General features: G+C 42.3%; 10 protein-coding genes and 1 non-coding gene across 22 annotated transcripts in view; 5 read left to right on the top strand and 6 right to left on the bottom strand.

Annotated features, from left to right (window-relative positions):
• Positions 1-8,627: 8,627 nt before the first annotated feature.
• On the bottom strand, positions 8,628-33,178 carry swap70b (switching B cell complex subunit SWAP70b). The gene is made up of 12 exons (XM_035641556.2): positions 32,999-33,178; positions 31,227-31,367; positions 23,455-23,628; positions 22,043-22,264; positions 20,296-20,442; positions 19,448-19,556; positions 18,829-19,010; positions 15,687-15,794; positions 14,854-15,020; positions 12,373-12,571; positions 11,699-11,795; positions 8,628-10,376 (listed from the first exon to the last, which is right to left on the bottom strand). Exons 1-12 carry the CDS (start codon positions 33,092-33,094, stop codon positions 10,258-10,260), a joined length of 1,761 nt encoding a protein of 586 aa, XP_035497449.2. The 5' UTR covers positions 33,095-33,178; the 3' UTR covers positions 8,628-10,257.
• Positions 33,179-35,908: 2,730 nt separating this feature from the next.
• Positions 35,909-43,048, bottom strand: wee1 (WEE1 G2 checkpoint kinase). Its single transcript, XM_035643737.2, has 10 exons — positions 42,051-43,048; positions 41,289-41,503; positions 40,787-40,853; positions 40,071-40,243; positions 39,393-39,661; positions 38,771-38,857; positions 38,521-38,606; positions 38,252-38,422; positions 37,420-37,565; positions 35,909-37,086 (listed from the first exon to the last, which is right to left on the bottom strand). The coding sequence occupies exons 1-10, from the start codon at positions 42,537-42,539 to the stop codon at positions 36,930-36,932; spliced, it is 1,860 nt and encodes a 619-aa protein (XP_035499630.1). The 5' UTR covers positions 42,540-43,048; the 3' UTR covers positions 35,909-36,929.
• A 1,062-nt stretch (positions 43,049-44,110) lies between these two features.
• znf143b (zinc finger protein 143b) lies at positions 44,111-58,636 on the bottom strand. Of its 7 annotated transcripts, none has more exons than XM_035643729.2 (15): positions 58,616-58,636; positions 54,243-54,358; positions 53,205-53,393; positions 52,895-52,975; positions 51,960-52,153; positions 51,345-51,413; positions 51,141-51,257; positions 50,875-50,950; positions 50,134-50,259; positions 49,270-49,449; positions 48,742-48,969; positions 47,861-48,009; positions 46,424-46,576; positions 45,344-45,472; positions 44,111-44,485 (listed from the first exon to the last, which is right to left on the bottom strand). In XM_035643729.2, the coding sequence occupies exons 2-15, from the start codon at positions 54,346-54,348 to the stop codon at positions 44,402-44,404; spliced, it is 1,881 nt and encodes a 626-aa protein (XP_035499622.1). In that variant the 5' UTR covers positions 54,349-54,358; positions 58,616-58,636; the 3' UTR covers positions 44,111-44,401. The 7 variants fall into 7 exon arrangements, with proteins under 7 accessions (XP_035499622.1, XP_035499629.1, XP_035499626.1 ...); XM_035643736.2 differs by lacking the exon at positions 58,616-58,636 and adding an exon at positions 56,396-56,534; XM_035643733.2 differs by lacking the exon at positions 58,616-58,636 and adding an exon at positions 56,396-56,529 and having other exon boundaries at positions 54,243-54,355.
• LOC118315993 (nuclear receptor-interacting protein 3-like) lies at positions 56,857-61,838 on the top strand. Of its 2 annotated transcripts, none has more exons than XM_035643744.2 (8): positions 56,857-56,989; positions 58,864-59,108; positions 59,669-59,836; positions 60,059-60,141; positions 60,245-60,384; positions 60,505-60,557; positions 60,722-60,810; positions 61,264-61,838. In XM_035643744.2, exons 1-8 carry the CDS (start codon positions 56,875-56,877, stop codon positions 61,292-61,294), a joined length of 924 nt encoding a protein of 307 aa, XP_035499637.2. In that variant the 5' UTR covers positions 56,857-56,874; the 3' UTR covers positions 61,295-61,838. The 2 variants fall into 2 exon arrangements, with proteins under 2 accessions (XP_035499637.2, XP_035499636.2); XM_035643743.2 differs by having other exon boundaries at positions 59,666-59,836.
• A 152-nt stretch (positions 61,839-61,990) lies between these two features.
• c7h11orf16 (chromosome 7 C11orf16 homolog) lies at positions 61,991-68,455 on the top strand. 2 transcript variants are annotated; one of them, XM_035643738.2, is made up of 8 exons: positions 61,991-62,248; positions 63,216-63,436; positions 64,128-64,490; positions 65,068-65,198; positions 65,314-65,467; positions 65,688-65,922; positions 66,889-67,389; positions 68,171-68,455. In XM_035643738.2, exons 1-8 carry the CDS (start codon positions 62,143-62,145, stop codon positions 68,392-68,394), a joined length of 1,935 nt encoding a protein of 644 aa, XP_035499631.2. In that variant the 5' UTR covers positions 61,991-62,142; the 3' UTR covers positions 68,395-68,455. The 2 variants fall into 2 exon arrangements, with proteins under 2 accessions (XP_035499631.2, XP_035499632.2); XM_035643739.2 differs by having other exon boundaries at positions 61,991-62,252.
• Positions 67,589-71,821, bottom strand: akip1 (A kinase (PRKA) interacting protein 1). Of its 2 annotated transcripts, XM_035643748.2 has the most exons (6): positions 71,223-71,821; positions 70,054-70,246; positions 69,847-69,921; positions 69,645-69,764; positions 68,758-68,859; positions 67,589-68,429 (listed from the first exon to the last, which is right to left on the bottom strand). In XM_035643748.2, exons 2-6 carry the CDS (start codon positions 70,210-70,212, stop codon positions 68,385-68,387), a joined length of 501 nt encoding a protein of 166 aa, XP_035499641.1. In that variant the 5' UTR covers positions 70,213-70,246; positions 71,223-71,821; the 3' UTR covers positions 67,589-68,384. The 2 variants fall into 2 exon arrangements, with proteins under 2 accessions (XP_035499641.1, XP_035499640.1); XM_035643747.2 differs by lacking the exon at positions 67,589-68,429 and having other exon boundaries at positions 68,451-68,859; positions 71,223-71,811.
• A 1,292-nt stretch (positions 71,822-73,113) lies between these two features.
• Positions 73,114-76,346, bottom strand: rpl27a (ribosomal protein L27a). The gene is made up of 5 exons (XM_035643746.2): positions 76,185-76,346; positions 75,464-75,527; positions 75,287-75,362; positions 74,416-74,590; positions 73,114-73,289 (listed from the first exon to the last, which is right to left on the bottom strand). The coding sequence occupies exons 1-5, from the start codon at positions 76,329-76,331 to the stop codon at positions 73,161-73,163; spliced, it is 591 nt and encodes a 196-aa protein (XP_035499639.1). The 5' UTR covers positions 76,332-76,346; the 3' UTR covers positions 73,114-73,160.
• Positions 74,882-75,010, bottom strand: LOC118316093. The gene has a single exon (XR_004795096.1). It is a non-coding gene; the product is annotated as a small nucleolar RNA SNORA3/SNORA45 family (small nucleolar RNA).
• A 1,962-nt stretch (positions 76,347-78,308) lies between the features above and the next one.
• Positions 78,309-83,910, top strand: LOC118315215 (E3 ubiquitin-protein ligase TRIM33-like). Its single transcript, XM_035642308.2, has 7 exons — positions 78,309-78,313; positions 78,833-78,989; positions 79,103-79,713; positions 80,340-80,463; positions 80,854-80,928; positions 81,820-81,972; positions 83,203-83,910. Exons 1-7 carry the CDS (start codon positions 78,309-78,311, stop codon positions 83,404-83,406), a joined length of 1,329 nt encoding a protein of 442 aa, XP_035498201.2. The 3' UTR covers positions 83,407-83,910.
• A 5,591-nt stretch (positions 83,911-89,501) lies between these two features.
• Positions 89,502-101,186, top strand: rerglb (RERG/RAS-like b). Of its 2 annotated transcripts, none has more exons than XM_035642312.2 (6): positions 89,502-89,692; positions 91,751-91,956; positions 94,334-94,390; positions 94,626-94,699; positions 96,226-96,374; positions 98,990-101,186. In XM_035642312.2, the coding sequence occupies exons 2-6, from the start codon at positions 91,905-91,907 to the stop codon at positions 99,273-99,275; spliced, it is 618 nt and encodes a 205-aa protein (XP_035498205.1). In that variant the 5' UTR covers positions 89,502-89,692; positions 91,751-91,904; the 3' UTR covers positions 99,276-101,186. The 2 variants fall into 2 exon arrangements, with proteins under 2 accessions (XP_035498205.1, XP_035498204.1); XM_035642311.2 differs by lacking the exon at positions 89,502-89,692 and adding an exon at positions 90,697-91,164.
• Positions 101,187-108,702: 7,516 nt separating this feature from the next.
• The window catches only part of LOC118315218 (rhombotin-1), an 8,472-nt gene continuing 8,324 nt past the window's right edge, over positions 108,703-108,850 (top strand). For both annotated transcript variants that reach the window (XM_047333298.1, XM_035642313.2), the window contains exon 1: positions 108,703-108,850. This exon is cut by the window's right edge. The gene's annotated coding sequence lies outside the window, so the exon portion shown is untranslated.

Raw genomic sequence — 108,850 nt, 5'->3', positions numbered from 1 at the left:
TTGACATTTCAAATCACATCTAACTTAATAATTTAAATGACAAGGATATGAAAAAAATACGAGGTCACCTGGCAAAAAAATTGAATATGGCCAAACTTTTGCCGCGACGCCATGCAGTATTATTTGGCAATGCACTGCTTCAGCAAATATACTACAGCAAATACTTTTAACCTCATGATTATCGAAAGGGAGGATAACTTGAGGATCCACCTTACAACTTTCCAGAGTTGTAAAATAATGTATCGAAGCATTATGAACCACTGTGAAGTTTTTCTATTTGATAATCCTTTAAACTCATGGATTGATCGATCAATCAATCAATCCAACCTGCCTTTCTGGATTGCATTTCACCGTCTAACTGATTCCTGAAATGACACACTCCACCAAAGCAGCAGTTTTTTCCTTGAATCTTCTTCTGTTGTTTTATGTCTTAATGCCTGCAACACATGCCCTAATGCACATCTGTACACAGACAGACAAATACTGGCAACATAAAATTGCAGGATGTGATAGAAAGAGTTCTGTTTGGGAAGCAGCATTGCTGCGTAATACTTTGCCAGAGATGAAATGGATGTCAAACCTCTACTCATATTTTCTGTTTCATGAGAGCAATAACTGTATTGGATTGGTACTTGATTGTGTGAAAGCTGCTTTTGATTTTTATCTTCAGATAAATCTGTCTTATCATCCTTCATCTCATGGGCAGTGACAGGGATGAGGGTGCAGATGACAAACTTGAAACTTGAAACAGTGGCTGCTCTGTGCAGAGAAAGCTTGACTATGAGGTTTTGTGTATTTTGCATCACTTGACTCTGCCATGTACCAACAATGTCATTTTAAATTGTTTTTAGATATTGAGTTTCAGATTTGTTACACTTGGCATTAAGTGAGGTAGTAAGGTAGTGAGAATAACTGTATGTGTCCTTTGGTACCCAGGTGGTATACCTTTGGCAGTCAGAAACGCTTACAGTAAGTGAAAAATGACATGCATAATGTGCAGATGTTGCAAGTCATGCTTCGAGATATGACAATATTTCATATTTTTAACACTAAGATCATTCAAGGATAAAATGAGCTGCCAGTAGCTTTCTCACAGCACAGTTTTCCATTATTAGGCAGTTAAAAATGTGAGTGAGTAGCGTGTTAGAATATCAGTGGGGCCGATTTTTCCAAAACAAATCAGAAAGTGACTTTTAAAGGCCAGAAATCTCAAGTGTTAAACCACAGATGTTAGATAATGTGATATTACTGAGCTTTGATGTTCTTCACTTTAAAGCACTGTTTCTCAATAATGACATTTGTGTGTCATATCATGAAACATCAACTTCAAACATCACCATTTCAACACAGATGACATAGTTATGATTTCAGAGGTTTATACTCTATCTGCAGTTTCATACCGTATGACTCACCAGATTTCGTGGAATTTATTTTCATGAATTAGTGCAACAGATTTCTTCTCAAAAGTCTTATTTATATTTTTTAAATATTGTTTTCAACAAGTCTCTGGAAATGTTCACTTATGTTCACTACTTACTTAGCACCATACACAAAGTGAAGCTGAGGCGGATGGGATATCGATAGTTTCCCAGGCATTTTAGTCATTAACCAAAGTATTGAAAAACTTTTGACCTGATGATGGTGCTAGTTGAGAGATTTACAATAATAATAATAATGGGGGGGGGGGGGGGGGGGGGGGCAGGAGAGTTGAGGGGAGGGGACATGGCATTGTTCTGAAAGAAACAAGTAATTTTTGCCAGCTGATTTTGCTCAACTGCAGCAGAGCGTGTGACACAGCTCATGGAGGCAATATCATTATCTCTGATATCATAACTGATTTTCTTCAGTATCAAAGTTATCATGTAGTTAAATTAATCATTGATGTGTTTTTGTATAGAGAGGGTTGTAATAAGGGATGTCCCGATCCAATATTCCATATCGGTATGGGGACAATATTGGTCAAAATGACTGGATCGGATATCCGAGGTTTTAGATGGCTGCGTTAAGCAAAGTGCATCCTGAACAAAGCATTATTAATATTTTGTCTTCCGAAGGGGGAAAAGATTTTATCAGATTAGTATCGGATCGTTATCGGATTAGTTAGTCTACCTATTATTCTCTTAATTGTCTCACGGGCCACATATGCCCTGGAGCCCAGAGGTTTAATACCCCCTTTCGCAGGCATAGCAGGGAGGGCAGGGCCAGTGCTAAGCTAAGGTCTGCCTGCCTGCTGACAACTATATGCAGAGCTGGTGGAGCAGTGCCAGAGCCTCGATGTGAGCCCTTTGAGTTGGCGTGTGGAGGCTTTGCTGGTTGCTCATTGTGCAAGCTCTATACCCTACTTGGCATTCCTGGAGCTAACAAAAGGAGAGCCAAAAGTCCACCATCTAGGTGGCTTCGGTTAAAGAGGTCCGAACCGTGGGCCAATGCTGCTGGGAGTGGGACACAAGTCGGGGTCTGACCAACCTGAAGGAGGGAGTCGGATGCTGCGAAACCCAAAACACCCGATAATCTCAGGAACATCACTGATGATGTGTCCCAGCTAGGCCTGTCACGATAACTATTTTTTGTCAGACAATGGAAATGATTGCGATAAATTGTTATTGTAATTTTTTGCAACTGAATCATTTGAGTTTTTAGCCAAGGCCTATTGGTCGTTACGTGTGTGCATCACTGCACTCTTCTCCCACACGATCTGTCGCTGCCAGTTTGCTATAGAATGTTTTTCATCATTGCGGTCAGCTCATCAAAGCAGCAATAGGGGCAAAATGTGCACAACATCTAACTGCATGTTAAAGATCTTTACTGGAGCTTGTGAGATGCTAAGCGCTAGCTCTTATCAAAACCCATGCGACAGGTGTCCGTTGATGCGTGACATAGACAGTCTGGTCCTAGCAGATTATTAAAAACCTGGCAAGTCGTCACGTCCTTGCAGATAACCGATAAGCATAACTGAAATTCAACTTTTTCTCACGGGTAGCCGTGGAGCGTTGTCGTGTCAAAATAAAACCCTTTGCAGAGTCGTGTCATTGCGACTTAATGACATTTAATAAAATTCTGAAGCAGTTCCGGCAATACGATTGCAAAATGAACTTAGTCATTAGAAACAGATTTTCCAACCATGTGAAATCCCATTTTCATCATGGAGAGAATTTATTTTGTCAATTGCTTCAATGGAGAAGGAGTAAAGGGCAATATATGTGCATGCTGAATTTACTTTTTGACCTACAACTGTCACATATTTGCGTTTTTATAGCTGACGTGTCTGCTGATATTGGTTTCTCACTTGTCTTTCATTGTTGCATTGAAAGCGAAAATACGACAGGGATCCATTTGGAGAGTCTTGAAATTCCAACGGGTGGGGTGCACGATGGAAAAAGTGCTTTGAAAGCCAGAAATTTCTGCACCTGGCAGAGCAGCCATTGATACTGATCAACAACTTTGTCAACCACCTGCAGAAACATTGTTCATTTTGTACTATTGGCCAATAGATATCCTACTTTTAGTCTTTTAAATATTTATAGAAGCCCCTTAATACAATCTGTTCTCAGTGTGGGTGTAGTGCTTTCACTTGGTTTCAAAACACACATGAGTCACACGGACAAACAATGACTTGCAAAGGATGCTTACGTAACAGTCTGGCTTTAAGAGTGCAATTACGTAAAAAAATTGCACGACATTTTATTCAAGATAAGCCCAGTTATGCTTCCAATTTACATTCACATTTTTAAGAGATTTACAAGTGGGTGTGCGTGTGTGTGCCACAGATCAGATTTTCTTTCCTGAATAATTTGTGGTTTGGTCATATTTTCATCATTATTCACTTAAAAGTTATTATATTATATTACTTTTTATACATTTGCCATCTTGTCATTGCTATATTGATGATTACTCTTGATTTAAACTACGTCTTGCTGTGTATACATGAGTATAAGTAGAATTATATTTTTTTCTTTTGTATATTTGTGCTGAGGCAAAAGGCAGAGCAGTTCACATTTCAAAGATGCTTTGGGGCTTTGTTTCACATTGTCTCCTCCAATTCCGGCAGATGGATGTCTCACAAGCGGCCCATAAATGTGTTTCAAAAATAGCATGTTTACTATAATCATCCGTGTGAAGTTAACAGTGTAATTGCAAATGATATTTCCTGCTCCATCACATTCTGCTGCCATGAGTCATTTGCTGTCACGGAGACATGGCGTACCGAGAGGCCACAGTCATCGCCCAATGCTGAATTGAAGTAATGTTACGCTGGCTCTCTTGTGAGCAAAATGATTGTATAACCCTTCATTAGAATCGTCCGTTTCTTCACTGTTGGAGCCAGTGGATTAACGTCACATTGTCCTCATTAGGACCTGTAGCTAAGGGTACGATTCATCCCTGTCAAACGCACATAGTTTGGGTCACTTAAGGATTTTATTTTATTATGTTTTGGTGGTTTTGAGGATTTAAAAAAACAACCTTTTCTGATATTTTTTCCTTGCTTCAAAACAACCGCTATCTGTTTAAAGTCCTCATGCAGACATCACACCCGTCTTTATATAAGGAGCCTCGAAGGATAAATGGTTTCTGGCGAACAAGACGGCGCATTGTTAGTGACTTAAAAAGTTATGATACAAACATAGTGTCCCTGTTCTCTCACTAGCAGCATAAGTGGACGATTTTGAAACTTCATTTGTCATTAATTAATGACGACGGGTGTGAGACACCGCAATACATTTTCTCATCACTTGGCAAAAATGGCTGTCACAAGACAGTGAAAAATGCCCGTCACAAAATGTTCATTTTTAACATTTTTAACTTTTTAACCTTGAGCTACCATTCGTGTTTGTTTGTTTTTTTGAATCTTCACTTGAAAAAAGAATATTAATCAATTATTTTTGTCAATTCAATTTTATTTGTAGAGCACCAAATCACAACATACGTCATCTCAAGGCACTTTACACAGTGAGGTTGGGACGTCACATCTATTACAGAGAAACCAAACAGTCAGGTAAAAAACTCCCTTTTAACAGGAAAAACTGATTGATTTATTAATATATTGTTGTAGTTCAAAGTTAAGATGGAACTCTCATTTAATTGCAAATTGCTCCCATGCTTTATATTTCATTAATTCATTAAGCCATGCAGTTTGGATGAAAAGGTGTGCTTTTCGTGTCATTGCCTTTTTTGAAAAAGTGCGTTCCTGCTTGACAAAAATCGTTAAAACAACTGGGAATGTTATACAGTTTGGTGGTTTATTAAATTGAATTATTTTCTTTCTACAACATGAGTGAGAATATTTTACATTGCTCAACAAAAATGTTTTGCCCTTATGTTAATGTGATGGCATTCAGATCAGACAGGTGCCACACTCTGCTCTGTTGGTTTGACAGAGTAAAAATGTTGTTATGACACCATAACTCCGTAGAAGAGAATGGTGTGTGTGTGTGTGTGTGTGTGTGTGTGTGTGTGTGTGTGTGTGTGTGTGTGTGTGTGTGCTGAGGGAAGGGATGATGACACGAGTGTGCAGGCATCACCTCATCAAGGACCTGGCCTTTGACCCGCTCTGCTGACTCGTACACTTGTTTCCTCTGAAGCCTACTGGGTTCGGGTATTTTTAGCACGATTGCATATATAAGTAGGATGCTGGTAAACAATGCTCTGGTGGGAGGCCAGCTCCAAACTTGGCCCAGTCTTAAGTCAGACGGTTTCAACTGAGAAATGAATAGCTTCATTTACTGGCAGGAGTACAGCACAGTCCATGGGGGTTGTAGGGCTTTTTTTTTCTTCTTCTTCTTTTCGTTTTTTTTTTCTTTTTTCAAAGAAACACTTGTGTTTTATATTTGCGCCTTGCCACACATTCTTTTGTGTTCATGGGGGAGGAAGAGGATGAGACACTGACTCTTGAAGTCTTTCTGTCTTGTCACGTATAGCATTCCTCGCAGATAGAGTAGACAACCGGCTTCTCACTAATTCCTTATTACAGTTCATATCAAGTTTAATTTTTTTTTAATTGTCTGTGCGTGCATCTGTCTGTTTTTGTGCACCTGTGTGTGTGTGTTTGTGTGTGCATGCAGATGCATGTATTTGTGCATGCTTTCTGCATGTGATTTATGAGGTAAGTGTGTGTGTGAGAATGTGCTTTTATATGTATCCACAGTAACCTCTTATCTCAGGAGGGTAAACATACAAGTGGGAGGTCAGAGTGGCACACGGCTCACCTTTAACTCGGCTGTTTATGTTGTCAAAAGATATTTATATCTGGAATGAACAATTGAGAAAGATGGGTTTGATTTCCCCACTGTGGCCTCGGGCTCGGCCTTCCTGTGGGTGCAGAGTCAACCTCAGTCAGATGCACTGATTGGAGCCAGATCCTTTGTCCCAAATTCCGTCTTGCACCCTTGAACCTCACGAAATCTCCAAACTAAAACCTTCAGTTATCGGTGTAAATCCCACATTACACAAATCCAACCCTAATGTGAAGTTGTGAAATGTCAAGAGGGCGACGTGGAGAAACATGTGCTGGTGGACGAGAGGTGACGTTCAGGTGAAATCAGGTTGAAGGTGAAATTCCAGCAGCGACGCAGAACTGCTCTTTACAGTAATAGTCACTGTAGTTGGTGTGATGTGGAATGCTGCCGTTAATTCCTCGCTCTCTGGAGCCATTTTGGTGTTTTTCATTTTTATGAGGTGGAGGAGGACATCTGTTAGCGTCGTTGACCCTTACAGGAATCCTCCAGGGACGGTTAAATCTTCCTTAGAGATCTATAATTTGAAGATCCAGCGATATGCTATTTTTGTCTACTCTCTCGCCAGATGCTTCCCTGAACTCTTAATACGGCCGAATCATACCCCTGGGGTCCATGAATTGTCATGTGCGATACTGTGAAGGAAGGTAAATGATCTGCAGGCATTTTACTATACTGTCCCAAGAGGACCCCGCTGCTCCTAGACCTCCACACACCCCTGGGTTCTCCAGAACCACATTCACTATAAATACCCAGAATTCCTAAAACTTTCGAACCCTATATATTTTGAATCCCATTAACGCCTTTAGACACTTTGTATCTCAGATGCTCTGGTACTGGAGGAGCAGTGAGACCCCTTAACCCCACCTCATCCTTATTTTTACACACACACAATTTCTGCTACTCACACAAACACACCCCCTGCGATGGATTCCAGATCGGGAATTTAATGCATTTCTGTTTCGCATCACCGCCCAGGAATGCGGCACGCGTGCCACAAGCCTCATAACCTCAAGCTGATGAGTGTGAGGATGTTTAAAAGAGAGAGGGATGATGGGATACAGACGCTGCTGGGGGTTGTGGGGGAGCTGGGAGGGGGCTGACAGAGCGCATCCGGCGCGGCACTTGGTATTAATGACAGGCCATCTAGTTGCATAAAGCCATGTTAGTGCAGCTGTGGTATGCGCATCTGGACCACAGATTTTTGGGAACGTATTTTGTGTGTGTTTGTTTGGTCTGTCCCGTCTCACTCAAATTAACGACTGTTGCACGATACGCAGGGAGGATGGAGTGAATTAACTTAGTTGGGGATCTTTTGAGGGGGGAGCTGATAGAAGAAGAAAAAAGTGGAGATTTTACAAGCTGGTCTGTTCTGCATAACGCTCCGATTCTGCTTTTCTACTCTCGTTCACGCATATTGAATCTCGTCAGGATTAGACGCTCGTTGTTCGATGGGGAAGGAAAGTTTCTGATCTGCAGTTCATCTGCGTGCAGCACCTTTACTTGTCCTGTGATTTATAGTCTTGAAATACAGATAAATCTTAAAACAACAACCCCACTCTTGCATTTCAGAGCAGAAAGCCAACCTTTCCAATGCTTCTTTTTCTCTCTGCTGTAGTCAGCTATTGTCGGGCTGGACAATGTGTTTGAGATCAACATCATGTTGTTGATCAGATTATGATATCAAGTATTGATATACATGGCGATATCAAACTGGGCAACATTAACAAAAAGCTCAATTGTGCTGAGTATCCAACCACAGTGTTTTGCTACTGATGAAAATAATCTTATTTAGAGCTACAACTGACAATCGTTTACACGATCATTATCATAAAACAAGGCCATCAAATGTTCTCAGAGCTCCGTTTATCCAAGTGAAATTACATAAAACAAGAAAAAGCAGCAAATCCACACGTTTGAGAAGCTGGAAACACCTGGTCGCTTTTTTTCGCTTGAACGATCAAAGTATCAAGTGGTGGCAAATATTTATTTGTTAATCGACTCATTGAGTATTTGACTAATCATCCTCATTCAATATTGCGTTAGATGGTTGCTGATTCAAAACAATGTCGCAATTTTAAGACCATTTTATTTAGTAAAATTCGTGTTCGGTTGCGTAGACAACGTTGACATTTGTGTAAACATTTATTTCTGTTAACAAGATATTCAGAAAGTATTGTTGGAGTATCACTTGTTATTGTGTCAGTCCTGAGTACAATACCCAGCTGTAATCTTAAATCTTGTGTAATTATTAATATTGTAATTTGTAGGGTAGCTGTCACTTTCCTCCCCTCAGATAACTGCAGGTCCTATTACAAACGGAGGATAACATTATTCATTGTTACAAGTATAGAACAGCACATGATACAAGATTGTCTGAAAGACGCGTAGACAGGCGACAGAAGACAGTGATCATCTTTATTTTGGAAAAACTGAAGTTCTTGACAATGAAGTCATGGACATGAAGTAACCGTGTCATGATTCTCTCCTCAGATGAGCCACAGTTAAAGGGGCAGTAAGCCATTCTGGAGCGATACACGTTTTGTAAAAATCAGCGAATATTTTCTCACCGGCCGTTAGCTGTCGGTTCTGTGTGCGGTGAAAAGAAATCTGGGTTTTCGGTGCAGCCCAGGCTCTGTAAGTCGAAAACAATTTCTGGTGCAGACCGAACCACACAACACCATGAGCGCAGTTTGTAAACATCACTCGTCGACACTTTATCAAGAGTGCTGGCGCTGCAAGCTATGTCCAGAATGGCTCACTGCCCCTTTAAGTTTCACAGTAAGTGTGACTCCATCACATACTGGAGTTGTTTAGCCTCTGTACAGTGATGTGGACGTTTAGCGCCCTCCTGAGGTTCTGGCAACAAGGTGATCATTGAGCTTTGAACCAGTTTGCATCTTACTGTACCTTTAGGGCTGAATGGATTATTTTAAGTGATAAATTGTCTGCGTATATACATTTGTAGAAAAGCAGGACATATTTTTGGGGAATTTTTGCAATACTTAGATTTATTGTTTACAAAATGATATTTTTCTGCCGACTATCTGTTACAGGTCCATAGTAGTTTGTCATTTTAAAAAAAAGTTTCTTGTATGTCTTGTATTCAGATCTGCAGTACAGTGTGTTTCAGACAGACTAGAGCATACAGTTATTCAAGATGTTTTATAACATTGTTCATACTTCAGCTTTTTACATGTGTATAAAAACATAAAATACAAATCACATTGTTCACTCACAACAGTATCAAAGGCACAGGAGGTTACAGCAACACGGGTTTGGCAGTTAGGATTCATGTTCAGAGTGAGGCCTCTGCAAAATGTATCTACAAACAGGAAATGTTCAAGGGCTGGTTAGTTAGACAGAGAAAACAATAACAAACAATTCAGTGAATTGTACATGATATTTCCTTTGTTAAACACAATTATGGATTCTGCCTTTAGTAAGAAACCATTGTTAAAAAATGTACAAAAACCTCCCCAAAGAAGAAAAGAGCAGTTTGTATCAATTTCTGTAGCTCACACTTCTCAAAGATTTTACAAAAGGATAGATATTGTTGACCCTAGATGATAAACTTTACAACAGCTTCAACAAATTTGTGTTGGGCAGACTCTGGCCAAAAGTAGTGCATTTAATAGATATACAGTCGGGATTAAGGGGAAGAAAATAATTATAATAAGTCGTTGCATGGACACGTGACTTTCAGTAAACTGCCCAGTCCACTGTTAATAAACTAAAAGACTGGCAGCATCCATTGTGAGATGAACTCTTCAAACTTAGATATTTGGTTGAGTTCCTACTCACTACGTGTAGGAACAAAAAGGACTTCTCCTACTTCCACTGCTATACTAAGTTGTGGAAATGCGACGGAAACTTGTTAAAACTTTTAATGCTCTGTAACGTAAAATCTCCCACATTATCCTGGTAAATCCAGTTGTGACCTTCCAGTCACTACTTGGACGTGTTTTATCACAGCAGCCCTGTCCTCTGAGTTTCAGACACGTTTAATGTTCAGGTTACAGTGGATCTACTGAGCCTGCGTTGTCTGGTTCTTCGTCTCCTGCCATTGCTTCTGCCTAAGACTGAGCTCTGCATCAGAAAAGGCTGCTGGGCCCCAGTTGGTGATCAGCTTCTGTTCCTTGGAACCTGGGGAAGAAAAAGATTCTAATGAATAATTATTTCTATAGGCTGGAGGTCATCGTCAAACTTTACTGGACTGGTTTGTTTGTCATTTTAATTTTATTGGTAAATATTAAACTTTGGGTAATGATAGCAACGGTGGGTCTCAGTTAAAGAGCCTGGTGCGAGTTATCTGTGTAACTGAAAAATGGGATAAATAGCTTCTTGGTTTGAATTAGCATGAACCTGGATTGTATAACAACGTTAGCTGTAGTCTGTGACAACTTCAGGGGAAATTTATGCGACTAAACCAAATGGCAACCCACCTTGACATCACCATTTTGGTTTGTGAACTTCCGTTTGAAGACTCGAGTTTCACACACTGACCAGTTTGGTCAGAGTGGGAAACTCGCACTTTGGCATGGCTTCATTTTCTGTATCCGGTGACTATGATTGTTTTTATATACAATCTATGGACAAGGAGAAAATGCTGTGGAGGACTCACGGTTGAGGCTGGGAGAGCAAAGTAATGTTATCTCTGCTGGAAAGTTTTAATAATGTTGTGGAGGTGAAGCACCGAGCAGTGAAAACTGATTGTGATCTGGTACTTCAACAAAGTAATACAACTCAATATGTACAGACTGTTGTAAAGGCTTGTAGACCTGTCACAGTGAGGTGGCGCTCAGTCATCCTCCCACCAGCTGCAGCTGTGAAGGATCTTTACTTTCACTAAATGTTTCGACAGATCGCTCTTGTTACCGCCTTTACTTGCAAAACATTTGTTACACTTGTGATGACGAGCGTTGTAAATTAAAAACTGATATTTTAAATTTGAGGGCATTTTGTTGGCAAGGTGTAAGTAGTTTAATCTAAGTCTGCACATTTCCATGATTTAGAATATGTTACCACTTCCTGTACATAATTTATTGTAAACTACAGTCCTTGAATCCCTTTTGAAAATTTCAAGCATTTTTACCTCTGATCACATCCATCAGTGAGGTTGGTTGTGGTTGTTCTTTCGGAGTACATATTTCATTTCTTTTAATGTTAGGATTAAAACACATGCTAAATTTCTCTGGAGCTAGGTTTGCTGCTCTATTTATTAGGAATATGGCTATTGTGTCACCACTTCAGTAATCCATGGTGAATTTAATGTATGTTATACTACATATAGAGGTTGTACAGCAGCAGTTAACCGAGTTATGAAATGGCTGAGCTCAACTCCTATGGTGTATGTAACACATCTATTGTATCCAATAGAAGAACCAGGTTCAAATCCTGGTGGGAGTGTCTGGCTAAGTCCTAACAGAGATAGGAGTACATGCAGAGTGTGTGTGTGTGTGGTTCACCTGGTTGAATGAGCCGTAATAAGCCTTCATGTTCAGCCACCTTGTGCTTCCAGGTCTTTGTGTTGTTGGTTGCATCTTCCAGCTTCTTCATCACTGTCTGGCTCACACACAGAACCACAGTCAAAACAAAGCATAGTTATCTTCATTCTTCCCTGACAGCATGTACATTGTACAAGAACATTCCTTTCAGATGGCCAATGATTTACTTTCCATCATGTCTCAGTAGTTGCAAATGATCTAGCAGTCATATAATGACACCATGTGGCCGAGGAAGAAAGAACCTAAACTCTTTTTTTCCGAAATCTAGACAGACTTGAAGTCATGCTGTCACTTAAAATTACTGCTGTCACAGTGTACAGTATTATGGCTACATGGCAGTATGTTACTATCACAAATAAAAAGTCTTATTACTGCAGAACCTGAAACAAAAGCCCATTGTATTTCAATACAAGGGTCCTTGGGAGTGGACTTGGTATGTTACGGTCTGGGTTTCACAACATCTGCAGTGAGCAGGGCACAAAACCAGTGAACTTGCGGACATTTTATGATTTGGTGTTGATAATCTGGGAGGGTTTGTGTAGTTTACAATGGGTACCTCATCATTTAAAAAAATATTTAATACACTAGGTCAATGTGTTGATATGTGAAATTCATTATTTGTAGTGTTTGCTGACCAGGTACTGCTCCAGGGCCCCCTGCCTCTCCTGCTCCAGGTGTTCCAGTTGTGTCATCGCAGCCTGCAGGGCGCTCTCCTTGGCCACACGCTCCCTCTCCAGCTCCTGCTTCTCTGCCTCTGTCTCGGAGATGGCCAGCTGCTGCCGCAGATGGATCTGCTCCAGCTCCGCCCTCTTGGTGGCCTCTTCCTCCAGTAGCCTGCTCCGCACAGACATTAACACGGGTCAGAAGGAAGCAGAAGGATTTTAAACATGGACCATTTATTAGAGGCAGCCTTCTCATTTCCACTAGTGTCTCACTGATGAAACACTGTTGATGCTGAGGGATGTCGTAATGTAAATCAAGCACCGTGCACACACACATATCAGAACCAATACCACGAAAAATGTCTCACCTTTTCCTCGATATTAATTTTTGAGATGAGCCTGTATATAGATTTCAATTCGGTGTCTGAAATTATTGACCTTAAACAGGCATAGACCCATATAACATTAATGTATGACTGAGAAATGTTTTCTCAGTCCATTCAATGTTTGATAAGTAGGTTGTTGTGGCATGACAACAGCAGGTGGTGCCAGTGCAACTGTTGACTCTGGTTCAAGTACATGTCCTTTCAGATTGCATTTTATATAATTTACATAGTTTGTTTTATAAGCTGCAGCAAAGAATTTAGTGCCCCCATCTTCTTAAAAAGACAAGAGAATGAACCAATATATATGTTTCCCTGATAAGAGAAGGAAACTAGTAAATATACATTTCATTTGATTGCTTTGTATCTGCTTAAATCGTGCATCAAATATTCACTAAGGGATTCAGAAAGCCCACAGCAACTCAGGAACCACAGTTGGTAGGACTGAATATGTAAACTGCTTTTCACACTATATATATATATATATATATAGAGAGAGAGGTTGCGTCTACCACTTGGCCAACCCAAACGACTGATCGCCGTGTTTTTAACATGGTGCTTTATATGAAGCACTGTGTACAGTACAGTAGTGCTGACACGTTCATTGCTGGTAAAGTCAATGTCAGCAGAGAGGAAGGAAACATGGTGAAGAGAGGGAAGTAGACTCCGGCCATGAGGTGGTGTGGAGGTGGCTTCATGTAAAAGGGTTGCCATAGACCGTTTACCATGCAGTAAATATTAAATAACAATTAACCAACATCTGAGGTGGACAAATTAGATATTAACCAAACTTGTATTGCTTGTGTTTTCCTGCTGGTTTAATCCTCCTATGATTTCATGGAGCAAAGGTATCAAACCTGAAGCATGGCCGCTCGCATAATCCTCTAGTGTTACCAGTTCTCGTTGTTCTGACGTGATGGTCAGACATTAGTGAAGGGAGTTAGCATTTAGTCTGAAAAGGCACTGGGGAGAATTAGACGTGTAATTAATAGTCGTGGAATTTTGTCTATCTTCCCCTGAGAAACTGTTAAGACGAGTCTTCTCAGGCACCAAGCGAGGTCGACCTGTCTGTGGCCACAACAATGATCGAGCAGCTGAAGTCTCTCTCGAGGTGTCATAGTCGCGGGGAGATGACGACATTACCCTGAACTAAATACACTACAGAAGCCGGGAACAGGCAGATTGTCTTGGGGCGCCACACACTGACCACCTTGTTGATCTGTGTAAACAAACCAGAAACTCCTTGATATATATTGAGCTCTTATAATAAATACTTCTGCTTAAGACATCCACAGTTTCCGTCTCCCTGAATCAGCATCCACTCCTTCAATCATTCCTTTTCATCCAGCACCGACAGCAATGGCTCATGGGGATTTTTATTATTGAGTCATTCATACAAAAAAAGTAAAACGCTATATGTCCAAGGTAGATCGACTGCTGCCAGTGCTACACTGACGATGGGGAAAATAATGGGGTTGTTGTTGTTCATAAAATAAACGTAAAATCAAGTTTGTCTACTGACTATAACCTACATCAATCAACAACCTTGCTGTTGAGTGCATGAGAAGACCATTATGGCTTACTGCAGCAAAACCAGGCAAAAAGGTTTCATTTGTTAAATGACTGAATTGATAACAGAACCCTACTTTCTTTTCTAATGTTTTCCCCCAATAGCTGCTGAATATATTTGCCCTCAGACCTATATGATGGCAGATTTTTGACGTGTTTGTTGACACAGTGAACCAGCAGATCTCTCCACCCTCCAAGAAGTGGGAGTCTCAGGCTGGGCAGCCCCCGCTCAACTAAATCCCGTCTGTTTGCAGAAACTCTACAAACTTTCTGTCACAGACTGAAAACTCACATGTTCAGACTGCACCTTAATCATTGAATAATTAAAACAGAAACAATAAATCTAAAATGGAGCACTTGAACCAGTTTTGCCTGTTTGATGAATGTTTATGTATTTGCATCGTTTTGCGTTTTGCGGGTAAAATCTTCATGGTTGAATGCTCGTATTGTAAGTGGGTTTGAACCAAAGTGTCAGCTAAGTGAATGTGATGTGATGACTGACCGTGCCTGCAGCTTGCGGACAGTCTCCTCGTCCTGTCGGGCGCGCCTCTCGTCCTCCAGAGCGTCCTCCAGTTGACGGTACATGTCCTCCAGCTCGTGGACCCGCTGCAGGTACTGCTCCAGCTCCGTGGACTTCTGAGCCACCTGCTCCTCCATCTGCTGCCGTACCTGTTGTACAAGAAAATACAGATCAATACTTTACTTCTAATTCATGAAAGTACTCCTGAGCAGTTTCATTTAAAAGGAATACATAAGCTGCCTCGTTCTTCAGTTTAACCTTTTCATTTCAGCCCTATGTAGGTGTTAAGTACACTTGCCTGTGATGATGTGTTAGACTTAAAATGTTAATCAATTCATCATTCGATTTATTTCAAATTAAAATTTCTCAATTTCCAAAAAGTGAGGATTTGTTGCTTTTCTTTTTATTTCACTGCAAATGTGTGAGTTGTATCTTTTTGATTATTGGTCGGCAAATCAAGCAAACTGAATGTCAACTTAGTCACTGAGTAATCGTAATGGGGATTTTTTATTCTTGTATAGGCCAAATAATTACCGAACTATTGGAAATAACTGCTTGGTGTAGCTCCATGGCAACTGATTTAAAGATGTTGTGTTTATGATTTTAAAACACTTTCACCTTGAGCTGTAGTGGTTTTTCCGTTTGAATCTGTGTTGAGTGCCATTTTTACATTGCAGTTAACAGACACTTGATCAATTGTAGTTATAGTCAACACACAATTGAACAGTTCACCAAAAGGTTGCATTTAGGTTGCTCTTGCTCCACTATTTGTTTTGACCTAATGACTCAGTTGGAGGTGGCGAGTGACCACGTACGGTTTTCTCTCTCTCCAGGTCCACTCTGTAGCGGTCCTGGATCTCAGTTTGGGTCTGAAGTCGCCTTCGTTCTTCTTCCGCTGCATTAGCCGCTGCCTCTTCCAGAGCCTGGACAAAAGAAAAACAGATTGTTATGAACAAAACAGGTCAAAATTTCTCAGTATAAGAAACTAAGTTGAATCTTCAGCCATTTACAGGTTCTTAAAGGGCCCATATTATGCCCCCTTTTACACAAGTTACATTGGTGTTCAGGTGTGTGACCTACACACCTCCGTGCTCCTCCCCGGGTCTGCTGCGCAACTACGGCGTCGCGCTGCCATGACAACAGTCGCACGAGACAAGGCACATACACGATTCTAGCTACGCCGGCCAGAACACTAATTTCGTGATAAAGTTTTTAGCCATATCGCCCATCCCTAGGGCACATACGATCTTGAAAACGTACATTTGCCTCCTCCGGGGCTTCGCCCTCGGACAGTTGGAAAGGCTCCGTCTGTCAAAAAGAGACGGGTTGCCAGTCCGGCCTTATGTTGGTCTGTACATCCAACAACAGAGCAAACATTATTATATCTTTTGGCCTCGCTTGTGGGGAGAACATTTTGGCGTATACGCGATCTGTTTTTCTGCACTTCAAGGGGGGAGGTGCTGCTCAGGTTGGGGGCGTGGTCGCCCCAGTAGCAGGAGTCAACTTACGTCACTTGACGCCCGGGCTGTGAACGGCTCGTTTAAAGACCGTCTGCATGATCAACCCAAACCACGAATCAACGACTCATTGTTTTCTTTTCATTCTTCGTGGGCTGGCAGACACCCCAGATAACAAAATATACGTGGAGGCAGCTGAAGAGGTGCCTGGAGCATAATATGGCCCCTTTAATATTTATTTAGGAGGCCAACTGCTATAGGATGACATACTGTATTGTTAAAAATAGACATCATTTGTCTCATACTGTACACTACACTTCTGTAAACCCTCTGTGAGCTCCATCTAGTGTGCTCTGATTGGTCAACTGCTAAGCGCCTGTGACAGGAATGTCACGCCCCTTACCCAAAGGCTTCCTCATCAACTGTGAAAACTGCAGCCACTTAAACAATGATGTTGGTTCTGTCGCACTATTTCTTGAGTTCCTTTTTGAAAACCCTTCCTGTAGCAAAACAGGTTTAATCAAAGCTTAATGCTTAGAACAACTCAAGAATAACTCTTTGGTAGTGCAGCAACTTCGTGTTCAATATGTCACCTAGCTGTAAAGTGTCTGTAGACTGCAGGAGTCAACTACTTACAGTATAGCAGCAAAGTGTGAGAGGCGTGTGTGTGTGTGTAAGAGACAAGAGTCCAATCATCTCTGCAGATGACGCCGAGCCTCTTTTTGTCTGTAGCCATGTATGTGTGTGTCCATTGTGCATTCATGCAATCAGCTATGTGAGACGGAGACTTGCATCTCAATGGCAGATTGTTGTGCACTCATGGGAGGGGAGTGTTGTCTGTTGTCCTCTACTGCGCTGTACATTAGACAACTGTGCTGTGAACTAGTTTAACCGACTGGTGCTGCATCTTGGCCTAGTTTATGTTTTCAGTTCAGTTGAAGGATATTGTGAGCAACTAAAAGCAGAACATAAACCACACACCAAGTCAACACGTTTTTCTAGAGCCAGTCCTGGGTGATGCTATAATTCATACAGAGAAAATAAGACTGTTACCAAATGACCTGAAAATAAAGATCACTTTAGTTTGAAGCAGTGTGACAGCAAAATGTGTAAAGCTACAGTTGACGGTTGTGACATCAGCTCTCAACTGTGAGAGGGTGACACACTTCCCGTGTGTTAACAGACCCACATCATGACTGAATGTTAACGCGAGCATCAGTTCGGCAGCGTCAACGGTCAGGTTTTTGCAGATTTACTGGAAAAACATGTTTGATGTCGTAGTTCAATCCACATTCCTCCGTTTGCAGCGAGTGACAGACGACTGATTAGTCGGAGGCTGTGGGGTGGAGCTGATGTATTATTGGTATTCATGAGCGGCCTTGAGTATCACAGAGCCGACCGCCAGTGTTTAGGTGACCTACTTTAGTTGTGTGAAACTGGAACCACCAGTGTGTCATGTAGGAACTTTATAAACTTATTTTATAATTTGTAAGAACACTAAAGACAATACACACAGGCTTTGCTATTTTTAAGGTCTGACACCGTCTGAGGATGTCTTTCAGCTGCAGTTGTGAGGACATCAGGTTGACTGCAGTGATGACACATCTGAAGGGGAAAACATTTTCACGCCATGTTTCCTCCTGAAGGAACGATACCGTGACTTATCTGCATCAGTGTCTCAGCATGTTGGACTCATCAGATCCACAAGCTATGATGTGTGTTGACACAAAGATGTAGAGCTGCAACAGTTAATCCAATAGTAATTGATTACTAATTAATCTGCAACTATTTTGATAAGCGATTAACTGGTTCAAGAAGTTTTTATGAAAAAAAAAGAAGCAAAATTCTCTGATTTCTGCTTCTTCAATTTAAATATTTTCTGGTTTCTTTGCTTGTCTGTGACAGTAAAACTGATAATCTTTGTTGTGTGGACAAAACTAAATGTCATCTTTTGGGAGTTTTGGGAAACACAATCACCATATTTATGGACCCAACAACTAATCGATAATGAAAATAATTGATAGTTTCAGCCCTACAAAGATGTACAGTTTGTGCTTCAGAAACTATTTCAGAACAACATATGCTCTTCCTTCGTATGCTGACCGTCTAACCTTCCCACGTGTTAAATAGTTTGAGTCGGGTGTTCTGAGGATCAGCTCTTCCTTTTACCTTGCAGGTTTAAAACTTCCCTCTGGGGAAATCCCTCGGCTTTTATTTGTTCACTCAGAAATTCCAGAGAATTTCTTCCCCCTTCTCTGTTCTTGTTGAGCAAATATTGAAACAGAAATCACTTCCCGTTGTTTCAGGCATGCAGTGGTTCTGAATGACCACAGTCACACATCAGGCTCGAACACTGACAAACAACCCTCCTGTTTTAACCCCAGTGTACAGTTGCCTGTTTAGAGGGGTTGGTCTTTCTGAGGATCCTGGAATAAGGAAGAGACGTTTCCTGAGCAGACTGGGGTTCCCTGGGGAACACGCGTGTCGGTCTTCTCCTCACCTTCCTCATGTTCTCCAGCTCCAGCTGTTTGGCCTCGTTGGCCGTCTGCAGCTCCCTCATCCTCAGCTCCAGCTCCTCCTGCTCCGCCTGCTGCCGCAGCCGCAGGTCCCGTCGCTTCTGCCGAGCCTCGCGATGCGGCGCCGGTCGGCCCTGACGCAGCAGACTCACGCAGGTCTGAACGGCTGAGAGGAGAGGAAACTTCACTTGAGTGATTATCACACAAAACAAATATGCCAAATATTCTCCGGTAGCAGCTTCTTCGATGTTAATATTTGCTGGCTTTTTGACTGTTGCTCAGACAAAATCTGACTGTCAATATGATATTTTTCACTTTCGGAAAATAATGATCATTTATTGATATCAAGTTTTTGAATTCATTTTACTTCCCTAACTCCTGTTTCAACGTACATATTTCTAACTTTGATCTTAATTTCCTTCTTTCGTCTGAGATCTTAACTTGTCCCTCAGATGAAAACATGTCACTTTGTCTTACAGCAGCATAGAGACATCATGAAGTGAGTCACCACAACAGCAAAATTAAAATATATTTATCAGATGAGTGATAAGAGAAATCATGCCTGTGATTATTAGTTTTGGAATCAGCCTGGTCTCTACTCACCCTGGATCCACTCCTGTTTCTTCTTCTTGTCCGACACACTGATTTCAAAGCTTTTCAGGGACGACTTTATGAGGAAGAGGCACTTCTTTCCCTCTTTGTCTGGTAAAGGCTGAAGGGAAAACAGCAGATCAAGAATATAACAGCTGATAAATATGAGTACAGCACAACCAGTATCTTGTCTAACAAGATCATTTTCAACAGAACTTTCAGCTGATCCCAAGGTCAGGAATGAATTCCAGGATCAATAAAAAGCAAATCTCAAATATTTTCACTATTGTTAAACAAAAAACTGTATTTCATTCTTCCTATTATTGGACAAATCTTGAATTAAACTCAATAATAACTGTGAGCAGATTCATATTAACCCTGACATTGATATGTTACAGAATAATAAAGATACTAAAAACTAACATGAATCCAATTTACTAGTAATGTAACACAAAATCAATTCAAACTGAGAACATAAGTTTTACAGCTTGAGAATATGGATTTACTACAAGTGTTTTACACTTTACAAGATGTCACCATAGTCTAAACCTGATGTTTTTCTACAATGCAACAAGAAACATGACTTCTATCTAAAGAAATCGTTTTAGCTTTAGTTGACTCACCAACTCATTAACATGATTTCTGAAGGATACCTGCTCATTAAAATAAAATGCCCACATGATTCGACTGACCCCTGAAACAGCTTCTGCAATCAACTCGAGCTGACATCTTTGTATTTGATACAGGTGATGTTTATCTTGATATTTAGTGAAGCCTGGTTTCACATTAAATATATCAGTGTGAAGTCCAGAGAGGAGGGTGCTGAGAGACAAGTGAAAGGGTTAACAGTAGTCTCTTGCCTCCACACTGCAGTTTCCATCCAGTAAGATGTTTCCTTTCTTGTCGGTCAGGTCCTCGCCCACGTAGTAGGACATGGAGTTTGGCTTCAGCATGAACCAGCGCTCGGTCCAGTTCTTCCTCTTGTGACCCTTCTTCATCATATAGCCCTGAGAGAAGGGGGGTGGGTGTACAGCAACGTTAGAGCTTCATCACCAAACAGTGATTTGAAGTCTGGGTTCTCTGCACGATGCTGAACATAAAACTCCAGAAGGAAATATACTTCAAAAGGAACATTTCGTGCTACACAGCAGAAGGACAGTGGGATGAGTGGACACACTAATGCAGTCTGACAGATCCGTCCTCCTCCATGAATGTTATGATGCTCAGTTTTTGATTGAACTTTTTTTGTACTTATTTTTGACCAGGACATGTCCTTTTACACATAAAACAAGTCTCTAGGACAGCCTCTTCCACCTGCGCAATATTATAAGAATTAGAAACATCCCATCTCAAAAGGATGCTGAAAGTAGTCCATGCATATGTCACTTCTAGACTGGACTACTGTAATTCATTACTGTAAGGATGCCCCAGTAAGTCTGTGAAAAGCCTCAAGATAATCCAAAATGTCTCTGTATTGGCCTTTTATAAAAATCAGAATAGAACTCAAAATCCTGCTCCTCACATACAAAGCCCTTAATAATCAGGCTCCATCATATCTTACAGAGCTCATAGTTCCATATTATCCCAATAGATCACTTCTTTCCGTAAACTCAGGACTTGTGGTTCCCAGAGTGTGTGAGGGTAGAATGGGAGGCAGAGCCTTCAGCCACCAGGTTCCTCTGCTCTGGAACCAGCGAGGCGCACGCCCTCTCTTCATTTAAGGTTACACTTAAAACTTGAAATCATTTTCATGAAGAGAGGATTAATTACAGGACTGTTGCATTCGTTTTTATATGATGATGCCAAAGATCATGCTTGAACCGAAACAAAGGTTATCTCTATGCCACGTTCAGATATTATTAGAGGGTAATTAAAAAATCCTCACTTGACTACATTCACTGACAATGTGCTTTAAAGGGCCCATATTATGCCCCCTTTTACACAAGTTACATTGGTTTTCAGGTGTGTGAACTACATGTCTTTGCCAGTCCATGTCAAAACACCTCAAGGATCAAGCCACACAGCCCCTCCTCTTTCTGTATAAACAGCTCTGTGAGACTATGGTCGATTTCCTGCTCACTCCTCGCCCACCTCCCTTCGTGTTCCGCAAAGCTCCTCCTCGCTCCGCCCTGGGTCTGCTGCCATGACAACAGTCGCACGTAACAAGGCACAAACACGACGTAGAGACCCGGGAGGCCCAGCGAACACGTTCTCGCCGCGAGCCGCGACCGAACGCCGGCCGCCGCAAGCCGGGAGCCGCGACCGCCGGCAGCCGCGACCGAACGCCGGCAGCCGCGATCTGTTTTTCCGCACTTCAAGGGGGGAGGTGCTGCTCAGGTTGGGGGCGTGGTCGCCCCAGTAGCAGGAGTCAACTTACGTCACTTGACGCCCGGGCTGTGAAAGGCTCGTTTACAGACCGTCTGCATGATCAACCCAAACCACGAATCAACGACTCATTGTTTTCTTTTCATTCTCCGTGGGCTGGCAGACACCCCAGATAACAAGATATACGTGGAGGCAGCTGAAGAGGTGCCTGGAGCATAATATGGCCCCTTTAAAGCTCAGGAAGGAATGAACACCATTATTCAGTTTGTTGCTGCTGCCCACCTGTTTGAGTACGTCCAGGATGAGCTCCTGGTAGACCTCGGTGATGCCCATGGAGAGCGTCTGCCGGTCCATGCCTTTACTGAAGTGGCCCGAGCCCACCAGGCCGATGAGCTCCCAGGCGCTCAGACACTGCTGCTTCGAGTCCAGCCTGTAATCCTCGAAGCGCTCCTCCATCCAGCTGCCCCCCATCGCGTCCGTCAGCTTGTGCAGGAAGTACTCGATCTGCACGCGGAGACAGATACAGAGTTGTACACAAACACAAGATTGTGAAAACAATGTGATTTTTCTCCAAAACATTCAGCTGTTCATTTATATGCAAATGTGACTGACCCTATCCTGTACTTTTCCCACAATTCATCTCAACGGGGGCTTACTGCAACGCATACATTTACATTTCTTTTGCCAGCAATCTTCCAGTGATTCATCTCTGATGTTTTCATACCCAACAATAAATCTTCCAGTGTTTGTTATAGAACAGGAAGCTGGAAACTTCCTTTTCTGCTCTTGAGCAACAAACGCTTTCAACTGGTCGGTGACTGAGGCAGTGAAGAACCACATGTACACTAGCACAACTAAACTGTGGCTCATTCATAGAAGCCTTGATTTGAGGGGGAAGTTACAAGAGAGAAATGCTGCTGAGCGTAAATCTATTAACAACATTTACATAAATAACTTCCCCTGTTTTGTCGAGCAACCGACCAGCTCTGTAGAGACCTAAAGGGTCAAAAAGTCAAACATTTGATTTGTAGCTTTTTCTCAACTTACACTATATTAAATTGATTTGGGTTTCGGCTTGTTGGTCGGACGAAACAAGACGTCCGAGGTCGTCACCATGGGCTCAAGGATATTGTGATGGATAATTCTTATTGTGTAGATCAAACGATTACTCTAACAGTGAATTTAACTGTTAGTTGCAGCCCTTTGCTATGGAAAACAAGACTACCTAAGACTAAACAAGTGTCTAGTCTTAGGTTGACACGGTGACATGAAATGCTTCTCAGGCTTGTTTACTTTTCAGACCTAATTTAAATCAGAAAACTCTCTTGAATGAAGCAAATCTATAGTATTTACTAATCCTAAAAAAAGGGTTGATACATGTTTGTCCTTACCACTTCTTTCTGCTAAAACTCCTGTGGTGGACGTAAAAATCCTCCATGTGACACTACTAGTTATTGTGGCTGTCAGAAATAAACAGCCCGACCGGGCTCTACAGAAATTCCTAATACCTCGCACTGACAGTCTGACGTTAGCATTACTGTCAACCCAACAGTGTTTAATGTCATCAAATAATCTTGATATTAAGTCTAAATGTATTTTTGTGAAAAGTCTCAGTTCAGGGTTTAAAAGACACAGTAATCTTAACGATTTGTCCCAACATCTGATTTTCAGCTGCGGCCGTGTGAAGAACTCACCTCCTCAGTGACGACAATCAGCGGATATCTGTCCTCGGACAGGAAGTTGAAGATGCACCAGATCTTGAATGCATCGTCGTTGGAGATGAGCAGCTGACCTTGCTTCAGGTTTTTCCTGGAGCACAGAGTCCAGCACAATGTGTTGAAGTCCTGGCGGTCAAAGTTGTCCGTCACCTGTGGCAGAGCAAAAACAAGCTGTGACACCGATGGTTTGACACAGACAGGACGGTTGTTTTTACAAATACGTGTGTATGAGAGAGAAGAAACACGAAAAAGGAGGGATACGGTAATATACATCGACCCCGGACCCTCATCTATATTTCAAGTACATCGTCATTCCCAGAGAGAGGACACAAATGATCGTGAGACGTGAGAAGGGAAAAGAAAAATCTAGAAGGTTCAAATTGTGAAATGGGAAGAAAGGCTCTTGAAAAGGTACAACTGGTGCTGTGGAGGGGGCAGTGTTTCCCTCGAGCTGGTGAACAGTAGAGTCTCCATGGAAACGCCTGGCAACTGTTCCATCAAAGAAAAAACAAGCCACCAGCAAAAAACAGAAAAACAACTCCAACTCTCACTGATCTGATCATTTACTGAACCCTGAAACAGTCCAGAGTTTTCTATTCATAAACATTGTGAGAAATGTGCTGCAGTCATCTCATAGTGGCTTGAGCAGCCAGCGATGCAGAGCCTGCTTTCATCACTTCCAAACAGGCAAGGCCACACTAAAGATAACAACAGTCACAGGCAAGTCAACTTGACTCCTGATATCATTTTCTATCATAACAATTACTATACCCTCACGGACATGGACAACAGAATTCAGGGCCTTTCACAGTGAATGTAAAATTCACTTAAAATGTCTTGCCTCTGTAGGCGTGTTTCTGGTTATGCTATTAAAAATGTTTTGGAGTGAGACAACATGCTTAATAATAGGTCATTTTCTATTTCTTCATGGAGTAGTTGTATTAGAGAAACATTCTTTCTGAACATCAGTTTGATTATTTTGTATGACTTCACATACATTTGTCATTTTGTGATAAACTACAACTTTCAGGTTCTGTTTCAGAAGCAAGAAAACCTCATTCACAGTCCCACAGACATTGGTAAACTACTGGGGGTGTAAATATTCTCCAAATCCACAGTTCTGACCTCAGTTTCTGAGCCGTGGTTTGGTTCAAAGTCAAGCAGCTGCACCTGCATCAGGGAGTCAGTGTCGAGGTTCCATCATCCTGTATCCAAACACACACCTAGTAACTAACCTTTGTTCAGAGCCTCTCTCAGCAGTTGTCGTGTGGCTTATCCAACATCATGTGTTAACCCTAAGCTCATGTTTTTTGTGGCCTTTAAAAACTCAATTTGCTCCAAACATAATTTCCGATAAGCCCCAGATGTTGACAGGCTCTAAACTACAAATTTGGGGAAAAAATTGCCTCAGGAGAGAGAATTTATCAGTTTTTTGTAAATGTACAAAACCAAGTTACAAGGTTGTGGTGGATGTCAGTTTGTCTTCATTCAATTCAATCTGAATAGCCCCCAATCACAACATACATGATCTCACTCTACACAGTGAGGCGGAGACAGTTCAACAGTTCCCACAATGAGCAGCACTGAGACTGTGGAGGAGAAACCTCTAACAGAACCCGACTCAGTTGTGGGCAGAACATCTGCGGAGATCGGTTGGGCCGAGGGGGGAGGTATGGGAAGAAAACCAGAGGAACACACTTCATTCTTACAAAAAGATAGATAATAATATAAATTATTTATTTATTAATCATAAATAGCTCAGATCTTCTCCTCTGCAAATAAGCCTGACCATTTAATCATGATTATTTTCGGTGCTGAGAGAGACGTTCAGCCCGAGTGAACGACTGCAGTGAAGTAATGAGCACTTTTCTCAGGCAGCACAGGATCTGATGTAACTCTCTATTGTGCTAATTCAGGGCGAGTGCCTGTATGGAAACCTGGGCTGGATGTTTAAAGTGATACTCCACAACTCTCCTCCCCCCAGCGGCTCAAAAGTCAAAGGTTTGTAGTTTACTCCTTCACAGTTACAATGTATTCCAATATAAATTCAGATAACTTCAAATACAGTGCTTTGCTATCACGTTGTCACCTTCGTCAAAGCTCACACGCTCCATAGGGAGCTTTGCATTCACCCACATTGGAGTTCATTACTCTGAGGGGTTGACAAGAAACATCTTTCAGTAAACACAATATAGTTTAACAGACCACATCCCCCGAAATGATGACAGACTTAAATCAACACCTCTGTAGTTTCAACACAATCTAGACACTATAATTTAGGATTGTAAACTGACAAAGAAGTGGACTAGAGTCTAGAGACATGGACAAGGGAAACTTGACTCGAGCATAAACATACTGCGGTGGGCTTACATTCAGCGAGATGACAGACAACAACCACCATATAACTAGAAAAATCATATTTTCTGTCATAAGCACCCACAGTTGTTAAACAAAGCAGGTGAGTGGTCACATTATTCTGGCCAAATCAACTCAGTGTAGCCCGATATCCCAAATCTGCCTCGGGGGATTTACAATCGTCACAGAATACAACATCCTCTGTCCTTTTGACCCCTCGTGTCAAATATGGAGAAACAAATGTGAGGGTGATCAAGGTTGTGTTCAGGTGGCTGCTTCGTCTCCATCGTCCTGCTGCTGTTACACTTGTGGTTTTGAGTGAGTCAGCAGGGAGAGACGACAGGCCCGGGGGGATGTGAAAGCTCGGTCTGTGATGAAAGAGCACCTCTTTGTCCAACATTGTTGTGTCATGCTCCTCTGTGTTTTTCTTGGTCCCTTTGGCTCGTTGACTCACTCTCTATCTTGTTCTATTCCTCACTCTCCCTCTCTCTCGGTCTCTACACTTCGACAATAAGGGCCTTGTCGGCGCTGCCTCCCCTCCTCTCCACCGCCACATGTCCATTAGGATTCATGAGCCAAACTCCTGCTCTGTGAGCAGCAGCATTTACGACTCTCACTGAAACTGCACGGGAGGGAAACAAATGACACGAGGACAATTACACAGCTCGTTACCAGTTGAACAAGATTGTCTGCCCTTTAGTCAAGGGGGTTTGTTGCCCATGAAATATTCATTGTATTCAGTGAGGCCTAAGACAAGATATGAAATTTAGGTACTGAGTAGAGTTTTCAATGCTTCAGTGAACAGAATTTGCATACACCATGTGCAGGTGTTGGCTGGATGCTTCACGAATGCCAAAACCTCAACGATTGTGTGGTTAATGTGTTGAGACTTTGGGGTTTCAAAACTTAATTTGTAAATGTCAGGTCAGACCACAGTGAAGCTGATCCACCCAGTCTTGCTAAATGTGTTGGTAGACTGGTGAAGCTCTCTTCAGCAGGACAAGGTTTTACTAAACTCAATATGACCGCTTCCTTCAGTTGGGAGACTTTAGGTTTCTCTGTTCCCTCAAACATCAGCACTGACAGGACTGTTTGCATGTGTGAATTTGAGTGTCCACCAAATAAAAAAATAAAATTCAAACTCAACATTGAAAAACAACCACATAAAAAATAGAAGAGCTGAACGGACAAGGACGTTTTTCTTAAGCTATTATGAGTGTTCCCTGTCACATCGTCACACAACTGCAGCTCAGCATGGAAACACTGTCCATGAAAACAAGACATAAACTTTGGAAGATTTTCGACTTATTTGCCTTAATCAGACTCCGGAGGCCTCATTCACTGGATACATTTTGGTGGTGAATTAGGACTTCCAGTAGCATGAGAGAGGAACCACATTACAGTCAGTGTTGGCACGAGGAATGATCACAATAACACTTATATTACAATTATCTATCTATATATATGACCGGGTTTAGAACTGCTCTAAGAGAGTTGTGAAAAAAGTGACCCCATGCTGGCGTTCAGATGTTCGCCGTGACGTTCTCTCAAACACAGACACACACTCAGGGTATTTTCAGGGTCACAGAGGACCACTTGTTTCTGAGGAATGCTTTTCGCTCCAACAGACCACAAAGTGCTGAGTCCTGAGCCTGGACGTCACCTCTGTCTCTGCTGCCGAGTCAACAGTCCGTGGTGTTTCAGGGTCAGGTTACGAGCTCTTCACTCACTCCACACTGACACAGTTGTGAGCGTCTCTTGTACTCCAGCCAAGATAAAAATGTCATTGGTCTGCACTTTATTTACCGATTGAGTCAGTGAGGATGAGGGTGACACACAGACACGGACAGATGAGACACCACAGTCCAGGGGACAGGCGTGTAAAGACATGTACTTCTCTACACAGGAGCAAGACCTCCAGTCTGAAAGAGTCACAGCATGTCTTCTGTGGAGAGCAGTCTTTTGCTCTGTGTGATTCTTCCATGGCTTGTCAATGGTTAGCTTTTTGTGTCTCTTTGTAGCTCTTTTGCAACTCTTTATAGTCATTTTGCAGCTTTTTGTATTTTTCTCGATAAGTTTGTTTTGTCACAGCTTTCTTTCTTTCTCCATGTAGCCATTTACTGTCTGTTTCCAGTCATTTCCGGTCTCTTTGGGCTCGTTTCGGATTTCTTTGTATTAGTCTGTGGTCATTTTGTGTCTCTTTAAGCTGTCCGAGCATTTTCTGTAGCCTTTTTGTGTGTTTCTGTGGTTGTCATTACGGTCGTTTTGTCTCTCCGTGGGGTGTATTCCAGAAACCAGGTTTGACAAACTCTGGACCTAGACCTGAACTCTAAGTTGACCAACCCTGAGAGGAACAGCTGTTCATAGTCAGTTCAATCAACTCTTCTCTCTCGCCATCTCTCCATCATTAATGGAGCTCTGATACTACGAGTCACCATAGCAACCAGGAGGGAAAGCAAGGTCCTTCCACATCACACCAGTAGAGTTGGAGATACTACTTCATGCTTATGGAGAATACGAGCAAATTCTGAGAGAGCAGAGCATCACAGCTGCAGCTGCAAAGGAGAGACGGTTGGTGGGGAAGGAAGTTGTTGCCTGAGTCAACATGTAAGACTGAATTAAATAAATACAGTAAAACTATGATATTTTCTTCACGATTGCCAGTATAACACATTGATGTACTGGTTGGCAATGGGCAGGCGGCTGGGGATCAATTCAACAGGCATATAAAATCAGTGCCATGCTATATTCATTTTTCTTTTGATGCAAAGGGCAGAGATTATATGTTATAGATTGTGAAGAGAAAATGGAACGTTCTACAAAGTAGTCATCTGGGAATGAAAGCACATCTATGCATCTTACCTTAAATGTACACACACACGTCAACATATTTTCTGTTTCTGATCTCAACATACACATGTGCATACACACAAACAGTTTCCTAGCGTGAGCGGGTGGAGTTTCCTCAGGCTCTGACAGACGCCCTTTGCTCTCCCCGGCCTGGTCACCGCCACTTCAGTGGGTGGGTGGGGTGGTCATGTGTGAGTGTGTGTGGAAAACTACGTGGGTTGGGGAGTTATTAACATCTACTCATGATGTCATGCTTTTCCTGAACCTAAATCCAGAATTTACATTTCCTTAAAGAGAAGTGTGCCTGTTTCATAGCGACATTACCGCGTCTGAACTAGTCCTGACAAACTCACACTGTCTAGACAAATTTATCAATACACAAAATAATAATTCACACAACAAGACACAAAAGATTTGAAATAGAAAATAAAAAAAGACCTTGACAATGGTCCTCATAACACTCAACAGAAGCAGCATGTTACACTGTGACAAGATCCCACAGGGGAAAGTTACACAATAGACGTTTTTCTCCTAGGGAAACACATTTTAGCAACAGCGATCGCACCACAGTGGCCTAGACCTTGACATGAGGAGCCACAGTCCCTGAAGGCATCATTAAGAGTTCACATGAAAAACTTCCCATCAGCACAAAGAAAAAGTCAAGAGACTTCTTAAACTACAGCTTGTCTACCTTTACATTAACAGAAACTAGAAATATATCGATTCATTGATCAACGGAAAATGAATCAGTAGCTATTCTGATAATAAATCCATTATCTACAACAATAATCCTTTAAGGGTCGCAGTAGGGCTGGAGCCAATCCCAGCTGACGTTGGGCGAGAGGTGAGGTTCACCCTGGACAGGTCGCCAGCCCATCACAGGGCCACATCCAGAGACAAACAGCCATTCACTCTCACATTCACAACTATGGTCAATTTAGAGTCCGTAACTAACATAGTGTTTGGACTGTGGGAGCATCTTCTTACTGTGAGGCAACAGTGCTAACCAAAATCCATTGGTTCTAAAACTGAATATTTGCTGGTCATCCGAGTCTTCATGTATATCGAAGACATCGCCTCAGACAAACCACTGCACTATGTATCAGAGCATTTAGATTCTTTTCAGGGTCCACCAAGGTCAATTTAAGACTGTTAAAAACCTTTCTATTAGTACAAAGAAATTTCACACACGTTTCACAATCAAACACGTCAAAGTATGACGGAAAAACAAGATATGATTTAATTAATTATTTTTACAGTTTCAGCAATTAGTCAAATAGTCCATCAAAAGGAAATCTTTTCAGTCAACAATAGCTACAAAATGTGAACATTGGGCTGCTTTATTGGCTCATATATATAAGACTTTTTTTTATACCCTCTAAGTTCTTTGTTTTGAGGACTGAATTCATAAGACTTAAAGACCTGCTGCCACTCTGGAATTAACCAGAGGAGTTTTATTATGACACAACAGAATTTCAAACCTTTTATCATGGCAACACCCATTCACCAACAGCCAATCTCCATCGTCATGACATCATTCAATGAGAATTCCAGACAACCATCGGGAGTTTGCGACTGCTTGTGACATCACCACCAAATGAAAGTGCCTATTCACTTGTCAAGATACCCAGAAAAACAATCAGCAGCGTTCCATTCATGCTGTGACCTGTTATGACATCATCAAAGAGGGACAGACAGCTGAATGAAGTGACTGACTGGTGCTAGGTTGCTGTCTGAGCACAGTTCAATGACTGTGACAGCAGGATATACGTCAATCAATGAACTAATAGTCTAATAAAACATTCTGAAGATTTGCTGCATCATTAAATAAGACCTCAGAAAATAACATTGTTAACTGGATGAATATGAAAGACAGAAACTACAGAGACCGGGAACAGGCATTGTCTTGGGGCGCCATACACTGACCACCTTGTTTATCTGTGTAAACGAACCAGAAATCTCCTCGATATATTTTGAGCTCTTATAATAAATACTTCTGCTTAAGACATCCACGGTTTCCGTCTCCCTGAAGCAGCATCCTCTCCTTCAATTATTCCTTTTCAGGCCCGTCACGATATTTACATTAACAACTTATCATATGATACATGCATATGACCTCAAGGATTTTCATTGACCTCAATAACAGCCATTGTGTCCACATGCTTGTTTGTTGACATAAGAATGAACGTCAAAAAACAGTCCAAGTCTCGCTGCTTCTGTCCTCTCATGTGTTCTTGTCATATGATTCACCTTTAATGGTTTGGTCTATAAAATGTCCGAAAAATATGGATTTCTTAGTATTTTTCTTAAGGCACCCTGTCTTCAAATTGGGCCTTAGTGCAAGTCTGAACTTTGGATAACATTTCTCTCAGCAACAACACAAATCGTGTAGGACTTGCACGCGCAACGACCAATATTAAGGAAATTAAACGTTTGGACAGGGAGCTTCATCTCTTTTCAGGGCTTATGTCAAGTTTCTGTCCTCAACTGACAATGTCTCATTTTCCATTCAAAGCGATGAAGAGTCGGTGTTCTTGACTGACCTTATCCAGGATGAACTTGTTCAGGTAGGGCATGTACCCCTGGTTGGAGACAGGACCCTCGTCATCGTCTTTAAAGTGCTCCTCCAGCGCCACTGGGTCGTGTGGGATATTCATCACTGTACATAAGTTGTGGGACAGCACCTGGAATGACGGGAAAGACCTCGGGTTTAGGATTGATTAAAGGGCTGACTGCCCTTTGTTATTATTACATCATTTGTTCATTTAATGGGTCAATTGTTGAGTGTCTAAAACAGTAGAAAAGAGAAGGAAATGTCCATCACACTTTGCCTGAGCACAATGTGATGTCTTCAAATAGATCAATCCACACACTTAGCAGGAGCAAAGGATGAAATGGAGAACTTGGTCAGCCCGAAGGTATTGATACAGTGATATCCTGACTTTGGGTCCAAAAGCAATGTATCCTACACACACACATTTCCCATAATGCAACTCAGTTGTTGTTGTTTTTTGTCAGACCCTCTCTGCAAGGCAAGTGTGCACGTCCGTCACATCTTCCTGAGAAGTTTGCTGAGATTTCACAAAACATTTATTCTAGGGACCTGCAACAATGACTTCTTTCTTAACCACCAGGGGATTATTTAACTGAGTCCATCGCTATCTACCAAGGTCCAACGTGACGTCTTCAGATGTCTCGTTTTGTCCAACCAACATGCCAAAACTCACACATATTTAACCTACTACTGAATCACGTAAAACAAATTAAATACGCAAAATTTTCCCATTTAATAAACTGGAACCAGCGTTTTGTCTTTTGGCATTTTGTCTTAAAAACGACTTTTATAAAGAGTTGCAGATGAATAAGTTCTGTTGATTGACAGTGTGTATTGCTCCTCTTGGCTGGTAACTTCGACAGGAGTTATTGGTGGATTAGACCCGTGGACATCGATTTCCGGCTGACGACCGGTTGAGGAGACACTTCTTTTGAAACAAGTACTGCGACGACCCCACATTTCCCCGACGCGTTGAGCTTGTGTCTTCGGCCGGCGTGTTTCCCTCCATGTCACAGAATGTCTCGTCCCAAACTTGCCTCAGACGATGCTCATACGTACACATGGAGGAGAACCGTGGGCAGGTGGTGATGGGGGGTTTCACCTCTCAACAACAAGCTGCACTACACACCAGCCTCTTCTGTTAGATCCCAGACACCACTGACCTTTAAAATAGAAAACCTTGACCTTCATGGTTGATATTGTCAAGCCGTGAACAATGTGGCCTGAGCCGGACAGGAGGAGGCTCCTTCTCATATACTTAACTGCTTTTTTCATTCGGGATTTCTTCCATGGACCCTGAGCCACGAGTTCACCTCCACTGAGCCATACATGGAACCCTTTTCTCTCTCGTTCGGGACACGACAGGTGGCGACACTTACTTAACAGCAGCTGAGATATGCGGGCAGATGATTCGCTGCTTCCATCTGGGGAACTGAGGAGGGTTTAATGCGAGCACAGTAACACGCCTGCTCCCCCCCCCCCCCACTGTACGATACTGGTCGGTAACCTTCAACGACTTCAACGTCTTCCTTCGTTTAAGCGCTTCCGGTCTGGAGCTGGCCCGCGGCGGGCTTCTCCCGCTGAGGAGCAATCAGCGACAGGTGCGTCGCGTCGCGCGTCGGAGGACGATGGTTCGACGGCTTCGTAGAGTTTCAAACTTTAGCCAAACAGATCATACACGTGGAGAAACACACTCACTCTTGAACAAAGATGAGAACTATCGAGTTTTTTTAATTTTTTATTTTAATTTAATTTGTTTACCTTGAGCTGAGATTTGGAGACTTTCCCGCTCTTGTCCAGGTCCAGCGCGGTGAAGGCGTGCCAGATGGACTTCAACAGCTCGTCCCGCAGCGCCATGGTGGACTGATGAACCTCGTCTTCTTCCCTCTCTGCCTCCCTCGTCCTCCGACACTCTGAACCGTCTCCGGCCGGACACCGCGACGAGGAGCAGCGGTCACATGACGCGTCGTCACGGCGACGAGCGAAGAGCTGCAGCACCGCTCAGCGAGAGACGAGCGCTCTCACCCTGTTATATACACTCTGTTATATACAGTGTGTTTATATACAGTGTGTTTATATACACTCTGTTATATACACTCTGTTATATACAGTGTGTTTATATACACTCTGTTATATACACTCTGTTTATATACAGTGTGTTTATATACAGTCTGTTTATATACAGTGTGTTTATATACACTCTGTTATATACAGTGTGTTTATATACAGTGTGTTTATATACACTCTGTTATATACAGTGTGTTTATATACACTCTGTTTATATACACTCTGTTTATATACAGTCTGTTATATACAGTGTGTTTATATACCGTCTGTTTATATACAGTCTGTTAATATACAGTCTGTTATATACACTCTGTTTATATACACTCTGTTTATATACAGTCTGTTATATACAATCTGTTATATACACTCTGTTTATATACACTCTGTTTATATACAGTCTGTTTTATATACACTCTGTTATATACAGTCTGTTTATATACAGTGTGTTTATATACAGTCTGTTTATATACAGTGTGTTTATATACACTCTGTTATATACACTCTGTTTATATACACTCTGTTTATATACAGTCTGTTATATACAATCTGTTATATACACTCTGTTTATATACACTCTGTTTATATACAGTGTGTTTATATACACTCTGTTATATACACTCTGTTTATATACAGTGTGTTTATATACACCCTGTTATATACAGTCTGTTTATATACAGTCTGTTTATATACAGTGTGTTTATATACACTCTGTTATATACAGTCTGTTTATATACACTCTGTTATATACAGTCTGTTTATATACAGTGTGTTTATATACACCCTGTTATATACACTCTGTTTATATACAGTGTGTTTATATACAGTGTGTTTATATACACCCTGTTATATACACTCTGTTTATATACAGTGTGTTTATATACAGTCTGTTTATATACACCCTGTTATATACACTCTGTTTATATACAGTCTGTTTATATACAGCGTGTTTATATACACTCTGTTATATACACTCTGTTTATATACAGTCTGTTATATACAGTCTGTTTATATACACTCTGTTTATATACACTCTGTTATATACAGTCTGTTTATATACACTCTGTTTATATACACTGTTATATACAGTCTGTTTATATACACTCTGTTATATACACTCTGTTATATACAGTCTGTTTATATACACTCTGTTATATACACTCTGTTTATATACACTCTGTTTATATACAGTGTGTTATATACAGTCTGTTTATATACACTCTGTTATATACACTGTTATATACACTCTGTTTATATACACTCTGTTATATACAGGCTGTTTATATACACTCTGTTATATACACTGTTATATACACTCTGTTATATACAATCTGTTATATACAGTCTGTTTATATACACCCTGTTATATACACTCTGTTTATATACAATCTGTTATATACACTCTGTTATATACACTCTGTTTATATACAGTCTGTTCATATACACTCTGTTTATATACAGCCTGTGGTCTCACCCTGTTATATACAGTCTATGGTCTCACCCTGTTTATGGTCTCACCGAGTCCTTTCACACGCTGTCTCCAGATGACGTCACGACGTGTCAAACATGGAACACAACTGTCTGAAGAGTTTATATTACTTGAACAAAATGTCATCACATCTCCCCCCAAACCAACACAATCATGTTACAGTAGGTTCAAGGAGACGGGTTAAAAGAATAAAATGTGTATTTTTATTTCACGCTGAGTGTTTATGAATTACATCATTCCACAGCCCACTAACTACATCCCCCAAAATGAAAAATTGTAATCAGCACCAACCCCAAAAAAATACAAAATGAACTTCTTGACCTTGATGAGGAGAGGATTTATTGCAGGGCTGTTGGATTAAGACTTCATTACTTTTAGCTGGGTGGACCTACAGTGATGAGACTGCCAGCTGAGTGTGCTCACCTGCATTTGGACCTCACACAGGACTCATTTTCCATCAGATCAACTTTGTAAATCTCACGCTGAAGACATGACAAGACCAACCAGTCTCGAGGGAACAGGACAGGGGATTCCGAGAGTTTAATAGGTATATTCATACAATAAGCATAGACTACCTGACCCCATTTTATTTTATGTGAAAAACACCTAATTATATTTTCTGAACAGATATGGTTTCACTGCTACTTACGTGTAAAGGATGCCATATTGTATAACAATTGTCTAAGTAAGTCATCTATGCACAACTTGACATAACTTTCAAAAGCAATTCAGTATTTCTAAGACCCTCATCAAGTCTTTTACTGAATGACTTAAATCTTGCAGTCTACAAGTTGGCAGATAATTGAGGGGGTGCGGGTCATCAAAAACACACAAAGTGCTTGTTTAGACATTACTTTCAAAAGACGTAACTGGAAAAAGTCACATTTGACAAGCTGGAACATTGACTTTCATTGTTGTAACTGGAACAAAATGTTTTTAATCAGCTTGTTAACGTTAAACTCTAAATAAAAACCGCACCGGTAGAAGTATCTTGACACTGAAAGTGTAAATAATTTTTACCAAAACGACTGAGGTCAGTAAAGATAAAAGTTTGTTTACCATCATCAGATAAATAGTCTTTCTTCTGCATCATCTAAATAATCACGCTGAACAGAGAAGAGTGTAGGAGAGAATTTATTAAAAGAACATATGTACATGTTACGACAGAAAGCTTTGTGTGTTAGAGTTTACAAGAACAGAGACATGAACACTCCTAAGTGAAGGCAAACCTCATGGCAATGTCGGCAGGAGAGAGGAAAAAAAGAAGAACACACGAGAATCCAAATAACAGGATGATGATTGTTCTAATGCTACAAGGCAGGGTCGGCAGCACCAAGCAACAGGGAAAATCACATGGATCCAATCTAACCTCACAGAGAAGGAGTTCGCTCACTGGTTTTGGTACTTAACAAGATTATTGTTCTAAAATGGCACAAGTCTGTTTTTTCATCCAAGCAAAAAATAATATAAACGCCATTACGTGAGGGAAGGAGGGTGATGGGACTCCTGCTACTTGAAAATAAGAGCCAATGACCTCTAGAACGATCCAACCTGAAACTGGCCAAACCCTGATACATACAAAACATCAATAGCAGCAGGTTTTTATCTTTTTCTTACAAAACAATGTGGCGGGTTCCACGTTTTGCCTCCAAAGTGCTCCATTACAAACACAGAAATTGTCAGTTCTCGGACCCTCTGATACCCAGCATCAGGCGTTTGACAGGCAGTAAGGTGCACACGGCGACAGCAAGTACATTCACACTGAAGAGAGCTTCACTTTGAGCCGCTGCCAACGGGCTTTGGCTTTGTCCAGGGAAGTGCAAGCACAGACACAGTGAGAGACTGACGTCTATGCAAACTTAAGGAATGACAGAGTGATAAAGGTACAGTAACTACCTTTGAGGAATGACATTTACTTTTTTCCAAAAGTTCGCTGGCGAAAAGGGCTGAACTATGTTGGCAATGAAAGTTTATCGAGATGAGTTCAAGTTCGGTGTGGCAAAAGTCGACAGCTTCGATTGGCCCGAAGAGCCCCAAAACCATGACTGATACATCCTCGAAATAGAAAAGAAAAAAGGCCACCGAACAGGTCTGAGTGAAGGTCCATGAGCCAACTTCCTGTCAGGGTGGATTTAGGTCTCAGTAGATTGTGAGGCTGACCGACCGATTCATCTTCTTTCCTATGAGTCTGGAGGTTCTGGGGTTGGACTGGACTGTGGAGCGGGTCAGGATCCTGTCGGTGGACAAAACCTTCTCCTCGGCTGCAGCTCTGGCCAGCTGGGCTTTCTTCAGCTCCCTGAGGAAGACAAAGACGTACAGGTGAGCATTAATGACACCAGGAGGCTAGCTCGGCTTTCTTTGCATATTTTCATGGTCAATTTATCTACAGAAGAGCTGCAAATAATTATTTTCACTAAATAACATTTTCAAACCTACAATGTGTTAAAGAAGCTTGAACAACAGATTTTCTGCCATATTTGCTTGCTAAAAATGTACTCATTAGATGATTAGATTACTGATGAATTTAAGCCTTAATTATACTCCAAGGCTAAAGCTAACAATTCTTTCACAGATTATGGTTCATGTACATGTAGTGGCTGTGCAGACAACGGTAAAAATCTCTACTTACTTTTGTAGCAGGGCGTTCTTGAACTTCTCAGCGTTGAGTTCAACTCGGAGCTGGTCTGCACTCATTCTGGCAGCGGTGAGGAGCACCGGGTGTCTGATGAGGTCAGAAGTCGATGGTCTTCTGGTTGGGTCCGGGTGGATCATCAGCTGAAGTACAAGTAAAAATATATATATATATATATATATATAAGATTAAGCCAGAAAAGAAAAGCTGCTTCAGGCAACTGTGATAAGAAACAAGCAGAAAGTCATCTCGTAAGTGTTATTTATCAGTTAGACAGTATGTGGAGGGCTTTTTACTTTTTCTTTCGATTAATTGTTTCAGCACCAACAATGTCTCTTTAAGCTAAATTTAGTTCAGATGTATTCTCTAACAAAACAGACAAAGCCTTAAAAAAATAGAGCCGCAAGGACTAGTCGATGAACAGATTAGTGGAACGGCAGTAAATTCATTGACAGCTAATTTGAACCGAATTATAATATCGGTTACTATTTACTAAATTACTATTTTTTAAAACAAAAGTGCTAAAAATCTGCTAACGAATAATCGATTCATCAAGAAAGTAACTGGCACATTAATCAAAAATGAAAAATAATAATAATAAAAATTACCAAAACAGATTTATTTGTCTCAGGACAAGGAGTATCATAAATAAAAGACATTTTCTTTCAGGCATACAGTAAATCTAAACCAATCTAACGGATTTAGAAAAAAAATTATAAACATGCAGGCCCCTTATAAGGGGGGCCAAAACAAAGGCCATCACTCTAAATCCAAGTGTCAGAAACCTTCACTTATTAAGAACAAAGACCCAGGTAGTGTAGACTGTTACCTTGAGGAGGCTGAGAAACTCTGGAGAAAGCACTTGCGGGATAGCAGGGAGTTTTCCCTGTCGGATCTCGTGCCATTTGTCTCCATTTGTGGGAAGAGGCTCGGCCCCTGAAGCATTGACAACGGTAAGAGCCAGAGCAAAGATGTCTGCCTTCATCAAGTTACTGTAGTCCTACAGAAAAAAATAAGATGAGAGGAAGAAATGAAGGACCCCGTTTAAAGCTGTACTGGTTTAAAAGGTGCAGGCAGTTTTTGGATAGGATTACAAACCTCTTGTAAAACCTCATTGGCCAGGTATCTGCTGTCACCCTCCTCCACCTGTGGATTGTTTGCTCTCGTTACGTGGCCGAGATCACCTGAAGAGGAAAACATACGAAATAGATTTTAGACACAAGGATGATCACCTACGCAAGTATAAATAGAAAATATCAGTACAATAAATATGGATAAGTGGATATTGAAAAAAAGACGAGTTTAAAGTGCATGAAGTCATTGTACAAGACCCTTGGAAGCAGCTTACCAATTTTGTAAACACTGGTGGTCAAACCCTCGTCATCGTCGCATTCATCACAGCTCGCAACAGACTTCCGTGAAATAAAGATGTTGCCTAGGAACAAGACGTCAGCGCTTGAGTTAGTTTCTGACCAGAAACCAATAACGTTAACATACCGGAATTTCCCAGCTTGGGATCACAAAGAACCTATCTTATCTCTTATCTCATCTTAAGACTGGTTTCTCCAAAGAATGTCACTTCACTTTCACATGGACTTTTCATTTAACTTGATACCTTAAACTGGATTATTCTGTCCTAAGTGTGAAATATATTACCAGTAAAAACCAGTATGGATGAATTTATTGTCACTTTTTTCAGCGCTCCTTCCCAGCAGTATTTTAAAAATTCCCAATAACATCACTAATTAATCTTTAGACACAACATGGACCTGGATACGCAGCAGAAAATTGAGGGAATGATTAATCTAACTAGCGTATTAGTTCTGCACAAATATATAAACGGAATCCCTTTGAATAACTTTCAGGGACTTTTTAATCACTTTACAAGCTAGCAAATTCTTATTTAGTACAAATCTACCCACAATTATGGCTCCTGCAATTACTATAATGTTGCATTCTAAAGTACTCACTGGGCTTGATGTCCATGTGCACCAGAGATGTAGAGTGGATGTACTTGAGTCCTCGTGTGACTTGTAGCAGCAGATCTTTCAGCTCCAGCTCCGACAGGTAGCTGAGCCGCCTGTAGTTCTCTGCGATGACGTCGGACAGCGTCCCCCCGTTGCAGTACTCGTTCTGAATGAGCATGTGGTCGTCCTCGGCCCAGGCCGAGTAGTAACGCACCACGTGCGGATGCTGGCCCAGCACAGCATGGGCATACACCTCCCTTAAGGCGTTCTGCCTGTGGGGGAGGGGAACAGTTTGTTTTAATTAAGAAACATCTGAGATTCAACTGGGAAAAAATGTGCCTTTGGTAAACAGCCTTTGTCTCGTCTGTGCAGTAATACAAAGGAGCACATGGGTGACACTGGATGCATTACGTACAGGATAATACTGAGCACAGAGAGGGAAAGTTTTAATAAAAATCTGCATGCCTGTCCACCACTTTGAAAAGTGTGACCTTTATTGCAAAGGGACTTGTCTTGTACCATTAAAGGTTCAAATGCAGGAGGTTTTATGGGTTACATGTCACTAAAGTTGCTGACAATACTGAGAGATTTAGACCATTTCCTTTTAAAAACTGAGATACCACATTAAATAACTGAATGAAGAGGCAGACAGTTTTTCAGATTGCTAAAAATTCAACTTACTCATCTACAGATCCAGCCAAAGGTTTCTTGGATCTCTTGATGGCGTAGATGCAGCCATCAAGTCTTTTTACGCACTTGAACACGGCACCAAACTCCCCGCAGCCGATCTTCTCCAGCTCCAGGAACTCTGAGGTGTACCGAGACATCATGTTGCTCTCCATCATGGTGATCCTCTGCAGGCAGACGTGGTGTTTTAAGAACGCATTTATACATTTCTTAAAAATCCAGTTTTCTAACAGACCCCAGTCTAGTCGCTTCACACTGAACATTTAGCATGTTTCCTCAGTGAACTAGTTTTAGTCAATTTACAAATTAAATCTGAAGAGTAGTGACTGCTTCTACAAATTGAACCTGAAGATATTGCCCAATATGTTCACTGGTTGTTTGCCGTTTTAAAAAAAACACTTACATATGTTTTTAACAAATTTTATCTAATGTTTACTCAATGCATTGGCATGCACCTTGGAGGTATGTTGACATTATATTTATAGATAAAATTGGTGTAGTTTCCTGAAATAAACAACTTTGATGATAAGCAAAAATGTCAAACAATTTCTAATTCCTTTCATTTCATAGGCTATAGACTAATAAGATAATAAAAAAAACTGAGCTGAAACCTGCAAAAAAAGTGTCCAACAAAGAGAAATAATGCAACTGCATTCCTGAGATTTGAACTTCAGTTCATCACTAATTAAAATCATAAAACATTTCATCACCTTGGACGGTGGGAGGACGTCCTCCTCTCCTTCACCATCACTTGCATCCATGTCTTCTCCACAAGAGCTGGAAGAGCAAACACAATATCGGGTGTTGGTTAGCATTCTGTACAGCAGGGGGCAGCATCGGGGGGCTTCACAAGCACATGGCAAACAGAGTTCACCAGTAACCATGAGGTCTCGGCCCCCTGCCAAAATGCCTGGCTTTAGTCAACGGCTTTAACGTATCGGGTTATTACAACAATAGCTCTCATCTGTGTACAAGATGGGAGCTGAAAGTTGTCCAGTGCTCCTCCTAGTACGTGTGATTGACTGCTGTGTCATTACTGTGATTACAAAGTTGTTATACACACCGACAGGACAGGGATGGGAAATATGTAACCATAATATTGACTTCTGCTCGTCTACTCCCATAACCATTTGGAAAACGCGCGGGTCTTTTCGGGTGTAACAACAAGACACGTTGGATTTCAATATGAGAGAAAACAGCTGAGCGACATACTCATTCCAGTGTGCCCGCTTCCTGTTGTTTCTCTGCTGCGTGGCGGACTGGATGAGGAGGGAGTCCGGGGTGAAGGGGTTAAAATTGACCAGAGGGGCCTGTTGCCTCCTGCTGCTGTCTGTGACTGACTTCCCCGAAGGCTCCACATTCTTGAACAGGGCCACTCTCCTGCTGGAGGATCCAGGGCCGGAGCCCCTGGCTCTGGACAGCAAACTCTGGAGGGAGAAAAGGAGAAAAGACAGATTTAGTGGCTTGTTCATTTGAGAGCGGCTACAGGGACATGCAGACAGTTAGGACTGTTAAAGATCTGACTAGTGCGATCTGGTAAAGTGCAGCTCTGCACTAAAGCCTTGTGGGATATCTGGTTTTTAATGTTGCCGTTTAAAGGACAGTGCTGGTGTGAGGCAGGAAAGGCTGATGAAAGACGTGCCCAGGCACACAGCTGCAGGTCAACAAGTCGTCCGGTTGTCTGACTACAGTCAGGTCGTTATGCAAGGAGTACAGATGTACAGTAAGTGGGTCAGTGGGTCGCTAACTGACGCAGCAAGTCGCAGCTCCTGGAATTCAAATGTCAAAATACCTGACGTGCCCCACAGAACAGAGGCCTCCATGTTTAAAGAGTGCAAACGTGTTAATGTAACTGAAGACACTCGAGCGGACGATCTGCAGAAACGTGCACATGCGCCCACTGAACTCAAGCAGTCTTCACATTCTGCAGGAGCCTTTTCCACCGAGTGCAGGCATGTACCGTCGAGTACGAACCTTTGGTGTGTGCGGCGTGTCAAAAAGACGCAGCTTCCTGAAGGTTTTGTGCGGAGGTGTGTCGGGGCAGTCCGGGATCGGGGAGCTGGATCCTTCCCCGTCGTCCTGCGCGTAGGAGCGCTCCGGCGAGCCCCCGTACAGCCGCGAGCTTTTCCTCGGCGACGGCGAGCAGTTGGCGGAGAGCACGCTGCCCGGGGAGCGCGGGTGAGACGGCGAGCCGAGGCTCTCCTCGTCCCACAGCTCCACGTCGTCGTCCGCGCCGGACTGGTTCAGCGGACTGCTGCTCCCGTCCAGCCGCTTGTCGACGGGGTGCCGCCGCACTGGCATCGGCGAGTCCATCTCCGTGAAGCCGGATTCTCCCCCGGTGCTGTTGTTCACGTCCTCGATGGGCTCGTCCTCCCCGTCGCTGCACGCGAACTGCAACTTCTGACGAATGGGCCGCGCCTTCGGAGAGGGCGACCCGTGCCGGTGGCGACCGTAGCTCGACATCTTCAGTATTTAAACCCCGGCCTCGTCGACGGATCACGCGGTCTGCCTCCCGCTACCGTTGCAGTGGCGGTTCTCGCAGAAAACACAACAACGTTGAACTACCTTAAGAGAAAGGTACCGATCCCAAATAACGTCAAAAACTACCGTGAAGCGCTTAAATCCCCGCGATCATCCCCGAAGGAAAAGGAGTTAACGTGTCTGCTAACTGCTACACGCCCATCGAGCGCTGGGTAATGGCTCCCGGAGCTAGTTCGTCTTCACCGTGAGAGCGACGTCCGAAGTTGGCGTTTAACTTCAAACCAGTCGGTCCCGTCGACGGTGGGTGTCCGTCACTACCTGTCCGCTCGCTCGTCGACTCCGAAACACGTCTTTCCTGCAATAGAACCGAAACAATGTTTACATAAAAAAAAAAAACTTTGAATGAGTCAAGAACTGCTCTCTTCCTATCACGCGCGTGGCGAAGGACTTCCCGCGACCGTTGGTCACGTTGCCGCCGGCAGCCAATCACAGCGCGCTTGGAAAATTCGAAAGATGGGCGTACCCGAGGGCGTTCGGGAGGCGTTACGTCACCAGTGGCGCAGCAACAATATGGCGCGAACACTGTGGTCCCACGATTAACTTCCAGACAATGCGTCTATTCTTCAGACGGCGCGATCAAAGGAGCAGGGATACATGATAAGATCAGAGTCAAAACCTGAGTTGACTCCTGCTCAGCTCAGTTTCTATAAGACAATATACAACCACCCCTAATTTTATAGTAATACATGAGGGCTACAATTCAACTACCACCACCGAAAAAGAAAGAAAGAAAGAATAATAATAATAAAGACTGCAATTCAAGGATGGATTAGGAGCTGGGCAATTTACTTGGCCTCATTACACCCCCAAGGTCCGCTCCATACAATTTCAATCGCAATCATTTGATTAATTTGATATCAATTTGAACTCTGTCGGGTCTCCATCATGTAAAGACAAAATCTAACTTAATTCCTTAATATTTTATTAATTTACATTTATTGCTCATTTGCTTATATCCTTTTTCTTTTAATCAATCACTTAATTTTGAATGTGTCACGTAAAAGGACACATTCAAAAACTTTGGTAAGGTAGATTTGTTCTATCTTGTAAGGCTGCAATTTGCCATTTCTTTATTTACCATTCGGTTCAGGAATTGTTCAATTGTTAAAGTGTATAAATTGTCAGAAAAAAAGGAAAAGAGGCCCATTGTTATTCCCTGATGCTCAAAACCTGAACATGTTCAAAACACAAACATGTCTAGTTCACTATCATAGAAACTGGGAAACATTCACATTTCGGAGGCTTGTACCAGTTCATTTTTGGCATAATTAATCACATTAATTTTCTGTTAATTGACAAATCAATGAATTTACTTGTGTCATTTCAAATAATGAAACTGCTGTGTATAGTGGGGGTAGATAGGCGCCCAACAATGATTAGGGGCAACCAGGGAAATTAATCTGGCCATTATCTTCACAAATTATATCAAAGAAACTTAATAGCGGATCAAAGGTAAAGGTGGTTCAACAGGAAATCAGGTGTTCAAAATCAAGTACTGTCAATTAATCACACTTTTTTATTAGAAATAGCATTAGCTGTACACTGCACTGTACACTGTGCACCATAAACATTAGAAAGCATTTTCTCCTCTGCAATCCATCTTTTTGGCCGAGGAACAAAAGAGCATAGCGCGACTCCAGTTATCAAAATACTATGTACACATAAAAGCTAAGTTCTTTTGTGAAAACAAACAAACAAACAAACATGGAGGAAGACTTGATTTCTCTTGTTGATAATCCAATCGTGATGGTTTTGATCCTAAATCATAGTCCATAATGCGTCCATCAATCATCCAGGCCCGGTGACTCCCCTTGTTGTATTCTTGATGCTATTCTGATGGCTTCCTCCAGCGAAGGCTGATCACTGAGCTACAGAGAAAAAGAAAACAATGTGTATTTTACAAACACTGATTGACATGCTGATAATGACTGTTAGTCGTTCAGCACTACTGATTTAATCTATTTACTCTGTCACCCATGTGAAAGACATTACCAGCCACGACCGTGACTAAGTGTGTCAAAGGCTGCTGAATATCCTTGATGACAGTCACACGGTGGTAAAGGTGGAGAACCAGTTTTGCTTTTGTGATTGACATGGTTTAACATGTTTTACATGACAAAGGTCTGTCACCAGACCTGCAAACCCTTTAGGGATTTTAGGATTGAATAGTTAATATATTTTTTTAATTCAAGAAAAGAGTATTTCCTTTAAGCAAATGTATTTTTAAATAGAAAAACATAGATTTAATCAATCTGTTTGATGTGGGGACAACCAGTGCTTGTCATTAAATAATCAGGAGGCACTCCCCCACTTATTTTCTTCTGCCTTTTCTTAAGAGCCTTGTGTTGTTGTCAAAGCAAATGAAATGAAACTCTAACTGTATATATACATTTTTATTATTTATACAGCAACGCCCCCCCAGAAACAGTGGATTACATATAAAAGCAACACCTCCTGTGGTTGTAAGTTTCTGTTTAGTTTGATTTCTAATCAACTGCAACAGCAGGAGGGCAGACACACCTACACCCCCTGACCTTAAGCCCACCTACCAATGATTTATAGTCAATCATTTAAGCAAATGGGAGGCAACAGTGTGTGTGTGTGTGTGTGTGTGTGTGCGTGCGTGCGTGCGTGCGTGCGTGCGTGCGTGCGTGCGTGTATGTGTAATCACAGATTAGAACTAAACCCCACCAGTCTATTTAGTCCTATGGGGTTGTTCAACCCACCTGCACAGCGATGTGAGTGCCGTTGGACGTAGCCAGTAACGTGACAGGATGAAGGCCATCTTGTTCTTGGCTGTAGGCCGCCTCCTCCACAGTTTGGAATGAGGCCATGTCGGGTGTCATGATGGCCACCTGAGGGAGACAGACATAGGGTACAGTCAAATTGTCAAATTGGCTTAGGTAGTTTCCTAAATCTTGATGTGACTGGGAGGTATTTCATCGGCAGCCATGATAAGAGATTTTCTGCTTCTCTAAATGCTAAGGAAGGGAGCTTCAATGCTTCCTTTCCTATCTCCTTTATCATAGGGTACACTGGACCTTCCTATGCAAAAGGAAAGGAGAAATAGATGCCCCACAATTGATTGTGGCAGCGATATTTAACGTGACGCACCATGCACGAACGTAAACGATTAAATATGAAGTAGAAGAAGAAGAATGAAAAGAGTATGAAATTGACCAGGAAGTGACACACGTCACCATGTAAGTTACTGTTACATATGAATCACTTACATATGATGTCACACGGTGGTAATACACATTGAAAAATGATGGATGGATCCGCTGCGTTTTTTGTAGTTCATCTTGTAGTTTCACCACGGCAGCCGCACGTCAATAACATCCACCATCGCATAATGATGTAGTATAGTGAAAGTCGAGTCGGATTCTCTGAGCACCGCTGTCGGCTTTTCCTAAGTCCTACTCGTCCTTTACACCTTTCCTTGACCTCATGACGTCTTCCACTGAGGTCAGGGAATAGTCGATAGTCGGAAAAGTAGATAGGAAGGACAATTTGACCGCACCCAGAGTACTTTTGTATTGCTTTGGTGTGGATGACAAGTCAAATACTGACTATATTTGATGCCATAACAGAGCTCCAACAGAGAAATTGGTTGTGCACCATAAAGAGTTAAATGTCCAACTATTTGCCTGGACTTGGACAGACGCCTGACACTAATGACTGTTGTGCTGTTAATGTACACTTAGGTTATGCATTAACACGTCACGCAGCATCACATGAAAACCAGAGCAGACTATATATTAACAATCTCGTAGAGTCTACACAAAACACTGACAGTGGTTTACCTGTTCTTCTGAGCCGTCTGTCGTCACCATGGTAACCGAGTGAGCACCTTGCGTCGTCAGTTCATGGGCCGGGATGGTTATGGTTGTGCCTTCTTGGGTTACCATGGTGATTGTGCCACCCATAGCTTGTAAGTCCGCTTCAGAGATACTGACCTGATGTGAGAGACAATGCAGATTTAAAAAGATTCAGTTTCACAGTGAACCATTCTGATATGTTTTCTTCAAATATCTGTAGTATTAGTCCATAACTATGCTACCTTATACCCTTTTTGTGTTAACACCAAAAAACATAATAATACTAAATATAATACAAATAATATTTATTTGAAGAGAACTTAAGAATCAAAGTAAATTAAAAAAACAAAAAACGACATACACATTATAAAATCATAGAGTTTCAAGGAAACATATAAACAGTTCGGTATATATAAAACAAAAATTCAGTTTTTTAACTTGAACTTATTGTAGTAATAATAATAGAAAAAACTTTTTCAAAACAGCTAAAATTCTGTTAAAAGAAAGTAAAAAACACCAAAAAGTAAATTAAGGAAAGTCTCCCTGAAGAAGGGACTTCAGGGAGTAAATAAATCAGTTGACCCGATTTCCTTGAGCCGATTGTTCCATAGCCTCTGAGTCTGGACAAAAACGCTCTTGTCTCCTTTAGTTTTCAGCCGAGCCAGATAAAAGAACTCTGCACTGGGATCACAAACTAAGTAGCAGCAACCAAAGTACTAAAATGCCAGTGATAAAGCAGGGAGAGGCCATGAAGAGCCTTAGAAGTGATCAGTAAGATTAAAAAAAACAATTCTAAAACATACTAGGAGCCAGTGTAAAGAGGCTAAAATGGGAGTGATGCGATCATGTCTCTTTGATCTGGTTAAAAGCCTGGCAGCTGATCAGATGATGGATGGATGTGGTTCGTAGAACAGTGTCTAAACAAATCACACAAGAGACCTGTTTTAGATTCAAAACAGGGATTATCACTGATAGGTGACACATGATGATATCATTCCATTTGAAAGACTAAATTTGGCCTCAGAGTTTAAATAATATATTTGTTGCTGAAGGATCAATTTATTTTTATTCCAGAGTAAATGCTGCCTGTGTGGTCCTCATATTCATAGATATCCCTGCATTTCACAAAAAAATAATAAAGGAAAACGAGCATGTGGTCTATATTGAGTGTATTATTTTTTTCTTTAAAAAAAAAGAAATAGTACAAGAAGTACAGTGATGTTCAGTTGTTATGAATTGTCATCACCAGTGCCTCGCTGAGCTGGTGATGTCAGCGAGAACACTTCTATTCTAGGTGAAAAAAAATCTTCCTATCCTCAGGACTTTGGACTCCTGAGTTGAACTTACGAAGTATTCTGGCATTCTCTGTATTGCGTAAGGCCTTCAGTTCTTGGAACTGTCTGGATTGTATTTACTACTTACCTGCTGTTGTGTCCCGTCCTCCTGCGTTACCAAGGCAACGTGCTGCTGACAAACCATGTCCGAGGTGTCCACTGGAACCTGCTCTGAGCCGGAGTCATCTGCATCGACCACTGCTGCTGTGTAACTCACGTTAGGGTCATCGATGGCATCTGAAATTAGATTGAAAAATGTTATTGGAATTTAATTTCATATTTAATTTATTTTGTATCTGTGTATATTTACTATTCACTTTCATAATGTGCATTTTTCTTATCCAACCATCATGCTGTACCTTAGTTTCACATTTTCCTTTCATATACATATATTTATGCTTAATATATTCTAGGAATGTCGGCATATTTTACACCTTCTCATCTTCACTACACTTCTACTTAATAGCTTGGTCTTTCTTCGCAGAATCCCACTTTTTGTGAGGTCACAAACGTCCCCCCCAGGCTATTTTTCAAGTACTGTTGGACTGTGACTTATAATTATTGTTATTTAACAAAAAAAACTTTTACTCGACTGAAGCTGACATATTAAAATTCTTTTGTGTTCTTTTATTCGACCAACAACTCAAAATCATTCAGTTTATTATCGTGACCAAAAAATAAATAAAACAAAACCCCATCAAATTGTCACATTTGAGAAGCTGGAACCAGTGAATTACAACAACCGGCAGTCCAAACCTTAAATATAATCACTTGAAAAAGAAAGGCATCTAATTATCAAACTGAAGATGATGCTATTAATTGATTATTACAATTGTTGCCAATTTAATTCCTGCCATTCAGCTTATCAATTAATTGACTCATTGTTGCAGTTGTATATTCAAGTTTGAACTAATCTTGTACATGTCACCAATCTTTATAAAACACTACATGATTATTTCTCACACTGACCTGCTGGTGGCTCAAAGTACGCCTCCTGCTCCTCCTCTATGGGCTCCGTGTCGTTGTGGGCTGTGCGTTTGTGCATGGCGAGTGTGGAGATCTGCTTGTAGGTTTTCCCACAATGGTTGCAGTTGTAAGGTTTGCAGGGTGTGTGAACAACATGGTGTTTGTAAAGGCTGGAGTATTCTGTGAAGCGCTTTTCACACCCAGGCACCGTGCACACATACGGTTTCTCCCCTGGAGAAGCAGAAAAGAAGTCAGACAATGATTTTTATTTGTTGATTGTTACTGTGAGTAGTTGTGGGGAAGCTGGAGAGGGTTTGAGAAGGTTACTTGTGTTTTGCTCACTGTGGACACTTTCGGATTTCTCTCTACATAGTAAAGTGGAGATTCTACAGTTTTATAATGTGCCTTAACATAATGTATTTTGGGATTTGACCATATACAAAACTCAATTGAATTAATTCACTGCTGGCGGACTCATTACGATTTACACGGTACAGACAACATAACAGACTGGGGTGTAAAAGACCTCACCGGTGTGAATCCTCATATGGTTCTTGTAGTTGGTGGCACTAGCGAAGGACCGTCCACAGGTGGGCTCAGAGCAGTAGTATGGCCGCTCACCAGTGTGTGTTCGGATGTGAACTTTGCGGATGTTGGATGTGGTAAATGACCTGCCGCAGCCTTCGACAGGGCATTTAAAAGGCTTCTCTCCTGCAAGACAAGAAAGGGGAACTCAGGGTTTTGAGGTGTTATAGTTCAAGTCTTGAATCTCCGGAATTTTTTAGAAATATATTGTAAGAATCTGATATTTGTTTGGTGATTAATAGGGCATGTAGATTCAAAATTTACTTTCAGTTCAATAATGTTGTGACCAGCTTCCTGTGTAAAAAAAGATAATAAATAAATCCATTTGGACCTCATTGTTTTTAAAATTTGGATCTAACCATTTTAACATTTCAGAGAAATAATATAAGGTCTTTAAACACTGCATCTCTCTATTCGGCCACAACACTCCAATAACATCACTACGAAAATCACATATTTCAAAAATAAACCGCAACATCTTGGTGTCATGCTTTTCATGAATACCATGTGCCTGAAAGCTCCTCCAGCAATTTGGCGGCTCTTAGGGAGAATTCCGCTCCACACATCTATTCAATGAAACCTTGCACCTTGTACAGCCAATCCTGGCACTGCATCACAATCTGTGGTGTTTCAAAAATCGCCAGTTGCATGCAGCTGCTAACGCTCTGTCCCTTTTTATGAAACAATTCAGAGGCTTTAGCAGCAGTGGCAAAATGCAGTTAAACCGTGTGCCTGACCTATGATATTGAACTTTAAAATAACCCCTTCAGGATCACTGAATATTGCAACATTATGACTGCGATGGAGTACCTGTATGCGTCCTTGTGTGCTTCTGAAGGTCACCAGAGGTTTTGAAGGACTTGCAGCAGTTCAACTCCTGACATCTATAAGGCTTCTCCCCCGTGTGTGTGCGTGAGTGACTCTTCAATCCATACCCTTGAATAACCATCAAAAAAACCTGAAATTGAGTCACTGACATTCACTCAAGCCCTTATTCCTGGTTAGCACACCTTTATTTCTGTCCAGTCATGTAATAACAGCAGCTCAGTATGCAGCATTTTAGTCATTATGAACATTACAGCAATCAGTTAAAGACTTCCAATGTAATTTGCCAAAATGCTCTGATGTATTCTAGATCTCTTTTTACTCTGAGTTATGGAAATGATTTGTTCCAATGTTTAAGGTTTTTTTTAGACTATAATGCCTCCTGTTTCATCATATTACACTTCCACCAACCAGTCAAAGTGCAGAATAAATGGTCACACAATCTCCTCTTCTCTTCCAGAGCTAAGGGTGTTTCAGCAAACCGTTATGATGTCACAGTTAGGTTGACCTTTGACCTCTTGGATATAAAATGCCAACATTTATCCTTTTAGACAACAGTGTCAAATTAGAGTATAAGTATCAAGTAGTCTCGAGTTATGGCTGAAAAACATCTCCTCGGTTTAAGTTCCTGAGATATTGCGTTCAAAAGAATGGGATGATGTGAGGTCAGAACAAATTGCTCAGAAGTTAATCACCTGTGACACAAATAATATTCTCCATAGCTACCTGTTGCAAACTTCTTCCCACAGCCAGGATAGTCACAGATGTACGGTTTGTCTCCAGTGTGGGAGCGCTCGTGGACCTGTGAGATGAACAAAATGAACTGTGCTGCAGTGAGGCTGAAAAAAACAAATAAGTAGCCAACAACAACATGAGTAATATGCTTTAAGGGAAACACTGCCTTACTACAAGCATGTACTTTGAGCTGGGACAAGCAAAGCAACACAGAAGCACACACATATATATACACGACTACCAACACCCACACTTACCTTGAGATGGTGGGCAGTGGTGTAGAGCTTTCCACAGCCCTCGTATTCACAGCGGAAAGACTTTTCTCCTACATTTGAGACCCTCGCCGGCCTGTTGTCTTGGCCCTGTAACACAATCTGAAACGAGCCGGAAGTAGACCTCGATGTTTAACCTGAATGAAGAATAAAATTCCAGAAAAAAAAAGACTAGAAAACATTCTCTACCCGCATGTGAACACCATTGTCTGCTTCCACTCTGCTGAAGGACCCTAAGGGGTTTTCTATATTCTCCACCTGACAAGGAGAAGAAATGGAACATTCAGTAATGAACATTGACAATCAAGAGACACACACACACACACACACACACACACACACACACACACACACACACACACACACACACACACACACACACACACACACACACACACACACACACACACACACACACACACACACACACAGTCATGTATGTAATTCAGATCAGAAACATGTTTTCCAAGATAAACCACGAGGAGTGCATTTCAAAATCTAACCAAATCAAGAGGTTATCAATACAGTCTACATTATCAAATGCTTATTAGGAAAAAAATATATTATGTTTCCAGTTAGCCAGACTGCACCAGCACTGTAAGGGACATAATATAACAATTGATGTTTAGGGATTGTACATGTGATCCCGTGGGGTAATTATAAAGGAGTTTATAAACAGGAATTAAGACCAGACTGGGTGGAAAGTTGGTCTGACTCTGATTTATAAGACAACTGTGGTGCCAGACCTCAGAGGCTTGAATCGTTGACTTTGCCCCTAAAAGCACAACTATGCATTGCGTTTACCTTGGTGTACTGTTCCAGCACGCTGATGGTCTCTGGGTCAATGGCAGTGGCCTCAGCCTGCAGGTCTGCGATGGTGCCGTCAGCCTGGATGGCCAGGATGGTGTTGGACTGGGGCATGTGCACAGTGTGCTGGATGTAGGCTGTGCTCCCATCCTCCAGCTGCACCTCCTGCAGGCCGCCATGGTCATATGTATCTGCACAGAAACAAGGATGTAGAGAAGGAAATCTGATGAGGAATTTGGCCTCAGGTTTAAAACCTGAGATGGTTGTTGGCTCATAGAGGTTGGGTGGAGTCAGAGCAGTTTTATGATGTCCACAAATAAAACATAGACAGGAAAGTCCAGACACCAAGAATATTTCAAAAATATTTCCCTGATCAGAAGTGTGATGACGTGAGAATGAATAAAATGTTTTTAAAAGGTCCACAAACTAGCTTTGAAGCTACAAATTACTTGCACACAACTTATCTACAGGATGTAAAGGGCTGAAAGAAATTGCAGGAAAGGCATCAGAACAATAAATTCTGTTTTCCTTATTCTATTTCTGTTATTTGCTCTTGAGCCTCATTTTGAGCTGTGTGGCGTTTTAGGTTTGCAATGTCTTGTATTTGAATGGTTTGTCATGTTTTTGCCATTTGTCTGTTTGTTAGCAGGATTACGGAAAAAAAAACACTTTACTGATTACCATGAAATTTTAAGGAGGGGTGGGGCATGACCCAAGGAAGTAACCAGTACATTTTCGAGTGGATCCGTATAAACGGACAGATACAGATTGTTGTTTTTTTCACTTTCTTAGACATGGCAAGGTGCCCTACTAGTTGTTTATTTCTTTACAATGGTATGAAATTCAATTTGATTACAAGGACATCAAAAATTATAACATACACGAAGAACTTAAAATTATCTGGAGAATGTGTTAAACACTTTCTTTTTTACCTTTGGGTGTGTGAATGTAGGCTGTTGTTCCATCTTCTAGCTGAACTGCCTGCCCATCTTCAAGCTGTAAACTGTCCCCTCCTACAACAACAAAACAAAATTAATTAGACACTACCACCAAAGTGACAGTTTGTTCAAGCAGATTTTCTGGACATCTCTATAAACTCTTGCAATCCTAAATGATCGCATTATGCAACCCAGATGAAGTACAAATAAATAATTGCTTCCCATCAAGATACAACATTTGCTGGGTGGAATGTCTGTTTCCAACGAGAACACTATTCAGGCTGGAGACTCTGCAGAGCTTTACCTGCTTTAGGCATCGACACATGCTGAACGTAGGCGGCGGAGCCATCCTCCAGCTGGATCACCTGGCCGTCCATGATCTGTCCGTCTGCGAAGGAAGCTTTGGAGTCGTGTTGGATGTACGCGGTGGATCCATCCGCAAGAGTAACGGCCTGCAGGCTCACTGTGTCCATGCTCTCCATCTGATCGCCATCTGGGGAATGGTTTGACAACAACTATACGTTAGCTATCGACTTAAGAAATAAGACGATTGTGGGGTGGGCCAAAAGGGGACAAAGATCTGATATTGGTACCACCTCCGGATGGAGGTCACGCTCACTGTTTGGATTTTAGTCTTTAAATTGACAACTAAGGCACATTTTGAAGAGAATTTTAATGAAATGGTTATGGACTAATATTTTTTACACCTAATACTCTTGTTCTATCAATTTTCCAGGTTTTGTCTATGAGCCATTCACACTTCCCAACTGTTAACTATCTCTGTACTACTGTGTTTGCAGATAAGCAATTAAATAGATAATTGCTTATCTGCAAACACTGTAGTACAGACAAGCAATTATGTATAGAAGCATCCTTATCGCCTCCCTTTATTTGTAGTCATCTATTTTATCAGCATACTTTCACTATGATTCCCATATGATATACAAAATCAACAACAACCATTATAATGATAAAGCAGTTTCTACATTTCTTATCAAAATGAGATATAACAAAGTGAAGGCAAGCATAGAAAATAAAACAGTTTCTCATTTTTCAGACTTCATATTGTTTATAGTAGATGCTTGTAACATATATAGTAAAGTACAACTTATAATATAATATACATTCATTCTTCTACTTGTGGCATGATGCTTTAATTGAACCTTACGAGATTAATAAAGTTTGTATTGCCTCCTTAGCAGCGGTACAATAATTATAGCATGACACATGATGCAGACATGATGAAATAAAACAACAGAACAGTTTGGTCAGTTGTCTCAGGCGGTGTCGCAGTCTAACGTTAACACTGAACGGTGTCAGATGGTCAAGTGTGAAAGCTCACCTGCTACTGTCACGGCCTCTGTCAGACAGAGAGTGACCGGCTGCCCGTCGGCATCGTGAAACTCCGCCATTCCCTGCGAGTCCCGGTTTATCTGGGCCAAGAGCATGCTTTAGCTGCTGGGGTGACACATGCGGGAGACACATTAGAAACTGTCCTGTCAGAGACACACCGACACAAGCACTGAGGATGTACTTTGCAACATGAGAGCTGGTGGCCCACTGGTGACTGTAACACACTTGGTACATGTCACAAATAATTTAAATGTACAGGCAACATACAAACTACTTCCAAGAAGAGCTGATATACAAGGTGATTTGTGGGCCCCTATTAACCCCTGTTCTTCCCACATGTGCAGCATGAACAGATTTACTATGCTGAAATACTGTGCGTGAAATTTAATAAAACACATTAAGTAATATGCAACATACAAACACAAATATTTTTTCTTCATTTCCATATACTTTAATACAGATGCTCTTTTAGGATGAAATTATTTAATTGATTTTTGATTGTGGTTGTCATGTCAGCCATGTTCTGTGACAATGTTCTAAATAAAATGAACAGGCCTGTCTTAAAATCCCCCTAACATGACATATAAGGTTACATGTCAAAGTTGAACACTGTTAGGAAATAAACAGGAGCAGCCATTTGAGAAGGAGTTCCACAGGACCAACAGGGAGACTAAAATAGTTTTAAACTCAACAGTCAAATTTGTGAAACATGTATTCATGTCAAAAGACAAATAAAGACCATTTGCTATTTGTGTTTTTACCATCTAGACACGTGGCCAGGTACAGAACAAAAACCTCTGTACCGGGACTCGTCACATCCGGACCATATCAACCAGAAGACGCTTAAAGGCAAATCCTGTTCCTTACTAGATTAATTGATTAAATCAATAATGTGTACAACTGTCTCATCATGCTGGGCTGAAGTCAAGTCGGAGGTGCTGCCTTGCGTTGACAGGTGTTGCAACTATTTCGTCCAGCACATTCAAATCAATCGCTGAACCTGTGTGTGTCATGCAAAACCCTTCGACAGCGTCACATCCTCCGAAATGATCATGCAGTTGAGTCAACACCAGCCTTGAACAGTCTCATCACACACTGAGCATCTGAGTACATGCAGGTCTGACGGCACCAGGTTAAGATGGACGAGTGAGTGCAGAGGCGCACAAGTCAAATGATCAAGGTCTCAAATGTCCATTTTGATAAAAGACTTCCGGGCCTCAAGCTCAGGTGACACAACATAAGCAACTTAAAGGTTTTCATTTGTCTATCGAATTACTCATTGCGTTAAGCCTGGAGTTTTGAAGCTGTGCGGAAGTTGTCAGCTGTTGTTTACATCTTCATTCGACAAATAAAGTTAGCTGCTGTTATTACTGGTGCGATCGAGCTTCCCCGCGTGACCCTTCCTCATGTTCACTTGTTTTCACCCGACGCTGCTCTAGTGTCGGTGGCCGCTGCCGCTGCAGCTGCTTTTTTTGGCGCTTGTTGGTTTGAATGTAGTATCTGGGGCTAGCTAGCAGGCTAGCTAGTTAGCTAGCAGGCTAGTTAGCTAGCCATGCTACGATGTGGTAACGCGCATGAATTGCCACAATTGTCGCCGTGGAACTAAACGCAGTGTGACGCGCGTCGTGAGCCCGCCGTGTTGGACGACGGACACCGGCCGGTGGGAGCACTGACAGCGTGCGTGTGCACTTTATAACGCCCTGTCATAACTGAGCTAGCGTGTTAGCCGCCAAGCTAACAGCGGTGGCAACTACGCAAAGGAGCGCTGTCACGACTTGACATCGGCGGTCTTCGAACTATCTATCAACGGCTGTGAAGTCCGCGGGCAAACGGCCGCTCGGAGTTGGCATCCGAAGCCCCGAGCCGGCTCGTGTGCGGCGGACGGAGCGGCCGCTAGCTGCCTGCCGTGAAGCACCCGAGCCGTGAAACTAGCGTCGCAGTTAGGAAACAACACCGGGGGACCTCTGAGCTAAGTAACAATAACATAAGCATTTTCACCCGCTGGATGTCACTTAATTTTTTGCTAAGACTGTATTTTCTAGGCGCCGTTAGAATCCCTCGCCACGGCCTGCCGCGCCCCCTCTTCGCAGACATGGCTCTGGGAATAATGCACACTGGGTAAAAACCAATTTATAAACTAACCTCCGAAAAAATTTCCAACAATTCCTCCTGTTCGACCACCATGCACCAGTGCAGGAAACGCTCGGCGATGCCCGCACGCCGGGAACATGTACGCGAGCGCACCCCTCCGACCGGTGCGGCATGCCTACTCGCACGCCAGACGCCGCGATTGGCTAGAGGCGCGCACAGCCCACGCCCATTGGTCAACTACCACGTCCGTCATTGACAATTCGACGCGTGTGCGGCTGTTATTCATCTTCCCGGGCCCCTGCCGGACGCCATTCCGCGTCGGTTTTCGTATTGCCAGAGTGTTTGGACTGGAAATGCGAAGCGTCCTCGTCGAAAATACACGTTTAAACTCCAACACAAGGCGACGTCCGACTGACTCCGCGCGTTCAGAGCCGCCGCGTGCCGCGGGCCGTGGTTGGCTTTGATATATCTGCGACGTAAACAAGCGACGTGTGCGGAGGTTTCTCGGCCTCCATGTTGAAAACAAGGCGATGTGGGTAAAACAGGGGGGATGTGGGCAATGGAGTGAGGAGAGATGTCCGGCTAACATCTGTCCGACAGTGACACAAAGCACCACAGCTGGAATATACAGGCGGGTGAAAGAATGTAAGGAAACGTATGAATACATGAGTGGAGAATGCAGATGTTTCCACACGTGCACCGCGTTGAACAGCTACTCATTTGACAGACAACCGTGCTCTGCAGCATGTGGCACAAACGCAGAAAGTTGTTATGAGTGATCACCATTAATTCTATGAGGAAACATTTCTATTCTGATGGGAGTGGCCTCTTCCGAGTTGCATTAAAATGCCTCCATTGGGGACGGAGGGTTACCTAATGCTTTGATCATTATGAAAATGAAGTCTTCACGGTCACCAGATCTCAACCCAATTCAACGCCTATGGACCAACGCTTTAGACTCATCCTCTGATGGAGTTCCAGAGTCTTGTCCATTGAGGCTGTGCAGTTGTCCCATCATGATGACCCGACATCTTATTAAGACACTTTATTAATGTTAGTCTCTCCTTTAATTTGTCACCTGTCTGTACAGTACAGTGACATGCATATATGCAATAAGGTGTACATTATTAAATTACAAAAAAGTCTTGAATCTACATTAAGATATATTAGTACACATCCTGAAATAGATTTACCGTAAAGTATAGTCTCTCATTTTTGTGCTGTTTGATCATATTACCTCACAACATATCAGGACAGGCTGACAGGTTATAAGGTTCACCTAACATTCGTTTTCGCTTAGTGTACCAAACAACCCGTCAACCTCCATGATGATCAGCTGAATCTTTTTTTGGATGTAGTTTGTGGTGCCGTCGAATTGTATTGGATTATACAGAGAGGGCTTTCTGTTATAAAGCTTTGAGGAACAAAATAACAGAAACACGTGTGCATTTTGCAATACAACTCAACAGCACCACAAATTGCAGCATCCAAGCGGACCGTGAAGTTAAATCAATGCTCAAAAAGCCTCTAGTTGCTGCTGTCATCTGATTGAGGAACCCCACAGTGTGGCTCCCGACCTAGTGGGTGGTACACGTGCACAATCTAATGCCATGGAGTATATTTTATAATGTTCACAATGTTAAATTTTGAGGAAACTATCAGATAGATGGTTATTCAATTATAGTTTAGCACTGAGGTGGCTGTAAGTGGTGGTGTTGGAAACATCGTTGCCATGGCACTGCATTATTCGCCATGCCACAGGAAGCTGTTTTTCAGGGGACAAGCAGGCTTGAATTTTGGCAAAATTCCCCACTGGCACCACCGTACAAGTTTCAACAAAAGTAGCACTAATGCCTAGATTTATAAAATTTGGTAGGAATACAAAAAACAGGACGAGATGTTACAAAATGTCCATTGTGCCAATAGGTGGAGAGCACTTCCACAAGATTTGTGTTGAGAGTTGTGCATTAGTGACGGGTGGTTCTGAGTTGAGTTATGTGGGAGGCATATCTTGGCTTGGGAAGAGTTTTAGGAGTGTTGTACACCGGACACATCGTCAGTAGTGTGCTTGTTTGATACCAGGTCTTGATGGCCATCATGCCTCGTCCCTAAATAAAGTCCTTTTTCTTTTGCCATGTGTTATGTTTATGTTATGTAGGGAAATACAATGTATTAGTCAACACTTAAAGACACTTGTGATCTCTGATATTGTTACTTCACAAATCACTTCTACCACCTTAAAAATACTGCTGGACCACGCCCATCACTCACTGACTCCGTGGCAAAGACCCTCGTCCACACCTCATCCTCCAGAACAAGTGCAGAACTCAGCTGCAGGGTCCTCACCCGAGCCAAGCCCTGGCAGCACATTGCTGTTTGGACAGGCAAAAGCATGTGCGTGATTCATTCACACAACACAGCAGTCTGCTCCAAAGATCGTGAAAGGTTCTGAATCATGCGTTTCCGCGGTAACGGCACAGCATCATTTAGGTGTAAGAGCCCTTTAACGCTGCTTGCAGCTCTGATTGGAGGAGAGGAGTGGACCCGGCCGCACGCAGGCGGGTGCAGCGCAGAAGAGACGCACACCGCCGCGGGTCTGACTCAGACACCCGCCGTCATGTTGCGGCCGGACGCGGGGGCCCCGGATGCTGCGGCCCTGAGGCAGCAGAGGAGGCTGAAACAGGCGATCCAGTTCCTCCACAAGGACTCAGCTGACCTGCTGCCTCTGGACGGACTGAAGAAGCTCGGGACGGCGACACAAGGGGTGAGCCACACACTTCTATAATCTATGATTATTGCTGTATTTGTTGTACCCTACACATTAAGGACCATGCAGCCTCTATAAGAAGAACACAAGCGGTCTAAGAATGATGACTTTTTGTTAGTGTTAAGATGACAAATGACCCTTGTTGATCATTTATGCTCCTTTTATAATCTTAATCTTCAAATTACACATTTTTTTACTTATTCTTGCATTCTGAAAAATACGATTAAATATAAACTGGCAGGTATGTTGGAAATGAATGAGGACTAAAACAACTATAATTTTAGCAAAATGGATGTATGACAATGCGAATCATTTATATTGTAACAGCCAAACAAATCGCACAAAATTTGAAAATCTGATAAGATCACTTGAACTCCGGCCTGTAAGTAATTCGGTTCTACTTTTTCCTCACCATCATTTTTGTCAAGATCATTGGGCAGCATTATTACAGATTATTTGATTTGTACTTGAGCTGTAGCTCCACAGAAATGAAATGAGAACGTGGCCCCATTTTCTGGCCATGCTCGTTTTCTGTCTTCTTTTTTCTACTGCAGCAGCCACACCATATCCTGCAGAAGCGCCTGCTGCAGGCCAAGCTGTCCCAGGAAAGGATGAAGATGTGCGGGGTAGCAAACAACGGAGGGGTCCTACTGAGATGTAGTCATTTAAATTCACATTGCGACGAGGAAGAAGACAAGGATGATTTAATTTATGTGCAATGTAAGGTGAGTGGAAGTTGGTTAAAGTTTTTCAAAATGTTTAATATATTCTATTAAAAAGTAATTCAATCAAAATTGTTATTAACATTGGATATACTTTTTAGTATTGCCAGTATGAAGTAATTAATAACACATTTTAACATGATATTTTTCTTTTCCTGTTGTTTCTCACCATCCTGTGTTCTTCATACAACCTTTCCCTCCCCGACGTTCTCTGTGCGTCTGCAGTGCTTCGGACAGGAGGTGAATGTGCTGATCGACACGGGCTGCAAACTGAACCTGATGTCCTCGCTGACTGTGGAGAGATTAGGGTGAGGGGATTCAGAGCACACACGCTCATGGTCTCTCCTTTTGACAGACATTAAAGGGTCATTTTCAGCGTCCAGTGGGTTAATGCCTCGGTTTCTCTCAAAGTTTGAAAGGGCTGGTCGAGGAGAACAAGGTGGAGACGGACGGGTTCCCATTTCAGAGCAAGCTCTACGTCGAAGGTCACGTCAAGGAGCTCGGTCTGACCATCGGGCAACTCAGGATAATGTGCTCGTTTGCCATTCTGGGTGAGGAGGAGGAATAAGATACATCCAAGTGTAAAACAGTGACACTTTGAGACCATAGGTGGTGATTTTAAGACGCTTTCAGTATCGATATTATTGCCTTCATTTTAAATGTATTTGCAGAAAGTGACAGGCCACTGATGTCGCTGGGAAACCAGACACTCAAGTTACTGAAGGTAAATCATTTACTGACTCAAATGCCAGTGGGAACATTTAAACATAATTAGAAACATAGACATATGTCAATAACGAAGGCCCAATAATTATTAGCAGACTTTGCTACTCTTAGACCAAAATGAGCATCCTGTATGTGTGTGTGTGTTGTCTTTTTCTTTTGCAGTGTGTAATTGACACCGAAAAGCAGATGTTGGTGTTTGGGACAGCTGTGAGGGAACAAGTTCAATTTGCTAAAAAGCCATTCAGCGAAAGGTAAAATCATAATTTTCCCAGCCTTCAAGAAAGCGTTTGCCGAGAGAGTGCGCGTACTCTTTTACTGTGCGGGTTCACCCCGTAAGCTCCGAACAAACACACTTAATTTAGAAAGAATCATCCTCACAATATTGTTGTTATTAGTCGTTAACAAGTGGAACACAGACAAATGACAAACTCACACTAGGACTATATCATTTTTGATTCAAACTTTTAGGAGTCTTTGAAAGCCCTCGTCTCCCAGAGCTTATAACGTTTTTTAAAAGCACAATTGTTGATATATGTATTCTCTTAGATTTATGTGGAACTGTTGTGTAGTTCTGTGGCTACTTCAGAAGACTACGACTGTAGTCTAATCAGCATGAGCATCATTAATAGACACTGTCATTTGCCAGACAATGGATTCTATTCTGCAAAACAATTCAAACAAGACGTTTCTGCTTCTCCTTTCAGCTCCTCGGACTTCACAGACCTGGGATACTGATGTTCCCACCACCAACACACAAAGAGACCTAAAGCAATACAAATACTCTGTACCCTTGAAACTAGATGCCTCAACAGGGAACTTCTGATTTCTTCACCTCTCAATATCTCACGTCCAACTCTTTGCTGCGTTCATGGGTCTGGAGATGTCACTTGTTTTAGCACAGAGGCATCGGTCAATACAGGAAGGTTGCTCACTGTCTATGAATAGAATCCTCATAGCCTACAGAACTACAGTAGAAGTGTCGTCATGCCGTAAACCTTCAGATTCTGATAGGATTGTGATTTAATGCTCTTGTATCCTACACTACTAGAACTAAAGTTGGAGGTTGTTGCTGATAAACTCAGCACAAACCACTGCACACGGACCAACTGTTTATCTAATGTATTTTATAATGTCGTAAGTGTGTTTTCTAGTCTGACGCGTGTATTTGCAATGAGGTCGCAGCCTGACAGTGACTCTTGTGACATGTTTTATCATGTGACTGTAGCAAAGTGTAGCACTGAAGATGAAATTAAATCCCGAAGGATGTGATGTGAAAGTCTTTCTTTGTTTTTGCATCATTTTCCCCAAAGAAGATGTATCACTTTGGTAACATGACATGCAATCCAATCCAAATGTCTTACATAACTTGCCCCAGTGCTACTTTATCCGAGAGCCACTCAAAAAACTAGGGCAGCTAAGGGTCTGACATGATTAACGCTGCTAGTAAGTAAAACAGAAGATGGAAGCAGCTTTAATGTCCCAGCCGACCAGAGACTGTAACACAGGAACTGTGTCGTGACAGTAGTGTTTTGGCGACGCCCCCTGGTCAGCTGATTGGCAGGTGAACAGTCCCTCCAGTGGCCATGAAGGAGGCCGACTCCGTGCTGAGCACTTCTCCATGGAAACCAACATCAACAGTTGGGGGGACGTTGTCGTCTGCAGCCGACAGTGGACACCACAAACAAGAGTGTAGGTAATGTCCTCAGTGTTTACTGCTTATCACTGTGTTAACTTTGAATTCAGAGCGAAGAACAAAAAAAGTGCTGCGTGTTTAGCTGTTTCTTTTATTGTTTGTGGTGATGTTCCTGGGACAGAACATAAACACAATTTATGTGTTTCCCGTTGTCGCCAGTCAGAGGTGGAGAAGTTCTGAATTTCTGTGCACATTTCTGGATGAATAATTGATTATGTTTTAGTGGTGGAATGTAACTAAGTACATTTACTAAAATTAGGATATATAAGCACTGTACTTTGGTACAATTTTGAGCTACTTCACAAAACTATTTCCATTTTCAAATACTTGCATCACAAATGTGTAATTGTTTTACCACACTGCATTTATCTGATACTTTGAGTCACTTTGAAGATTCCTATTAATAAAATAAAATAAAATGGACATATAAATTGAGATGTATAATCATACACATCAATATGTCATTATAATTCAATATTATACATTGTTTTGACATTGTTGTGAGCACTTTTGAGTAAGTTTGAATAAAATTCTGATTCAAGGACTTTTCTTGTAAGTGAGTACTTCTTCCACTAATTTACAGCAGTTTAACATTAGATTAATGAAGTACAACCAAACCTTTAACGACACCACAACAAAACATGAAAAATATATTTTATCTATTAAAAAAATTTAATTGAGTTAGTTATTTCTCGAGCACAGGTTTTAGAAGTTAGAAAAACTAGTTTTGTTAATTTCATCGTAGTAGTTTCACATGTTTGTTTAAGGAAGCTGACATGTTTTAACCAAATAGATTTTAAAAAAACTTTAAAATTCCAGATCATGTTAAAACTGTATGTCCATTCCGATGTCACATTCAAGCAAACCCTCATTAGGTCCAGCAAAGGGCTAAACAGGGCTCAGAAAATCTAAGACATGATGTAAAACCACTGAAAATCAGCGTGAATTGTATCATTCCTTCAGGTTACAGTATCAGGATGACATCTGGGCAGATGGGGCAGTCGGAGGCTGCGCTGGTCCCACTGTTTCTAGGCAAAGTAAGCTGCAACACCACTTTTGTGCTGGACTGCTCAGAGGGCACCAGGTCTGTCCTGGGGTCAGTGAAACGCCTGCTGATCCAGACGCTGCTGACTAAAGCTTCACGCAGGGACTCGCTCTTCAACATCATGACGTTCTCAAACACGGTGAGGTGGAACCAAGAGGTCGCAGGGAGGAAAAACTCTCTCTAGAGGTTGCGAGGTTCATTACAAGCCATAATACAAAAAGTACCAGAGGAAATGACAACATGACGGCAATTTATCTGTTATGAGAGCATGTGGGGCGAAAATGTTGGTGGCTGTTAAATAAAAAGTGACAAGTGCATTGGTTAGTCTGTTTCAGGAGGAGGAAAGCTGCTTCAATTTTTAAGTTGAATAAATATGAAAATATGACCCTTGGAGATGCCATAGATAAAGTCATGGAGTTTTGCAAGACCCACATTATCTGAAGTATTCCTCATGAAACTATGTAAAGTCAGCTGTTAAGACATGTACGTCCAAATCCTAATCTTCGTTTTATCGAGTCCTCAACAAGTCATCGAGCGCTCTTCACCAAAAGCATTTTTAATATTCGAACATAGTAACAGTATTGAAAATTTACGGACATTAAGAAATATCGCCAGGAAAAATCCTCAGGAATCATCCTCTGGAGACCATGAATATGTTCAGGAGGTGTGATTGACTAATCAGTCCAAATAATTGTGTATTTAAAAAAAAGACTTAAGTATAATAAAGTCTGTGCTGTCTTGTTTAACTGAGAAAATATTCAATTTAATTTAAAATCTGTTTCTTGAGCACATTTACCTCAAGACTGATGTTTTTCTTTTCCACTCTGCAGGTGAACGCCTGGTCCCACCACATGCTTCCCTGTGCTCCTGACACAGTGTACACAGCTCTGTCCTGGATTCACTCCATCAGCTGCAGCGCCGGCAGGGATCTCCTGGCTGCCCTGAGTCTGGCCCTCACCGACCCGGCCTGTCACGCCGTCCACCTGCTCGCTGCAGACCAGCCCGACCAGCCGGGGGCCGTGCTGAGCGCCCTGCCGGCCCTGGCGGCCGGGAGGCCTGTGAACACGTTCTACCTGCAGGACTCGGATGGTCAGCCGGACATCAACACCAGAGATTACCTGCGGCGTCTGACTCAGGCCACCAGAGGAAGCTGTTATGTGGTTGTAGACAGTTCCGATGGGAAACTGGGGAAGGTATAACGAGTATGAAGTAGACGAGTGCTGGGTGGCACTTGGTGGATTAAAGATGAAAAAACACTTTTACCAGTCACCTTCATGCCCTTGACGCTCACATGGGATCCGTATCTTTGCTCTGTCAAGAGAATATTCAAGTAATGAACAATATACTGTGAACAAATCTAACATCAATAGGCCAGAAAAGTTGGCTTTACTCTTTTTAGATCCATCTCCACATTACCTATTCATAGAAGAGTGGCTGCTCCCAATCTGTTTCAAAGAGCAGAGCTCGATACATCTGAAGTGCATCCAGCATGGCAATTAATGAATATAAAAACAAATGCATCAATACACCAGAAAGTAGCAAGGAGAAATTAAAACTCTTAAAGAGTGCAAAAATAGATGAAAACCAAATCAAAAAATCACAAACTACCTCTTAGAGCTAAAATGCCAAAGCAACATGTCTGAATATTCTTTTTTTGGAAAGGAATATATACCCTCCAATTGGGTAACTTTATACAGTGCAAGATAAATTATAAGAAACACTGACAATATCCATACAAGGCTGTGACTGTTTCCGTATGTGTACCATCAGGTGGTTCCTCTGTGTGCTGCTGAGAGCCAAACATCGGTGCCAATCATCTCTCCAGTCTCTCTCAAGTGTTGCTGTCCGTCCACTTCACTCGTGTTTCCACGGCAGCACAACACATGTACTCCTCCACTCAGGTCGGTTCCCATGGTTGACTGGATTGTTCATTCAGATATCATGTCATACATACATACTGTACATTTTGTGCTGGGGGTGACAGACCTGTACTGGGTATGTGAAACACTTGAGCAGGTGCAGTCTGGACAATCCTGTCCGCCCGGTCACCTCCTGCCTGCTGTCTGGTCGATCCCTGGGCGGTTCAGAGTTTCCCCTCGGATCCCGTGTCCTGGCCAGGAGAGAAGTGGATGGCTTTTATTACCTGGGCACTGTCACACAGCAGGTTCAGGTAAAAAGACATGGCACCCGTTTAAAATTGCATACAGTTAAGAATCCACAATTATTTGGACATACTATACCCTTAACGTTTATTAGAAAAAATGCAGACAAAATGTAAATCAATCCTCATATTTATTGCAAATAGCCAGACGTACTCACAGACTGCTGTATGATCTGACCAGTAAAGGAAACATCTGGAGACGTCTTCTTCCCTTCGTGTCCAAACTCAGGGCCGCACAGGGGTCTACGTTGTGGAGTTCGACCATCCAGGGGGTGCTGGTTTGGGGGTCGTCTCCCCCCAGAGGCAGCTGGTTTGCTCCCCGGACATGGTGAACCACAGCATCAGACATCAAGCGCACCGGCTGGTGCCTGGAGATTCTGTCCTGTCGCCATGGCAGCCAAATCTGAGGAGGTACGGGCCGGGGAGAGTGATGGCCAACGCAGAGCGCGGAGGTTGTTTTGGAGGTAAGCAGTCAAATAAATGTTGGTCTTGACATTTTTTACAGTGACGTGGGTGAAACTTTAAAATTTAAGATGTTATACAGTCTAATACTCACAGTGTTTCTGTAGAGGAGGGTGAGACTGTGTGATGTGACATGAATGAATCATATCTTACAAAAATCTTCGGTTCAGGAAAATAAGATCCTGCACCAACAGATTGAGGAACAGTTTCTTTGCAAGAGCTGTAGCCTCCATCACGCCCCTCCCTTCCCAACCACAGAACAGAGCAAAGCAACTGTGAGCCCCCACACACACACCAAAGACTTTGACGCACGCACGCACGCACACATACACACACACACACACACACTTACATCATTCAGCCTCTGTAAATACATCCCTCTATACATGTGTAAATGTACATTTAATTTAACCACCCTTTTCATTAAACATTTAAAACTTTATATAATACCATCACAAGCATCACTTGTGGTTTATTTGTTCACGACACTACTGCTTCCATTTGTCTGTTACTACTTGTATTTCTTTTCCTGTACGAGAGAAGCCATGCGGAATTTCTTTGTACCCGAGATTGATGACAATAAAGATAATTCTGATCTTAACACAGAGAAAACGCATTTTAATACAACTCAGTGACCTACACCTACTGCAACATTATCTCAGATGTTAGTAATCTTGTACAGATTACAACCACAGGTTAAAAGTGCCAATTTGCCAAGACGTAAATAAATAAATGCTAAAAAAAGAAATGGGGCTCAACACAGAATAAACAATTTTCCTTACTTCCATCACTTTTCCTGTTGCCTTCACAATTCTCTGTCTTTGTTAATACTATTAAATCACATTTGAAAAGTACTCTATCCAGGAGACGATGCATGTTAAGATTGAGTTTTCCTATTTCAAAAAAGCAGAACTAGTCATGATCACCCTCAGTAAATCCTCCTAATACCCGAGTCTATTTCCCTGTAGCTAATGGTGTTACGAGTGTCCGGGTGCTGATGTGGAACGGCTGTGTGTCTCTGCTTCCTGACCGCCTGGTTTTACCTCTTTCGGCATCGCACCACGACAGGATAGTCAGGGAGCTCCCGGTCCCGACGTCAGCCCAGAGTCATTCTTGCAGCTGGCTTTGCGCTCGCAGCTCCTCCTGGACTCCCCAGCTGTTCTGCACCGACTGCTCGGCCTCGACATCTCGCTGCTGTGCGGTTATAAACCGCCGGCCCTGCGCAGTCCCAGCCGGTTGTGGGTCCAGCCTGGGAGGAGTGGATGGATCTGAGAGGGCAGAGGGGGATGAGCAGGTGGATTTCGGGAAGCGCGACCTTGAGGTGCCCTTTTCCTCCTCCTCATCTTTTACCGAGGATGAGAGCACGGCAACGTTTCCTCCTGCGGGGAAGCCGAGGGGTAAACAGCCACATCGTCCTCCTTGGAGGTACTGGAGGAGAACTGGGCCCGAGCCTCAGCACAGGCAGCCAGGTAGGAAACACAAACTCTGAGTCGACTCAGAACGTCTTTCTTTGATTTCACTGAAAGTGACTAAAATCATTGATTTCATAAATTGAAAAAAACAGTGCAAGGCAACATGTTTAACCTTTTTAACATGACAACAATCAGATGGTTATGGAGGGAGATCATCTTGTTTTGCTTTAAAGCACAAACCAGAAAAGACACAGGCCAGTGTTCAGCATTGTGAACGTTTTATCGGAAAAATACATGGTAATGCTAATAAAAGGGAAGAGCAGAGGGGAAGAAAAAAAGCAGTAAGAGCAATGGTCTCACTTGAAATCGGAAATTTAAAAATAATCTGTATTATATCTGTCTATTTGTGTTTAGTAAAATGTGTTGAAGCAGGGTACTTTGAGACAGAAAATGTTAATGTGTTAGATCACACGGTCCAGTTGAAAAAAACAATAATCCCTTAGTATTTCAGTGCTTGTGAACATTATTAGTTGGATGAAATTTTCATTGTGATGAAATCCAGTAAAACTAAATGTGGTTGCAATTGTGGTAGGTTAAATTAACACTAAATTATGGATTTCTTCTTAAGTTTCGACAAACACTTGTACTCATCCCATCAAAAGATCATGAAAAGTCTTTTTTTCATCATGGCTGTATTTAGAATAAAAATCAATGGTCTAACTGTATGGCAGTTTAGTTTCTAGCAAAGACATACATGTTACAAAGCACTGACAGTGTAAACTAACATCAGTACACCTGCACAAGATCTTTTATTCTAATCTTGTAATCTAATCTGCAGGGAGTGCAGTGGTCTGGAGGACCTCACAACCTGCGAGGTTCAGCTTCCCTGTCCCGCAGATCAGCGCCTCGCCCAATCACAGCTCTCTGTTTCAGTCACTTCCAGGTGTTAAAGAAAGAGGAGCGAGCCTCAGAGAAGTTTTGGGTAGGACCAACTTCAGACCTCGACCGCCTGCGGGACGGCAGCCTTTTGCACGGAACAATGCCACTACTGTTTACACATAATGTGTCAGTGTACAGATTATTGAACTTTGCCATGTCTGTAAAGAATAAATGAAAACAGTGATTTTTGTCTTTAATTTAAAAATATGATTACACTGATGGGGCATAAGTGCAGGTAAAAATACATTACATGATGTTCTGCTTTCATTACAAACTACATGATAATACTCAAGTGAAATGCAATAAAATATGGCTTCTTGATGTGCATGAAATTAAACATTTTGATAAAATAAAATGTAAACCCAGTGTAAAGCAGGCCATTAAACACAGCATCTGCATCTGTCAGTTCTGTTACTGCAGGTTAAGGGTTTGGTTAGGTCAGAGGTTAAAGATGAGCTTGATGCTCTCTCCAGCTCTGACACTAACCTGCTGAGTCTGCTGCTGTGACTCCTGCACGCGGGCAGTGATGGCGTACGTTCCAGGGGAAACCTCGATATAGAAATCTTCATCTGTTGCCGACACGTGATCCTGAAGACGAGACTTGAATTTTAACAGGTTTCGCTTTACCCTTTAGTCCCACACAGCCACGTTCACAAGACTGAAGTGGTGATGCTGACGAGGGGAGCGCTGAGAAGTTTCTCTTATGACGGCGATATGCTGTTTCAAGGAAATCTGCAAGACGTCTCTCTCAAAATTAATAGTTTTACCACAAGCTGCTTCATCTTATTTCCTTGTGTGTCTAGAGGGCAGTAAGCTTGTTTCTCTATTTGTTGTTGTTGTGATTTTATTGCTCTGGCCGGGAAGTCGGACGCACTGACCACTAGGCCAAAACCGCGGAGATGCATTGCTAATGATGATTACTTCTTTTTTATATCAACATACAACCAAGGGAGATTCAGAATGTAAGAGTGCTGCTTGTACTTGCACTCTCGCAGAATCCAACAGTCGCAGTAGCTGATTATTTTTGGGTCAATATCACTTCACCGAAGCCCTGAGCCATTTCAGGCAAACAATCTCACGTAAGCAGAGTGTACTGATATGGACCTGTGCGTCTGAGATAAAGCTTAATCAAGTAATGATATTTTTCTCAGGAGTTGATGGTTCAGACTAAAGTAACAATGTCGGTGAATTTAATTCTCATCATGACTTGGTGAGAGTTCAACAGGATGTCCATGAAGCTTTGTGTCAGCCGTGTGCATTTACAAACATTTTAGCCATAAGGATGTGATAAAACCAGACAAGGTTTATATCAACATATAAAAAAAAGTAAACCCAGCAGATCATTAGACTTTCCTGTTGCACAAAGCCCTTACATGTTTCCTGGCTGGCAGAGAGGGTGCCTTCTTCCCAGCAGCTGGTCGCGTGTGGAACCTGCACACGTGCTCCCTCTCTTTGTCAGTGGGCTCTGGGCAGCAGCCGGACTCGTAAACCCTCTGCAGCACAGACAAAAATTACAGTTTAGTCTCACCAGTGTGTGCACAGGTGAAGGCCTACAGCTCACAAATAATCACTGACCTTGCATTGATGGGTCGTCTGTGCCATGAACTCTGCGATGGTTGCAAAGGCATCATTGAGCTCTGTGTGGGCGCTCTGAAAAAACAACAAAGTATAGGAGCTTGACTTTAGAATAGGTGAGCAAATTACAAAACCCCCGTCAGGGTGCAATCATTCAAAATCAATCAGTATCGGGGAGCAGTATCCAAGAACCACGCAGGCGGATACCTTGACAGGGATTTGTGAGTCTTCATCTGCGGTAGTGGGGGTCTGGGATGCACCGGTGCTGGTCCAGTCCACGCTGCGCCTGGAGGCCCGCCGCAGCACCTCCCGGCCCAGACTGGCAGAGCGCCGAAGGGACGACTCCAGCCAGGCTTGACTTTCCATGAACAGGTCGAGTACAAGCTCAGGTGACAGTCACCTGAGAAGATGAGCGAGCAGAGTGGGTTCGCTCAGACAGTTTATTTTCCTCACAGTGAAGTCCAATACACTGGACTTTTATTCCAAATAAACTCTAATGATTTGATCGGAAGTTGAAATGATGTCCACAATGGATAGAAATGTAATCAGCCAGAACTTCAGTGGTTATAGTCTAGAGATTTTCCAGTGGCCAAAAACTATTGTGGTTGTCGTCCATTGAGTTGAGCGCAAATATTTGATGGTGCTTCACGACTGCTGTTTGTGAAGCAACGTTATATCACTAACATCCAGGATAAAACAGGAACGGCTCTGCATCTCATGACTATATTCAGTAACTTAATCTGCAGAATTTTCCTTCAAGTGATAGATAAATGCAAGGAAAAATGTCTGTAGGACTGTGAGATAGCGAACCTAGCCAATCAACTGGAATTGGCATGATTTTAAATATGACAAAGAATTATATATAGAGAGAGAGAGAGAGAGAGAGAGAGAGAGAGAGAGAGAGAGAGAGAGAGAGAGAGAGAGAGTTTTCCCACAAATGTTATAGCTCAAAATTCTTCCATATCAACAGTCACTTACGTTAAATGGTTTAATTCACAGGGAAGTCATCCTGAACATCGAAAGTCTACTTCTCTAATCACAGCATCTTAGCAGTTATATCAAAAATTCGTAACCCAAAACACCAACAGGCCAGAAAATAACACAGGGCAAGTGAACGCAACATGAAATCCGGCGAAACAGCGCATGCGTCGAGATTAACGCCCCACTGAGCGACGTCAGGAAGCGGCTCGTTCCTTTTCTCACTCTCAAGTCAACCGATGTTTTCACGAGTTCAGCTAAAACCTGAAAATGTCGCACAACACGTCCGCGTCTACCGACGTGTCGTCCCATTACCTCTTAACAAGTCCGGCGAGGAGACTATCTGCTCGTTTACCTGTTGCGTTCAGAGGAAAGGTGCAGAAATACAACACGCATACCTGTCAGTCACCTTGAGCGTGAACTCCTCACATTTTCCACGTCGAGTTTGCAAAGTGGAGTCACGGCTTCCACACGCAACCGTGCCCCTGCTGCTTTCAAAAGACAGGACGGGAAACCCTGCATGCCAAGCCCCGCCCCCCGTATTGACGAGCGGGACACTAATCAACTGGCCCTCAAGGGCCGGGACTCTTCATGGGTCATGAGATATTTAAAACATGTAGCACTGGTTTATTTATTCTTATGAAATACTGGACACTTTATTCTTAGTCCAATAAAAATGTATTTTTGTTTAAGTTTTGATTTTGTAACCATCTTAACATCACATCTGATCACTGTAAGAGTGTCACCAGGTTTATGAAGTGGGGGGAGGTCGAATTGTCCTTCCTATCGACTATTCCCTGACCTCAGTGGAAGACGTCTTGAGGTCAAGGAGGATACATAGGACTTAGGAAAAGTCGACAGCGGTGCTCAGAGAATCCGACTCGACTTTCACTAGACTACATCAGGCGCCGGCGGATGTCGTTGACGTGCGTCTGTCGTGGTGAAACTACACAAGACGCAGCAGCTCCATCCATGGTTTTTCAACGTGTATTACCACCGTGTGACATCAGATGTAAATGATTCAGATGTAACAGTAACTGACATGATGACGTGCGTCTCTTCCCGGTCATATTCATACTCTTCTACTTCTACTTCGGACTGAATCGTTTACGTCCGTGCGAGGCGCGTCACGTTAAATATCGCTGCCGCAATGAATTGTGGGGCGCTTCCTTACTCTCACATAGGAAGCTCCAGTGTGTCCTCTGCTAAAGGAGATAGGAAAGGAAGCTCCATTCCTAAGCATTTAGAGAACCTGACAGCTCTTATCATGGTGCTGATCAAATACTTCTGGGCCACTTCAAGATTTAGGAAACTTCCTGAGACAATTTGACAATTCAACCTCACCCTGGGGCTTTTGGCGAGGCTTCCTGACCAGACAAAATGCATCGTACACTCTCTCCTTTGTGTTTCTACCTTTTTATATACAGTCTGTGGTTTCCTACTCTTAAACCACAATGCACTGCCATCAAGTTTCTGTTTCCAGTGTTCCATACTTACATGATAATCACATTCAGGACTTTTCAGCAACACTTGTGTAAAAAGGTCATGCCTGGATGGGTAGTGTTTCTATTTAGCAGTAAGTGTATTTGGAGAGTCGTCTTCTGTCTATTTAAATAAGACTCAAAGCTGACTGCTAGCCTGTAATAGTATTCTTAGTTGTTACTGTTAGACAGTGGTGTGTATTTTACTTGCCAGATTTGTGTTATGCCCTTATGACCAAATGCTTGCTGATTAGTGAGTAACTCATGTTGCTATCTCACAATACCTGTGGATGCACTGATTAAAGGATCAAAGGGAATGTGACAACATTTTCCTTTGGGTTTCATAGCATATTGGTTTTCATTTCGATTCCAACCATGGAAATGAAGATTTTATCACTGCGTTGTCCATATTTAACATGAATCAACCCGCAAAGAACACAGGGCCAAGTAGCCTATAGGTAAACTTTCTGTCGTCCGTCTTCGGAAATGTGTAGTTTCACCACGGTAAACATGTCAACAAACACCGTCACATAATGTATGTAGTAGTGCAAGTGGAGGATTCTCTAAGCACAGCTGTTGGCTTTTCTTAAGTCCTACATGAGGAGGTCCAAGTCCTACTTAATTTATTTAACATCTAATGTGCATCTGGATGCCTTCATCCATGTAACCATGTCATAGTTGTAGTGACAGCTTTAGTGCAAGTGATCCTAACAAGAAAGCTCCTCTTGGCTCAAAATAAATGAATAGTTTTCTGTAACACACTAACCACCATATATGTCCTTTGATATCAGTTATGACAAACACATTGTTCCCCTTTATACAGTTTATTTTTGCAAAAACACACTGACGGGAGCTTTACGCCATCAGCACGCAGGCACCTCCCACTGCCTTGATCTTCTCCTCGGCCCGTCGGCTGAAGAACTTGGCCTTGACGATCACAGGCTGTTTGGGCAGCTTGCCTTTGCCGAGAACTTTGTAGTAGCCCTGTAAAATAAAAGATTTAACATTAATGCACCACGTCTTAACAAACACCATTTATCCCAAACAATGCCACTCAGCTGTTTCCATGTAAAAACTGTATAGTGGCTCAAGTCACAATATTTGGCCATGCTCAACAGGAAATGACAGCACTTAACAAGTTCATAGTAAAACCAATTTGATTGCAATAGTGAGAAAGTTTGATTTGTTACAAGCATCATGGCAAAATGTTGGAATGTGTGTGCACTTAAATTTCAACATTACTTTTCCAAAACTCTAACTTGGAGCCTGCATTTTAATTTTCAAGCAGAAAAGTCAAAACAATTTGCATCACAGCGTTAAGTTTGAGTTTACTTAACATTTCCAGACCATGACCATTTTTTGAACATTCTACGCTCAAAGACTAGGACCAGTGAAATGCAGTCCATCAAACGTGAAGGTACGCTTCAACTACCCCACAACTGTCTTACCTTATTGTACTATTATATCCACAAAGAATGTCACCATTATGCCCAAGACCCTGCTTTGTTACCGCAAACAGATCTGGCAACCCCACAGTGAAGACAGGACTTCTGAGTTGCACTCACATGTGCCAAGCGGGTATGAGTAATAGTTCCAATGAGAAAACTAAAACCCAGTGTCCTTTTTGTTTATACAACTGTTCAAGACAAGAATCCATAGACAGACAAATTCAAGGGTGTTGAATCTGAAGCAACTGGACTTCAGAAGTGAAGAAGCCTCTTGGATGAGAGGTGAAGCAGCTTCAAGAAAATACAACCAAGTCCAGTTGCTCCTGAATAAACACCCTTGTAGATAACGTTTTTTAAAGGTATTGTTTCCTCTTACAGGTTAAATGTTTAACTTAGTCACTGAGCTATGCTAGGCAGAGTCAAACTGATCATCTCTACTGTAATTTTTTTTTACACCAGAACTTCGGTTAGACATTGCAGATGTGAGTTTAACCTCCAACTGAGTGCAACTCCTTTACTGATAGCGCTAAATTGAATTTTTACATTTGTAAGGCGAGAGAGAGAAAACATGAGGCCAATACATCAGCTTGTTATGTTTTTTAACAGTGATGAAAAATGAAGACAATTCTTTGTAAATAATAAAAAAATTGGCCAACACTTACAGCGCGCACTGCATCAATGATGGGGGCGGGACCCTCGGGCTTCTTGCCATAGTTGAGCCTGGTCTGCTCGCTCACCAGCGTCCACAGCTTGTCCAGGTTGATGGTGGGGCAGTGGGTTGTGTTCCTCTTCAGATGGTAATGTCTCATACCCACTTTACCGAAGTAGCCCGGATGGCTGAGGGCAAACAGGAAAAACAGACATAAGGTTTACCGCAAGCCAACCAGAGTGCGAGAAAACTGTTGGTTTTGTCCTTTAGTTAGATCTGTGCATGTATGAAATGACAGGACAGTGAACATAGGTCGTCTCCTGACCAAGTCATTTCTCTTGAAAGTATTACACTTTAAATAGTCATGGTGGACACAAGCTGAGAAGTTGATTGAATTCAACCTTCACTTGTTATCTAATGTAATATAACTTCAACACGAGTCTCATGATGGAAAGGTTCAGACCAAGACATGACAAAAGCTTTGTAACTGCCCATGTGGCTGACTGGCCTACAAAGAGCCAGTCGGTGAATAGGACCAGTCTTCACTCTAAGAGGACTCTAGCACACCAAGACAATGATTTGTGTCAAGGTGAGACTCTAGTCTCTACAAGAACACGAACCATTACTGGACCGACAACAGCAGGGAAACGGACGCCAGACACAAGGATGGATATAACAAATACAAATGTTGAAAATCAACTTACTCATCTGATAAATGACAAAAACAGAAAGTTATTACGCCTCAGGTATTGTTAGCAGGCACAACTTAATTCTAACAGTTCAGTGGAAACACAAGGACTCAAACATTTTTAAAAGTAACTTGCATTGGAGTTGTGATGAAGTATATTGGACAACACACCTCAGCGACAGACACGGACACTTACTATTTGTCGAAGTTGATTCTGTGGTGATGCATACCACCAGCATTGCCACGACCTCCGGGATGCTTCCTGTGCTTCCCTGTGGGCGAGGACGAGCTCGTGTTATATGACAATCACAGTTGCACAGACACATGCACTCGACCACCACCTCCACCACGCGGCGGCGGCGGCTCCACTCACCGATGCGACCGTGTCCGTGGCTGACGTGTCCTCGGAGCTTCCTGGTCTTGGTCTTCTTGGTTGGCTGTCGGGACAGATCGAAGAGAGACGTCAACCACCGAGCCTCCAACGCTCACTGCTGTGAAGCTAGCATGTAGCTCCTGACACTAGCTGGCTAGCGGAGTCCACTATGTACAAAACGCGCCATTACGCCAGACACGTCCGTCCACCAGCTTTGGTCGTGCGAGTTGCCGGTAACTGGACAAACCCCGCACCCGGGACCAGGCGCACGTTTCCCACAGTGGAGTGCGCTCAGCCGGTCCGACCCCCGGCCCCGGCTACTCGCATGCTGCCTAGCGACCTCGGAAGCTAATGCTAGTTCAGCGCCGCTCTTTAGAGGAGCAGCGCAGCGAGCAGAATGACTGAAGCGCACTGGCCTCCGTCTTTTTAAACACCTTAATCCGCCATGTTATTCAGGACCGAGGAGGTTTCGTGTTCACATTCAATCAAACAAACGAGACCGGACACCGCAGGTTTACTGTAACGGACGGAGGCCGAGCTATCACACACACACAAATCCCTAAATTGTTCATCAATAACTGCAATAATGGCCGGTAATTAGTCATACGATGTGACTGTACAACAAATTGCCATCGGACGGCAGTTTTTCTGCACGAAGGACCAAGGATGGCCACAGATTTTACTCTATTTCAGTGCTGAGGGAATTCATGATTGCACCTACCATCTTGGAGGACAGTTGAAAGAGGAACGGGATTTGGAAGTCACGCGGTTTTGTGCGAGATTTGCGCCCCGTCAACAAAGTGCCAATTTGTTTCCTTTGTGTCTTAATGGCGATTGGTAAATGCGCTAGCAGGGGCATTAGCGCCATCTACTGGACAGGAGGGTGGAGAAGTGGCAGGCCGAAATAAACTATTGGAAATTCTCTCTATTATTCTGTTTAGTGTGTAATTGCCATAACATAGTGAATTCGCCAATACAATGCCGTGTTTCCAACATTTAGCACTTATATGATTTCCCTTCTTTCGCCATTTTACTTGCCATTGTCTTAAAGATTAGTCCGTTAATTAATCAACAGAAAATTGATTGGCAACCACTTTGAGAATCTAGTATTTGTAATTCTTTAAAGAAAAAAAACATTTTAGACAGTTTGGGGCTCAAAGTCGGGAAATTGAGATTTTTTCATTCCCCTATAAAGGCAAAGATTTGAGGCAGTAGATGTTTTTTTCTTCTTTCCTCTCCCACTGATCGATTCTTGACCCCTCAGATCTTGTGACTGCTGGACTATAATGTGGTTAAACTTACACATCAGCTATTTATCTAATAATGTCATATACAGTAATATTTCTACTATCAATGCCAATACTTTGAGAACATTTAGCTGTTATTACTGTTGTACTTTTACTTAAGGAGGATTTTAAATGACTATTATATTACTCAATGTAATATTTACACAGACATGATGTCTGTTTAAACAGGCATTTAAAATATTAATCACACTATAACGTTCTAAAAATAGTTTAAAGGACATTTGAGATGTTTATTAATGTAAAGTTTTTGTCAACAAGTTTAACCTCTCATGTGAAGACATATTTTGTGTGTATATATTTATATACTGTATATATATATATATCAATATATCAACTGTAATAATACTTCCCAATACTGTGTTTTTATACAAGCATATATTTTTATTATAGAATTACTGTATTTGTTGACAAATACATTATACAATTATAATTTCATATAACTAAAAATACATTGTGTTATAAACCATCCATTAATTGTTGGTATATCGCTTCTAAACGCTTAATTGGTTGACTGTAGGTAAAGTGTTACCACGATGGGATCGCTGAAATAAACGCATTACAGTCCCTGAAGCATAATTAATATGACACACTTGCTTGCGGTGACTGCCACTGGTGAAATATCACGAGGCTGAGTTGGAATCAGCTTTCCACCAATCAAATCCTCTGTATCCCCCTTGATACTGGACACATGCCTCTCATCTTCAGCTCACATCCACCTGTGGACACACTCACCTGCCTTCCTCATGCAATAATCTTGTTCAATCATTGCTTACGTTCACACTGAGGTAAGGCACAATTTCAACTCTACTTCAGTCTGTTTGGTTACTACTTATTATGTGCACAATGTCTAAATGTCTCATTTTGTGTATGTTATTGTCATTCATGTTACCTAAAGAGATAATATTATTACAGTTAATGTAATGATCAAAATGCTGATTCCAACGCTTCACGTCCTGCGTCCCTTTTGCGATTTTCTGTTTGTTTTGACTCCTGTATTTTGGCGTCAAACACTGAGCACACAGGAGATTTCGAAAACCAGAATCTTCTTCTGTGCTTTCTCTTCCCTTTTTTTTGCCCCATGAGACCTGATCTCCAGGAGATGGCAGACCTGCCTCACAGACGCCATGGCAACTTTCCCCAAAGGCGGGCCACCCTGTTGCCACAGGTAGGCAAGTGTAGGAAACAGTTAACGCCGGAGGCCATGTCATCTGAGAATAATCTAAATCCAGAATCCTCAGAAGAGGGAACCAAGCCTCCCAGCAGAACACTGAGTAGTGTAACAAAGGCTGTCATCATTAGCACCACAGCTGGATCTTTATAACAGAGTTGAGAACAGTCATCACTGTATAATTTGACCATCAGCGTGATGAGAATGACACCCAAACAACTTTTCTTTCAAATAGCTCTGCAGTGCTGAATTCCATGAGATGAAAACGGAGTCCAACCAGTTTTGCAATGGAAAAACCAGAGCAGCTTTGCCATCATCTGAAAAACAGCTGCTACAACCGGTTACAAGTGCAGCAGCTTTACAGAAGCGAATGAGGTAAAAATAAAGGACAACACTGTGAGCAACGACACAATTGGAAAAAACATGTATTTAAAGGGATGGTTTTCATTTTGATTGGATGAGAAGAGTAATACCATCTGTGCATCTAGTGCAAAATAGGAGACTGTTAGTTTGTTAGTATCCTAGTATTAGTCAAAAAAATCTGCATCATCTGCAGGACCATGAGGATCCGTAGTTTATGTATCTGCTCAGTATTTTTGTGCAGCACAAATAATTATTTCTATTTGTCAAAGGATGAAACACATAGTATTTATGTATATACACACATGCACATATATATATATGATATATGAATTACATGTACTTGTATATATATCATGATATATACATGTACATATCATGTATATGATATCTTCCTATGTATTTCTGAAAGAAAGCTAATGAGTGTAGTTGCCTAAAACATAAAACGACTCCTTTAATGGTGTTATATCCTCCATGTTGGATAATCTGATTGAAAATTTGAGTCATCAGCAAAGCCTTCATCTCTTTCCACAGGGTTCATCCAGAGGCCCAGAGGATCCTGGGTAATTCCCGCATACCTGTAGTGAGCCTGGAGCGCCTGGACTTCCGGTCTGTGTCCTTATCTTCTCTGCAGCCTGTGGTGTCTCTGGTGCGTCTGCCCTGCCAATCACAAGCGGAGCTCCACAATCAGGTAAAGACTTGACGATTTAGACATATCCATTTGAGACCAAGACAAACATGAGTTCTCTTTTATGGTTATTTTTACTTTTTGCTTTTCCTCTGTGTCCTCACCTCTGCTCGCAGGATGGATTCGGTCAAAACGAGGCAGGCATTTTAGAGATCAGAGGAGATTCACCTGAGTCTAAACCGGCAGAGTTATCTGATCGCAGTCAACCAGAAGCAACATCCATATCCTGGACTGAACCATATTCTCCCGACTGTTCCCCCTGTGAAGAACCAGAGCAGGACTCAGGCTTTGACTGCGAATCAAACCCGGATCAGCCATATATCCTGTTTGATTGTGGAGCTGATGAATGGGACCCGGACGGAAAAACGGATTGCGAAACCTTTTATCTGGATCCAGATCCGGAGCAGACCATGGTGATCCAACTGGAGCCGGAGCCAGACGCAGATCAGAACCGATCCCTGCAGCTTGACGACGAGCCTGAAATGAAATGCGAAGCGGATGTGGTTGAAATGGAGGACAGAGAAGAAGAAAGACCTGACGTTTGCTGCTCACAGGAGGAGGGCGACTCCTCCATCCGTCAGCCTGAACCTGGGGACGGGACTGAGGAGATGGAGAGTGAAGACTTCTGTGGTGTTTGTCTGAACGGTGGAGATCTGCTCTGCTGCGACCGCTGTCCTAAGGTTTACCACTTGGCCTGCCACATACCTCCTCTCACCAGCTCCCCACTGTAAATACTGCACAAACACCCAAATACCAATTGCACATGCCTTTGGCATTTATCATGAGAATGAATGCCCTTGCTGTGACTTGGGAAGTTGTTTCCAACTTGTTTTTGGCTTTGGACCCTTGAATTCAAGGGAAAGCCGTCTTCTTCCTCACAGTTATGAGCAGCTGCACAACCCAATAACAATATATCACGGATACATTATGTTGAAAGAGTTGTGACCAATCAGAATTATTGATCAGGAGCTACTCCTCAGATTGTGAGACATCAAGTTCAAGATCAGGGATAAGAGAAAGAGATGCCGTGCTCCTCGTTTGGTGTTTTGAGAGCAGTGGAGAGGATTTAGTTCCACATTAAAGCAAACAAGTTAGTCTTTACTCTGCCCGTGTCACTGGAGTTGTGGCCTCCTCATACTTTGCGTTCAATGTAACGGAGGAGCGAGTCAGTCAGATTAAAATAACATGGTCCATTCACTGTATGTGTTTTAATACTGTAAGGACAGTGGAGTTATACGGAGTGGATTATTAGCCAGAATCAGGGTTTAAGCTACACTGGCAATACTTCTTATCGATGTATGAATGATATTTTTCACAAACGGTGAAATAAGACAAGTCCTGTGTGTCCTACAGAGGGGACTGGGTGTGCACGCTGTGCAGGTCCGACCAGGAGCCCGCGGAGGCCTACGACTGTGAGGACATCCACTCCTGTGGGGGGATGACGGCTCCGTACACACTGTCCAACCAGGACCAGAGGGTGAGTTGTAGAGCAGAATCCAAGGTTGGGTTTCCTGAGCTGATGTTTAGATAAAGTTTGTATTTTTTTTTTCATACTTGTATTTTCATCATGTCATGTTACATAATGGATGGAGGCAGTACCAACTAAAATAGTTAGTAGGAAAACCAAGTAATGGAAGTCAGTCAGTTTACAGATAACTGAAATCGGCAAATTAAAGTGAAGAATTACTTACTGTTAATGCAGCTACATGTGATACATTGCAGCACCAATATGGTGAATTTTGATTTCACTCTCTTGCTTCTGTGGTCTGCTGTGCAGTGAGCTCATGATGAGATGATATGTTTGCGGCGGGGTTCTTCCCCCCAGATTCAAATCAGTGTATGCGTTTCTGTGTTTTTCCCTCTGCAGCGGTGTGAGAAGTTGACTCTGCTGTTGTACTGTCACCTGCTCAGCGCTCCGTTTCATGAACCTGTCAGCCCTCTGGTCAGTCCAACAGATTCAGGTTGAGAGAGAGAGAGAGAGAGAGAGAGAGAGAGAGAGAGAGAGAGAGAGAGAGAGAGAGAGAGAGAGAGAGAGAGAGAGAGAGAGAGAGAGAGAGAGAGAGAGAGAGAGAGAGAGAGAGAGAGAGAGAGAGAGAGAGAGAGAGAGAGAGAGAGAGAGAGAGAGAGAGAGAGAGAGAGAGAGAGATGTACTTGCACAGAACACACATTGCAACCATTCATTCACCACCTAATCCCAAAACTCAAATGAAAAAAAACGAATAGCTTTTGTATTTTCATCTTCCAGGCTTTTATCAAATACTATAAATCAAATGGAACAGAGCTACGTCGTTACTCCCTGGAGTCCACCTTCCTCTGCACTCAAGTTATTCATTTTCTATATTCTTTGTTGAAGACATTTTAAAATGCGCTCAGCACACATGCACAGCGGCAGGTCTCGATAAGTTCTCAGTCTGTCAATTCAACAAAAGTATAAGATATCAGAAACACAAAAAAGGACATAAAAAATGTGCAACCCTGAGGTAATAATCCCCCATTAAAACAAGTTATATGGTCTATAAGCATAAATAAGATATCGTGTAAAATCCCCACATGGGCTCTTTCAACTGGTTTTCTCATTTTGTCTTTACATGATATATAACCAATGTTTTGTTACTATAGACGAAACATGTTGTGTATATTCCCATCACCAAGCAGACTCCAGCCATGATTTTAGGGGAGACTTACGATGTTGACCTCATTTAAAAGTCACAATGTGTGAGTGAGTGTCTGCAGCATGGGACGATCGTAACAATCTACCTTAGTCAAGAAAAAAAAAACTTTTCTGACAAACTGTGATGTTAAAATGACGACAGACCCTGCGAATGTGCTCCAGGCCCGAAACTACTACCAGATCATCAAGAGGCCCATCGACCTGTCGGTGATCCGCAGGAAACTGGACAAGAGCAAAACTCTGCACTACTTCAGCGCTGAGCAGTTCGTAGATGACGTCCTGCTGATGCTCAAGAACTGTGCCACTTTCAACTACGTAAGTCCGTCACAAGGAGGTTGGAATCTGAGTGGATTTGCCAGTTTGAATTTGATTTATGCAGTACTCAAATGAGTTCCAACAGTTATGCAACAGCGAACTGGCCCCAACTGAATCATTTGATTTGTGTATTTTTAGCAACTGCCAATCAGGTTGTGTCTATCTGCCAGTACCGGATATTGAATTCTCAAGTTAAAACATCACTGGCTCCATTTTGATCCTAACGTTTGAGACAACAAACATATAACAAATAAAGCAACTCAAATTAATTTCACATTTACCAGCTGTAACATTAGTGATTTACACATCAATAATTATAATCCAGTTATAACATATACTGCACATTATTCTGAAAGGTGCCACTCATAGCATTTTTTGGGGGGTAATATATCATATTATACATTACACTAATACTTTTGTACTTTTGAATACAGGATTTTTACGAGTATCTGTACACAGTGGAAAGGGTACCTTTAAAAAGTACTTTACTAACCTTTACTAAGTAAAAGATACTTAGGTAAAGTACTTACCTATGCTACTCACCAGTATGTATGCAGACGCAGGCGTAATCAAATAACTTTGTTAGGGTGAACTAGTCTGCAGCGAGTCAACTATCCTTGAACAAGTAAAGAGTCATTGTCTTGCAGTCGTTTGCCTCCTCCAACCAGTCCGTGGCAGGAAATCCCCAGTGTAATAATAATAATAATGGCCGGAACATTTGATATAAGATGTCATTACGTCTTCATTTGATCCAATTAGACATTTGGAAATGTAATATAAAGAGTGTATTCATTCTTGAGTTATGGCTAAAAATGTGTTTTATTTTGTGCGGTCAGAGTGACCTTTACCTTTGACCATCTTTGAATTCAAAGTGAAAGTTTGTGCCAAATTTGAAGAAATTCCCTAAAGGTGTTACTGAGATGTTGCGTTTGAGGTCACAGTCCATGAGGCCAAGTGTACGTTTGTGCCAGGGTGTGACAAAATTCCCTCTGGGTGTTTCTCATATATTGGATCCACAAAAACATGAGGTCATAGAAACCTTGACCTTTGACCGCCAAAATATAATTCACTGTTGAGCCCAAGTGAGCCACTGTGTCACATTTGAAAATAATCCCAGGGAGGTGTATGTATGTAAGGAGGAATGTATGTATGGACAACCCTATAACATATGCTGCCTCCAGAATAGATTTTAATGTGTGCTCTCTAAATGTTTGTCTGTGTGATGTGCAGCCAGACTCAGAGGTGGCTCAGGCCGGGCGGAACCTGGAGGTGTTTTTCTTCAGCAAGCTGAGGGAGATCTTTCCCGACCGGACGTTCCCGTCGGCCAGCCAGGACAGGACGGACACAGCTCGTCTCCGCTGGCTCAGCAGGAAGAGGAGGGAAAAAGACAGGAGGAAGAGATACACGTTTAGCGGGAAAAAATATTATCTTTAACGTGACATCCTTGCGTCACAGCCTTTTAATTCATGGAAAACATGACGGAAACTGCGCCAGTCATTTTGTACCAAACAAAAGCATCTTATGGGGAGCCATTAAATGTCGGTCATTTTTACATGTCAGGTATTTACACAGAAAATGTTGTCAAAAACATCTCATTAATGTGAACTGAATTTTGAATGAATTTTCCTGGTTGTAGAATGGAAAATGATGAGGCACATTTGAAAAAAAAAAAACCTTGAGAGCCCGCTCTTCTTAAAGGGATGTTTTTTTTAAAACTTTGTGTGATGTGACTGATATTGTACTCTAATTTTTCACTGTATCTGCTGTATCCAACTACAAAATAAATACTTTTATCCTTTTTTTTAGGTTTTGCCGCATACTGTATAAAGGATCGTGCCGAAAACCCACTGTCTCTGAAATGATGACGGAAAAAGATGATCTTTTATTAGTTCCACTACGGGGAATTTTCTGACAAAATGAAAATAAAAAAATGTTTTTAAAGCAGCTTCTTCGCCTTTTATTTTTTTACTGCTATTACACACAACTTCCGCCAGGGGTCATCATTGCGTTCGTTTATACACTGCAGCTTTCTTTAGCTTCAGGACCAAGATCATTTGTAAATATGAAGCCAGTAGTGTCTTTATATTATTGTATTCATCTAGTGATCTAGATACATGTCTCAGTGTGGACACAGGCTCAATCACAGCGAGATGTCTTTTTATGAGTTGACTTGGAATGACAACCACGATCATTATTGCTGCACACGTGTGTGGACTGCACGCTGGCTTACTCACAGTTGAGGTTTGATATCCACCGCCTGGTGTCAGAGCTCTGATAAAAAGACAAGCTGATAGAAGGCTTTGTCTCAGTGGCAGTTGCAAAGCATATTTTTTGTAAATGTGTCACACCACACTAATAAAAAGTAAACATTAAAGGTTCAAACAGACTGGACCAGTTTGAAGCAAGATGGTCTCTCCGGCGAAGCGATCTGTATGTGGCGACCACACAACATTCAGGCACTGGGGAAGGGGGCTGTTTCAGCTCTATGGAGATACACAGATAAAGGAGTTGTAGTAAGATCGGGTTAGGTTAAGGAGAGGTCTTGTTGCCTTGACACTTTTGTTTAGGCTCCCATGGCCTGAGGTCAATAAGAAGACAGCAACAGTCAGTCAATGAGAAACTCATGCAATGGGTCTTTCATTGACTTTATATTATTGCAAAACCTTAAAGATTCTGTGGGGGAAATTAAAGTGCATTCAAATCTCTGAAAATGTATTACACACACCATTAAACATGTCCAGATTCTAAAACCTGTTGAAAATGATGAAGGGGGGATATCAGTTACTCAGAGAGTAGCACGGCTCTAACTCAACCTGACAGTGATACTCTCCATTAGAGCAGGTGACACCAACCGGAGAAGAATGAACTTCCTAACTGGCTTCAGAGGCTGCTGCTGACGAGCCCCGTCCTCCTGTCTGGACAGGAGAGGAGGCCCCCAAGTGTCTCGCTAGCATTAGACACCGGAGACGCACGCTGGAGCAGTGTTGTTTAACCACTGACGACGTGTGTAAAAGGCTGTTCTGTTCTGTGATGAACCGGGTTTTGTTGTTGTTAGGATCACGACCAGGATTGAGTGGAGGAAGTTGTCAGGAAGACAGACACACCAATCGATGTTTAATGTACTTCAATATTTAAGATTTCCATTTTATATAACATACGTTAACTCCACCGAATGCATTTCACATTTGGTTAGTAATGACTTTGAACTTTGATCAATTTCTAATATATCATGCATTTATAACAATCCAAAATTATAATATCAATATATAAAATGATCTTCACCCCAATCATTTCAACCGATCAATTTCTGCTTACACAGCAATGCCTGACAAACCAATTACATAACACTTGTTGAGGAATTTTGGTCTACCCTCCCTGAGAAACTCTGAAGATGAGTCTTCTCAGGCACCAAGCAAGGCCATCTTATCTATATCAAGCCGAAACAATCATTGAGCAGCTGAAGTCTCTCTCCAGGTGTCACAGTCGCGGGGAGATGACGACATTACTCAAAGCTAAATACAACTACAGAGACCGGGGATGGGGAGATTATGTTGGGACGCGATACACTGTGAACCTGTTGATCTGTGTAGCGAACCGGAAGTCTCATCAATATTGAGCTCTTATAATAAATACTTCAGCTTAAGACTTCCACGGTTTCCATCTTCCTGAATCAGCATCCACTCCATCAATATTCCAATTCAACGCTCTCTCAAGGGACATTCTGCCGCTGAACTAGTATTTCTATCAGAAGTGAACAAGGCAGGGGACTCAAAGTTGCAGGCTCAAACACAAGGGCAGGTCAGTTTAGCAGGATTGAATCAGTCCAAGTACAATCGAGGAGCAGGCAAAGGCAATGGTCAAAAAAGCAGGCTATGGACTTACGCTCACGGACGAGCTGGCAACGAGAAGTAAGACACAAGGGGTTTAAGTACACAGGGGATAGAGAGACACAGGTGAGCACTTCTGGGCGGGGCAAACAATCACACTTGACAGGAAGTGGGACCTGAAACAGGAAGTGCCAAAAAATGACCAAACTAATAATAATCAAGAACTTGACTAGGAGTGGGACATGACAATTTCTCCTTTTTACGATCTATGTATATTTAGCTGCTGACACAATTGATTATTTCTATGGTGTTGTGTTGCTGCTTTTACTGAACTTGAAGATCTCAAGTAAATCAGGGACAAAAGTTACAGATACAAATGTCAATTTTTCTCTGCTCAAAGTCAATCACCATCTCTCAAAAACACACAAAAAAAGTCCAGTTAGTTTATTGTGTGGTAGCATTTTAACTGTAGCAAGAAACAATCTTCTTTTATGAAATATGCTGATTTTGTGTAGTAACGAGTTTCGTGAGGAGACAATGTGGCATGTTATTATAAAAAGAAAGGTTTGATGAAAGTATTATTAATGGCTAAAACATCATGTAGAAAATGCTTCATTATGAAACTTGCTTTGTCTCTTCATCCCTTTAATCAGGACCCCCCGAAAAAAACCCAACCTTTCTTATAGTCGTACTTACATTTTTAACATTCGATTCTCCTTAAAAAAATAATAAGGAACTTTTCTTCTGACCTCACATTGTATAACTTTAACTATTGGAACATGTACACTGCCCTTCAGATTTAAGATTGCAAGGAGGACGTGTTGCTTATCGTTTACGTCCTCTTCGGGGTATCATCTGAACAAACGCAGACAACTCAGGAAACTCTGATCATGTATCAACCCTGATGTGGAGCTATGACGTTACGACCCCTTGTTTCTCCTGGACTCTGCTGCAGTTCTTGGTGGTCGGCACAGCTTTTCCATTTTCAGCTCTTAAACATGATATTCTTTTTTTTTTAAAAGGGAAATTTCATTCTTCCAAGATTCAACTCGGCGCAATTTGTCATATTGTCATTCAGGAAAGAGCAAGAAGTGACTGCCTAGACAGCTGATGCCATATGCGCTGGAAGGCTCATACTTTCATACACGTCTGTCAAAAATACTATTCTGTGTAATATAATCTATTCGGACTGCTGCACCGTGAGTGCTCTTGCTTTCTAAAGGACCTACAAATGGAGAAAATCTGTGGCAAAAAACAATAAAAGCTCCCCTGGTTTGGCCATTAACAAGATATTGTGTCTTTGATGTATGAGCACGTCCACTAGGATCTAAACATTTTCAGCTTTCGAATGAAGAGACATACAGGAGGAAGATGAGAGGGAGCCTTAAAGGGCCGGCAGCGGCCCTGTGGCTGAGGTGGAGACAGAATAGGGGGAAATTGAGCATGAGATGTTATCAAAGGGAGGTTTATACCTCGCTTGGGTCTTTTAAACCCACTTTATTCAGTCCAGTAAACCTCGGTCACATGCCTGCTCTTTGTTTTCCCTCTCTTTTTTTTTGGCCCTCTTTGTTGTAATGTGCAGATGTTTCATTGAAGAACATCAAAAGCCCCTTGGGTTAATCACTAATGCACACAAAAAGAGGGGAGTTTTCTCCAACTTCAGAGGAGAACGTCCTCCTTTGAGATAAGGCCTACATGCGATGTTTAGACCGAACCAAAGAGAGAGTCTCAGCCCCGACTGGATGTGTTTCATTCATCTCACTGGAGCATCGTCACTTTGGAACCGCCATTTTAGTCCAAAAAGCCGCCCACTATGATTTGTTGCCCCACTCCGTGTTATATAGGGTCATTCGGACACATTTCCTTACTTACAGTCTCGATAAGTTGTCGCATTAAAACACAATTTTTCCTGAATGATCGTGTCTGGAAGGGGGATAAGTGCACACTGTTTTCTTTGGACAGCGTTGAGAGCAGAGCTGGTAAACTTATTACGAACTCCTGGGATAGATGTAGCACCTTTAAGGTTTTTGATTAAAGTTGGCTCTGTATAGTATTACCATCATTCTGACTGTCTCGCTATGTAAAAGCTCTGGCACATAACTTGAAAAGAAAAATAATGTTTCACATTTTACTTAGAAAAGATGCCAAAGACGGATTAGGATGCTTTTAAAGTGATGAACCACAAAAAAAGAGTAGGCTGAAATACCAGGACACGGTCATGGTCATTTTGAAACAACTCCTCCAATGCCCAAGTTAGGGATTCAAACTGGAGGATATATAAGAGAAACAAGGAGAAGAAGGAGCCCCGGGGGGTCAAACAAGAATGAGAAGGAAGGTTGTCACGAGAAGTCATAGAGTCAAACAGTCTCCAACTCTGCACTTCATCAATCCAGCCTGTCGCTCTCAGGACTGGGGTTCAGAACAGTAACGCGATCAAGATGTTGATGTACATTTCTGAAACGAGAGTGAACAACTGCAACTGTACATGACGATCATAAGATGCAATGTTTGATACCAAACTCACATTGACAGCTGCCATCTAAGTGGTGGTGTTTCTGTGAAATCAGATTTTCCATACATATATACATACATACACACCCCATGTATTCTTATCTTCCACCATCTGCAGCTGCTGAAGCTGTTACACATTTTGCATTAACAGCAACATCTGCCTGTTCTGTGCCATGAAGTAGTCCTGCATTTCATTACTGATTTGACTTTGGAGTAAGACACAGTGTAAAGATTTGCTATATAGGAGATAATTATTCGTAGATGTTGCTTCTTTAAATAGGCAGATTATGTGTCCTACCATTTTGTACCATGTTGTGTTTGGGTGTACATCATTAAAATTTACCTCAAGCAGTCGACTTTATTTTTAATGTTTATATATGTTTGTTTTTTGCCCGATTAGTATGTTGATTCTTTTTGTTAATAGACCTCATTAGGCTTGATATTCATACTTCTAATGTTCTTACTTTTTGCATTTTGTTTAGTTATTTTTGTCACTCAATTCATTAAGCTAAAGGCTAAACTAATCTTAACTGCATATAACAAATATATGACAACCCTAAGGTGAACTAAAATCACCTACACATGCTTCACCCTATTTGCCTTGTCAATATTACATACTGTACTGTATGTGTGTTTTTTTACACACCAAGCATATTTAGTTTTTATTATTATCATTTCATAAATCATGTCACAGTGTCGCTAAGCCAAAGTCATGGTAAATGACTCCAAACTAAGATGAGATAAACCAAACTAAGCTTTGTTAATGTTGCAGTTATGATACATTTTTCAAAGATCTCTGCAGAAAAATAAAAGGCTACTTGTCCAATAGCAATGACCTACAGTAACAGTAACCGTTGAGTTTTGAAATGGCATCTCCCTTTTGGCCAACAGCCATATGGAAATCATGCCAACATAACTTTTCCCATGTCAAACATGGCAGATAATCTCATTTCACAGAATAAACAGAGACCTTCCAGACAGATTCCTGGTGCACAGACGTTATGTAATGATCTTGCTGATGTGCTGCGGTGCCTTTGATGTCGATTAGTTGAAGTTGTGAGTGTGTGTGTGTGCACGTGTGTGTGCGTGTGTGTGTGTGTGTGCATGTGCCTGTGCATGTGCCTGTGCATGTGTGCGCGTGCAGCTGTTGAGAATAATGTGTTTCTTGGTGTGTGTAGTCTTGAGGGCACATGACGTCGTCCCATGTGAAAAGCCGCTCTGCAGCCACGTGTTGATCAGCTCTGGAGAATTGGTTTCGCCCTCTCCGCCTGATTAGAAGCTGCTATGGGTGACCGGCTCTTCCACTGTGCGCTCACCTTGGAAGTCAAACACAGGAATTTGGTTCTTCCTGATTACAGCCGGACTAAACTGTCCATTAAAAGGTTACGATGATGAGAAGCACGAGCCTTTAATGCTGATTACATGCTTACTTTAATGGTTTGGGACTAGGTGTGATTGGGACAAGCATATTTTACTTTCCCCCCGACATTCCCCTCTGTTCTGATGAGCAAAGTCAAAGAATGTATGTGAGGTGTCGGTGATGTCAGTCCTCAGCTGAACTCCCTGAGCATTAGGTTAATCTGGTACCAATTACTTTACCTCATGCGAACTGACGCAAGGATATACGATATCCAAACATCACTGAATGGAATGAGTTTAATTTGGTAAACATTACAAAAAGTCCCGTCACGCCGTGCATTGTGAGAAAAAAAGGGGTTACTTTCATGTCTCCATCACTGCTCGTGTTTTACGATGCAAAGGTCCAAAACAATGACCCTAAAGTCAACGGAAGAAGACTACTCCAAAAAAGGAGATTTGGAGAGAGTTTCGCTCCCGTTATTTATTGGCATGTTTCTTGATGCATTGACAAACATGTTTTAAATGTATTTCCAAACTGTTGAGGCCTTGTTTACGTTCATACAAGGGTTAGTCGTGGTCATCTGGAATTTAGACATGGTTTTCATCGAAGAAACTATGTAAATACAAAAAAACAGCTTTGGAATTAACACAGAGACAAGGGCAGCCAACTCATGACTTTACTCAAGTGGAACATGAAATTTGAAACTCTCTTTTGGAAGGTCATTGACTTTGCATGCAAAAAGGTATAGGATCAAATGAAGCTGGTTTAGAAATGGGCCCAAATGTTGAGAATGAGTACACGAGAGGGTCGGGGTTACACATGACTATTCTTGTTTTATTGGGTGACGTAAGTGTCTGTGAAATTGAAGCGACTGCAGAATGATTTATTGGCTGCATGTTCCACATTTTGTGCGGTGGCCGAAGCTGAAGGAGATGGATTGCGCGTCTGAAATGACTCAGTATGATGTCAGGAGTATGACTGATGCTCTAATCAGGGCATTTATTGCTGGTCCTCTCATGGTTTCACTTTTACGCTGCGCCCCTGACTCACTATATTGCTTCAGCCTGGTGAGCTGCCATCGTACGATTGATAAAGTATGTGACCGGAGTCATCAACATTTTTTCCCGACAGTGTCACTGCCTATGTTTCATGTAAACACACGGACCAATTTCGATTCAGAATGACGTCGCCCGAGATCAGCAGGAAGTTACAGATCTTATTACGGAGAGTTCAACAATCACTCCACCCCCGAGGAAACAGAGACGCAGTTTTCTTGATTTAACCCCGATGAAAGGCCACATTTCTGCCAGAGAAAGAGAGAAAACTGTTGAAAAGCTGGGAAATAATCCTCATTTATTTTAAAATTATGCTTAATTATGTTAGAATTTTGTCTTACGAAGTAGGTGTAAAGCGAAACACATTTGCATCCTGCGTGTGTATTCTTGTCCTTGTGGACTTGTTCAGTATTTAACCAAGACAACGATCGACATGTTTGTAAGTACAACTGCTGAGTCTGTGAAATCTTAGAGCATTTGATGTGTTTTATTTGTTGATCATCTGTTTATTTATTTTTCACTAACGTACAAACACGTTTTAGTTTTTTGAACAAACTCAAATATAACTTGTGGGTACTACATAACTGTTGGGATTGAACAGCTGAATATCAGAAAATGTTTAGGAACATTTTGAGGAATGTTGAAAATGTTTTAGTTTGACTTAGTCTCTCTTGATTTGGACTTATCTCATCATTTTGACTGACCACGAGTACTTCTATAATATCACTGTTTAAAAAAACACAACAAACATCCACTCGAACTCCAGTTACAGTACTAAAGCTGGGACACCACAGTGGGTTTAGCCACCCATGACCTTTGAGTAACCTCTCTGTGGGAAGGGGCAAAAAACAGAAAAGAGAGCGAATAAAGATGGATTAAGGAGAAAAAGTGGGGAGAGTTATGTGTATGTTCAGTACGGGCGAGAGAGAGAAAACAGGGACAAGAGGTGTGAGGCAGAGTAAAAGAGCGCTTGGCACACAGACGAGACCCCCCCCCCCATCTCCCCCATCTCCCTCTGGCTGTAGAATGTGAAACAGCCCTTTGAAGAGGAAGAGGGGGCAGTCCTGTGCTCCCATCCAGCCTGGACTGTAGGGAGCATTTAGTGTTCCGACGCTAACCCAGATACCAGACACAACACGGAGCCAGAGAGACAGGCCGAGGACCCGACGGAGCACAGGCATGAACGACATCAAGCTGGCCCTGCTGGGGAGCCAGGGGGCTGGGAAGTCAGGTGAGCGGCCGGGACTGGGGTTTTATCACAAACAGCCATAGACAAAAAAAAAAAAAAAAAATCATACTTGTGGATCTCCGTGTGTGTACGATGCCGCTTAACGGTGCATTTGGTTGATGTCTCCTCAGTGCAGCGATTTGTATTTTTCAAATGTATGCTGTATCATTTGTCTTTGTAATTGTTTTTAAATTCAGTGCATTCAATTCCCAGACTCTCCTGTATTTGTTTGAATAAAAAGTGTGTTTCTTAGTGTAGTGAATCTCAAGTAGACTAGTCAAATTAACTAAATCTGGTGTCAAATAAGTTTCTAATTTTGTCTTGGGACCTTATTGGATTAGAAGACAGGAGATGGATGGTGTCACACCTCAGTGAACCTTCTTGTTTCCCACCCAGACGTTCAAATCAGTTGCATGAATAAAATGGATTCTACTCTATCAGTTGTTTCACAAAACCCACTGAGGTGGATAAAAACATATAGAGTCTCCGATTTCCAATCATATTAAGATTAGTCAACAATCACCACTGACAAATCTTCACATTATTTTCTCTTTTAATCAACCAGTCCAGAACTCACGATATATGTAATTACAATGAGCAGAATAATGTGGCACTGGAGAGATTGCAATTCAAGAATATTCTTCTTTTGAGTTAATCAATTATTCAACTGATTATTTGAACTTGACCTGACACTCAGATTAATTATATAAAGGTCTGAAGGTCCATTATGTCAATCAGCTAAACGATTATTCGACATATTGTTTCAGATGTAAAATAGTGCATGTTTTTGTCAATGGTCTGCAGAGATTTTTACTGGTAACGTTCCAGTCAGGACCCTGTTGGTATTGCAGTGGGCAATATCTGATCTGGAAAACTCCCTGTGGTGTCACACTGAATGACATGAATCACCATTTCTTCTCCTACCAGTCTCACAGAGGAAAGCTGAGCTTGATACATAGATCTTCCGATTAAATGTCAGTATTGTCGTCTTTACTGTTAGCCTGAGCCACCATGCTACCATTTTTAAAAACATTTGACAACAAAAGATCTGCAAGTTTGAAGAAGATGACATAACAAAAACACACAAACTTTGGGTAATTGGCTCCCTTCACTGAGGTCTAACTGAAATAACGAGATCATTTGTGCCCCCTGAGAATCTCTGACTTCGTTAGCGTTAAAACTCCTCCGTCCCAGAGCTGATTTTGAGGTCGGAGACGGGGAAAGTGCAGCGTATACAGAGGTGAAATCAACCAGTCCACTGTCGGAGATCTCAAATGAGCCACCAGGGGTTTTTGTGTACGTTGTAATCACTTGGATGGAGCCTTTTTCTTTGGCTTTCCTGATTGTGCGGACTGTTGATGCCATTTTTTTTTTTTACATAAGTAATAAGTTAAACAGATCTGTATTTTGGTCTGAACAACATCTCGAGCTTACAACCGCTTATTTCCCAAGATTTGTGACCGTTTATGTGACCGTACCTTAACTGTGGTGAGAATATCGCTGCCGAGGCAGACAGGAGACTTCTAGGACCTTTGTTGCAGCATGCATTGTTGTTGTGCATATCCGTGAAGTGGTGGTCAAGACTGACCGGCTCTGCGCTTTGTAAGAGCTTCATAAAACGATGGGACGTCTCCATTCTCACGTCCTGGCAGTGACGCAGAGCTGTTACTGCGGAGATGCTGTGGCCCCTGCGTGCGTGTTTTCCCGCTCGCTGCTCTTCTGCTCGTTGCTCTCAACATGTGCTCGTAATTCTCTTGTTCTTTAAAAACACCAGTTCATATGGAGAAGACCCCAAATCAATCGCTTCTTAAGTTTCCTTTGCGTCCTCCAGCATGCATGTGTGGATAACGCGTTGTGCCTTATCCACGTTTGTATGTCCTCCAGTATAACCCCCCCCCCGCCAGAGGCCCAGGACCACCGTCAGCCACATGCTCCTCAGGGTTCAGCACGTGAAACTTCAACCCTTTAATCGAAACTGATTGTCTGTGGGAGCAAAACTGGCCTCGATCGGCGGTCTTAAGTGCTGCTCTCGGTCTGGAGGCGAAGCAGAGGGGGGAAACGCGCTCCGTCTGCCAAATATGCACACGGAGGTTCCAGCAGAGCCATGGATGTCTTTCCTGTAAGGCTACGGTTTTACGCCCCTCCAATCCCAATGACTGCTGGCACTCACTATGTTGTGTCTGCAGGAGTGAATGAGATAAGGTCACACACACACACACACACACACACACACACACACACACACACACACACACACACACACACACACACACACACACACACACACACACACACACACACACACACACACACACAGGGTTGACAGTGTAATGATGCCATGGTTCATTTAGCTGTTTTGCTTTTTGCTTATTTCCTGCAGCTGTCCTTGTGCGCTTCCTGACCAGGCGCTTCATCGGCGAATATGCCTCAAACACCAGTAAGTGATTCCAGACTTGATTTGAGGGGTGAACAGAGTTTATCTACAGACACCGTGGGTGTTGCTGCTAGGAAATTCATTTCACCTCAGCATTCATGGGCTCTAAGGAACAGATTGTAATTTGCCATCTTGGCATAAAAAACAACAACAAACCTTTTTACCTAGAATTGTACAGTAAATCTATTCCATGTTATTTCGTTGTTATCATTTTTGACTGTGTCCATCCCCGTCACAGATTCCCTGTACCATAAAAGGTTGTCCATCGACGGCAGGCAGCTGAACCTTGAAGTGTTTGACCCCTGCTCTCAGGTACAGCACATCTGATATGGCTAACCCATCCAAACATTTGGATAGTCAATCATGTGTATAATTTTCAGAGCTGCAATGGGGCTCCTAAACTTTCCTGTTCATAGTTCTTTGGTTCCCTCTTGCATTTCATCGGGTTGTCTGGAAATGTGCGTCATGCATGGATGACCCTGAGAAGAATGGGTTAAATAACTGAGAATCTGAGACGGGCGGGCATAATGTCTTTTCGGGGAAATACACTCGAACCGTCCATATCCCTGCAATTTGTGCGACTTATGATTTGCAGGTGTTTGTATAACTGCTGCAGGGCTGGGGAGAACGCCTGCTTCTGCAAGGACCAAGAGAAGCTCTATTATTTTGAGCATTATATCTCTGTTTGTCCACGGAGGCTGAGGGAGTTTTGAAACTGCCAAGTAAGGTGGTATTTTCAGAATCCATTCAGCACAAGTGGCAAAGCAAAATCATTTTTTGAAGCTATGAGGATTTCACAGAACAACACTGAAACACTGTGCTGGGGAAGCTGCCGTACACGAACCCGACTGAACCACGCTCAGGTGTTTACATTGGCTCGACACGTGCGCGGCCCGAACAGCACTTAAAGTTGTGAGTCCAGGGGATTTATGGGAGTATCCCGAGGCGACGTATACCAGAGGCCGTCTCTTTGAAAGAAAAGAGCTGTATAACCTGCCGCCTTCTCCTTCACAAGACAAAAGACCTGAGAGGCTTTTTACTACAGTTAATATTTTATAGGAAAACCCCCCGAGGCTACAGCAGAACAAGAGCTGATCATTGTCTTTGTCGGTGAAGCTTACTGTAACGCTGGCCTTTCAGAGGAAACAGACTGAGTGTCCTGCCCCTCTGACCTGGACTGCATAAAGAAAGTATGGAGTCAATAAAGACAGGGCTGAGGGCTCAGACACGTCTTTGGGCCTCTTGTTTATTTCTCCTCAAGGTCACTCAAACTGTCCAGAGACTCTTTTACTCTTGGCGCCATTATTCCTCTTTTGCATTTACCCGGTTGCACACAAACTATTTGCACATCCTCCACGTGCACCTTCAGCACATTCGCTATAGTCACCATTTATCGTTTGTTTATCATGTCTCCTCTGCTTATTAAATGATATAATTGGCATTATGATTTCATTTTATTATTACTTGTTATCATTTTATTAGTGGAATATTTGAGGCTTCATCTGATTGTTATTAGTTTGTATTACCTTGCTGTCGCCTTAGTTGTCTTTACTGCAGTTGTTTGGTTTGCACTGTCATAACTGAACATGGCAGCGGCTGGATTTATAAAGTATCCGTCTGCTTATCTTAGCTACTGTAGCTCTGCTCGTGCAGTTCAGGGTAACAAGTGCGACAACAATAAAAATAGACAGTTAACTTGCAATATATGCACCTCGAATACAACACGGTCCTGCAACAAATCCCCCACTCATTCCCCTTGTTCAGAAAGCAAAATAACAGCAAGAGCACTCACCTGGTCAGCGGGATTCCCCAATGACAGAATGTGTTTTCCTCGGCAGAGCTCCGAGGCCAGGTGTATACTGGAGGAGCCGGTGGACTGGGCAGACGGCTTCGTGGTGGTGTACAACATCAGCGACCGCACTTCCTTCATCAACGCCAAGAACATCCTGCGGCAGATTCGGGAGGCACGCGTGGAAAACTGCAAAGGGTGAGAGGCAACACAATCAGGGTATTGTTCCATGAGGGGACTCAAAACGGCCTAGAAGCCGGAGAGCTTGTTTCCGACAAAGCACTGCTCGGTCTTGGAAAGTTAATACATTGTGGATCAGAGCAATTTCCAGTAAGTTTGGAGATGCTCTGACACTACAAGGGTACATGAAGTGTTTCGCTTCCTGAGGCGTCTAGAAGTATTTTCGCAAATTCTTCCAGTGACGTTGGAGCCCAATGGGGTTTGCTGCCTTACAACTTGGGTTAGAAAATTATAAATAATGTTTGAAATGTGTTTGAAAGTGACTGGAAAATCTATCCCACATTGTCAATTAAAATATATAAAAAGTTGCTGTTATTGAAAATGTGACCTATAGGAAAACAGTAGAGTTTTGTTTTTAGTTTGGTATTTGTGCTTTTTTAAGTTCATTCAAATGGTTTATTTGAGGATTAATCGTCTGTTTATCTCCCTGAGGTTTCCCTTCAGTGCAAGTTGAAACATTCGAATGGTCAAGACTGAAATGTCCCTTGAAATGCAACGAAGTGCCAAGAAGTGTTAATTAAGCGTACGATCGGGGAGTAAACACCGTAAACACCATATGAAAACAGAACAATAGGAAGGCTTGCCCTACTTTCTTTGGAGCTGAATAGGGATCCTCATGCACTTTGAGTTTGAGGAATGCGGGAGTCCGGACCGGCTCAGACAAAGTGATAAATGATTCACGGCGACGAGTGAGTAACTCACTGCAAACCCGCACGAGGAGGACGAGATTTATTCAGTGACAAGCATGTGAGTCCAAATGCAGATGGTTATCAGTGTGTGATGGAGACAAGGAGTGGAAATACTGGACTCACTTAAGTTTGTGCGTGTACCTCAAACACCAAATTAGCCAAAATGAGGGTTGGGAAAGTTTTGATACAAAGTAAAGTACTTCATTTGCTGATTTACGCATTGGATAATTTTTTTTTTTTTTTTAATCTGATGCAGTACATAAGTGAAGGTAGTGTCTAGGGGGGATTGAACCCAAGAGCAGTACACCATGGGGAGAGTTGGCAATGTCCTTTATTGCAGCAACCAGCAGGTTGGCAGAGAAAACAGGCTAAAGGCAGCTTTCAGCGTAAACCAGGCAGAAGAGCAGTCCAGACGACCGGGGCGTGACACAGCTTAGAGTCTGTAAGATGAAGCAACCCACAGCATTGATGGCTTTGAAACTCACGACGAAGAGCAGGTACGGGGAGAAGCCAGGCACACAGTGCTCCAGAAACACACTGACAAAGCTCGCAGTCGGGGACAGAAGGTGTTAACCGTGGCAGAGACGAGGCAGGGAGGTCGGGGTGAAGCAGGGGCGAAGACGGGAAATCAGTCCAAGCGCTGGAAAGTCTGTCATCGATGCAGAGAACAATCTGGCACTGAGTCTGTGAACTGGAGAGGCTTATATACTGGGTCTGATTGTGGATGAGATGCAGCTGAGAGAGCAGGTGAGGGCAATGAACTAACGAGGTGGGTGTGGCCGGCTGGCAGATAGGAGCAGAGGTGGTGAGAGGAAATTTACTGGAGCCGGTATGGAGGTGAGCAGACTGTGACAGGTAGTGAGGTTAGGAGGAATAAGGAGTGTACCTGTCAGGCTCGCAGGCAGGTAGACCTAGACTCAGGCAAGAGAGATCAGTCCAACAGGCAAAGGAGTCCAAAAACACTGGGCTAAATCGAAGGTCAAAATATTGAGCAGAATCAAACACACTAGGGAACAAAACCCAGGGGGGGAATGCTGGTAGGCTCAAACTGGGGGTTAAGACAATCTGACACAAGGGAGGAAAGACACTCCCTAAATACACTAGGAGGGAAAGACAACGAGACAGTGGTGGAAGACATTCGGGCGGAGCACAGCGATCAGACTATCAAAAATAAAACAGGAAGTACATGAACACAAAAACAAACTGTCTCACTTGACGGGCCCTGACAATATCAACTTTACCATCATAGAATTACACAGAAAATAATTATCATTATTGAAGAGACGAGAAGAGAAGAGACGAGAAGAGACGAGAAGAGAAGTCTTATTTGGTTCCCAGAGCTGAAATTGAGCTGTTGCGGGGAAACAAGGCCAGTATAATTAAGTACAGGGGGAAAAGGAAATACATAGAAGTATATAAAGTGAAAATGATAATTAAACCAAGAATAGTTCAAAAAATATACAAGGCAAGCACCCATTGATGTTATTATTATAAGTTATTTAATTAAAGCACTGCCTTAATGTCGTAATCTTGTTGAAAAGCACTTTTGTACTATATGAAGTAAAAAGGAAAAATCAGAATTTATCAATCAGAGCAACTGGTACAGTGCAAATTCAACATTAGCTTCTTTACTCATTTGGCCGAAGCTTTTATCCAAAGCCGCTTACAAGTTACCTTCAAGGAAGACACATTAACATTTGACCATAGTCATATATTCTGTGTCTGCTTCTGCCAACACTTAGTGTCTTCTATTTGGATCCGTGATGGGTCCAGCAGGGACACAAAGGGTTGAAAGTTTTCCGGGACACTAATGATTTTCCATATTAAAACCATCCCATCCACATCTTTACGTGACCAGTCCACACTAACATGTCTCCGTTTCAGGGAGATGGAGGTTCCCGTGTGCCTGGTGGGGAACAAGCAGGACCTGTGCCACGCGCGACAGGTTAATGAGGACGAGGGCCGCCGCCTGGCACAGGAGAACCGCTGTCACTTCCAGGAGGTGTCGGCGGCCGAGGGCTACCAGGACATCGCCAACCTCTTCACGCAGCTCATCCGGCAGGTGATGGACCACCTGAAGTACCGAGCTGACCGCCGGCGCTACAGTGGCTCCAAGTCCATGGCCAAACTCATCAACAACGTGTTTGGCAAGAGGAGGAAGTCGGTGTGATGTTCCGGAGACGTCAGTGGATAATCAGCCGGAGGGACTGTGTGTGACTGTGGATCCATGATAAAGGGAACTGGCCAAGAGGTTACACGCTGTGTGTGAAACCTGTTGCGTGTATACGCAGTCGTACAAACACCAACCCCGTGTTCACGGTGTGAGCATCATGGGGGTGGTCGGTGGGAGGCTTTGGAAGTTGTCTGTGGGCCTGCATCTGCCAAAAGCACCAGGCAAACATTAGTCTTGTACAATGTGTCATTCATATTGAACCAGTTTCAGTTTCAATACCATTGATCAATTTTTCTTGCTTATCTGAGTTTTAACAAATTATTACATGGCATACACTGTGTTTGGCTAATTAGAGCTCTGCTTAGATTGAAATGGTATATGTATAGGTATAGTTAAAGCTTTGAGGTCATTAACCTAAAGTCCAAGTTACAATAAGAATAACCATGGTGAACCATGGGTGTGTGAGGTCTTTCATAAAACAGACCTAACTTCTCACACACAGTGTCCACTGTGTCCTTCAATCCAAGAACTACGCAAATGTGGCCTAAAACCATATAATCGTGATTAAATCAGGACATAGCTGATCAAACAGCAAGTCCAACAATGTAACAAAAACAGTCAGTGCAACCTCCAAGTATATTTAATAGCTTTTGATACGGACACAGTCAAAAAAAACAACAACCCAAGAGTAGTTACAGCTGTTTTCCAAGCATAATTCCTGGCGGGTTTATTACTGTAGCTTTCTCCCATTGAACCTCACCAGACGGTTCATGCGTTCATCTTGAAACACAGATCCCCACATGGAGGCTCACGTCGTCCGATTAGCCAGAGCCACCGCGGTCTCCCTCATCAGTGTGCCCACAGTGTGTCACTAACGGTTGGGGCCAACACCGCCGCACGCTGACTGAACATGTCAACACGCCACATTCAAACCGTGGCCCTGAGCGTCTCGTTGCAGCTGTGCCCTGCAGCTGTACGGTTCACGGGAAAAACCCTTATCAGTTCATTGTTGTGCAGCCTGCTGCTCAGGTTTTATGATTTTAAATGAGGGAAAAGGCCAGTTTTGATGCATTTTACTGACACTTTTGTGGATATTTTGTATCAATTTTTTTATCGTTTCATAATACTGCAACTTTTTGTCTCTGTTTATAGTTGCTTGCCATCCTTTTGATTGTAACGTGTCACAAGTTCACCGAGGAGGAGGCCCTGGGGCAAAGATTTGTTTTTTACCTCCACAGCAATATAGGATGTTTAATCATTTCCCCCAGGCACCCAGAGGCACCCACCAGTACTCAGAGGCAGACATGATAAGATGATTAATTGATTAGTCACTTAAGTGGTGCTTAACTGAACTAGTGAACCCAGGCGCTGACAGACACGGGCCAAGATGTAGGTGAACGGAAAACTTATCGAAGTTGATGACGATGGTGGCGGAGAAGGAAGCATCAGGACGACGAGGGGAGTGTGTGTGTGCGTGCGCGCGCGCAGTTAGTAGAGCAGCCTTTGCCCTGCTCCTTCTCTTTCTGCTCATATTGCAATATATTAGTCATGATTGATGAGGGCATCATTTAAATATGTTGACCAGTGCAAAAAAATATGCAACTGTCTCATCTGATGGAGTATGTTTGTATTAATAATAATTATTGTATGTATATGGTCTTTTCTTTAAAATACATTATGGATCTGAACTCAAGACCAACAAATACCATTTGAGGACATGAACTCTTTAAAGCTCTCCTGTCGTTCTTTAAAAAAAAATCCAGTTATGTCACCATGATGCCGCGCAGAAAGAATGTACCACACTTTGTGAAAAATAAGTAATTCAAACACATGCGCAGTGATTTAGTGATAAATACCGTAAAAACATTGGTCGTTCAAGAGGAAATTAAAGTTAAACATTGCCTAATAGAGACGCCTCTTCTAGTTTCTTCACTGGGACCGGCTGCGTATCTTTAATCATCTGACCTTGAGCGGAGGCATTTCCTGTGTGCGGCTGCTAAAAATAGGAGGTTATTACAGTCACTTCTTTGGTCTCCACAACAAAGCAACAATCCCACTAGATGTTTCCACTAGATGGCGGCACAGTTTTCCAAAGATCATAATGATGTGCTCTTTCTTTTCTTTTCTATTTTTTTACTCCCTCTGTTTTTAATGATTTCCTGCTCATGGGGCTTGACCTATTACACACTCAATCAATTCAAATTTAACAGCTAAATGAAGGTGAACAAAACATTGAACAAGGGGAAAATGTGTAATCTAATCTTGAGAGTGAGTCTCAGACACAGATGAAAGACAAATGGAAAGAAACCCGCCACATAAAGAGAGAGTAAGTCTCTCTCTCTTTTTGTTTCTTTATTCATTCAGATTTTCCTTTAATTTATCACCAGGTCTGTTAAAATGGCACTTGGGGTGGAAAGTATCAAAAATGTCGTCATTGCATTGAGGCGGTTTGCCGTCCTCTCTGTGCCGCAGAGGGAAAAAATTACAAACCAATAAAGGAGTGGCATGCAGATAGAACTGGGTTGTCACGGCAACCTCAAGTGTGAGGCGGACTCAATCACATCAAAAGATGATTAATTGAATTGTCTGACACTTCCAAGTCCGATCGAGATCATCCAAAGCTACTTTTGAGATTCATGACAAAGGTCCTCTTACAGGATTTCTACAGCCACATGTGATGGCCTGCAAAATTGGGGGGGTGGAGTTTGTCCTTTTGTCTGATTAACGCTGACCTGTGATGAAGACCATGAAATATGAGTGAAGGCTGTAGCAAGTGGACTGTGTTTCTTTCTCAATCAGAAGTCTTTAGCAAATTTGTTTTTTTAAAGATATAGTCAGGCAAACAGAATGGGTTGATATGTGCAACATAACACAGGGTCTTTTTACGTAGTGATCCTGGTGATCGCACAGGTAACTTCATTGACAATTGCAGTCCATGTCATCTTTTGTTGGAGGGTTTGTCTGCAGCCATTTCCACATGTTAGTAGATATTCATCCAGGGTTTTGCCCAGGCATTATGTGACAAAAGATCAATCAACATAAATTTAAAAAATGTTCATTATTTCGGTAATCTCTTTTCCATGTGAACGTGTGAAACCTCACTGAATGTACACAACTACTTTTAAGGTCAAGAATGAACCCTCAGGCTTTACTTATGAAATATTTCAAAAAGACTGCAAACATGAAATCTGGAGGCTTATGCAAGTTAGATATTGTCAACAGCCGAGTGGGAAATATTGGACATTACCACCAAACATTACTCGGCTCCCTCATGGGGTTATCTTAAACAGTCTCTTTAGGTCTATTAAAGACATGCACTTGAACACATAGAGGAATCCTTAAATGTGCATCTTTTTACTTTTTAGTGTCTGAACAAATTATGCCTTTTCAATAAAATCCCTTCCCGCTACAAAGTCATGCATTTTAAATTCGTAGCAGCAGGGATTGATTTTGCTTTGAACAGAAAAACACATTAGTTGGCAAGAGAAAAAGAGAGGAGCTCAAGCTACGGAGGAAAAAGACATCACCGTGCCTCCCACTGAGTTTAACTGACAGGTAATTTCGTGCAGAGAAGCTCCTGGAATTAGCCCTTGAATAACAGAGATGTCAGGAAATTCCCATTAAATAAAACATGGACAATGTACAATCTGTGATGGTGGGAAAATACACTTCATATCTACCCATCTCGCGTCTCAGTTTTTTCCAGAGGAATGCGGAGTGCTGACTGATGGAGACAGAACGAGCGTGGCCTCGTAGCTTCAGGTCAGTGATCTTATTTGGCCCCTGTGCGGAGGAAGAATTGGTTTTGGCTCGGCCGAGGACAACCATCCGAACCGGGGGGATTGGATGCCAGCAGGGACACCGCGAGAGCCAATCAGAGAGGCCATCGATCAGTTCCCCTTAATCTCACAGCTGGTGAGCACATCCCCGTTCCAATCTAAAAACTGGGCAGCTTAGTCAGACTGACGGGGGATTGGGCGGCTTCCAAAGACTTGAACCTCCACAGAAACGGATCCACGTTAAAACAAGGAGCGGTTTGTCTGCAACGTGAGGACGGTGCTCACCATCCATCGCTGCGGCTGCAATCACGACTGCAAACGTTTGACTTGTTTAATCTGGTGGTGAATGAAAGTCACATGGCATTATATCAAGGTATAACTGGCCTCCAATTGAAATCGACTGAAAAAGATACAGGTGTAATTATCCTAAATTAAATATATATATATATATATATTTTCCCTCTGTAACGCCATGTCAAGTCACTCTGAACATGAGCTTGTACAGTATGTCTTGCTCAAGGGGAAATGTCTTTTTACCATGCACTGTGGTCATGTTGCATGAGTGCACACGGTGATTGCTTACTGGACACATGCTCTGTATGTGTATGAGTTTATTTCTAAAAATGAGACACTTTCTGTCCTCTGAAAAACGTGATGCATCCGTCTCAGAAAAGAGAAACCACAGAAAACACCACTGTGAGTTGACTTGTGCTTGATTTGGTCTCATTCTTTCGCGTGTAATTCTGGCTTCACTGAATTGGCTGAATCGTCCGTTGTTGTTTTGTTTTTTTAAATTGCTGTATTGTGAAAAAGGACTCATGTGAACTGTTAGTGGTTTATACTTAAGAGTCCTGCAGTCTCCCGTTACGCTAAATATGGTGTCCTGCTTTCTGGGCTCTGAATACTGACTATAGGCTTTCTTTATATGTTGGTTCCTTCTGGCAGTGATGTTGCCAAAAGTCTGCAGAGAAGGTGAATCTGATGAAGCACTGGATATTTTGTTAGCATATCTGCTTATCAGAGCATCAACGTAACTTTACATCCCATCGGAATAGAAATATGAAGAATTATTTCTCAAAATTCAAGAGTGAATAAGGATGAAAAACAACTTAAGCCAGGCACAATATTAGCTTGAAAGAGACCTCAAACCTCGTTAGTGTTTTAAGGGCCTACTTATGTTTAGAATTTCAGTACACGACAGCCGCCACATATAACGCTGTAGTTAGCTGTTGATTTAATGTAATAATTATTTCAGTTCTTCAACGCGTCAACATGTCTACTGAGAGGAAAATCGCCTAGTTTTTGTGGTGGAACAACATGCTGTAAATTCAACTTCCCGCATGTCTTTCAGGGGTCATTTTAGTGTTCGGTGTTCGTCCGATTCATGTATGGAAGCTGTTGCCGAAGCAGACGCAGCGTAGTAGTACCATCAAATATATCGCCACACAGTTTGGCAGCTTTAGTGGCCCGGGATCATTCATATACAGGAGGTGTGAAGAGCCGCACTACATCACAATGTGTGTTCCAGTCCTGGAAAAAGGTTTTTGTTCTCGCACGACTGTATTTAGAGTCGTCTTGCCAAGTCACAGCCTGGCGGATCAAAGACATGGCCTTCAAGTGCGTCACGCTGCATCTGCAGCAGAGGAACGTTGCCAAAGGACGTCATCGAAAGTGCCAAAGATGCTTTCCAAAATATGATCCGTGAAAACGACTGTACAGTGCTGTGTGGCAGCCTTTTGAACTTCATTAAAAAATAAAAAGTTTGTAAGGATTTGTATCGACTTTCCATGACCTTCATGAGGCCTGCAGGACCCAACTTACATTCGTGGGTCATGATTTATATGATGTTTAAAATTGTACTATTAAAATCTTCAATGCTCCAACTGTCTTTTCCAAACTACTAACCTTAACTTGGACTGTGTTAACAGTAGATACACTGCGCTACCATTGTCCAGACAAGCACTTTGGAGGAACCTTAAATAAAACTTAAATTAAAAGCCATAACCTGTCTGCATACAATTGTATAACATGAATCTATAAAGTAAATAAATTAAATTCACAATTAAGACTGCCACAGACTGTAGGTTCATGTTGAAATGATATATATGTATGATACGTGGGCCTGCCTATACAATGGTAACCACACAACAACAAGAATTAATTTTAATTTCTGAGAGCAAAGGTAAAGTCTTCAGATGTCTTCTTTTGTCCAAAAGACAATCCAAAACACAAAGATAGTTAATCACATATGATGATATTAAGACAATATATAAGAAAGATATGAGAACATATCACAGGACAAAGAAATGCAGCAACTTCTAACAATTCAGAAGTTTGAATCAGATATTGTTTAGTATCTTTGCTGGAAAAGTCGCTTTAGCTTTAATGGTAGATCCATGACATATAAAAGAACAGTCACACTAAAAGTCCTGAACATCATAGAAATACTGGAGATGAAACCAGCTAAATATAGCTATAAAGTCATATACTTATTAATAGACCTATATAGTGCAAGGCCTCAAAAGAATATTAGAAGAATATAGTAGACGACATCTAAAAAGCCCTAGAACTCAATGTTCCAGACCTTGTCACTACATTGAGGATGTGGGAGGAAAAACACCAGAAAGTATACGGTAAGGTCATTGTTTAAAGTTGATATTGAGCTCCAGGGACACATTATTGGTCCCTGTAGGTAGATTATCGGAGCAATGTAATGATTTTCTTTGGGGTTTTCAAGGCCAGCGCTGACCCCAGCCCCATAAACAACGCCGCAGCCGGCTCCCAAGTAGATCATCCGGCCCTAAATCCTCCTCATTAGAAGTTGTGGCATAAACAACTGTTCCAACATGGCCTCTGGATCAGGTCGCACTAATTAACCAGCACCATCGACCGACTATTCCCTCATTATCCGCCCTCTCATCCGATCGCATGTAGGCCGTCAAGACGGCTAACGATCAACAGACTAATTAATCAGCTGATGAGGTGCGAGTGGAGCTCCGGGTTCCCTCTTCATTTGTGAGACACATGGGAACTAATTAGTTCAATTATTAATGAGTCTAATTAAATAATATCTCTGGGTAATCATGGTTACAGTCTTGTCCTCCGTGGGCAGCGGTGATGGATGGATCCGCAGTGCATTAGACCCCTCTCGTCCTTTCATTTTGACATGCATCAACTCCAGTGCCGCGGCTGGCGCGCACTAAACATCGCAGGTTATTCACAGGCGCAGGCCCCATTAGGCTAATTGTGCTAAAAGCAGTCTGCGCTGACATTAAAGGTGAGCCGTTGTTAGGGCTCTAATTGGCAGCCTGTGAAAGTAAGAAAGCCCTTTTGGCCATCTGCTGCAGCTTGCCTTGCTGTCATGTCCTCGTGTGAAAAGGGCAGGGACAAATTTAGAAGATGTTTTGTGGAAGGGCTGTTTGTCAGACATAATGTCATGAGAGGCCGGGTCACAGGGAGCACTTTCTGTACAGTAACAGTTGAATTCAGAGGAGGCAGTGCTAGAAAACCACTGCAATTTGTGGCAGGGTTTTGCAGATGAAACCACACTGCTTCTTGTTTTATTGTAACAATTTTCCTTCTTTTTTTGCAAATGCAAAATGTAGGATGTCGGACACATTTTAACTGTTGCCCTGGCAAGAATGCAATAGGTGTGGATGTGAGACGGACGTTTGACAAATTTCTAATCTTTTGGGTTTTCTGTTATTTTCCGCCACTTCACTGCAGAAATATTTCACTTCCAACCATTGCGTCAATAGCCTGGGGATTTTGCACAGATATGGTGTTCAAGGTGTTGACATTGCTGATCCCCGTGACTTTTCACCTTGCGCCAGCAGCAGGTAAGGATTTTATTTGTCCAGCGTGGTAGTGGCGTTCCCATCGGCCTCGGCTAATAAATAGCAAACTGAGATGTTGAACATGGTAAACAATAGGTCACTATGAGGGTGTCAGCATGCTGACGTGAGCGTTTCTCTTAAGCGCAGCCTCACAGAGCCGATAGTGCAGCTGGAAACACTTGAGCAAACTCAGATTCTCTATTATGTTTTTCTGTGACACTTTATTGACAGGTGGCAAGTTATCACATAATGGTGCAATGATAGAAAAAGTGTTGTCTCTTGCAAAATTAGATAGGCATCAAATCTCACAGTCTGATATCCAATTCTATTCATTCAGGATGAATGGAAAGATTCAGTAGTAAACTGCGTGGGTAGGGACAAGATGAGCCTTTTGGTGCAGGAGCGGCACCTTGAGGGGAAGGTTGTTTGCTCCAATCCCTGGACTGGGCGGCAAAATCTGGGGGAGAAAAGCGAGAGACACTACACTGTCCATCTTCGTTCTCGCACTGTTTTTTTTGATGAGGCAACAGATTACTTTCGTGCCCCTAGCAGCTGCGGGTGCTTTCCGGTAAGGACGCAGGTACTCGCGGCAGCGTTAGCATCATGGCTCACTCAATGCCAGCAGCCTGGCTACTGTCAAAAGCAGAAAACAAGCCTAAAAATTCCTATTTTGAACAAATAACCTTGAGTTAAACGTCCAGTGGCATTAATAAGCTGGCTGCTTGTGTTACTTATCGTTGTTTTTGAAGCCTCTCAAGTCCAGAAACGTCCCGACGGCCTTCGAGAATAACACGGTGGAAGGAGAGTTTATCTGGAACAATAGAAGCACGGACGGTGTCTCCTTCTATCACCATTACACCGTGCAATCAGTTTAACATCACAATAAAAAGTTTGATCCAAAAGGCTGTCCCACTTTAAGAAGTAAGCGGACACAACATATTGCACCATGGAGTCACAATCTGGTTATTATAGAAGGAGAGTACGTCTGCAGGGTTTAAAAATTCTCATCTTTCCTCCCGATCTATTTTTTTCCCACTTTTCAACGCTTTTTCACGTGTGCAACCAGTGACCACACACTAAACCCTGATAAGCCACAACATTAAAACCAGTCATCGCTTTTTAAGGTTTAACATTGTATGGTTTTAAGTATTTTCTTTTCAATCTGGAACTAGTTGGCCGACGTCCCTTTGAGCAAATTTGCAGTGATCATTAGTTTTAAGGTCATCCTCTAATATCACCACATAGGCTTTTATGATTAAATAAATGCAAGGAAATGATCACAGACGTAGAAATGTCGCGCAACCATTAATTAAACCCAGAAGTGACATCTTTTGAACTCTTTCAATACTGTACACGGACGCCTTCTTTTAAAGTGGCGCTGCGTGGTGCGCATTATTCTCACCGTCACATTGTTGCTCTGCTTAGGAAAACAGTCAGGCACAGATAAGGCATGAGCACAACTGAATACCTGTGTCACATGCACTCACGCCGCCTGCCTCTGGGAGAAAAGAAGCCTCCGCCTCGACGGTGCAGGCGCCCCGGAGATAATTGGTGTCCTTGGAGTTGAATGAGCTCATTCTGAAGCACCTCAGGCCCGAGCTGTCCTGGTGTGTGACTGGCTATTGAATAATTGATTCAGAGGGGGAGGGGGGGAAGGGGGCGGCTACTATCAGATCTGAGCATAATGACTTTATATAATTAGCACGCAGCGTTGAAAGAACCATTTGACAGTGGGAGGTTTTTTCTTCTTCTCTGCGCGGAGACGGGGCGGAGAGGGAGGGGGCGGGGGGGACGGGGGGGAGGGCCCGTCCGTGCAGAGGAGCTCGGTCGAGGCGAGCAGCCGCAGCCTGCGCAGATACAGAAATGCTCATGCGCTGACATCAGCCGAGGTGTCGCCCGGGGGACGCGGGGCTCATCCATCCGCCGGCGGGCTTTTACGCACACGCAGCGACGCGCC

The sequence above is a fragment of the Scophthalmus maximus genome, chromosome 7 (assembly GCF_022379125.1).
Source record: "Scophthalmus maximus strain ysfricsl-2021 chromosome 7, ASM2237912v1, whole genome shotgun sequence".
NCBI lineage: Eukaryota > Metazoa > Chordata > Actinopteri > Pleuronectiformes > Scophthalmidae > Scophthalmus > Scophthalmus maximus.
The sequence above is the reverse complement of the archived record's forward strand: the minus strand, read 5'-3'. Positions and strand labels throughout refer to the sequence as shown.

Coding starts and splice junctions, on each gene's coding strand:
- LOC118315993 (XM_035643743.2), top strand. CDS start 56,875: ATGTGGGTAAAACAGGGGGGATGTGGGCAATGGAGTGAGGAGAGATGT. Junction 59,837..60,058: donor TAATTTATGTGCAATGTAAG/GTGAGTGGAAGT, acceptor GTGCGTCTGCAG/TGCTTCGGACAGGAGGTGAA. Junction 60,385..60,504: donor GTGCTCGTTTGCCATTCTGG/GTGAGGAGGAGG, acceptor ATGTATTTGCAG/AAAGTGACAGGCCACTGATG.
- znf143b (XM_035643729.2), bottom strand. CDS start 54,348: ATGCTCTTGGCCCAGATAAACCGGGACTCGCAGGGAATGGCGGAGTTT. Junction 52,154..52,894: donor CTACATTCACACACCCAAAG/GTAAAAAAGAAA, acceptor GTTTCTGTGCAG/ATACATATGACCATGGCGGC. Junction 50,951..51,140: donor CCACTGCCCACCATCTCAAG/GTAAGTGTGGGT, acceptor TTCATCTCACAG/GTCCACGAGCGCTCCCACAC.
- c7h11orf16 (XM_035643738.2), top strand. CDS start 62,143: ATGAAGGAGGCCGACTCCGTGCTGAGCACTTCTCCATGGAAACCAACA. Junction 64,491..65,067: donor CCGATGGGAAACTGGGGAAG/GTATAACGAGTA, acceptor GTGTACCATCAG/GTGGTTCCTCTGTGTGCTGC. Junction 65,468..65,687: donor CTGTCACACAGCAGGTTCAG/GTAAAAAGACAT, acceptor GTCCAAACTCAG/GGCCGCACAGGGGTCTACGT.
- akip1 (XM_035643747.2), bottom strand. CDS start 70,212: ATGGAAAGTCAAGCCTGGCTGGAGTCGTCCCTTCGGCGCTCTGCCAGT. Junction 69,922..70,053: donor ACTCACAAATCCCTGTCAAG/GTATCCGCCTGC, acceptor TTGTTTTTTCAG/AGCGCCCACACAGAGCTCAA. Junction 69,765..69,846: donor AGACGACCCATCAATGCAAG/GTCAGTGATTAT, acceptor TCTGTGCTGCAG/AGGGTTTACGAGTCCGGCTG.
- rerglb (XM_035642312.2), top strand. CDS start 91,905: ATGAACGACATCAAGCTGGCCCTGCTGGGGAGCCAGGGGGCTGGGAAG. Junction 94,391..94,625: donor CGAATATGCCTCAAACACCA/GTAAGTGATTCC, acceptor TCCCCGTCACAG/ATTCCCTGTACCATAAAAGG. Junction 96,375..98,989: donor CGCGTGGAAAACTGCAAAGG/GTGAGAGGCAAC, acceptor TCTCCGTTTCAG/GGAGATGGAGGTTCCCGTGT.
- LOC118315215 (XM_035642308.2), top strand. Junction 79,714..80,339: donor CCTCTCACCAGCTCCCCACT/GTAAATACTGCA, acceptor TGTGTCCTACAG/AGGGGACTGGGTGTGCACGC. Junction 80,464..80,853: donor TGTCCAACCAGGACCAGAGG/GTGAGTTGTAGA, acceptor TTCCCTCTGCAG/CGGTGTGAGAAGTTGACTCT.
- rpl27a (XM_035643746.2), bottom strand. CDS start 76,331: ATGGCGCTAATGCCCCTGCTAGCGCATTTACCAATCGCCATTAAGACA. Junction 74,591..75,286: donor AGAATCAACTTCGACAAATA/GTAAGTGTCCGT, acceptor GTTTGCCCTCAG/CCATCCGGGCTACTTCGGTA. Junction 73,290..74,415: donor TCATTGATGCAGTGCGCGCT/GTAAGTGTTGGC, acceptor TTTATTTTACAG/GGCTACTACAAAGTTCTCGG.
- wee1 (XM_035643737.2), bottom strand. CDS start 42,539: ATGTCGAGCTACGGTCGCCACCGGCACGGGTCGCCCTCTCCGAAGGCG. Junction 41,504..42,050: donor ACACGCCGCACACACCAAAG/GTTCGTACTCGA, acceptor TTCTCCCTCCAG/AGTTTGCTGTCCAGAGCCAG. Junction 40,854..41,288: donor AAGCGGGCACACTGGAATGA/GTATGTCGCTCA, acceptor TTGCTCTTCCAG/CTCTTGTGGAGAAGACATGG.
- swap70b (XM_035641556.2), bottom strand. CDS start 33,094: ATGGCGCTGCGGGACGAGCTGTTGAAGTCCATCTGGCACGCCTTCACC. Junction 19,011..19,447: donor GAAACAGGAGTGGATCCAGG/GTGAGTAGAGAC, acceptor CTCTCCTCTCAG/CCGTTCAGACCTGCGTGAGT. Junction 10,377..11,698: donor ATTACGGCTCATTCAACCAG/GTGAACCACACA, acceptor TTTCTTCCCCAG/GTTCCAAGGAACAGAAGCTG.